At 43.2% G+C, this 121,896-nt stretch overlaps 4 protein-coding genes across 10 annotated transcripts in view; 3 read left to right on the top strand and 1 right to left on the bottom strand.

Moving 5' to 3' along the window:
* LOC308671319 (B-cell linker protein-like) overlaps nt 1–6,173 on the top strand; it is a gene marked incomplete at its 5' end in the record, with an annotated part of 10,705 nt that extends 4,532 nt beyond the window's left edge. The window contains 2 exons of the mRNA XM_081333425.1: nt 2,521–2,676; nt 5,611–6,173. Of these exons, the coding sequence (XP_081189551.1) occupies nt 2,521–2,676; nt 5,611–5,733 (279 nt within the window). The 3' untranslated portion in view covers nt 5,734–6,173. The remainder of the gene's footprint in view (nt 1–2,520; nt 2,677–5,610) is intronic.
* A 42,447-nt stretch (nt 6,174–48,620) lies between these two features.
* MAT2A (methionine adenosyltransferase 2A) lies at nt 48,621–59,053 on the top strand. The gene is made up of 9 exons (XM_081333588.1): nt 48,621–49,486; nt 52,712–52,789; nt 52,905–53,027; nt 53,152–53,264; nt 53,375–53,518; nt 53,627–53,845; nt 54,308–54,490; nt 55,991–56,124; nt 57,532–59,053. The coding sequence occupies exons 1-9, from the start codon at nt 49,408–49,410 to the stop codon at nt 57,632–57,634; spliced, it is 1,176 nt and encodes a 391-aa protein (XP_081189714.1). The 5' UTR covers nt 48,621–49,407; the 3' UTR covers nt 57,635–59,053.
* A 3,709-nt stretch (nt 59,054–62,762) lies between these two features.
* On the top strand, nt 62,763–81,710 carry VDAC3 (voltage dependent anion channel 3). 2 transcript variants are annotated; one of them, XM_081333704.1, is made up of 10 exons: nt 62,763–62,876; nt 72,209–72,326; nt 73,157–73,228; nt 73,848–73,897; nt 76,191–76,343; nt 77,188–77,240; nt 77,586–77,813; nt 78,564–78,714; nt 80,048–80,105; nt 80,539–81,710. In XM_081333704.1, exons 2-10 carry the CDS (start codon nt 72,299–72,301, stop codon nt 80,628–80,630), a joined length of 885 nt encoding a protein of 294 aa, XP_081189830.1. In that variant the 5' UTR covers nt 62,763–62,876; nt 72,209–72,298; the 3' UTR covers nt 80,631–81,710. The 2 variants fall into 2 exon arrangements, with proteins under 2 accessions (XP_081189830.1, XP_081189831.1); XM_081333705.1 differs by having other exon boundaries at nt 62,850–62,893.
* Nucleotides 72,651–116,565, bottom strand: IKBKB (inhibitor of nuclear factor kappa B kinase subunit beta). Of its 6 annotated transcripts, XR_014027206.1 has the most exons (25): nt 116,351–116,565; nt 110,780–110,874; nt 108,621–108,738; nt 104,730–104,799; nt 102,559–102,647; nt 101,183–101,272; nt 99,920–100,044; nt 98,644–98,751; nt 98,406–98,535; nt 97,198–97,392; nt 96,138–96,252; nt 94,145–94,268; nt 92,359–92,510; nt 91,511–91,572; nt 91,120–91,229; nt 90,199–90,248; nt 89,294–89,393; nt 88,984–89,131; nt 87,207–87,334; nt 83,502–83,592; nt 82,985–83,113; nt 80,158–80,332; nt 79,585–79,669; nt 74,019–74,083; nt 72,651–72,824 (listed from the first exon to the last, which is right to left on the bottom strand). XR_014027206.1 is itself a non-coding variant. In XM_081333703.1 (21 exons), the coding sequence occupies exons 1-21, from the start codon at nt 116,477–116,479 to the stop codon at nt 83,048–83,050; spliced, it is 2,295 nt and encodes a 764-aa protein (XP_081189829.1). In that variant the 5' UTR covers nt 116,480–116,565; the 3' UTR covers nt 82,881–83,047. The 6 variants fall into 6 exon arrangements, 1 of the variants encoding a protein (XP_081189829.1); XR_014027207.1 differs by lacking the exon at nt 80,158–80,332 and having other exon boundaries at nt 72,652–72,824; XR_014027208.1 differs by lacking the exons at nt 79,585–79,669; nt 80,158–80,332 and having other exon boundaries at nt 72,653–72,824.
* Nucleotides 116,566–121,896: the final 5,331 nt, after the last annotated feature.

Raw genomic sequence — 121,896 nt, forward strand, 5'->3', positions numbered from 1 at the left:
TTTCCTGGTTTTTATAAATTCCAATCTCCAGTTTGCACAGTCAGAGCTCTGGGGTTGCGTTTTGTCCACCCTGGCTGGGAAAGCCCAACACAATGTAATCCCAACACGTTGCAAGCCTGTCTATAACCCCGTCTGTAATCCCAACCTCTTCTCTCCCCTGGAGAAGTCCTGCTCTGCACACAGAAAGATCTCAAAGGGTTGGCCTGGGAAGTTCTCCATTGGGCACTTAATCCAGAAATGCCTCTTGCTTTCTGTAAGTCCACAAGAGAGAGAGGAGAAAATTCATTTGGATTCAGAATGATAGTGTTTCAGTAGGTGATTAGGGGACTGGAAGCTAAAACATGAAGAACAGTTCTGGGAACCAGACATGTCTAGTTTAACAAAGAAAAGGATTAGGGGTGACATGATACCAGTCTTCCAGTATTTGAGGGGCTGCCACTAAGAAGAGGGGGGCAGCCTATTCTCCAAAACACCTGAAGACAGGACAAGATGCAATGGATGGAAAATAATCAAGGAGAGAACCAACCTAGAACCAAAGAGAAATTTCCTGACAGAACAATTAATGAATAGTTCAGCTTGCCTCCAGAAGTTGTGGGTGCTCCACAGTGGTGGGATTCAGCCAGTTCGCACCAGTTCAGTAGAACCAGTAGCTAAATTTTGTTGAGTTTGGAGAACCGGCTAAACCACGGGTCGGCAACCCATGGCTCCAGAGCTGCATACGGCTCTTTAAGCCGTCTCCTGCGGCTCCCAGTCCTCCTCCGCCATTCTGGAAAAAAAAAGTGGGAGTAAAAAAGTCCCATTGAGAGAATGGGGCGGTGGAGGTTTGGAGAGCTGGTGCCTTTCGGGGCCGAAAAAAATGTGAACAAAGGCAGCAGCTCTTCAAATGGGCAGTGGCAGTTTGGGGAGCTGCGCGCGCAGCTCTCCAAACCTCCACCGTCCCACTTGCAGAGCTTCTGCCTTCATCCATGTTTGACAGAGGCGGCAGCTCTCCAAACAGGAGGCGGCGGTTTGAAGAGCTGCGCGCGCAGCTCTCCAAACCTCCACCGTCCCGTTTGCAGAGCTTCCGCCTTCCTCCATGTTTGACGAAGGTGGCAGCTCTCCAAACAGGCGGTGGCGGTTTAGAGAGCTGCGCGCACAGCTCTCCAAACCTCCGCCACCCCGTTTGGAGAGCTGCTGCCTTCGTCCGTGTTTGACGAAGGCGGCAGCTCTCCAAACGGGGCGGCGTAGGTTTGGAGAGCTGCTGCCTTCATCCGCGTTTCTTTCAGGGCTGAAAGAAATGCGGACGAAGACAGCAGCTCTCCAAACCTCCACCGCCCCATTCCCATTGAGAGAATGGGGTGGTGGAGGTTTGGAGGCCCTGGGGGGAGGGGCAGGGCGCTCGGGTGGCTCTGGCAGCACCCGGGCTGAAGGCGGCGCCGCAACCCAGCACCCGTCACCAGGGAGACCTGCTGCCACCACCCTGCAGGTGCCTCCCCGCTCGGGGGAGCCGCGCTGCGGGAGATGCTCGCAAGGCTTCCTTCAGCTGGGGAAGGGCCCGTTGCCTCCGAGGGGGGCCGGGGTGGGATCCTCTGAAAGGCCGTTTCCTTCCTCATCTTCACACGGCTCGGCCTATGAGTCCACCCCCCCTGGTAAACTGGTGGCACCGGGTGGTGACAGGTGCACACGGCTCAGAATGCGGTGTGAGCGTCGGGGCTGCCGAGGATCGGTGCAGTGCAAGTGATCCAGGGCAGAAGCTGATCCCAAAGCTTCACAAAAGGCGGAAAGAAAAAGTCCCAGAGAGAGAGAGCGTAGGGCAGGGGGAGAGCAGTTTTTTCTGAGGGAGTAAAAGCCAGGACGGCAGAGCCATGCACACTAGAGGTGGACGGGGGCAGGGCTGGTGCACGTTTTTCCTTGTTCTGCACATGTGTGTGCATGCATGCACGCACGCACACATTTTGCGGCTCCCACTTTTTTGTGTGTGTGACGGAACCGGTTCCCAGTGGCTCTTTTGCTGTTTCAGATTGCTGACCCCTGGGCTAAACCCATGCTGCTTCTGGAAGTCTGTTCTAGGCCACGGAGGCCTGGAGGTTGTCTCCCAGGCCTAGAACGGTCCACCAGAAGTGCATGGATGTCACTTCCAGAAGTCTGCTCTAGGCCTGATGGAGGCCTCCCAGGCCTAGAACGGCCTGCCAGAAGTGCATTGATGTCACTTCCAGAAGTCTATTCTAGGCCTCAGAGGCCTGGAGGAGGCCTCCCAGGCCTAGAACAGCACACAGGAAGTGCATGGATGTCACTTCCGGAAGTCCATTCTAGGCCTCGGAGGCCCAGGCCTGCATCCACACAGAGAACCGGATGTTCGTGTATTTGAATCCCACCACTGGTGCTCCATCACTGGAGAGTTTTAAGAAGAGACTGGACAGCCATTTGACTGGGGTGTTAGAGGGTCCCCTGCTTGAGGAGTGGGTTGGACTAGAAGGCCTCCAAGGTCTCTTCCAATTCTGTTACTCTTGTCACCCTCTGCTCCCTTCCTCTTTCTTGCAGAACAGTGCCTTCATGGTACGGCAGAGTTCTAACCGTTCTCCCAGGCAGCCCTTCACCTTGGTGGTTTTTTACAAGAATCATATCTATAATGTTCCTATCCACTACCAGGAGAGCAGCTGTCAGTTTGCCCTTGGCAAGGACGGCAAGAGCCGTGAGGTGAGTTGAGGGAAGGTTGGATCCCCAAGACTCTACTACACAGGTAGTTCTCAATTTACAATCATTCGCTTAGTGAACAACTCTTAAGTTAGAACAGCCCTGAAAAAAATGACATGACTTTTTTCACACTTATGACAGTTGCAGCATTCCAGTGGTCATGTGATCATAATTTGGATGCTTGGCAACTGGCATGACAGTTGCAGTGTCCTGGGCTCGTGGGATCACCTGTTGGGACCTTCTGGCAAGCAAAATCAACAGGGAAGCCAGATGCACTTAACAACTATGTTACAAACCTAACAACTGCAGTAATTCAACTGTAGCAAGAAAGGTCCTAAAATGGGGCAAAACGTATTTAACAACTGTCTTGCTTAGCAACAGAAATTTTGAACTGAGTTGTTGTCCTAACTCAAGGACTATCTATATTTCCTATACTCAAGCTGAATGAAAGATTCTATCTTCTGACATGGCTGTCTTGGTGGCCACAAAGCAGTGTTACCCGTAGTGGTGCAGTAGTTAGAATGCAGTATTGCAGGCTAACTCTGCCCACAGTCTGGAGTTCGATCCTGACCGGCTTGAGATTGATTCATGCTTCCATACTTCCCAGTTCAGTAAAATGGGAACCCAGATTGCAAGGGGCAAGATGCTGACTCTGTAAACCGCTTAGAGCAGGAGTCTCCAAGCTTTCTGGGTTGGTGGCCTGGTGGGAGAGGGAGGGGCAGGCAGCTTACATGCACATGCGCAAACATGAATATGCGCACACAAACAGGCCACGAGTATGCACACCACGCAAACGGGGCTGCGAGTATGTGTGCGAGGCTCCCAGTGATGCTGGTGCTTGTGTGATGCTTGTGGCACTGCTGCCGCCAGGCTTGCAGCAATGTTACCACTGGCACGAGGATCATGCCACCGCCCTGCATGAAACTCGGACCGTGGCCTGCAGCGATGCCACCACTGGTGCAAAGATTGTGCTGCCACCCTGTGCAAAGCTCGCACCGCGGCCTGCCTGCTGCCTGCCTCTTGCAGCGCTGCTGCCGCCTACACAAGATTCGTGGCAATGCCGCCACCTGCGTATGGCGCACTGCCGCCCATCTGCCACTTGCAGTGCTTCCACCACCTGTGCAAGGTTTGTGGCAATGGTTCTGTAATACTAGCGGCGCTGCCACTGCCCACACAACACTCGTGGCAATGGTGGCATGAGGGGGAATGAGCACACACACACACCCATGTGCTGCCCATCTACTCATCCAGCTCAGTGGCCAAGAGGCCACGTCCCAGTAGTGGGCCACAGCCCATAGGTTGGGGACCTCTGGCTTAGAGAGGGTTGTAAAGCATTATGAAGAGGTATATCAGTCTAAGTGCTATTGCTATTACTATTAGCATCTGGTTAGAAGCTGCTTGGCATAGACAACCCTGGAAGAGCACCATGAGTTATGTTGTATGTGTTAGTTACCCTCAACGTTTCTCAGCAACATCACAATTCTTGTGACATCACCTTGGCTTGGCAGACAATCTGGTAAAATCATGTAGTTCATGGGTAATTTTGGTAATGGAGAAAAGCGGCGGGGGGGAGGGTTAACATTTTTAATTGACAGATTATGGCCTGGATCGCTCATGGCAGTAAGCCGTGCTTTGTTTAATTAGGATTGGTTGTCTAAGCCACAGTTAACAGGCTCCAGACAACATGCTAAACTATGAGCTATTTTGCAAGCCCAGCTGGCTCAGCCAATCCCCCTCCCCCATCCCCAAGTACGTGTAGCAATTTGGGCCTGGGACTTGCCCTGGAGAGGTGGTGGTCTTGGAGCTAGGTGCTTTGTGTCAGTCCTATCTACGCCCTAGGATCCTTGGGGTGAGGATAACTTGAAGAAAGGGGTACAGTGTACATCAGGAGTGTCCAGTGTTGGCAACTTGTAAGAACTTGTGGACTTCAACTCCCAGAATTCCCCAGCCAGCCTTGCTGGCTGGGGAATTCTGGGAGTTGAAGTCCACAAGTCTTAAAGTTGCAAGGTTTGACAACACCGGTGTACATCTCGAAGGGTAATCAACATCTAGCAATTGCAAACAATGGAATATACTCTTAGTTATGCAGCCATGCGGGTTGTGATGGCAGCATCCCGATACTCCCATATTACACCCCTCCTGCGTGGGCTGCATTGGTTGCCGGTTGTCCTCCGGGTGAGGTTCAAGGTGCTGGTTCTTACCTATAAAGCCCTACATGGCTTAGGCCCGGGATACTTGCAGGACCGTCTGCTGCCGGGAACGACTTCCCTCTGCCCTGTGCGCTCACACAGAGAGGGTCTCCTCAGGGTGCCGTCGGCCAGACAGTGTCGGCTGGTGACCCCCAGGGGGAGGGCCTTCTCTGTTGGGGCGCCGGCCCTTTGGAATCAGCTCCCCCGAGAACTTCAGATGGCCCCAGATCTCCGGTCCTTTCGTCGCGACCTAAAGACGTATCTTTTCCAGCTGGCTGACCTGGACTGAGGATGGGGGGTTTTAATATTGTTTTAATTTTATTGGTTTTAGTAATTAATTATGGGCCTTTGTAATTTAATTCTTTTTTAATATTTGTATTACTGTTTTTATAGCTGTTTTATTGTTGTGAGCCGCCCTGAGTCCTTCGGGAGATAGGGCGGCATATAAGTCCCATAAATAAATAAATAAATAAATAAATAAATAAATAAAGATAGGATTGGATGTGGGGGAGACATCCAAACATAACAGGGCAGATTTGCTGCATTTGAAGTACGGCAAGCAAACTAATGTTCATTGAAAGGGAACACTGTGGAGTGCCTGGACCCCAAAGTCGGAACTCAGCATTTTCAACAGCCCTCACCCCACCTTTGCCCCACAACTTTCCCCGATTTACAGAAACCCAGATTCAAAAGTAGGGAAAGGAGTGAATTGGGGAGACCAGATGTTGATCTCTCTTTCCTTCTCCAGCTGTTTGACAGTGTTTCCAGTATCATCCAGAAGTACTCAGAGCGCCCCCTGGTGCTGATTGACGGCAGCACTTTTGCCAAGGAGCAAACATGTCTCTTGTTCCCTGTGACGCCTGAAGATTGATTGGCCAGCTGCACAGAGTGGATCCCAGTTTCACGTAGGTGTTCCGGGCATGGGTTTTGATGCCCTTCTGGTGCAAGGAGAAATCATTAAAAATTCAGCGTGGCATCCTGCATTATCTCATTCACAGCCTGCTTTTCAACACCTTTCCAGAGGCAGAAGAACATTGGTTTGCAAAATTCTGGGCTTGATCTACCGTATTATTGTTGTTGTTGTAATAATATAAAATTATAGCACCAATAGTAATAGGCGCCTTGGGTGCAATCCCAGAACAACTGGAGCACCACTTGAACGCCACTGGCATTGACAAATTCGCCATTAGTCAATTGCAAAAGGCGGCCTTACTAGGAACTGCTTCCATCCTGTGATGATATCTATAATACCATCAAACATCCACATCTGCCTATCCCAGGTCCTTGGTAAGGACTCGATAGGCAGACAAAAACGCCAAATCCAGTCTGAACATCTGGCTGACTGTGCAATGAATAATAAATAATAATAATAATAATAATAATAATAATAATAATAATAATAATAATAATAATAATAATAATGATGATGATGATGATGATGATGATGATGATGATGATAACTTTACTTTAGGGGTGGAAATAGACTGGCCTTTAAAAAGGATCCCTGCTTCAAGCATCCCTGTTGTACCTTGTACAGTAATAACAATAATCATTCTCTGTTGTTTTTTATAACTTTGCAATTAATAATAAACAGGTAGTTCTTGACTTAACAGCAGTTTATTTAGTGACCGACATTACAAGAGCACTGAAGAAGTAACTGTTTTTTACACTTATGATCATTGCAGCATCCCCATGTATACATAATCAAAATTCAGCTGCTTGGCATCTGGCTCATATTTATGACGGTTGCAGCGTCCTGGGGGGGTCATGTGATCCCCTTTTGTGACCTTCTGACAAGCAAAGTCAATGGGGGAAGCCAGATTCACTTAACAACCATGTTGCTAACTTAACAACTGCAGTGACTCACTTAACAACTCTGGCAAGACAGGTTGTAAAATGGGGCAAAACTCACCTAACAAATGTCTCAGCACCGGAAGTTTGGCCTCAATTGTGATCGTAAGTCGAGGACTATCTGTACGGTGTGCTATATGTGAAATCTCCAACCGATTTATATGCCATTTGGAAATGAAAGAAACTCACGGCCAGAATTCAGGGATGGTGCTAACGCTTGAAGCACAGCCAGAAAAAAAATAAGAACAAAATTAAATAGGCAGGCTTGAAACTGCTCCAAAGATGACCCAAGAAGTAATTTTTGATGCAGAATAAACATTGCAAAGAGGGAGGCCAATGGCAGAAGCTTTCAGCTGATTTCACATATCATGGTTTGCTTAAACATGGTTTATATTTTTAAACAAATCACAATTGCCAGAGTTTGCACAACTTGGTATGCCATAGATTATGTTCACCCCAAATACTCAAGCGAAACTAGGATTACCACAGAAGGGAATATTTGTAGCTCGGGGCTGAACTGTGGGGTCCTGGGTATTCTCTGAGTTTGGCTGTTTTCTTGTAGATATTTCATTACCAAATTGGGTAACATCATCAGTGCTAGAAGAGGGGGGGGGGTTGCTCTGAACTAGGATTGTGCAGCAAAAATGCTATTAGTTCTCATCAATCTGCTTTCCACACTCCTTTCAAAAGCGAAAGGAGTATAAAAATTTAATACATTAATAATAATAATAATAATAATAATAATAATAATAATAATAATAATAATAATAATAATAATAATAATAATAATAATAATAATAATAATAATAATAATAATACTGAAATCTTCCTGGATGGAGCATGGTGTTCTTGCACCGATTTATTGTTAAGGAAACCAAGGAGCTGCGTTACTTTCTTGTCTTCTACAGGATCGTCCTGCCTCCAGGTTTGGTGATTTGGAGGTACAGATTCTTGCAGGTTACCTAATCTGCCCTAAATGTGGCTTGCTTGACCGTGAGTTACCTATCTAGGGTTGAATGGATTCACATAATTTGCTTTCCAAAATGCAGGTTCACTAATAGGGCTTACAAATCACAACCGGCTGGTTTCAGAACCACATTCTAAGCACAATGAATCTCATATTGCAATGTGCGAGTCCAGTTACCCTGCAAGAAGGAAAACATGCTTTTTTTTACTCACGGGAGTAAGAAAAATACAAAATAACTCATCTACACATTCCAGCCATTACAGAGGGAAATGTCTGAAACCTTACTGGCTCTTTGCTCATGGGAGCAGTTAACACCTTCACTATCTCTTGGACTTTGTTTGTAACCAAGATGTCCACCAGCACTTTCCACAAACATCTGGGGTATATTTGGGAGGAATCCCTGTTCTATTTCTCATATCTTCTGCTAACGGTGTCCTGTTTCCAGCCAGACCTGTATATATCTCGGTAAACTCTTTCTCTACCGATGACCTTGCTGCAATAGTTATCCAATCAGGAAGGTATCTGTAAAGCAATAAAGTGAAGTCAGCAGAATAAGATAGCTGTGCAGAAAACAGTGAGTTGGCAAGTGTTTGGCCACTTGTCCTTTCCCAAGAATGAGTCTTCTTGCACCATCCATTGCTCCCTCCCCCATTACCTTTGCTCCTCACTAAAGGCTGGGAGCAGAACAAGGATCTCTCAAGATGGGATTAAAAAGAAGTCAAGACGGCAGCCCCAATGTGTGATCAAAACTCCACCTGTTTTCCATGTACGACTTGCATACAAAATGGCAGAGCTTTGATTATACCGTCACGGCCACTATCTTGACTTCAGTGACCACAGCATGCTGAAAGAGAGGGAAAGGGCTTAGCAAACAAAGTATGTGAGCCCAATGTCCTTAATGATGCCCACAGTGAGTTGAACAAAAAAAAGAATCTTTTCCCTCATCTCCTAGAGGGCTAAACCTGCTGAGACCATTATCCTGAAGTCTCCTTGCAATTATCAGGAGCACTTGTGGGCAATCTCAAGTCATTTCCTTGTCCGGAGGGGAATTATGAAGAGCTGGGTCTACCTGCCATCTCTCCATTCTGTCGCAGCATCAGCTCCAGCTTCAATCTGCCATTTTTTCTCCCCAGAAGTCAGAATGTCCTACATAGGCTGCTAAAATTTATCTTCGATCTTCCAACAACACATTTACTGTTGTGAACGAGGTGGCCACATAAACCATATAAATAAATAAATAAGAGAGTTTAAATGTTTTCTTAACAAGGGAGTCTGCAGGGTTAGTCAAAATCCAAGATGGCAGCCATGTTGGTGTGATTGAAGGTCTCCTGTTTTTTTATGTGCTGTACATGCATGACCCCAATTTCTAGCAAATACTGACGCCTTCGTTTCAGAGCAATTAATCTTGAGGCATTTTCTAGGGCAGCTTTTCTTAACTATAGCAACTTTGAGTTGTATGGACTTCAACTCCCAGAATTCCTTAGCCATTATGCTGGTTGGAGAAATCTGGGAGTTGAAATTCACATAGCTTAAATTTCCCATGATTGAGAATCCCTGTTCCAGAGCAGAACAACAGGGTTTGAAGGCATTTAGGTAGCAGCTCGAGAAGGCTTATGCCTTTCATTTATTTTGATTTAGATTTGTGTGCCATCCATCGGTCTCTAAAAGGTTCGCCATCACTACTTGTGCACAGGATTGGACTAGAAGACCTCCAAGGTTCCTTCCAACTTTGTTATTCTATGTTCTATATTCTAATCTAAGTAAAAGAATCTTTAAACTCAATGATCACTTACTTTGGCCACGTCATGCGGAGGAATTCACTGGAGAAAGCATTTGTGTTTGGAAGAGGTAAGAGGCAAAAGGAAACCAGGCTGCCAAAGACCATGGTGGCTGGGCACCATCAAAGCTGACACCAGCCAGAGTGTTGTGACTCAGGGCCAGCCTGTGGGTCCGGCAGCCGGCTCAGATGTCTCGGATGACTCAGATGAGGGGGAGGAGGAGTGTGTGGAAGACGAACCGGCTGATGATGGTTTGGAGGCTTCGCAGAGCCCCCAGCCGGGGCCCTCTTCTCAGCTGCGTGAGCCCGATAGTGCGGAGGATGATGACCCACAGCTGGCCCTGTTCAAGGACGCCCGACGCAGGAGGCAGTCGAGCAGGACCAAACAGAGAAAGGCTGTGGGACTCCTCGGGAGGAGGCACAGGGAGGCCACGCCCTGATCTCTAAATAAAAGGAGTGTTTGGGGAAGGGCTGGTTGCTGAAAGCAACCCTTTCGTTTGAGGATTCAAGTTCCAGTGTTTTTGTTTCTTGTTCTGTTATTTGAGTAATAAATCTTGGCAGACGCTTTGCAGCCTCAGACGCTCTCCAGTCTCTACTGTTTGAACAGGGGTTTGCCTTATTGCAAGGCCGGTAGCAGGCTGGTTCAGAACACAGAGCATAGAAGAACTCAAAGAAGTAGTGCGAGATCAGAAGAGATGTGCAGAAACCTGGCTCATAGAATCGCCAAGAGTTGGATATGACTTAATGGAGATCATCATCATCATCAAAACCCAGTGATGCCAGGGGAGAGTTGCTGGGCACTGTATCACATTGAAGACCCAGGGCCCACTTCCCACCGCCTGCTGATACAGCCAGCTGCTGCCCAGTCAATATTGGCAGTCCCTCCAGCAATGCCTAGCATATGAGTTGGCCTACAAGTCACCATCTCACCATTTGGGAAATTAAGTGCTCCTTCTATTTCTCCCAAATGTCTAGTCATAGCAAGACTTCCTGACATCATCAGCTTGTTCCCAACGGGGGGGGGGGAAGCTGTTCTAAATCAGGCGTTGGTGAAATGTACCTTTCGGGTGTAGTTTGTTGGCCCAATTGACACCTTTTGTGTCACCACTTCATATAAGCCCTCCCATTGTCCCTGTTTAAATGTACCCACCTTTGTAGGACCAGAACCACATTTCCCCCCCTCCCAGAGGTTTGGCTTCCTTACTCAACCAATGCCAACCTCGTATCTCTCTCTCAACATTGACTTGCATCAATGTTGCATCAAACAACCTCTCAACATTGAGTGGCCTCAACGGTTAGCTGCCAATCCTTTTCAACCATTTACAGGAAAGAGATCAACTGTAGAAGAATGCAGGCAGTGAAGAGACGGGGTGGGGGGTGGGGGGTGGGGGGGGAGAACCGGGAGACAAAGGTCACTTGGTCACCTCCATGACCTAGCTTGTTACCTTTCCATGACTGCTCAAACAGCACCATCTCATTCCAGGAAGGGGCACCACCCTTACCCTGCTAACCTTACATTCCTAAACCTCTGTGTTTCAGGAAACACAGCCAGTGAATCTGGAGTGCCCAAAGAAGAGATTTAAAAAGTCAAGATGGTGACCAAACTTGGGATCAAAGACCAACTCTTTTTTCTGTGTGTGTCATAGGGCTTCAATCACATGGTTGGGGCTGCCATCTTGACTTTTTTTGATAAGTGTCCCACAGAACCTCCTGCAAATTTCATTCTTGCTATTCTCCCCACCTTTTCCCATAGCTTTTTCTAGCAATGCAGCCCATGGGAAGGGGAGATTTAGCTAATTGTTTGCTCGTGGGGGTCTTGTGGAATAAAATCATTATTCTTACCCATTTTCCCTGCAAAGTGATTCTCTTCTGTGTAACAGGGTGAAAAGGCTGGACATAAAACTGGGAATTCTGATTTCCGGCCATTATAGAGGATAGGAAGAAAGAGGCTTTCATCTCTCTTGAGTGCCCTCTAATGGCCTTTTTGGTTTTTGCAGCCCAAGTGACACTCCTGAATTAGGAAAACGAGAAGAACGGTTCCCTTCATCAACCAGCTCCATCTTGGCTGAATTTGAACGTATCAGATTAGTCTGGGAAAGTCTGCCTCACCCTGCCACAGAGAATCTGTGATCCTGGAGCTCCTGGCCATTGTTCTGAATTTTATCCAATGTGTTTACTGTAACAGGAAGCAGGCTGACCCAACTTGACTGGTGTGGAGACCACCTGCATAACAAAATATTAGCAATTTGCTCAACAGTATAATTTGTTATATTGCCTCCTGCTAGAATGAGTAGGCTGCAGGCTGGACATCAGCAAGCTTTTTGCAATCTGGTTCAGGATAGTGGAGGTCGTGGTTCTAACTCTCTTGGAAGACGGCAAGTCAGAATGCAGGGGTTGCCCAAGTATGTGGCTGGGTTTGCTTTCCAGAGTTGGGAGGAGATTCTTACAGAGACACACAGAGCAGTGAAGAGGCCCTGATTGAAATAACTGCAGAGATATTTATTGCAGGGGTCTTCAAACTTGGCCCTTTTATGACTTGTGGACTTCAACTCCCAGAATTCATCAGCCAGGCACCCTGACTTATTGCCTGCTTAGTGCAGTGTTTTTCAGACTTGGCCACTTTAAGATAAACAGATTTCAACACCCAGAATTCATTGTTGGCTGGGGAATTCTGGGAGCTGAAGTCCACATACCTTAAAGCAGCCAAGTCTGAAAAAAATTGGCTTAGTGTCTGGATGATGTCTATAGAACTGAAGTCAATGCAGTCCTAGGTTGCATTAACAGAGGGATAGAATCAAGATCACGTGAAGTGTTAGTACCACTTTATAAGGCCTTGGTATGACCACACTTGGAATACAGGTAGTCCTTGACTTATGACCACAATTGGACCCCAAAATATCTGTTCGAGACATTTGTTAAGTGCATTTTGCCCCATTTTATGACTTTTTGTTGTGATTCAGGGTCAGCCTGTGGGTTCGGCAGTTGGGTCGGACGACTCAGAGGAGGAGGAGGGGGGTGTTTAAGAGCTTGCTGAGGGGGTTGAAGATCTTGCTGATGAGAGCCCTCAGCCAGGCCCCTCCCACCTGGTCACGACGGAGACCCAGCTGTGTGAGCCTGACAGCGTGGATGAAGATGACCCACAGCTGGCCCTGTTCAAGGACGCCCGACGCAGGAGGCAGTCAATCAGGAGTAAACAGAGGAAGGCAATAAATTTGGCAGGCTTAATTCCAGCCTCTTGCCGTTTGTAAAGGGGTTGTCCCTGACTTTTCTGCAGGGCCGGTAGCAGGCTGGTACAGAACACTTTTGTTCCTCAGTTCTTAAGTGAATCACTGCAGTTGATAAGGTTGCAAAAGGGGAAATCACATGATTTTGGGACACAGCAACAGTCATAAAGATAAACCAGTTGCCAAGCATCTGAATTTTGATCACATGATCGTGGGGATGCTTGAAATTGTTGTAACTGTGAAAAACGGTCATCACTTTTTCCAGTGCTGTTGTAACTTTGAACAGTCACTAAATGAACTGTTGCAAGTTGAGAACTACCTGTATTGCACCCAGTTTGGGTCACCACAATATATAAAAAATGTTCATAATCATAATAGTAAAGTTGGAAGGGTTCCTTGGAGGTCATCTAGTCCAACCCCCTGCTCAGGCAGGAAACCCTATACCATTTCAGACAAATGGTCCCTTCTTAAAAACTTCCAATGTTGGAGCATTCACAGCTTCTGGAGGCAGGTTGTTCCACTGGTTAATTGTTCTAACTGTCAGGAAATTTCTCCTTAGTTCTAGATTGCTCCTCTCCTTGATTAGTTCCCACCCATTGTTTCTTGTCCTGCCTTCAGGTGCTTTGGAGAATAGCTTGACTCCCTCTTCTTTGTGGCAACCCCTGAAATATTGGAACACTGCTATCATGTCCCCCCTCGTCCTTCTCTTCATTAAACTAGACATACCCAATTCCAGCAGCCGTTCCTTGTATGTTTTAGCCTCCAGACCTCTAATCATCTTTGTTGCTCTTCTCTGTACTCAACTGTTGGACTCTGGAAAAAGTGTAGAGAAAAGCAGTAAAGGTGATTGTGAGGCTGGAGGCTAAAACATAGGAGGAACAGCTGCAGAAATAGAGTATGTCTAGTCTAGTGAAAAGAAGGACTAGGGGAGTCATGATAGCAGCCTTCCAATATTTGTGCAGCTGCCACAAAGAAGAGGGGGTCAAACTATTCTCCAAGGCCCCTGAAGGCAGGACAAGAAACAACGGATGGAAACTAATCAAGGAGAGAAGCAACCTAGAACTAAGGAGACATTTCTTGACAGAACAATTAACCAATGGAATTGCTCGCCTTCAGAAGTTCTGGTTGCTTCATCACTGGAGGCTTTCAACAAGAGACTGGACAATCATTTGTCTGAAGTGGTAAAGGCTCTCTTGCTTGATCAGGGGGTTCCTGCTCACGTTGAGGAGTACCTGTATAATTGATTTACTTGTGCATATATTTTATTTTATTTTTCTAAACAGGAGCTTGTAAACCATGTTGGATTTCTTTCAACACAATACATTTTCCATTTTATATTAAAGATACAAAAACACAATAAGTTTATTTTGTTATATAAATGCATTGTTGTTGTTAGTTGCGAAGTCGTGTCCGACCCATCGCGACCCTATGGACAACGTTCCTCCAGGCCTTCCTGTCCTCTACCATCTTCTGGAGTCCATTTAAGCTCACGCCGACTGCTTCAGTGACTCCATCCAGCCACCTCATTCTCTGTCGTCCCCTTCTTCTAGTGCCCTCAATCTTTCCCAGCATTAGGCTCTTCTCCAGTGAGTCCTTCCTTCTCATTAGGTGGCCAAAGTATTTGAGTTTTAGCTTCAGGATCTGGCCTTCTAAAGAGCAGTCAGGGTTGATCTCCTCTAGGACTGACCGGTTTGATCGCCTTGCAGTCCAAGGGACTCGCAGGAGTCTTCTGCATAGATAAGGCTAATCCAAAACGCAAATCCCTTAGTGTGGGCAGTTCAGGTGCCGCAGCAGGTATTATGTTAGGAGAGACATTTCCCCGCTAGCTTTTCTCCCACAGCGTGAAGCCCATCCTGGCTCCACAGCTGGGCAGGGCAGGCCTCACCCCTGGTGGCACCTCAGAGAGTGAAGCCCTTGTGCAGACGCCCTCCGTTTTAAAGCCAGGTTGGTGCTTGGGACTGGATTTGGTGCTTCTTCCACTTTGATTCTGTGGTTGCCCTTTCCGCTTTCAGTCCCAGATGGGCTCACATTTTTCCTTGTTTTCTCTCTGTGTTGGATTTTAGGCAGAATCTTCCCTAACCCTGAAGAGGTGTGGCCCACCTTGAGATCTTTGGAAGGGTCACATTGTTCGCCTGGTGGTGGTGGAATAAGTTCAGGAAGCACAACCTTTGGGTCTTCGTGCATAGTCAGAAGTTCAGTAGGCATCTTATCCTGGGGCTGATTTTGCGGGGTTTCCAGAACAGGAGGGAATATTTTTGTTTTAGGAGCATCCGTTGCCACCTTTACAGAGATGTCTTTGCAAGGTCTGGTTCTTGGCTGCCTTTTTGCCCTGGTCTTAGATGGCATTGGATGCTGAGTTTTCTTCCCCTCCTTGGATTTTTTCCCTGGAGGCTCTTCTTCAGTCCCAGGGGTTTTTCTTTTCCCTTTGCCTTTTGATGATGGATGGAACTGACTAACTGGAAGGGATAGAACGAAAAAACTGTTCAGTGTTAGGAAACTCAGTCCGGAGCCCCTGCTACACATTCAACTCATCCTTTAGGCCTGACAAATGAGGTCCTTCATATTCTTCCCAGGAAGGAGGTGATGCATGGCCCTACTCCTGCCCAGTATGAACCCAGCTCTCTGAAAGTAGAAAAGAAAGAAAGGAAGAATCTACATGCTCCCACATTTCCCCCATCTACACCTTTGCTCCTGCTCTGCTATGAGCAAAGGAAACAAGGACGGCCTTCAACCTCTGCCGGCCATTCTCCAAGGAGCGATCTAGAGTCTACAAGGCTGGGATTTTTCTGCAAAATCAGTTCAGCTGATGAACACAAGGCCAGTAAAGACTGGCAGGAATGAAGCAGAAACATCCTGGAGAACATCCCGAGGAACATCAAGGTCACCTGCTGGGTGCTAGCAAACCTCGATCATCAGGTACGTCCAGTCAGTCTGGACACATCTGCCGGACTGAAAATGGGTGATGGTTCTCCAGATTCTCTCTTGAATTACCAGGAACCACCCTGGAAGGTGGCATCTTAATCCCTTTCATTCTCTATTCACCTGTAAGATTTTGAAGATTTGAGATTGTTCAGATCTTTGCTTCAAAATTAGTTTGGGGCTTTATTTGGTGCTGTAACTGTCTTTGTTGATTACTTTTTCTGACATGGGTCTGGATCAATATCCATTGTTGATGGGGGATTAGTCGCAGTGGGTTGTATTCTCTAAAGCCCACAGCAAAATTGCACACGTCTTGTAAAAGCACAATGAGACTGTGCATCTTCAGGCGCCCTGCAGGGAATAATCCCTTGGTAAGTGGACGGTCCCTCTATGAGCAATGCTTTGGCACCCACCATTCAGCCCCAAATTCCGCCCCAAAGGGATGGGAGCCAGAATTCCGAGGTTGCAAAAGGCTTCCAGGGCTCAAGCTGAAGGCACAAGTTGGAGAACTGAACGGTAAGACCTAAATACTAAGGCTATTTCTCGTCTGTGTCCTGATCAGGCCTAATAATATACTTACCCAGTATTAACAGAATTAAATATCTGTTTCTATCAAAAACTAGTCTGAAAAGTATTTATTGGAAGTGGATATGAAACTCCACTGAATATAGTGCCAAATATATGAACACTTCCAAGAAAAAAAGTCAAGAGTTTCCCAAAATTGGATTTAGAGCTGGCGCTCCCTATTGGTTTTCTTCTGACTTACTTTCTTATCATGGTTTCCATTTCCTTCTCTTGTACAGCCCATTCCCAAACCTCCTCCTTTCCCCAGCGCTGCCTCCGTTATGCAATGATTTCCCTCTAACTGGGTCTTCTGGGGAAAGGAGAGATTCCTTCAAAGAGCAAGATGGCCCAATTCCTACCTGCCACGATAGGGAGAATACTGTATTTCGAACGATGACAGATACGGATGCTGCCTGCTTACCACTCAGCGTCCGGTAAAAAATGGTCAGTAAGGCTGGAATCATTTAAAAGTGTTTATTCCTGTCCCTACGGTAACCCTGGACATTCTGAGATGCCAAGAGAATTTCCAGAGTGGAAGCTGATGATGAAACGTGATGTCAGTGCAGAAGGCAAGGAGCGCATCAGTCATGGCTATCAAGAGCTGAGCTTGGGGGAAAGAAATCATCCAGCCCTTCTCCTCACCACTCACCTTCCCTGGTAGACAATCTTCATTTTCCGAGAGGTGGGAAATAGCTTTCATTTGGGCAGCAGATGACTTCTTTATGCCTTCAGCTAACCTGAATGGTCAAAGATTAGCATCCTTAGTCTGTTTCAGCTGTGCAGGAATAACCACATAGATATCAATGAGTGTAGAGATCATGAAGTTACGGGAGCAGAGAAACAGAAATATCCCTTGATTTCTTTCTTTAGCTTTCATCACTCTTTGTTTCTCTCACTGCAAAAGCTAGAAATGTAACTTTAAGAATTAGAAGAGCCCGTGGACATCATTCTCCACATCCCAGGATGCTTTAATTCCATTAGACATTCACCCTATTATTTAACTCTAGATGCCTTATCATGTTTATTGCTCTTCTCTGCACACTTTCCAGGGTCTCAACATCTTTTTTGTATCATAGTGACAAGAACCATCAACAGTATTTCAAATGTGGTCTACCAGTGCATCACTTCTCCTTGCCTGGATGCTATCCCTCGATCGATGCAGCCTAGGACTGTGTCTAAACTGCTCCAAATAATTCCATTTCTTGGTCTTTGGGACCTGATATCAGATCTTTGGAGTAATCACAGCTTAGGCAAATGCTCATGACAACAGCGATATTCACGCCACACCTTAAGGAGAAGTGGGTGGAGGGGCACAGTAGCTGTGTCCTTGCTGATTGGACCCTCTTTGCTTTTAAACTGCTAGAGGCTGCTGGGAAAAGCTACAAAAAAGCTACAAAACTGTAAGTTAAGGAGAAGTGGGTGGAGGGGCACAGTAGCTGTGTCCTTGCTGATTGGACCCTCTTTGCTTTTAAACTGCTAGAGGCTGCTGGGAAAAGCTACCTTACACTGCTCAGCACATTAACCCACATTCTTGTTTCCTAGAAAATATCCTGCATCGTAACCTCAGCCAAAGGTCTGGATCTGTGCAACAGATGAAGTGGAAGGGGGAAGACGTGACATTTAAACAACAAAAAAATTAACAGGTTGTGCAAACGCTATAGCTAACTGCTTTGCATGTTGTGCATGCCCGGTAAATCTCAAAGTCCTCAGTCCAATTTTACAAAACCAACAGTAAGGAAAAAAGGCCACATATGTGGCACAATTGGGGTTTTTTCTGCATCATTTAATAGAAGGGTGAGAAATTGTTCTGGATTACCAAGAAATCGAACATGAGATGTAAAGAGTCAATGCATTCTCACTGTATCTTCCTCTACTTTAATGGCTCACCTGTACAGGTGGCAGAAACTTTCTCCTACTCCCTGAGCCAGTGTGTGTCTAGAACACAGAATAACAGGATTGGAAGGGACCTTGGAGGTCTTCTAGTCCAACCCTCTGCTTGCGCAGGAGACCTGAAAAAGTAATCCCACTGAGCTGTAGTAGATTTCTTCCAAGTAAATGAATTTGGAAACAGGCAAAAGAGGTTCTCCTCCTTCTAGACGTTCCAGTCTGCAACCAGATCACCTGGAAGCAGTGGAGAATAATGGCCCCACAGAGGTTCTTCTCTTCTGCACCAGTTGTCACCAGATGCCTTCAAGAACGAGTGAAGCCAAGAGAACCACCTGTCTTCCTCATCCAGCTGAGCTCGACAGGGAAGTGATGCCCACAGGCCAGATTCTTCCTTGCAATAGGAAGACCGTGATGCACACACACACACACCCCACAGCCCTCTTCCCTCAATAAAACCTCCATCTTTGCTCTGAAACCATGACTCAGCGGAAGATAAGGTAGGTCAGAGTAGATGGGAATGGGGAAAGTTGTACAAATTATGACTCAGTGCTTAGGCTTCCAACCCATTTCTGTTCGCTGCAGAACAGTCAACATTTGTTGCCTTTTTATTTTTGTAATTCTGAAGTTAGAGACCCCCCCCACCCGCACACCATGGCTAGTTCTGCAGTTTGATGTGAGCAGAACATCCATCTGTCCCTGTAAAGCTCTTTCCTTTTTTAAAAAAATGCAATTTGTTGAAGATTTTTTTTACATGAGTAAGGATAAACATGAAAGCACGTATAAAGGTAGTTTAGGAAAAAAAGCAAAAGGTAAAAGAAAAAGTGTGAGAAACAATACAGATGAAGGAAGAAGAAAAAGCAAATTAAAGAAGTGAATTCAAGCCTCCTTTGCAAACAAGCATATTATTCCTCTTTCCGCTCTGAAATTACATTATGCAGGTCCCCTTTATGTGATTTATTTATGTATTTATTAAATTTTTATGCCACTCATCTCCCCTAGAAGGTGACTCTGAGCAGCTTAAGCCCTTTTAATCAGCAAATCCAAGACAACTCCTCCTCCTCCTCCTCCTCCTCCTCCTCCTCCTCCTCTGTAAATGGAGCAAATGCATGCAGTTGCTGGCTGATCCTGTAGAACCATAACCTCTTCATCCCCTCCCCCCCCCCCAGTCCCGCAGTCCTCAAAGCTGGAAAGGTTGAGGAACTGTGGTTTAAGAGTTGCCCTGAGAGAATACAGGCTAGCAAAGTCCAGCAAACAGTCAGATTGTACCATCTGGCTCCAGCTGCTTCCTTCAAGAATTAATTCCCAAGACTTTAATTCCTTGATTCTTGTCCTTTTTCAGTACCAACCTAACCTGTGTCCTCTCCGGTGCTTTTGTAAAGTTCTGAACAACTCTGAGTAATTTACGAGGGAGTGCATCCTTCTTTTCTTCATTTTGGGAGAAGAGCAAGATTGCTACACAGAGAAAGATGCACCTGTTACATCACAAGGATAAACTGATTTCCTGGTGGGAAAAGCTTCCTCTTTTCCAGATGGCGGTGGTGATAAGGATGATGATGATGATGATGATGATGATTAAATTTATTTGCCACCCGTGTCGCCATGGGGCTACTCTAGGTGGCTCATAGCCATGAAAACAAAGAGATAGAAAAAGGAAGTTTAAACAAAGTAAAGCAGAACCATAAAATAACGAAGGAAAACGAAAACAAAGGAAAAGAAATCAAAGAAAATATCTCATCAATATGATAAAAAAATATATGAAGTGCCTCAACAGGTTAAACAGGTTCTTCTCCGTAATTTTTCAGCAGGTGAACATACAAAGAAATCATTACGGCAACATTTGTCCATCAATTCTACCTTTTCCTCCTGAAATTCTTTTAATGAACCAGAGGGAGTCCTCAATTTACAACTGTTCATTTAGTGATCGTTCAAAGTTACCACGGCGCTGAAAAAAGTGACCATGACCATTTTTCACATTTTATGATCGTTACGGCATCCTCATGATCAGGTGATCAAAATTCAGACAACTGACTCGCATTTATGATGGTTGCAGTGTCCCGGGGTCACATGATCACTTTTTGCAAACTTCTGATGAGCAAAGTCAACGGGGAAACCAGATTCACTTAACAACCGTCTTACTAACTTAACAACTGCAGTGACAGACTTAACAACTCTGGCCAGAAAGGTTGTAAAATGGGGCAAAACTCACTTAACAAATGTTTCACTTCGCAACAGAAATTCTGGCCTCAATTGTCATACGTCGAGGACTATGTGGAAAACAGGGGTTAACAAAACAGCCTTGCAATACGTTTCTCTGGTCCTCAGAGAAATGCTGCCCCCTTTTTTTGTTCTCAACCATCACCCGGTCGACTTGACTCCATCCTGTTTTTTGCGTCCGCCCAAGGCAATGCTGGGAGCCTTTTCCTTTAGCTGTCCTGAGCTGCTTTTTTTGCCTCAGAAGAAAGTTCAGTCGAGATGAGTTTGATTCGCCCCACTGCCAACCCATGTTCTGCCTTCTACTTTCTCCCTTCGCCTGCTAGGAAGCTGTTTTTCGAACAGTGAACCCCACCAAAGTGTGTTGCTATGTCACGGTAGCCACAAAAAAATACAAAAAAAAAAGTGGGGAGACCCTGGAAAGTGTGTAGAGGAGAGCAACAAAGATGATGAAGAATTGGGAGGCTAAATTGTATGATGAACGGTTGAGCAAACGAGGGATGTCTAGCCCAGGGGAAGGCAACCTCGGCTCTTTTATGACTCGTGGACTTCAACTCCCAGAATTCCTGAGCCAGCATGGCTCAGCTTGGAAACCTCTCCCTGTCCCCTCAGCATGGCTGGCTCAGGAATTCTGGGAGTTGAAGTCCACAAGTCATAAAGCGGCCTAGGCCTAGGCCAGGAGTAGGCAACCTTGGCTCTTTTATGACTCGTGGACTTCAACTCCCAGAATTCCTGAGCCAGCATGGAATTCAGGCTCCCGTCCCTTTGGGGCAGAATGGCTCCTTAAAGTGGGCTAAACTGATCAGCTGCAGAGTACCAGTCGGATGGTTTTGAGTAGACCTTTGCTCTCGTCCCTTGCGAGGAGCAAGTGAGACCGTTTCCATTCCAGGAATGCCTTTCTGTTCATCATTATTGCCGCGGCTGCTGAAACCACCACATTTGGCTGTTCAGCATAATGTGATAGGGAACTTTTCCAAATGCAGGACCACCGTAAAGGGAGAGCTTTGCTCTGGCACTCGTGCCCCACGGCTGAACTTTGCAGCTGTGCTCTGTGAGATGGCACTCCCCATTCGGTCCTCTATTCCAAAATAGGAAGGTAGTGACCGGGGTATGGAGAGTGAAGGATGATATGGAATTGCATAGAAGCCAGAGCGAGAAAGAAAGAATTTGGGGGAAGAGCGTATGAGGCCTCCATATGACACAAAATCAAAGGCTGGAAGGGACTTCAGGGGTCTTCTCATCCAAACTCCAGGAGTCCAGCAGGAGTCCAGTCAAATGGTTGTCCAATTTTATTTCTGAAAACCTCCAGCAATGGAGCACCCATAACTCCAAGAGGCAAGCTATTCCACAGATTGTTTTCCATGACAGGAAATTTCTCCTTAGTTCTAGGTTGGAACTCACTTTAATAAGCTTCTTGTCCTGCCCTCTGGACCTTTGGAGAATAAGTCAATCCTCTCTTTTCTGTCACAGCTTCTCAAGTACTGGAACACAGTTGTCCTGTCCCCTGTAATCCTTCTCTTCAATAGGCTAGACCAGGAGTAGGCAACCTTGGCTCTTTTATGACTTGTGGACTTCAACTCCCAGAATTTCTGAGCCAGCCATGCTGGAAGACCTCCAAGGTCCCTTCCAATCCTGTTATTCTGTGTTCTAGACACACACTGGCTCAGGGAGTAGGAGAAAGTTTCTGCCACCTGCACAGGTGAGCCATTAAAGTAGAGGAAGGTACAGTGAGAATGCATTGACTCTTTACATCTCATGTTCGATTTCTTGGTAATCCAGAACAATTTCTCACCCTTCTATTAAATGATGCAGAAAAAACCCAAATTGTGCCACATTTGTGGCCTTTTTTCCTCACTGTTGGTTTTGTAAAATTGGACTGAGGACTTTGAGATTTACCGGGCATGCACAACATGCAAAGCAATTAGCTATAGCGTTTGCACAACCTGTTAAATTTATTTTGTTTAAATGTCACATCTTCCCCCTTCTGCTTCATCTGTTGCACAGATCCAGACCTTTGGCTGAGGTTACAGTGCAGGATATTTTCTAGAAAACGAGAATGTGGGTTAATGTGCTGAGCAGTGTAAGGTAGCTTTTCCCAGCAGCCTCTAGCAGTTTAAAAGCAAAGAGGGTCCAATCAGCAAGGACACAGCTACTGTGCCCCTCCACCCACTTCTCCTTAACTTACAGTTTTGTAGCTTTTTTTGTAGCTTTTCCCAGCAGCCTCTAGCAGTTTAAAAGCAAAGAGGGTCCAATCAGCAAGGACACAGCTACTGTGCCCCTCCACCCACTTCTCCTTAAGGTGTGGCGTGAATATCGCTGTTGTCATGAGCATATGCCTAAGCTGTGATTACTCCAAAGATCTGATATCAGGTCCCAAAGACCAAGAAATGGAATTATTTGGAGCAGTTTAGACACAGTCCTAGGCTGCGTTGATCGAGGGATAGCATCCAGGCAAGGAGAAGTGATGCATTGGTAGACCACATTTGAAATACTGTCGATGATTCTTGTCACTATGATACAAAAAAGATGTTGAGACCCTGGAAAGTGTACAGAGAAGAGCAATAAACATGATAAGGCGTCTAGAGCTAAATAATAGGGTGAATGTCTAATGGAATTAAAGCATCCTGGGATGTGGAGAATGATGTCCACGGGCTCTTCTAATTCTTAAAGTTACATTTCTAGCTTTTGCAGTGAGAGAAACAAAGAGTGATGAAAGCTAAAGAAAGAAATCAAGGGATATTTCTGTTTCTCTGCTCCCGTAACTTCATGATCTCTACACTCATTCTCAGGTCCCAAAGTTTACAATGCCTCTGAAGTGAGAAATTTGTATCACAGCATGATTGTTTCAATGACTCTGATAATCTGCACTTATTCAATTCAAAGATCTGACTGTAAAAGGTGTCTCTTTCTCATCTCTTTCGCGTACAAATTACAAAGACAAATCTATTAAATAGTCCTGCTCATTATTTCAAGATGAGCCAACCCCCCACAACCCCTTACCCACCAAAACTGAATAAACATTCAAAGAAAGAAAAATGAAATCCAGGTTGCTTTTGTATTTTTTATGGTGGAAATACAAATGGATACACAGGCACAAGCAGAAACACACACTCCAGCTTCCTTTGACCCAGATGCCTTATAAAAACAAGATGAAGGAGAGAGAAATAAAAAGGTCAAAGGCTGTGGTCAGTCCACCTTTGCAGCATTGTATCATAAGTCCAAAGGTCACACAATGTCCATCTCTTGGGCACAGCTACCTGATGTTGGAACTTTTGAATACATCTCCCCCATCCTGATAAAAATTGTTTACTTTAGAGAACTTCAGCAATTCTTTAAAATGGCATTAAATTGAAATGGATTAAGAACATTGATATCTACAGTATGTGGTTAAGAAACTCAAAATCCTCTTATTCCTGCACAGCTGAAACAGACTAAGGATGCTAATCTTTGACCATTCAGGTTAGCTGAAGGCATAAAGAAGTCATCTGCTGCCCAAATGAAAGCTATTTCCCACCTCTCGGAAAGTGAAGATTGTCTACCAGGGAAGGTGAGTGGTGAGAAGGGCTGGATGATTTCTTTCCCCCAAGCTCAGCTCTTGATAGCCATCAGGGATGCGCTCCTTGCCTTCTGCAGTGACATCACGTTTCATCATCAGCTTCCACTCTGGAAATTCTCTTGGCATCTCAGAATGTCCAGGGTTACCGTAGAGACAGGAGTAAACCCTTTTAAATGATTCCAGCCTTACTGACCATTTTTTACCGGACGCTGAGTGGTAAGCAGGCAGCATCTGTATCTGTCATCGTTCGAAATACAGTATTCTCCCTATCATGGCAGGTAGGAATTGGGCCATCCTGCTTTTGAAGAAATCTCTTCTTTCTCCAGAAGACCCAGTTGGAGGGAAATTGTTGCATAACAGAGACAGAGCTGGGGAAAGGAGGAGGTTTGGGAATGGGCTGTACAAGAGAAGGAAATGGAAACCATGATAAGAAAGTAAGTCAGAAGAAAACCAATAGGGAGCGCCAGCTCTAAATCCAATTTTGGGAAAGTCTTGACTTTTTTTCTTGGAAGTGTTCATATATTTGGCACTATATTCAGTGGAGTTTCATATCCACTTCCAATAAATACTTTTCAGACTAGTTTTTGATAGAAACAGATATTTAATTCTGTTAATACTGGGTAAGTATATTATTAGGCCTGATCAGGACACAGACAAGAAATAGCCTTAGTATTTAGGTCTTACTTTTTATTTTTTATGTTTTTATTTTAATCCCATTTATATCCCGCCCTTCTCCGAAGACTCAGGGCGGCTTACAATCTAAGCACAAACCAATGTGCTTAGCAATAGCCTTCATTCTATGTATATGCCTGCTTACGGTTCAGTTCTCAAACTTGTGCCTTCAGCTTGAGCCCTGGAAGCCTTTTGCAACCTCGGAATTCTAGCTCCCATCCCTTTGGGGCAGAATTTGGGGCTGAATGGTGGGTGCCAAAGCATTGCTCATAGAGGGACCATCCACTTACCAAGGGATTATTCTGTCTGGGTTCTAATAGCTGAGAAAACAAGACATCTCTACTAGAGCAATTCAAATATCACAAAATCCTGCAAAGACAATGACAGCATTCAGCTCAGCGTTTCCTAAGGACCAGAGTCATTTCTCTCCCTCTGAACCTTCAGAAAAGATTGAAACTGATTCTTCCTATTATTAAAAAAATATGTTTTGCTTCTTCCTATGTTAATCCAGCTCTCTTTATGTCTTGGACTGATGGGGAGGTTCACCTTTTCTGAAGGGCTTGGAGAAGAGAGACCAGGATTACTCTAATGACTAACTTTGTTAATTAGAGTTCTGATAAGCTTTGACTTATCCTTTGGGCTGCTGTTAAAATAATTTTTTTTTAAAAGAAAACCCACTGAGGTTGCTTATTAAGAGTTTTATATCTGCAGGAAGAATCAATAATTCATTCCTGAGTAATCCCTTAAACCAGCTGCTTTTTGAGAGAATGATCAGCAAGGAGAAATTTAGTGGAGGATGTTCTAGAACAGGGGTAGGCAACCTTGGCTCTTTTATGACTCGTGGACTTCAACTCCCAGAATTCCTGAGTCAGCCATGCTGAGGGGATAGGGAGAGGTTTCCAAGCTGAGCCATGCTGGCTCAGGAATTCTGGGAGTTGAAGTCCATGAGTCATAAAAGAGCCGAGGTTGCCTTCCCCCAGTCTAGGAAAAAGTTCGAGGAGGAGGAGGAGGTCTAGATCAGAGCAAAGAGATTGCAAGATTATCCTTAGAAAGACAGCAAGCGTTTATTAAAAACAGGTTGAAATGTTGAATGTTGTACCTAGAGTGACCACAGTAAAGCCTGATGGCACAACTATCAAGCTATTAGCAAAATACCAGTTTAACATCTGTTATATTGCTTATAACTCTCCAATCTTTCAAAATGACGTTTAGACATCACCAATATTAACTATGTTATGTCTTTTTAATTAAATCAGTTTTCCAAAGTACCATTATAATAGCGCTATTCCAGTTAAGCAGAGAAGCAATTCTCTGAACATACAAAGGCTAATAAGCTCCCTTTCCCTGTAAAAACAACCCCATCATTCAGGTGCCATTCAGAAAAAAAGTTGTTTCACTTCAAATAACATTTTGGTCCTTCTTCAGAAGATGAAAAATAAAACGAAACCCTCCCCAAATGAGGACAATGGTCTGTCTTGAAATCAGTAAAAAGGCAAAAGATTTTTCCTGATCTGAAAAGAAACCAGAGGCCTACAGCCTGACCTCCATCTTTTTACCTTTCACACGAAGAGAAGGGACATTTTCAACTGTAAACAGTTGTGACTTTTCAAAAATGAGTATCTCAGTCTACAAACCAACATCCTCTGCAGAAGAAAGAGAAGTGAAGCTTTAAAATGCAGCAAAGTACGTTTTTTAAAATAATCAACCTACTCTCTTAGCAGCAAAGGGGTTTTTTTTTTCCATTTTCGGCCAGGGGAATTGGGTTGCTCTTTCAGAACCATGGCTGATGGAAAGCACAAAGTAATTTTTGGCGACTCTAGAAGCAATAAAGGGAGCACTAAATTGGTGGCTACTTTCTGCAGACTTTTGACTTGCAAAAATATGAACACACCCACTAAGATTTTGCTATCCAAACCAGCCTAGATCTAACAAAAGGAAAGCAAATGATTTGGTTGATAGGGTTTGAAGCTCCAATGTACAAATAGTCCTTGATTTATGACCATTTGTTTAACAGCCATTCAAATTTAGACGGTGTGGGGGGAAAAATCAGTCCTTGCACATAGGATAGTTGGAAGTAGCTATCTACGCTAGGAGTCTCCAAACTTGGCAACTTTAAGACTTGTGGACTTCAAACCCCAGAATTCCCCAGCCCGCATGATTGGCTAGGGAATTCTGGGAGTTGAAGTTCACAAGTCTTAAAGTTGCCAAGTTTGGAGACTCCTGAACTAGGCCATCAAAACCAATCATCTATTTGGAGCTAAGTACTGTATGAGAAGGAGAATGAGTATCTAATATTGCATGTATTGACAGCAGCGAGAATAGCATTTGCCCAATACTGGAAAAATGAAAACCTACCAACTGAAGAGATGTTAATGAAGAAAATTTTAGAGTGTGCAGAAATGCTCTGGTGGAGGCCTGGGAAACGGCTGCCACCAGGGCAATTGACTGCGTTGTACCCATGCGACCTCTGACCCGGCGCAGATCCCGTTGGGCCCCATGGTTCTCTGTGGAGCTCCGGGAGATGAAGCGTCGGAGACGAGGTCTAGAGAGCGGTTGGAGATCCAGCCGATCCGAATCCGACCGATTGCAGTTAAGAACCTTTATAAGGTCTTATCTTGCGGCGATAAGGACGGCGAAGTCTAACTACTTTGCCGCCCTTATCGCGTCCGCAGATAATCGCCCGGCCGCCCTGTTTAGGGTGACTCGCTCCCTCCTTAACCAGGAGGTGAGAGAGGATCCCTTGCAGGGACGAGCCGAGGAGTTTAGTCATCATCTGGCGGACAAAATCGCTCGGATCCGGACCGGTCTGGACTCTGACTGGGCAGAGTCTGACGTGGAGGAATCAGGCGGTCTTGAGCATGTTATCTGGACTGAGTTCGACCCTGTTTCCCCTGATGATGTGGACAGGATCATGGGGAGACTGAGCACCACCACCTGTTTGTTGGATCCGTGCCCCTCCTGGCTAGCTTATGCGGCTCGGGAGGGAACACGAGGCTGGTTCCATGCAGTAATAACTGCTTCTTTGAAGGAGGGTGTCTTCCCTGCCGCCTTGAAGGAGGCGGTGGTGAGGCCCCTTCTCAAGAAGCCTGCTTTGGACCCGGCTGTTTTAAACAACTATCGTCCAGTCTCCAACCTTCGCTTTCTGGCGAAGGTTGTTGAGAGTGTGGTGGCGCATCAGCTCCCTCTGTTCCTGGAGGAAACTGATTATCTGGACCCGTACCAATCGGGCTTCAGGCCCGGACACAGCACGGAGACGGCATTGGTCGCGCTGGTGAATGATCTCTGGAGGGCTAGGGACAGGGGTTGCTCCTCTGTCCTGGTCCTATTAGATCTCTCAGCGGCTTTCGATACCATCGACCATGGTATCCTGCTGCGGCGTCTCAGGGGGTTGGGAGTGGGAGGCACCGTTCTACGGTGGTTCTCCTCCTACCTCCAGGGCCGCTCGCAGTCGGTGTTGACAGGAGGGCAGAGATCCGCCCCGAGGTCTCTCATTTGTGGAGTTCCTCAGGGGTCGGTCCTCTCGCCTCTCCTGTTCAACATCTATATGAAACCGCTGGGCGAGATCATTCGTGGTTTCGGGGTGGGGTATCACCAGTACGCTGATGATACCCAACTTTTTCTTTCCACCCCGAACCAACCCAGCGATGCCCTCTCCGTGATGTCCCGGTGCCTGGAGGCGGTTCAGGTCTGGATGGGGAGAAACAGGCTTCGTCTCAATCCCGCCAAGACTGAGTGGCTGTGCATATCGGCATCTCGGGTTAACCAACTTATTCCACCTCTAACGATGGGGGGTGAGGTGTTACCCCCCGTTGATAGGGCTCGCAACTTGGGCGTCCTCCTGGACTCACGGCTCAATTTTGAAGACCACATAGGAGCCGTGACCAGGGGGGCTTTTGCACAGGTTCGCCTGGTGCGCCAGTTGCGTCCCTATCTGGACCGAGACGCCCTACGCACAGTTACTCATGCGCTTGTTACCTCCCGTCTGGACTACTGTAACGCTCTCTACATGGGGCTGCCCTTGAAGACCACTCGGAGGCTTCAACTGGTGCAGAATGCGGCCGCGCGAGTTGTAATGGGGGTCTCCCGATACTCCCATGTAACACCTCTACTCCGTGAGCTGCATTGGCTTCCGGTTGCCCTCCGGGTGAAATTCAAGGTGCTGGTTATTACCTATAAAGCCCTACATGGCCTGGGTCCGGGCTATTTGAGGGAACACCTGCTGCCGGCATCAAACGCCCTTCGCCCAGTGCGCTCCCACAGGGAGGGTCTGCTCAGGGTGCCGCCGGTGAGAGATTGCCGGCGGGTGACACCCAGGGATAGGGCCTTCTCAGTGGGAGCGCCTGCCCTCTGGAACCAGCTGCCGGTGGAGCTGAGGACTGCCCCCGACCTCCGATCATTCCGCCGGGGCCTGAAGACCTGGCTCTTTGAGCTCTCGGGCCCAGGCTGAGGAGAAATTTTAATTGGGGTTTTAAGTATACAGGGTCAATTTAATATTTTTTAATTTGGTTTTTTAACTTTTGTATGGTGGATTTTTTAATTTCCTGTAAACCGCCCTGAGTCCTCAGGGAATAGGGCGGTATATAAATGTGAATAAATAAATAAATAAATAAATAAATAAATGGACAGATTACCCTTAGAGATTAAAGAGAAAGAGGATTCAATTTATTTTAAAACATGGGATAAATTTTACCAATGGTTAGGGAAACGAACTAGCGAGAAATGAATGTGATATGTTATTTTGAATATATATTAGTAAGGAGAATGACATGTATTCACTGACTGATACCGTTTATGATTATTGTTTAGTATATACATTACAACTATTTACTGTTATATTAATTAGCATTAATTGAACATACGTACCTGGACAATAGTCTGTTCGCTAAAGCTTGAAAATGTTATTGGGGGGCAACCCCAATGTTGTTCCCAACCCCGTCCCAACCCCAATCCTGATCCTAACCCCACCCCGAACCTTAATCCCTATCCTAGTTCTATCCCCTCCCCAACCTTATAAAATTCAATAAAAACCTTTATTTAAAAAAAAAAACCAATCATCTAAAGCAGGGGTGTCAAACTGCCGGCCTGTGGGCCAGATGCGTCATCTGGAAGCCATGCCCACCCCATTGCCAGCAATGGCAAAATCATCCCGATACGTTGTGTGATGTCACATGACCTTGCGAGTTTGATGTGTCTGATCTAAAAGGAACACACCCAAAAGCATCCCAGCAAATGACTGCCCCACCTCTACTTGAACACATCCAATGCCTACCTCTAGTTCAGATCATTAATTCTCCTTTCAAACTCTTCTTGCCATTAGATTCAACCAGAATCTGTCAACCTGTAAATGAACTGTTACTCGTATTATGGTTAGTTCTCTACTTATGGCCACAATTGAGCCCAAAATGTCCATTGCTAAGCAAGGTATTTGTTAAGCGTCTTTTGTCTGATTTTATGACCTTTCTTGCCACAATTGTTAACTGAATCTCTATTGTTAAGTTAGGGACACGGTTGTTAAGTGAATTTGGCTTCCTCTATTGACTTTGCTTTTCAAAAGGTCACAAAAAGGGGATCATAAGATCCTGGGACACTGTGACCATCATAAATACGTGCCGATTGCCAAGCACCTGGATTCGCGTGGATGATGCAATGGTCGTAAGTGTGAAAAATGGTCATAGGTCACCTTAGTGTTGTTGTCACTTCATTCCCTAAATAAATGGTGGTTAGTCAGGGATTAGCTTTATGTTCGTCTGTGTTTCTGAAGCCAGATCACATTGCTGAAATCAACTTCAGTTTGTGATTGATTACAGTTCTAAAAGCTCTCCATTGAACCATTTCAGTTCATTCTGTTATTTTTATCTCTTGTGTATGAACAATCCTAAGTATTTTGAAAGCTATTTTGGCATCCGAGGATATTCACTGTCCTACTCAGTTGGCATTTCCAATGAGCACTTACAAAAAGCATTTCCTCCAACGTATTGCTGAAATCATTAATAAGATTGTCATTCCTTAGCTTTTAAAATTAGTTAGTAAAAAAAACATTTACGGAATGGCAACAACTTAATGGAAAGATATCGTGGTATGTCTTACTCTGTGTAAAACAGTGGTGGCCAACCTTGGCAACTTTAAGACTTCCAACTCCCAGCGTGGCTGGCTGGGGAATTCTGGGACTTGGAAGTCCACAAAGGTCGGACGCCCCTGGGTATAAAAGCAGTCCTGCAATCACGTTTTAAAAAGCACACGGTTGCTTCAGAATTTTGTTCTTGTTCTTCTTTCCCTGCTGTCACAGCAGTCACGTCACGGGAAAAAGTGGACATCTCCCACGAAGAAGAAGAGAAGCAGAAAAGACCACAGGCCAAGGCTTCTTACATTGTGAGAGGCTTAGGTACAAACAAAATCCAACCGCATGAGGATTTTCCTCATCTTCCTAATGTAATTTCTTTTGCAATTTCTAATAGGATTAAGTCCAGGCCATCTGCAGGAGATTTTAAAAACGACTGAACGCCCTTCATAATGCAATCATGGAACAGGAAGGGACTGACGGCCGGCCTCTGCACTAAGCATCCTTCAAGAGGGTAGCCTTAAATCACCCATCACTATGGCAACCGCTTCAGCCTGGCTGGACTGTTGTTGTCTGAAGCCCCAACAGGTGGCAAAGAGCTACTGAGGGAGGGTTAATTGACTTAGCCACAGATAAATCTCAGGAAGAAGGAATTTTGAGAAGCAGCTACGTTTTTGAAAACTTGCAGGAGTTGGGCAACTATTTGCAGATACTCCTTGACTTACAGCCATTCATTTAGTGACCATTGCAAGTTACAACAGTGCTGAGAGAAGTGACCTATGCAGATCCTTGCACTTCCAACTGTCACAGCTTTACTAGGGTTGCATGATCAAAATTCAGGCACTTGGCAACTGGCATGTGCTTATGTCAGTTGCTGTCTTTCTGTGGTCATGTGTTTCCAGCTGGCTTCTTATAGGGCAGGGGTAGGCAAACCTGGCTCTTTTAGGACTCGTGGACTTCAATTCCCAGAATTCCTGAGCCAGCCATGCTGAGGGGAAAGGGAGAGGTTTCCAAGCTGAGCCATACTGGCTCAGAAATTCTGGGAGTTGAAGTCCACGAGTCATAAAGGAGCCAAGGTTGCCTACCCGTTATAGACAAAGTCAATGGGGGAAGCCAGATTCACTTAACAACTGCAGCGATTCACTTAACAGCCAAGGCAAAAAGGTCATACAATTGGCCATGACTCATTTTATAACTGTCTCACTTAGCAGCCAAAATTCTGGTCAGTTTTATACATTTGGTTCTGCCGTGCATTAGAATAAAAGAGTTTCAAGAAATCCATAACAAGCTGGATTGATTCTGAGCATTGAGAAAGCTTTCTTAAGATTAAGACAATTCACACAATAACAAGAGTTGGAAGGGAACTTGGAGGTCTTCTAGTTCAACCCCCTGCTCAAGTAGGAAACTCTATACCATTTCAGACAATTGGCTGTCCAGTCTCTTCTTAAAAACCTCCAGTGATGGAGCACCCACAACTTCTGGAGGCAACTTCTGTTCCACTGGTTAATTGTTCTCACTATCAGGAAATTTCTCTTAATTCCAGGTTGCTTCTCTCCTTGATTAGTTTCCATCCACTGTTTCTTGTCCTGCCCTCAGGTGGTTTGGTGAATAGCTTGACTCCCTCTTCTTTGTGGCAACCCCTGAGATATTGCAACACTGCTATCACTTACAACACTTACAATTTCAGGTTGTTCCACTGATTAATTGTTCTGACTGTCAGGAAATTCCTCCTTAGTTCCAGGTTGCTTCTCTCCTTGGTTACTTTCCATCCGTTGCTTCTTGCCTTGCCTTCTGGAGCTTGGAAGGCCAGTTTGAATTTCCTACTTGAATCCCTGTTAGTGTTTGGGCTCAGGCAACAAAATGCTTCAGGTCTGCAGGCATTGCTGGACAAATACTTAGTGCCAAATACATAGTGCCAAAATGGGGACAGATCCTCATTCTTGGGTTAAGTAGAAGCCTACCATCAGCTACAAGGTACATGTTTGAACAGCTCTGGGAATAGGTTCTGCTGATTGGTTCTTTCCTTTTATGCTGGGCTAAGATGCAACAGCTTGTGACCAATGCAGAGATGTTCATGCCAATTCCTGCTAGGCTCTACTCTACCACATTCCCAGGTCTGGTCATCACTACAGGCAGTCCTCAGTTTACAACCACAATCGGGACCAGGATTTCCGTTGCTAAGCAAGGCAGATGTTAATAGCAACAGTAATAGCACTTGACTATACGTATAGACTATACTCATAGTCAAGGCTATGGTCTTCCCAGTTGCAATGTATGGCAGTGAAAGTTGGACCATAAGAAAGGCTGAGTGCCAGAGAATTGAGGCCTTTGAACTATGGTGCTGGAGAAGACTCCTGCGAGTCCCTTGGACTGCAAGGCGATCAAACTGGTCAGTCCTAGAGGAGATCAACCCTGACTGCTCTTTAGAAGGCCAGATCCTGAAGCTAAAACTCAAATACTTTGGCCACCTAATGAGAAGGAAGGACTCACTGGAGAAAAGCCTAATGCTGGGAAAGGTTGAGGGCAAGAGAAGAAGGGGACGACAGAGAAGGAGGTGGCTGGATGGAGCCACTGAAGCAATAGGCGTGAGCTTAAATGGACTCCAGAAGATGGTAGAGGACAGGAAGGCCTGAAGGAACATTGTCCATGGGGTCGTGATGGGTCAGATACGACTTCGCAACTAACAACAACAACAATAGCACTTAGACTTATATACCGCTTCACAAGGCTTTACAGCCCTCTCTAAGTGGTTTACAGAGTCAGCATATCACCCCCAACAATCTGGGTCCTCATTTCACTGACCTCAGAAGGATGGAAGGCTGAGTCAATCTTGAGCATGTCAGGATCGAACTCCTGGCAGTGGGCAGAGTCAGCCTGCAATAACTGCATTCTAACCACTGCACCACCACGGATCACGATAAAGCAAGCCGTGCCTGATTTTTACAAACGTTTTCACCACATGTTAAACAAATCACTTAAATTGTTAAGTGAATCACACCGTGGTTTAAGTGAATTTGTCTTCTCCCCCTGAATAGTGACCCCATGACCCTGGGACACTGCAACAGTTATAAATGCATGCCAGTTGCCAAGGGCCTCCAATTTCGATCATATGACCTGGAGGATATTATGCCAGTCATAAGTGTGAGGACCGGTTGTCACTTTTTTCAGTGCCGTTGCAACTTCTAATGGTTGCTAAATGAGGGGTTGAAAGTTAACTATCTGTATGTAATAAATTGGGGTGGACTGATATATCATACTGCCTACAGTATCATACAAAAGTCATCTTTTGTAGTGTGTCCATGTAATATAATCTTATTGTGTACATATGAAATATTCCAAACAACAAAACATTTTATGAAACAGAAACAAGAGCCCCATTTCTGAGAGCTTTTTTCGTTAAGGAATCTTTCATCACTCACCACTTCTGGAGGCAGGTTGTTCCACTGGTTAATTGTTCTAACTGTCAGGAAGTTTCTCTTTTGTGTCAACTAAATCTTTCGGGTGATACAAACACCATTTCACTGTTTCAGCAGCTTAGATAACTGAAAATAAATATTGTTTCTATAATCTAGCAGTGCCCATGGATTTTACGACACACCAAGATCTGCAAAAACATTGCACATTTCCAGCAAAAATTAAAATCCATTTTCTAACTTGCAACAATTATATACATAAAAATCTGAGCCTTAGCAGATGTGAAAGTAGGTTGCAGATAATGCAGTTTCCTTATTGATATGAACTAGCAGACATTTTAGTGTCAGGTTAAGTGACGGCTTGCTTAGTTAGCGTTTTGAATAAGCCATGGTTGCCAGGGTTCTCCAAGTGAGTTAAGCTACTAACCACAGTGCCTGGCTTCATACTGTATAACAAGCAAGTTCTCCTGATGACATAGTGTAAAGTGCAAACTGTTTTGCCAACTAATCAAAAACTAATGGTCTGACCTATTTGTTTCTTTAGTGTAATGTAGCGTTACAGAAAACAGCAGATAAGCCTTGATCCTTGATAAGGATAATTTTTAATTTAGTTTCATGCAACAAAATAGTGAGGTAGCTTTTAATCTGTAATTATCAGGTAATGCACAATCTGAACCATGAGCCCCATCTGGGTCCCCCAAAACTTGGCTAGGTTCCACAGAAACCTCTAAATGTTACCTCCAAGCAGTATTTTAAATGTAAAATAGTTTAAACACAGGACACTGTAGACATGATATAAATTATTAATTCAAATTGAAAAATAATTAGCATCAAATTTATGTTTTCTTCTGGCATCTATTATTACTTTTAGAAAGGTACCACACCCAGATTTCAGGAAGTATCTGGCCTGGAAAAATTGTGCATTTGTATTTTATTTAACAATGCATTTCCCTCATAAAGATTGGCTTTTAGAAGACTGGGTCCTCTGCAAAAGAACATACATGGAAACAAATAATATATGCTAATAAACAAAGTACTAATTTCTGAAAAAATAACCTACTCTGGTTTGCCAAAACGTATACAGCTTCTTCTCAATTGGTATCTGAACACTGAATTGCTGGAAATATTTAGTTCCTTAGTTTTATCAATAAATTATAATAATTGGTTGATTGTGTGTCATCAAGGAGGTGTTGACTTTTTGTAACCCTACAGGTAGGTTTATCCATGAAGATCTGTCCCAGCTTGGTCCTTCAGGTTTTCTAATGGTGCACCTATCCCCATAGTAACTTACTCCATCCATCATGTTGCTGTTCTTCTCTTTCTAAGCATTATAGACTTCTCAAGAGACTGAGATCTTTGTACAATGCATCCAAAATGAAAGAGGCCTAAAATACACACAGACCAAAAAAAGTATAAAATGCTCAACTATTTAGCCCCATCCTCCAATTTATAATCAATGTGTGTTAAAATAATTGACCTTTAACAGATGCCAACTTAATACACTCTTCTGTATTGATATGCATTTGTCAATATCCAAGCTGGCCTCAAACCAATCGGCCCAACCAGCTGTCCTTTTAACAGAGTTTGGAAATCAGAAGTTATGCAGTTGCTCTTCAAAGGGACAGACTAATTTGGCTGCCTGTTCCAGAAAAAGATTCCACTGTTAGCTTCCACACAATTTATCCTAGGATGTGCACCTCAGCTGGCTTGATTCCAGTTGGAGAAAGTGTCACTACAGATGCCTCAAATTAAGCAATATAAGTGCTTTCAAGTGCAACCTGCAATCCTACTGGTACCCAATAGAGTCCACAACACAGGTGGAATATGCTGCACCTGCAGCATTTCACAACCACATAGAATCTACAAAGCATGCCCCCTGTAGAGGGCAAGGCGGTCTTCCCACCACTTGGTGATGAGAGTGCGAATCACCATCATCAGAGCTTCCAACCCAGGCAGGGCAATTCACACAACACTCAAGACATCTGCCAGCCCAGTCGTGTTACTCAGGGGTCAGCAGCACAGCGGTCATGAGCCACTGGCAATTCAGCTAGCTTGGTCCAAACCACAGCCTTTATCCCCCACCCAAGTCCCAAAGGCCTCTTCCTGTACATCCTCGAGGTGGCAATGTGTAATTGGAAGCAGAATTGTGATGATGCTGTGACCCAAATCAATGAACTGTCTCTCTCCTGGGTCATGACTTCCCACCCTGCTTAAATATAACCAAGCCTCTGTCTGACATACAGTAATAGCTTTTCCACTGTTGAATACGCAGACCTTGATTTACAAGAACGTTCAAAGCTACAATGTCACTGAAAAAAGTGACTCATGACCATTTTTCACACTTAAATCATTGCACCATCCCCACGTTCACATGATCAAAATTCAGCCGCTTCGCAACTGCTTCATATTTACGATAGTTGCCGTGTCCCGGGGTCATGCGATCCCCTTTTGCAACCTTCTGACGAGCAAAATCAACGGAGAAGCTAGATTCACTTAACAATCATGTTACTACTAACTTAACAACTGCAGTGATTCACCTGGCAACTCTGGCAAAAAAAAAGATCGTAAAAATGGGGCCAAGTTCACTTAACAGCTCTCTCTCTTAGCATCAGAAATTTTGGGATCAACTGTGGTCGTAAGCTGAGGACTGCCTTTACATATTCTCTAGATCTGTTTTTGTAATTTGCCACGTTTGTCCAGATTTGCACATCTCACACAGCATCTGTAAGCGTTAGGTCAATTACAAGTTATAATCCTGCCTCTCTGTTCAGTTCCAGGGAGAGCCGGCCATATGCTCATTGCTTCTTATATCATTTGGGTCAAAGCTCTGCCCGAGCGAATTCTTCCTTCCACATCTCTTATCTCTCTTCTCCCTTGAACTCATGAAGTAAAAATTGCTCTGTTGGCAGAAAGGGTGTAATTGGCTGGTAATGTGAGTGGAAGTGGTGTTTCCTTCCAGCTGTCTTCATTAATATTGTTGTCAATTTAATTCTGATAAAACGACTCTAACCTAATGGTTCAGCAAAAACTTTTTAATGGGATGGCTAGAAGTCAACCTCTCACCAATCTACTTGTGAACCACTGGATGTTTTAGGTGAAAAATGCCAGGCGGGTTGTGAACCATAAAACGTAAGAGAGTCATTATGAAAGAGGCTATAATTTAATACACTTAGTGGCAGCTATTCATTTAGAGATGTTCTAACTGGCCGGGACAACTAAATTAGGCCATTCCTGTTCTTGTCATGCTCAGGGATCATTTGCATCATCTTCCTGGCCATTTCTGAAGAAGGGCATCACCTGTTCAAGGTGTTGCATCATGAAGACCTAGACTAGAGGAGGGAGAAGAGAGAGGAGGAGGAGGAGGAGGAGGAGTGGGGGGGGAATAAGGGGGAGAGAGAGGAGAGAATCGGTCACGATATTAAGACAACACTATAGGAGAGGACTATTCAGGTAGTCCTCAAGTTACAACAGGTCATTTAGTGATGGTTCAAAGTTACAACAGCACTGAAAAAAGTGACTTATGACCATTTGTCACTTATGACCAGGGCTCTTCAAACTTGGCCCTTGGATGACTTGTGGACTTCAACTCCCAGAATTCGAGGAAGTCCACAAGTCATCCAAGGGCCAAGTTTGAAGAGCCCTGCTTATGACCTTTGTAACAACCCCATGGTCACGTAATTAAAGTTCAGATGCTTGCCAATTGACTCATAGTTATGATGGCTGCAGCGTCCCAGGGTCAAGTGGTCCCTTTTTGCAACCTTCCGACAAGCAAAGTCAACGGGGTAGGCAGATTCACTTTAACAACCAACTTACTAACTTATCAATGGCAGTGATTCACTTAACAACTGTGGCAAGAGAGGTCGTAAAATGGGACAAAATTCACTTAACAACTGTCTCGCTTAGCAACAGAAATTTTGGGCTCAGTTGTGGCCGTTCAAGTCGAGGACTACCCATAATTAGGACTACCCATAATTTCCACTGTAAGCTGTTGCACTGGCAAGTTGAGTTGGATCCAACTTTACCAACATTTTTACAGTGGCCATTAAGCAATCGCCATGGTTGTTAAGTGAATCATGAGGTTGTTAAGCAATCCAGCTTCCCTATTAGGTGTTTTTTTTTTGCTGGAAATCAGCGAAGAAAAAGCTGGCAGCTGTGACAACAGGACACAATGCAATGTCACAAAGGTGAGCCAGCTGCCAAGCATCTGAACTGTGACCCTGGGAGGGGTGCTATGGTCGTAAGGGCGATATAGGTCGTAAGTTGAAGTCTACATTTATAGCACAGGATATCCTTCACTTTGAAGTAGTTTGTGATCCATCTGGAGTGAGAAGGAATCCTTGGTGTATGCTTTGAAAGCTAAAATCCTTGTTTAATGAACTTTGGTTACCCCGGACATGTGAATTTTGAAAGCGTATTATTGGTACAGTCAGGCCCAAGTCCAGAGATAACACTATCCTGAGGGATTCTTGAATGTGGCTACCCTGACCTTTTTGAGGCCAATCGCCAGAGATGGAGCATTCTAATCCCGCCTTAGGGATGAAAGCTGACTGGGTGATCCTGGGCCAGTCAATCTCTCTGAACCCAATTCACCTCACAGGGTTGTTGTAGTGGGGGAAATTAGGAGGAAGATGTGTATGTTCGCCACCTTGAGTTATTTATAAAAACAATAAAGATAATACAAGACTGCAGGGAAGATATTATAGCAGTCTCCAAATACAGGGGATCCTCGAATTACGCCCACAATTGAGCCCAAAATTTCTGTTCCTAAATAAAACATTTGTCCAGTGAGTTTTGCCCCCCATGTTTTTTTTAACTTTTCTTGCCATGGTTGTTAAGTGAAACACTGCAGTTGTTAAGTTAGTAACCTGGATGTTAAGTGAATCTGCCTTCCCTACTGACTTTGCTTGTCAGGTTGCAAAAAGGGATTACATGACCGCGGGACACTGCAACCGTCATAAATATGAGTCAGTTGCCAAGCGCCTGAATTTTGATCACGGGCTCACAGGGATGCTGCAACGGCCGTAAGTGTGAAAAACATTTATCCGTCACTTTTCCAGCGCCGTTGTAACTTTGAAGTCACTAAATGAACTGTTGTAAGTTGAGGACTACCTGTACGTGAATAGCTGCCACACAGAAGACAAGACACAATTATTCAGACATGCGCCAGAAGGCAAGAAACTAAGGCAAAAAAGATTGTTTTGGTTGTACATCAGGAAATTTTTCCTGTCAGTAATAGATGCTTAACAACGGAACAAGTCTGGTAGATGGTGTCGTTTCCTTCTCTGGAAGGGTTTAAACAGAGGCTGGTTGGTCATCTGATAAGCACAGCTTCTAGCACTGGGCAGGAGATGGACTGGATGATCTTCAAGATCCCTCCTCCCCTGGTTCTGGTTATGCATTCACATGACTTGGAAGCTGAGTCTTGTGCTAACCATATCTTAAAAGTACAGAAATATCTACTTGGCGGTTGCCTTTCATTTTGGCTGATTTTCTGGACACCTTTGCAACAACAGATGGTGGCCTAGTTAGAATAAAATCTAACAGCTGAAGCTTTTCCTGTGACTTCAATTTCAGGCCAGAAAAACTGATCTGCTAATTATCTACTGCAAACCCCCTCACCCCCCATAAAACAAGCAAACAAAAACACCTAAGAACAGAACAATTAAGGAAAGTTGGCAGTGCATTATTGCCAGCCCCCCCCTCCACCACCCACCCCCCCCCCCGCTATCCTGAGTATCTTTGTCCTCTTGAATTCTGCTATTGTTGTTTATGCACTGTCTTCATATGGCAATAGATATTCCATCTTACATCAGCCCAACTTAAGTCGATAGTCCACTAATGTTCCCTAAAGGCGTGTAAGGGCTTAGCTTGCTTTTTTATGGCTAAGCAGGTTGTTCTGCTTTTTTGATGTACCAGGAAAACAACTCAAATCAGAACAATCTAATTTGTCCGGAGACATATGGAACTGCGGAAGGATGCAATGATCTGAATATTTACAGAAAATACAGTTGCTAAAACAGTTGGAAGAAAAACATCGGGTGTATGTGCCATACTCGCCCGACCCATATAGACTTGTAAGTCACCCATAATGAGACGGGTGGCATGGAAATTTAATTAAAAAAAAACAAAATACTAGCCAGTCATGTTTTAGCTTACCGTGCCTGACAAAAGAACCCTCTCATGATTAGTGTGCCGTATGAAACTAGATGGTTGGGGATAAGCCATGATTTATAAACACACCAAGCAAACAAAGCCATAAAACCCTATAATTTTAAAGTTAGAAGAGACAGAAATTTTCTAGTCCATCCCCCTGCTCAGTGCAAAGATTTTTAAACAAATGCATTTCTCATCACATAACCTTCTTTTCAACTACTCCTTTATCTTTAGCCCAAGAGAACCTGTCCTTCAAAGACAGTGCTCTCATCACAGGAGTACTTAAGCCACAATGTTCCATGCAAACCATGGCTTATTTCTCAGTGAGTTGTATATAAGCTATATAAACCAAACTATCAAGAAACAATTCCTCTAAATTTCTACTAATAGAAATATGCTAACTTTTACTAACTCTACTACTATTTTTATTCATCTCTGGCCAAACTTCTCTCCTTTGCCATCTCAACTTCCATCTGTCCATTCTAGTCCTGTCTATTTTCCACAGGTTGGCTTACTACAGTATTAGTTTCAAATACTGCAGTAAGCCAACCTCTGGAAAATATGGTGTATTAGCACGTTATAAATATAAATATAAAAAATTATAAATTATAATATTTACACTATTATTCACATTACAATTATAAATCATAAGGCATATCCTAGTAGTTGCGCAAATCTAGAAACTAATTTATTGAGTAAATGAGTTAAACCAGAAGGCTGAGAGATGTTTATACAGCATTGTGCAGAATTACATGTCAGCATCTGTGCATTTTTGTGTCTGAAATGCAAGCAATAGTATCCTGGCGTGTAAGGTTTCAAGATGACAAATATTAGTTTGTGCAGAATAACCACATGCATGGAGTCAACTGGGCTTCAATTCCATTTCAATACCAGCAAAATTTACCAAATGAAAAGAAAGATGCGTTCTGTGTGGTATTAAGTGTGACATTTTTAACCCAGGGACAGGTAGCCCCTGGTATTAAAAATCTCACTCATACTTATAAACGTGCTTCCTATTACTAAAAACAGTGGGCAGGATTTTCCATCTTTAAACTGATGAGTCAAAGTCACACAATATTCTCATGAACTGCTGAAGCCCTGCACTTTTCATATATACAGCCTGTTTTCAGAGATTCGTGAGAACGTTGCGTGGCTCTGGCAATTCTTCAGCTTGAGGAAGAACACCGTCTGCCCTTTTTAATAACAGGAATTCCATTCAGAAATAAAAGTTCCAACCTACATACAAATTCAGTTAAGGTTAAGGAAAGGAACTCGTTCTTAGCCCTGTAAGGTTGTCTAACTTTACAGCCTGCGTTTAATGAATGTATACAAGGAAGCGTACAGGTAGTTCTCAACTGAGCCCAAAATTTCTGTCGCTGAGACATTTGTTAAGTGAGTTTTGCCCTTTTTAAAAACCTTTCTGGCTAGTTTTTAAGTGAATCACTGCATGTGTTAAGTGAATCACTGCAGTGATATGGTGAAAATCTGTAGCAAAAAAAGGTCGTAAAAATGAGGCCAAACTCACTTAACAAATGTCTCGCTTAGCAACAGGAAGTGAATCTGGCTTCCCCCATTGACTTTGCTTGCCAGAAGGTTGCAAAAAGCGATCCCATGACCCCTTGGGACACTGCAACCGTCATAAATATGAGTCAGTTGCCAAGCGTCTGAATTTTGGTCACATGACCCTGGGGGATGCGGCAACGGCCGCGTGAAAAACGGTCATAAAGTCACTTTTTGCAGTGCCAGTCTAATTTCAAATGGTCACTAGATGAACTGCTCCTTTGGTGACTGTTTGAAGTTTTGATGGTGGTGCAAAAGGAGAGGTTTGGTCGTTACAGGGGCAGCCACTGCAGCGTCCCCATAATTGCAGTTCATAATTGCTGGGCAACCAAGGCACATTTTTGATAGTTGCCACGCCCCACAGTCACACAATTTCCATTTGCAAACTCCGTAGCCAGCTTCTGTGGAGCAAAATAAATGGGGAAGGTGGCAGGAAGTCGCAACGTGCAGTCCCATGAGGTTGTGCTTAACAAGCCAAAGTGATAATGACCACATTATGACCACATTGCTTAGCGATGAAGTTGCTGCTCCCAAATGCAAGTTGATAAGGAAGGGCTATCTGTATACGTTAGACCAGGGGTCCCCAACCCCTGGTCTGCGGACCAGTACCGGACCACCGCATGCCAGCAACCGGTCTGCACAAGCAAAGCCCCATTCCGTGGGATGCAGGCATCACACAAAACCACGCACAATCCACACCTTGGTGGCCACTGCATATTATGCATTGATAAAGGAAGAAGCCGAAATGGATTTTGAGAAAATATTCTGAATGAATGCAATCCAGCTGCCTAGATGCCTGCTGGTTGGGTAAAAAACAAGATCAGAGAGCAAGGAAATGTTACCTGTTTCTTTTGAAGACCCCAGGAGATCTACTTGAATAGGATTTATTTTAAACAGGTGGTTTAAATGCACTGTGTAGATGTGGCAAAACAGTAAATAACAAATCAAACAGCATGATGGGTGGTGATTGCTTATGATAAGACTGCAACTAGAGCAAGTAGATTCACTTGGTAATGAGGAAGATGGGGGGGATGGATGATTTTTAAGATGTGAAAATATTGGCACAAAGAGAGAGAAACATGTGATCTGTTGGGAAGAATCGGTTTGTTGAAACAAGCATATGAGCTGGTTAAGCAGGTCTCTGTTTGGGCATCAGTGTAGTAAGATTTGAGGACTGTTGCATCATGTAGGACTACATGACATGTCCCTGAGGTCATAGCACTTTTCATAAAGAAACCCACAGTTCCACTCTTGGTATATTTTACTCCCTGCCAATCACCTGCCAACTGCTTCATTAGTGGATATGCAGTCATTTTAAAAGAAGGTGGCAATTTATGTTTGGGATCCCTTGCCCAAGGCAAGTATCATGAAAGAAGGGTAATCTCATCATTCAGATTTAATTTAAGAAAAGCATTCATTGTTACCTTCCAAAGAACTCCTTGGTACCGGCAGAGCAAATAGGACCAACTGGCTGCAAATGAGAATCATATTCTTCATACCTGGTTGGCAGAAAGGCGAGTTTTACCAGGTACAATTCAAATGAGCTCAGCTGTATCATCAAAATTCCAAACTTCTGCAGTACTCAGATTAAATGCTAGAACGTTTATGCACATATATTTGATCTTATGTTTTGTCTGATGAATATTTAAACAGAGGATAGGTTGTAACGTAACTATTTAAGTAAAATGGATCATGCCCGTGTAATTTCTTTTGCAGCAAGACGGAAGCGTCTGTCACTGGCGTCTTCTGTTATTATTTTTAAAAAAATTCTCAATCTAGTTTCACAAATTCCTGGAGATCTTCACCCAAGTAATAACCAAGCCACCCCTGCTTAGCTTTTGAGCCCAAACAAGGTCAGTCATCCAATCGCTGAGGTTTGTGCTGTGAAGTCAAATAGATTTAAATCAGTAAAATTGCAGCTCAGTAAGAGCAATGACAATAACCAAGCACCATTAAAAGAGCCAAAAGCAGACTGTGTGTTTAGTACTGTCTTTTTTTTGGAAAAAGACAGCTTTCTTGATGTACAGGCCCTTTGATGGTCTTTTTTTAACTATCCCAAAGAAACACCTACATTTTGAAAGGCTAAATATCTAAAACAATGAATAAATGTTAGTTTCACTGGCATATATATTTCCAAAGATATTCCCGATAACGCAGATATATTTCTGCATGCCAGACGAAACGCTACCAGGATAAAATCCACTACAGGAGTAGCCATCTCTCAAAACCTGTTCCACGATTGACTCTCTTCTCTGCCTTGACATGGCTCACCCAGCCAAAGCAGGGGTTTAACAACATTGCCGTTTTAGGCATGCACAATCAACTGTGCTCCTTAGGGGTCACAGTCCAGAGTTGAACAGCTCTTGCTTAGAGTGTTATCTGAAACTGAATAATTGTGGCTTATTTGGCGAACCAGTGCTTGGCAAACTAGATCAAATAAACCACCTTGCGTATCTAATATCTAACAGCAGCTTTCAAGCAAGTCTTTATTGCCTTTCCTTGAAAATATTGGAGACCAATTCAGGAAGACAAAACACACGCTGTGCCCTTCATCTATGGCCTTTCCTGATGCTAAAAAGTATTCTCCTGAATACTCAAAATAGAACATTGAATTTTCACTACTGATTGCTACTCAGGTAAGTATCACTTATCTATAATGTATGGATTTGAGAGTACTTTTTCTACCAAAATTTCTCATCCCCAAATGCTCTCCTGTGTTATAACAGCTTTTTATTACTGCTTCCTGCCAGCTGCAGCTGCTTTTGATCATAAAAGCTCTTATCCTTGTTCCCCTTGATGTTATCTTGTTCTGAAGAATCTCAATCACTAATAATATATTAGAAGAGACTGTTATATGGAAAGATTTCAGCCTGCCTCACAATAAGTGTTCAGTCAAATGATTGTTGTATCCATTCTATTATTTAATTTTTTGATTAGGTAAAAAAGTATTGCATTGCTCTCATTTGGCTAGACAGAGTTAACCAAGGCATGAGTCTGGATCAAACAATCCATGAAGTCATCTTTTGTTTAACCTTGTTTATTGAATAATCAATAAACAAGGTTAATCAATGGTTCATATAACATAAAGGTAAAGGTTCCCCCGCACATGCGTGCTAGTCGTTTCTGACTCTAGGGGTTGGGGCTCATCTCCGTTTCAAAGCCGAAGAGCCAGCGCTTGTCCGAGGACGTCTCCGTGGTCATGTGGCCGGCATGACTAGACGCCAAAGGCGCACGGAACGCTGTTACCTTCCCACCGGAGTGGTCCCTATTTTTCTACTTGCATTTTTATGTGCTTTTGAACTGCTAGATTGGCAGAAGCTGGAACGAGTAACAGGCGCTCACTCTGCTACGCGGCACTCGGGATTCGACCCGCCGAACTGCCGACCATCTGATCGACAAGCTCAGCGTCCTAACCCACTGAGCCAAATCATGACTTGCAAGCCACGAAGCTGGATTCATACAACCTAGATCAGAGATAATTACTCACTACCTGGATGACCTAATAGGATTCAGGAGACCTTGGAGATAACTTGCAGTACTGAGGCTGTTTTTCCCCAATTTATCTGTTATTTATTTATTGAGGAGTTAATGTGGAAACGTAGCAGTTTACCATCCAGAAGTCTCCTGCTTTCATTCATTTTTTTTTAAAAAAGGGGGAGAAAGTCTTATTAGGAAAACGTGGCTTTTTTGTCACCAAGATTTGGCAGTGTATATGTAAAATACTGCAGCCACACATGGTTTGCAGCTTTCCAGAGTTCCCAATTTTCTGCTAAGACATTATTGTGTTTTGTTTGGTTTTGGCTTAAGGTGTTACGTGAAACCAACCATGTGGAATTAAGTCCAAAATATTTATGACCAAACAGGGAATCCTTTGCCCATTTCCCATGTGCCAGTATATGTCTCTTCAATTCATAGGCTCTAGATAAAAAGATGCTTGATTTTGGCATTGTTTCTCTTAATACTTCTAAGTCAGGCTTGATGCAAACTTCAACAGTTGAATGGTCAGCTGGGTTGGGCCATATCAAATCAGCTTTATAGGAAAAAAAACATGCAAAGCCATATTCTGTCTAAAGTCTAAAATATTGTTAGCTCTATGCTGTGTTCCTTGCAGTTCCATTTGTCAGTTTTGTACTCATTTTCATATCTTTACTGTTTCTCACTGATTTCATTTCAAACTCATATATGATGTTAGAGAAGCTCCAAATTCATCCTTGCTTTCTATTCAATAGGCTTGACATCCAAGGGGATATCTGTGACTACAATAAAACTGGGCAAAGTTCCAAGGTTTATCCACGAATGAAACGATGCTGGTAGCTGGCACATCAATTGTGATCATTGTGTTCCATTCCAAAAATAGAAAAAAAAGGCTAATATTGACATGTATTCTCAATCGATTCGCTACCCTGGGAGTTCTCCTTCCATTTTCCCATAACCAAGAGGCTGCATGCCAGTGGCATCTTCCACCAGACATGCATGGAAAACAGAAATGAAAATATATTGATAGTGGGACTGCCGTGGTATATTGTTCTACCCAGTACTTTGATATTCAGTGCGTTGTCTTCCCAGGGAAAAGTCCTTCCAGAAATCAAACAACATATAGAGGGATTAGACTATTTCATTAATCATGGTTAATCACAGCATACAGTATGTTCTATAAATCTAATCCAGGGGTAGGCTCAAGAATTCTGGGAGTTGAAGTCCACGAGTCATAAAAGCATGTCCTAGTAAAAATTCCTTTTGGACTAGAACTGACTCCAAGAGTTTTTGTTTTCCTGGATTGGGGTGGGTCCTGACACTAGTGCTCTACAAATGCAATAGACGTATGTTGTTGGGAAATGTCCCTTTTTGATTTCGGAGAATTGTGTGTTTACTTACCTGATTCATTTCCAGCTTGAGGCCAGCTTACCAATTTCGATGGCCGAGCTTTCCACAGGTCATTCTGATCCTGTACATATAATAGATAAATCTAGTGGTTTTGTTGTTTACTAGAAGCAAAAAAATTGGAAGTCTTACTCCAGGGGTAGGCAATTCCTGGCTCAGGAATTCTGGGAATTGAAGTCCACGAGTCATAAAAAAGCCAAGGCTGCCTACCCTGGTCTTGGTCCATAAAATTGGTTTTCTGTTGGGTGTATCTTTATATTCATTAATGTGAGTTTTACCTCTATATTCATTAACATGTTTTTTGTTTTAATTTCTGGGAAAAGCAAATTTAATGGCTGTAACATCAAGAACTGAATTGAAAACACCCATCCCAAAAATCCTTACGTGCTTTTGCCCATGTTAAAAATTCTTATATAGCTGCACAATTGCAAATCACATATTCTGAAAGGTTTACTTTGACCTCGAGTATTTGCTGTTAAGAAAAAAGGGCTATTATCCTAAATAGGCATACCCCACACTGAAACAGGCTGTTTGAGCTTGGTGGTTCTCTTGCAGTTGTTCATTACTCAAGCTAGGTACCAGCATCGAGATCAAAACTGCGTGAAGTATTAGTACCGCTTTATAAAACCTTAATAAGACCACACCTAGAATACTGCATCCAGTTTTGGTCACCGTATTACAAAAATGATGTTGAGATTTTGGAAAAAGTGCAGAGAAGAGCAACTACCGGAAAGATGATTAAAGGCCTGGAGGCTAAAACATACAAAGAATGTTTGCAGGAATTTGATATGGCTGGTCTAGAGAAAAGAGGACTAGAGGTGACATGATAGCAGTGTTTCAATGTTTGAGGGTTGCGATAAAGAAGAGGGGATCATCCTATTTTCCAAAGCACCAGAAGGCAGGTCAAGAAACAATGGATGAAAACTAATCAAAGAAGTAAACCTAGAACTAAGGAGAAATTTCTTGACAGTAAGAACAATTAACAGTGAAACTGCTTGCCTCCAGAAGTTGTGGGTGCTCCATTGCTGGAGATTTTTAAGTAGAGACTGGATAGCCACTTATCCTGCTACAGCTGGGGGTTGGACCAGAAGACCTCCCAAGATCCTTTCCAACTCTATTCTGTAATAATTAGCACCTTGATGATGTTGCCTAGTTTGGTAATGAAACATTTGTAAGAAAACCTCGTGTCAACCAAGAGGTCTCCCAAAGATGGTTTTTCAGGAGGTGACTGGACTTTGTTTTGCTTCTCATCCAAGAAGCTTCCTCAGTTCTGTTTGAAGAAGCTTCTTAAATGAGAAGTAAAACATCTTCAAAGAAAAACAAGAAAGTCCCAACTGCCTGCTGAAAAAACATCTTTGGGATAACTATGACCATTGATGACTGATAATTTCCCTAGACATCAACTGAGAGCTACTTTTATTATTATTATTATCTCTGGGCCAAAATGAAGGGGCCTTGCTGTTCTCTGAGCTTGGTTCTTTTACTGTAACTTTGCAAGCTGCTCCCTTGAAATGGACGGCATGTTAAGTTTATTAAATAATAGTTATAAGCTTTTAGACAGCGAAGAAGCCACAGACACCGGGGTATTTCTGATGCTTCCTAGAGCCGATCCCCATTCTCGTTTCCGGGTTGGTGTTTACACACCACACACCAAAACAAGGGAACTGCGGTTTACCTACCAAGGGAATTATGGCTTATCAGGAGACGTTCCAAGGAAACGTGTCCCGTAGATGGCCACGTTCAGACGACCCCGCGAACCGCTTAGGCCGGCCAAGCGTCATTTCTGCAGGCCTGCGGGCAACACTTGCCCCACCTGCTCAACCCTAATGCGACCCGGCCGGGGCTCCCGAAGACGGGGCAACCTGGGCTCGGGAAGCCACGTTTCTGGGGGTCGCCCACCCCTCCCCCTTCCCGGGAGAACCCCCAAACGCATTTCGGATGAGCCTTGGTGGAGCAGTGGGCTAATGCCTCCTTAAGTAACACCAGCTGCCTGCAATTAGTGCAGGTTCGAGTCCCACCAGGCTCAAGGTTGACTCAGCCTTCCATCCTTCTGAGGTAGGTAAAATGAGGACCCAGATTGTTGGGGGCAATTAAGCTGACTTTGTAATAATGCCGCTTGGGGGCCCCCCAAAAGCCCTAATAAGCAGGCATATACATAGAATGAAGGCTACTGCTAAGCTTGTAAGCCGCCCTGAGTCTTCGGAGAAGGGCGGGATATAAATGGAAAATAAATAAATAAATAAATAAATAAATAAATAAATAAATAAATAAAGAAAGAAAGAAAGAAAGAAAGAAAGAAAGAAAGAAAGAAAGAAAGAAAGAAAGAAAGAAAGAAAGAAAGAAGAAAGAAAGAAAGCCGCGCGGCACCGAGGCGGGAAAATTCCGCGCGTAGGCGGGACCCAGCGGCCGGGCCGGCGGCGAGGCCGGCAGCGGCGAGGCCTCCTCCGCGACGGGGGCCGGTGGGTCAACCGAGGCGCGAGAGCGGGGGGGGGGGAACCGGACAGCCTCCTCAGGACACCGGAAGCCGCGGGGCGCCGCCCCCCCCCCGCCGCCTCCTCCTCCTCCTCCCGCTTCTCCGCCCCTCCTCCCCAAAAGGGAAGGGGCGGGATTTCGGCGGGGCGGGGGGCGTGGCCTCCCCTATAAATACCGGCGCCAGGCAGCAGGCGGCCTCATTCCTCGGGTGCTGCACGTCGCTGTCGCTGCTGTCGAATTGCGCGGTTTTGAGGCTCGTTTTTTTTTGTTTTGTGTGTGTGTGTGTGTGTGTGTGTCTGCGCGCGCGCGTGTCTTAATTCCCGCTGCTGGATTTGACGCTTCGCTGTTTCTCCTTCGGCCTCGCACGACTCGCCCCCGCCATGAATGGTTTCCGCGACAGCAGGATCGAGGAGGGCACCTTCCTCTTCACCTCAGAGTCGGTGGGGGAAGGGCATCCAGGTGAGAGGAGATGCGGAGCGGGGGGGGGGGAAAGAGGCTGAAGGACCCGGCTGGGCCAGGTCGGAGGGGAGGGGAGGGGAGGGGAGGGGGGGGTGGAATGAGCGGGAAGAAGGGAGGCCAGGGCGCGCGCCGCCGCCGCCGCTCGCCCCCTGATTGGCCGGCGCACCCCGGCTGAGTGACGCACGGGCGGCTGCGGAGATCGGGGAGGGGGAGGGAGGGAGGGAGGGGCGGCCCGACAGTTAACACGATCCGCCTCTCTTTCCCGAATTTGGAGGGCCTTTCCGCCCCCCCCCCCGCCTTGAGGTGGGGGCACTCCTGCCCCCCCTCCCTCCCTCCCGCTTTCCTCGCCGTCTCGGAGCCAACCGGCGAAGGGGTGCGGGGCGAGGTGACGAAAGCGGGCCCTCTCGCGCGCACGCGCACTCCCGCTCGGCAATCGGCGGCGCGGCCCGCATTGCAGACGACCACGTGGTGCCCGCATGGCGAGACCTTGGGAGGCGAGGATGGATGGAGGGTGGGGTGGGGTGGGGTGGGAAAGAGGGGGGGGAAGAAAACCAGGACCCAAGATCGCCTCTGGGCGGGGGGGGGCGGCTAGGAGGAGGAGGAGGGGGGGTACAAGACTTAAGGGCAAAACTGGTTCAACGCTTTCTGATGAAAGAGACAAAAGGAAGCATTGAAGCTTCCAGGAAGGATAAAACCCACCTGCCAAGAATCGAATATCGACTGCTCTAAATCGGTGTAAGCTTTTAAGAAAAAATCGCCTTCGTCCTCGAGCTCTTCTGCAGCAAAGAGGCTCACGGGGAAGAAACGGAATTTGAGAAGGTTGGTTGGTCGGGCTTGGAACCAGACACGAGCAATCCTGGTTTGGATGCCCAACGGATCTTGGAGGCATCTTGCCATTTCCATTGTCTTCCGCCATGATGGCTGAGCTTTCGGCAGGGGGTGCTTCAGCTTGCAAAGGACTGGTTGTGATTTCCAGCAGTGGGGGGAAAAAGCAGCTTTTGCGCCATGTTAATTTAAAGTGAGTTAAGATCCATTTTTGGAATATTGATGCATTTGAGGTAAAAGAGGGAGAAGTTAGTGCATCACCCACGCCTCTGCTACAAAAGGGCAGGAACAACCGGTAGATCATCTTTTCCGCCATTGACATGTAGCCATTGAACGCCATATGTTTCATATTGAAGAAGAGTACTGTATAATGTTCCCTGCAGGGTGGATCAGATCTTTGTAGTCTTGCTTTTTGGAATAAATAAAAGATTTGATAATCATGTACTTGATGAAATGAAGAGACCTTGACCCCTTAACTGCCCATTACTGTAGTTCCTTTCATACCATAATTAAGACTCTGACTTGTTTGGGGAGCCATGCTGTAAAACAGTATGCAGGATATCAGTTGCTAAAAGATACACAATCTCTACTAAATTTCTTTGGAGAGACTACTAGAAATTCCCTGAAATTTATTCCGAATCCTGAGCTGAAATTTAGTTTGTGAAACTGATAAAATTACATTTTATTATAGAACTTAACATCAGAATGTACGCTATGTACATGAGCTTTTTCTGTTACGGCATCTACCAGGATATTGATTACATTCTAAAACAATGGGAGCCACATTTCTTCACTCTGAGGGGGATGTTCATTCTAAAATAGTGTGGGGTTTGTTTGTTTTTTGGAAAGCTATAGGAGCAAGCATTGTCTAGGTAGGAGTTAGTAGCATTGATTATAGTTGTTGCATTGTCTAAGGTGTTGCTTGCTTAGGTACTCCAAAGCCATATCAAAACAATCCAGCATTTGATTCCATAGTGACCAGTCATTCCTACAAGAAACCCGCAGACAGGATATGGATGCAGTGATGTTTGTCCACTTATTTTACCTCCCAAGATTTCTAATCATTTTAGTATTACACCGTAGTTTAAGCCAAATCTTCCATGTTTCAGCTTTATTGATCAATAGTTTTTATAACTAATAGAATTCCAAACATGTTCAGTGTTAATAACATCTTCTGGCATGTAATGATCATGCCTCTAAGGTTACCATTCCCTTGTAAAAGGATTGGGATGAGCCTTAATTGCTAGCTTGATAATACCACATTTAACAATGCAATACATTTTCTCTTGTCCTTACTGTAGCTGGGATTGTTCCTTGTTCTCCTTGTTGCCATCTTGTGTCCCCTAAAGAGCAGGGTAGTGGGAGAGTGCAAGTATAGCCTTTTATAATAGTGTGTAAATCAGTAGTGGCTTCTTAAGCTCTTAATTGACTGTAGGATATTCAAATTTGGCGTTTTCTGAGGGGATGTAAAAACCTTAAAGAACTGGAACTTTGGTATTAAGCTTTCCCATCCTGGGAGGTGTCCAAATGTAGATCTTAATAATTTAAAATATGCCCACCTGGTAAGAGTGGGTTCAGGGCCACTTTGGTATAATGTTTAAAGGTGCCAGGCTACAAACAAGGAGACTTGAGTTGTAGTCCTGCCTTGAGCAGAAAAGCCAGTTAGGTGACTTGGCCAAGCATGTTTTTTTTTCCAGGCTTAAGAAGGCTGTGGCAAAGCACTTCCAAGAAAACTGCATGCACTTCTCCAAGCAGTTACCAGGGACAAGATTGACTTAGAAGTTCACATACTGACATCTGGACAATTGCAGCTTTGTTATCCTTTGAGTAACTCCTATGAAGAACGCTTAAGTAGTGAATTAGCAGAAACCTAGTTTTCACCTTGCCCCAAAACTAAGCCAAGAAGTACATACATAATAAATAACTCTTGAATAAAGTGCGTGCAAAATTTTGTGAAGCTATGTTTCATGATTTATTGGGCTTGTGCACCATCAGCTTAAACCCAGCCCTTGTGACCCTTTATCTAGGTTTTTCTAAAATGAACTGTTTACAAGAAATGATGGCTGCTCCCAGTTCATGTAAGCTCCCAGTTCACTGCTAAGCTTGTAAGCCGCCCTGAGTCTTCGGAGAAGGGCGGGATATAAATGTAATAAAAATAAATAAAAAATGTACTAAGCATTGGGTTGGCCTGAAAGATTACATAGGGCCGGGGAAAGGTCGGTTTGCAGTCAAATTACTTGTAAAAGAGATGACCTGAACAGACTTTGAGAAGGAGAGGTTATTTTAATTAATCAGTGAAATAATAGGTTTCTTAAAATGTGGAACGGTACTTTTTGGAACATAAAATGTGAAAAATACTCCTAGAAAGCACAAAAAATAATGGAAACTTTTTGTTTTCAGACAAGATCTGTGATCAAATTAGTGATGCTGTTCTTGATGCACATCTGAAGCAGGATCCAAATGCCAAAGTCGCATGCGGTGAGTGCATCTGGCTTTTTATAGAAGGGCTGAACAGTATATTCAGTATTTTTTACCAGTGAAAGATTCTGTTGCACTTGGAACTGACTGCGTTCAATCTTATGCTCCAATGCAGAAACGGCTGCAAAGACTGGAATGATTCTCCTGGCTGGGGAGATCACATCCACTGCTGCGGTTGACTATCAAAAAATTGTTCGTGAAACAATCAAGCACATTGGCTACGATGATTCATCAAAAGGTGAGCAGATTGAATGCCCGCTAGGCTAGCTGCCTTTTTTTGCGCTCCACTGTTGGATCAGGAAGCTTCTGGTTTTGGACTATTTAACTTTCTCACCCTAAGGTTAAACTTTTATGTGTTTTAGGCTTTGACTACAAAACGTGCAATGTACTGGTTGCTCTGGAGCAGCAGTCTCCCGACATAGCTCAGGGCGTGCATCTTGACAGGAAGCAAGAAGACATCGGTGCTGGGGACCAGGTTGGTATTCAGGCCCTATCGATTCATGATCCACTGGAACCTAATGTGAATTCCTAGCGCTTCTCTGTTGGAGTCTTATGTTTATTCTCCGCATGTTGTTCTTGCTTCAGGGTTTGATGTTTGGTTATGCGACGGATGAGACCGATGAGTGCATGCCCCTGACTCTTCTCCTGGCACACCAGCTGAATGCAAAGCTGGCAGAACTCCGTCGAAATCATATTTTGACTTGGCTGCGACCAGATTCTAAGACCCAGGTAACGACGGTTGGCATCTTCTGCCTGAATGGCAAAGTGGGAAGGCACGCTGACGATCCCTTTTTCTGATCCATCGAAAGAGACGTGCTCCTTTTGGCTCCATTTCAGGTGACAGTTCAGTACAAGCAGGATCGTGGGGCCGTCATTCCCATTAGAGTCCACACGATTGTCATTTCCATTCAGCACGATGACAGAATTGGACTGGATGAGATGAGAGATGCCCTGAAGGAGAAAGTGGTCAGAGCTGTTGTGCCTGCAAAATACTTGGATGATGATACTATTTATCATCTGCAACCTAGTGGCCGATTTGTGATTGGTGGTCCCCAGGTATGTCAACAGTTGGATTTTTGTTTGTTGTCTGATCTTGGACAAACAGTATATTGGCAGCTATCTGAAATGACTACACTGGGAAAGTTCAGAGGTACTTGGCAGTAGTTTGTAACAAAGCCAGGACTTTGTAAGGGAGCAGAGATGTTGTTTAACAGAACTGAATAAGAGTTAGAATGGACCTTGGAGGTCATCTAGTCCAACCCCCTGCCCAAGCAGGAGACCCTATACCATTGCAGACAAACAGCTGTCCGATCCCTTCTTAAAAGCTTCCAGTGATGGAGCATCAGCAACTTCTGAAGGGAAGCTATTCCACACTGGTTAATTGTTCCCACTGTCAGGAAGTTTCTCCTTAGTTCTAGGTTGTTTCCATTTGTTCACTTTCCATCCAGTGCTGCTTTTGCAAATCTTAACCTAAGATTTGTACCAGGATTGTGTAATAAACACAATTGTTGTTTTTAGGGAGATGCTGGTTTGACTGGCCGGAAGATCATTGTTGACACTTACGGTGGTTGGGGAGCCCATGGAGGAGGGGCTTTCTCTGGAAAAGACTACACAAAAGTTGACCGTTCAGCTTCTTACGCCGCTCGCTGGGTTGCCAAATCCCTTGTAAAGTCTGGCCTGTGTCGACGAGTGCTTGTTCAGGTATGTTTAGCCAGTTTCTTGGGAGCTAAAAGGTGCTGGGATCAGTTTTGTTCAGACATATTCATCTTGCGGTTCTCTTTTGGGGGGAACAAGCAGTGCTGTCAAAGTGTCGAAAGAGATTACCTTTAAGTAGCCCAAGGGATTAATGCCACAATATAGGGCAGACATGTCAAACACAACGCCTGGGGGCCGGATCCGGCCCGCAAAGTGGTTTCATGTGGCCCGTGAAGCCATCCTGGAAACTGTGGGAACGGCCCCCACTGCCTTGGCCCTGGCCCAGAGACCCTCCTTCTGCCAGAGACCCTCAGATCTGTCCCACTCCTGCCCAGGCCCCCATAGGCACCCTTGATGCGAATGATGTAGAGCTGGCCACGCCCACCCAGTAGGCCATACACACTCTAGCCACGCCCACCCAGTAGGCCATGCCCACCCAGGCCACACCCACCCGGCCCCCTGAGGGCAACCACAATGCTGATGCGGCCCTCAATGAAATTGAGTTTGACACCCCTGATATAGGGAAAGGGAATATAGCTAAGTGTGATGTGCACAGTGCTGTTGGTTACACAAGTCCATGCCTTTTATGGTTTTGTAAAATGCTTGTTTCCATACTGCTCATATGCTACATCTAGCCTTTTGCACTGGGTACTTCTGACCATGGTGAAGCTCATCAACTCCAGCAATTTTCTTGGCCGCCTCCTTCCTCTCACCCTCTTACATTCATTGGGGAATCTATTCATTCTTGACTGTTGACTTGTTTTGTTAAACCTTTTTAAATACGTTGCATTGAGCTTCTGTTTTTCAAACTTTAATGTCCCTTACAAACACTGAGCCAAAAAAGTCACATGCATTTGTTCCCTCCATTTTCCCTTCAAAGTGCAACTGCGTTTGTCTTCTATGTAATTTTGAGGTCCATAGTCAGCACCATGTCACCCAGTATCGGCTACAGATGGGTTGGGTTTTCTGTCGGCAGGCATGGGATTGCCTGTATCCCAAAATACACTGTTTAGTTTTGAGGAGCCTTGGTGGAGCAGTGGGCTAATGCCTCCTTAAGTAACACCAGCTGCCTGCAATTAGTGCAGGTTCGCATCCCACCAGGCTCAAGGTTGACTCAGCCTTCCATCCTTCCCAGGTAGGTAAAATGAGGACCCAGATTGTTGGGGGCAATTAAGCTGACTTTGTAATAATGCCGCTTGGGGTGTGTGTGAAAGCCCTAATAAGCAGGCATATACATAGAATGAAGGCTACTGCTAAGCTTGTAAGCCGCCCTGAGTCTTCGGAGAAGGGCGGGATATAAATGGAATTAAAATAAAAAATAAAATAAAAATAAATAAAATAACAGCACTGGAAAGCACTGATGAGTAAAGGCAAAAGAGTTTTCGAAAAACATGGAAAAAACGTGTTCCGTAATTTTGGAAGTAATACCACAAAAGGAGGAGGGGTTTTCCGTTCCTGTGGCCGACTCTGTATTCCTTCCCACTTGTGGTTCCTATTTGCTTGCAGGTCTCTTACGCCATTGGAGTCGCCCACCCAATATCGGTCTCTATTTTCCACTATGGCACTTCTCAAAAAACCGAGCATGAACTGCTGGACATTGTGAAGAAGAACTTTGATCTTCGCCCGGGGGTCATTGTCAGGTAAAACATGGTAGCGCACGTCCATATATGAACATGGAAAACGCATGGGGGCTAGGAAGGAGGAGATTAGGCATAAACGAGCAATGGCCATGGGGCAAATCTGCCCTTAATGTGCCGACATTTTGTCCTTCCTTCTGCTGTATGCGCCATACCCTGTACGAGGAGACCGAGGAAATCGGCCTGCCGAGCACGGCGTGTCTTGGTGTGTGGTCACAGGAGATGGCTACAGTATCAATCAAATCAGAGGTGATGTCCCTGCATTATGGTGTGTGGGAGGGGGAAATGCACACTTGGCTGCCTTTATCTCGCAGCATGCTGTTTGATATGTGGCTGTCGAGCTAGATTAGATTAGGTATGTAGGTTAATACTACTTTATTGAAAAGTCATAGGAATAGAATCTTGCAAGTCTGAATGCCCTTCTGTCCTCCTTCAGCCTTTAACTTTGTGAGAGCTAGGAAGGGGGGTTGTCTGAGATGTTGACTTACATGGATTCTTCCTCCAGACTCAGATTTTTTTGGGGGGTTGTCTTGATAAGCAGCTCTTCCTCCTCTCCCTCAAGGCCATTCCCTCTGACCTCTATCCACCGAATAGTTTTGGTGGGATGCTTCCCTCAAAAGACTGCTAGTTCATAAAGTAACTTTGAGGTGGGGGGAGTGGGGGTAGAATTCCTGGAAAGCAAAACATCTGACCTTATATACTGGATACTTTAGGTGGTTGACTCCTTGAAAAGCTAATGAGGAATTGAGCTTCTACGTAACACCAGCAGTTGAAATCTTAGTTCTGAACAATGCCAGAACGGTAGGGGAAATTTACAGAAGTTTTAAGTTGCTGTATAGCAAGCATATGATCATACTCCGAAGATCATACACCACGATTAATATGGTAATTGCAGCTTATATGGGTTTCATATACCGATTGAGCCGAGGCAACAGAGCAATGGTTAGTTAAACCCTAGTTACCTTTTTTTGTTCAGAGGCTAACCATCCTGGTTAGAACTTGTGGTGAACTTGGGGAAGCTTAGCTCCACAGACAGGTGGTGTAGGATTGTGCCTATTACCTGCCAGGGAAGTGGAAGCCTCTGCATTGAGGTGGGCTGATGTTGAGATAGGAAGTATCTCTTCTGGAGAGCTTCTGTGGTCTGCCTGGGAAGTAGACATTCATAAGTAGAAGGTAAGTATTTTATGCCCTCAGTTTGAGCCCAGGGGCTTAGGTTTCCAAGATGCACATTGGCAACGCTGTTTTTGACCCTAAAAATGGTTCATCTCGCCTCTTGTAGAAGGAATGATGGTCTCTTGAGGCCAAGACGTGTTGACCGTCCCCACTAATCAGCGGCCCCCCGGGATGTAGGTGCTTTTTGCTTTGTTTGGGTGAATGCTGTGTATTGAGTTACGGACTTGTATATTCCAGGGAGCTGGATCTGAAGAAGCCTATTTATCAGAAGACTGCAGCCTATGGTCACTTTGGTAGGAACAACTTCCCCTGGGAAGTCCCCAAAAAGCTTAAATACTGAATATGTTGGGCTTCTTTCCCCCAGACCTGTTGGTGTACATTACAGAGAAACCTCCAGGCTCCTTGGCGGGAAAGAGCCCCCAGTCCCTCAATTGGTCCTGTCCTCTGCTCTTAAACTTGGCACACTGTTTTCATTACCAGGAGTACCAGTCCTCTGTGGACCGCAAACTGCACTCTGCTTTCTCCTCTGCCTGATGGGCTTGATGTACAAGTAGAGCCAGTTGAGCCTAGGCACCATACAAAAACCCATAGAGAAGAAAGGCTGTCACCGTAACAGTGCTTCGGCCTAATCTTCTTGCATTGCCCAAAGGCTTGACCTTGACCTTCAAAAAGAAAATGGAAAAAAATAATCCCAAGAAACTTCCCTTGTGATGTGTAATGCAGTCTGTGGTTTCACTTTCTGCCCAGATGGTTAGAGCAGGGCAGCGCAGCAGCTGGTTTTGGAGACTGTCGAGGCCGCCTCCTCAATTGATTTCCTAGGAGCGGCGCTTGTAACTTTAAGCAGAGAGCTTGCATGTTAACACAACTCCTATTTGGAACTCCAGTGAAGTTCTTAAAAGTTCCTTAACAGAAGGCAATCCTGATTCCGTGCTTTTTAAATTCAGTCAACATCACATTGTGATCCTTTCCCACTGCTTTGAGGTTCATATATATATATATTTTAATCCTATGCAGTTTTAGCACTAGCCAGACCTCATTCCCCCCCTATCAAACGGGCACTGGGCAATCTTGGTATACTTTAAGACAGGTCAGAAGATTGTACCCAGGACCTGTAGGCTGCACACTTTGGGCACCTGGTTTTTTTTGTTTTTGTTTTTTTTTTTGTTTTTTTGGTTAGAGCCAAGAACTTCATGTTGCACAAATTTCCCAGTTTACTTTCACAATCAAGTCCAAACTGCATTCTGAAGGACTGGTGTAGCTACAGAGAAGCCATTCCCCTTCAGAGCACCCGTGCAATTGGGAGGATTGTGGAAAGATAACCTACATACTTGAAAACTTTTTAATAATTGCTTATTTATTGTGTTTGGGATGGGGTGTGAGTACAGAGAAGCCCTTGTCTCAAATGGCAGCTTTTAAAACTTTACTTTTGACACCATGAATTCCTTGACAGTTCCCAGCATTCCCTGATAGGCCAAGGTGTCCTACAGAAAAACCTTGGGTGTAACCTACAGGGGGTCTGGCTTGTGTAAAACGGGGGAGGGCAGTGCTGGGGGACCTGACCTTGGGAGAGGCTAACTTGGTTGGTGTTGTACAGAGAAGCCAGCTTGTTTACTTGCCCATCCCATGGTCGGCATCCTAAACAGGAAGTGCCTTTTGCGTTCCACTTTTTTTTCTTTCCTGGGCGTTTTATTACATATGTCTGGTTCTTGAAATTCCACATTAAAAATCTTAATAAAGTGCTAGGTTCTATCTTAAATGATGGTATGTGTATGAATTTTTTTTTTAAAGTAAAAGTTTTCCCCTGTCCAATCATGTCCGATTCTAGCGGGTAGTGCTCATCTCTTGTTTCCTAGCTTGAGAGGAGCCAGTGTTGTCTGAAGACGCTTCCCTGGTAAATGTGGCTACTGTGACTATACGCCAAGGCGCATGGAACGCTGTTACCTCCCCACCAAAATGGCGCCTGTTTTATCTACTCAGCTTTGTATGCTTTCAAACTGCTAGGTTGGCAGGAGCTGGGGCGAGGCCAGGAGCTCACTCCCGTCACGCCCTAGTTGTTGGGTCTCAAATTGCCAACCTTCCGATCAGCAACCCAGCATCTTAAGTAGTGCTGGGGGTCTGGCTAAAAGAACGGCTTCCTCAACGGTGCTTCCTGCTGCTTGACTGATTTTCATGAGCTAATGAAGTGGAAGACAATATTGAGTGAATGACGTTTAAACCTGGCTAAAACACATTCCCTAGATAAGAATCCATCTCAAAAACCTTATGTGTGGGAGATTGCCTCTCCGTGTTGGTAACTTTGAATGAAATGCTCCCTCCCCGCTATGCTGCTGAACAGAACAAGAGATAATGACTTGAAGAGAGTTCAGCTTGTTCCTGGAAGCTATTCCGGGCCATTTTCCAAAGCCGAGATACGGCCTTCTGGCTGGCTGAACGCAGAGACGTGAGCCACTTACTCATGAGTAGCCTGTGTCTAATGTTACTAGATATATTTTTTTTATCCTGACAAGTGAACATATATACTACTCCTTCCTTCTATTTTCCCCACAATAACAACCTAGTGAAGAGAGCTGGGCTGACAGAGGAATTAGCCCAGAATCTCCCAGATGTCTTTCGTGACTAAGGTGGGGCTTGAACCCGCTGCCTCCTGGTTTCTAGGCCAGCACCTCAACTACTACACCAAACTAGCTCTCTTAATACAAGGTTAAAGGCTGGGTTTTACAGCTTGTTTTACATGAACCGCCTGATCTGGAAAGCGTGGCTGGGGTATGGCTTCTTCCCTAATGGACTGTGCTCTCCAACTTAAATTCAGGGTGGGGGGTTGTTGAAACCTGGTTTTTGCTGTTTTTTTTAAATGGGACCAAGATACATCAACAAATCTCAAGAAAAGTGCTGTAAATATTTGGGACTGAATCGGGGACGATCAGCAGTAACAAAAGTTAATGATAAACTCGTTTTAAAAAGCAGCAAGGAAGAGAGCTGCAGGCGGAACCAGTTGCTTTTGTGAGATTTTATTCTGGGTTTATCTTCAGGTAAGCATACCTGCATCAACTGCCACCAATATGCAAATCAGAGCTTTGGTGGGGGGGCTAATTGGGGAAAGTTTCATGCTCCTACAGGAGAGAATCTCAAAAATACAGGGCAGAGTTACCTGGCAATGCCATTAGCATCTTTCTAATCGACTAATTAGTCAAATCTCTGGGACACCCTCCAATGCTTCCCCTGCGTCAATGTTTCTAAAACCAAAGAAAATTACCTTATTAATATGTCTTGCTGAGCAAATACTTACGTGGGCAGCTATTTTGGCTTTAGTACGGGAAAGAAAATCAAGCAGACTTCTGCATGAAAAGCTAATGCCATTTTTCAACATTTGTTGCTTAGCAGATGTCAAAAGAAGCAGGGTTGTGCCTATTTAATAAGAGGATGGGGCACCACTGGAAAATAGAAATGGGGCCCTATACTGCAGAAAAACCCGATTAATTTGAGTTAGATGAGCTAATAAGAGCATTTTTACTTTTTACACTGATTTAACAAAAAAACAGCATTCAAAATAATATCCCTGGCCAACATTTCTCAGCAACTGTTGGAGAGCAACTTTGGGGCACAGAAATTGTTAAGGAATAAAAGGCAGGTAATCTTCAACTTAAAAACATTTAGTTTGAAGTTACAGTAAGTGGCATTGGGGGGGGGGGAGTGAAATGACTGTTTTTCACATGACCGTTGCAGCATCTTCATGGTAGTGAATAAAATTCAGAGGCTTGGCCACTGACTCAAGAGTTGCAGTGTACTGGTTGACGTGTTCTGGGGTCCTGTGATCCCATTTTGCAACCTGACAAAGTCCAGGGGGGAAGCCAGGTTCACTTAACCATATTACAAACTTAACAACTGCAGTGATTCCCTTAACTGTGGCAAGAAAGGTCATAAAACGGGGGAAACTTAACTTGCTTAGCAACAGAAATTTTGGGGTCAATTGTGGTTGTAAGTCAAGGACTACCTGTAAAGAGACTTTAAACGGGAGCTTGGCAGCATCTTTTCCAATTGATGCTTTTCATTAAATGGTGTTCGTTCAGCCTTTGAACCTTTTTTTGCCATCATAGACTAATGCGTCTAACAATGTCTTCAGAAGTTTACCTTATATGCATTTCTGCAAACATGAAAACGCCCAATAAAGAAAACGACTTTTACAATTCCCTATTGACTTAAGCAACTTCTGTTCCCCACAGAGGAAAAGGTCAACTTCTGAGCAGTTCCAAAGTTCAAAAAATGACCGTTTACAGCACCTTTTTTAAAAATAATAATCCAGGAGCATCTTGCTCTTTTCCGTGCTTGTTTCTGCTGTGGAATTCGGGTGAAAGGTTGGATTCGTTTGACTGGCTATCTCAGGGGTAGGCAACCTTGGCTCTTTTATGACTTATGGACTTCAATTCCCAGAATTCTTGAGCCAGCTGGCTCAGGAATTCTGGGAGTTGAAGTCCATGAGTCATAAAAGAGCCAAGGTTGCCTACCCCTGGGCTATCTGCATTGATTCAATCTAACCGGGTTCTTCCTCAAGTGCTATTAGAACGGCTGCAAAACTCCAGCGCGCCACTAGGGGGCTTCTGAGACAGCTCGCCGGCGTTTTCCTGCCATCTGGCGGTCTCTCGATGTTCTGCAGCCTGAATCCGTGCGTTTTAGCGCAATAAACGACCAACAACGGGCAGTTGATCCCCGCGCCTTGACTTGCTAGATCTAAATTAAGGCAGGTGTGCACCCGGATGTCTCCCCACAATCGGGATGCCCGATCAAAGCGGAGCGTCCGACCCCCCCCTCCTTAAAGAAGAAGCGGCACGTCACCACCTCGACTCGGGTGACTTTTGTCCCGCTGGTTCCGATGGAATGGGACCCCGGATTCCTCCTGCGCCTGGCATCGTGACCACAAAGCCCATCGAGCTGCTGAAGCCCCTATAACGCTGGAGAGCGAGGGGTTTATATATTGTACCATTAGGCTACATTTGGTTTCTCCTGCGCAGGGCAGCATCCTAGCTTCAGGAGACTTGAATGCAAAATTCAATGCAAATAAATATTATCATTTAAGTTGCCGACGTCATGATTCATTACAAGATTTAATAAGTGTATTGATTAGAGGACAATGACATGATTCGGAAACACTCCAACCCTTTCTGCAATGTTTTTCTTCTTAACGCCCTTCCTTAATTTTGCAGTTTGCAAATGCTCTCAGCTACAACTTCCAATGAAATAATCCTACGCGCCCGCGGAGTAGCCTCTTCTTTTCTTTTTTTCCCACGCCCGCCCTCCTCCGGCCCCCCCTGCCCCCCCCCGCGTCAATTAAACCGAGCGGAGGAAACGCTTCCATTTGAAGTTGAAACCGTAGGCCCAGCGCGCCTGCGCGGCGAAAAGGCTGCGCGGAACCCGCGCGAGACCGACGGCGCTAGTAAGATCCGATGCGCCTGCGCCCCGGAGGCTGTGTTCGGCGAAGGGCGTGGCCAAAGCCGGGCCTCGAGCGTTACGCCTGCGCGCTGCGCGGAAACGAAGGAGAGACCTTCAGCTTGACAAGGAGGGACGGTCGGGCGGCGGCACAGTCTGAGGTGCGGCCGGTGGGCCAGTGAGGCGGCTTGCGGGGGGGGCGGGAGAGCCGGCTCCCCTTCGCTTGGCGGGAAGGACGTCACCCATCTCCCGCTCACAGGGGCAGCCGGCGGCTGGGGAAGCTGTAGGGGAGGCGAAGGCCTGGCCTCGAGGGCTTCGATGGGGCTGAGGGCTCTGGGGGGGGGGTGTGGGGAAACGCCTCTCCTGTGGCAATTGTTACTCTGGGTTAAAGCCGTACTTAGCCCCTTATCTCGGTTGGCCACGTGGGAGCGGTTGTGGGGGGGGACGAGGGGCAAGGGGTGTGTGTGTGTGTGTGTGTGTGTGTGTGTGTGGCGTTTCTGGAGCCCGAATCGGGGAGACATTATGAGCCCCTTAGCCAGCGCCCCTCCCCCCTCCACGTGCTGAGGCTGCCTCCCCTGCAGGTGGTGGAGCTGGAGTTGCCACTAAGCCTCTCCACTTGGTCCAGCGGTGGAGGATGCTGGCTGAGCCCCCAGCACTGAAGGGTGGGCGACGGAAGAGGAGGAGGAGGAGGAAGCTGTGTTGAATACGTAATGGGCCCCTTGGCTTCTTTGTAAAAACGATAAAAGCGGGATATAAATAAATGAAACGAAGCGGGATAGATAGGAAGGAGGAGGAGGAGGAGGAGGAAGGTGTGTTGGATACGTGATCGCCCCCTTGGCTTCTTTGTAAAAACGATAAAAGTGGGATATAAATAAATGAAATGAAGCGGGATAGATAGGAAGGAGGAGGAGGAGGAAGGTGTGTTGGATACGTGATGGGCCCCCTTGGCTTCTTTGTAAAAACGATAAAAGCGGGATATAAATAAATGACACGAAGCGGGATAGATAGGAAGGAGGAGGAGGAGGAGGAAGGTGTGTTGGATACGTGATGGGCCCCCTTGGCTTCTTTGTAAAAACGATAAAAGCGGGATATAAATAAATGAAACGAAGCGGGATAGATAGGAAGGAGGAGGAGGAGGAAGGTGTGTTGGATACGTGATGGGCCCCCTTGGCTTCTTTGTAAAAACGATAAAAGCGGGATATAAATAAATGAAACGAAGCGGGATAGATAGGAAGGAGGAGGAGGAGGAAGGTGTGTTGGATACGTGATGGGCCCCCTTGGCTTCTTTGTAAAAACGATAAAAGCGGGATATAAATAAATGAAACGAAGCGGGATAGATAGGAAGGAGGAGGAGGAGGAAGGTGTGTTGGATACGTGATGGGCCCCCTTGGCTTCTTTGTAAAAGCGATAAAAGCGGGATATAAATAAATGAAACGAAGCGGGATAGATAGGAAGGAGGAGGAGGAGGAAGGTGTGTTGGATACGTGATGGGCCCCCTTGGCTTCTTTGTAAAAGCGATAAAAGCGGGATATAAATAAATGACACGAAGCGGGATAGATAGGAAGGAGGAGGAGGAGGAAGGTGTGTTGGATACGTGATGGGCCCCCTTGGCTTCTTTGTAAAAGCGATAAAAGCGGGATATAAATAAATGACACGAAGCGGGATAGATAGGAAGGAGGAGGAGGAGGAGGAAGGTGTGTTGGATACGTGATGGGCCCCCTTGGCTTCTTTGTAAAAACGATAAAAGCGGGATATAAATAAATGAAACGAAGCGGGATAGATAGGAAGGAGGAGGAGGAGGAGGAAGGTGTGTTGGATACGTGATCGCCCCCTTGGCTTCTTTGTAAAAGCGATAAAAGCGGGATATAAATAAATGACACGAAGCGGGATAGATAGGAAGGAGGAGGAGGAGGAGGAAGGTGTGTTGGATACGTGATGGGCCCCCTTGGCTTCTTTGTAAAAACAATAAAAGCGGGATATAAATAAAGGAAACGAAGCGGGATGTTAGATGTGTTCACCACCTTGGGTTATTTGTAAGGAAAAGTGGGATGGCAAATCAAATCAAAAGCCAGTCCAAAGCGTGATTGCTAAGCCAAAGACTCAACACATGACACCTCCCCTTGAGGGGTGGGGGGGTGGGGTGGAGGGAGACCAGTGCATCCCATGAAGTCACAATGGGCATTGTTTACTTTGGCCTGGCAGGCCTGCTCATAAGCCATTTTGGTTTCTCAACCTTGGGGTTTGGTTCAGCATGTTGAGGGCCTAGGCTGCCATGGAGGGGCAGCAGGGAGGGAGCAAAGTCATCTCTGTGCAAGATGGGTAGGTTCCAAAGCCAATTCTTCAGATGTGTTTGTTAGGAATTGCAGTTCTGACATGTCTGGGAAAGGATTGGTGGTAATATTGGATTAGAATTGGAGAGGCTTGGGCTGAAAATGAGACAGGAGATGGAGTGTGCTGATCATAATCGGAGAGACTAGATTGAGGTTCAGTCCCTTGCGTAGCAAAGAGACCCACTGAGCAACCCGCAGGAAGTCTTTTTGAACCTAGCCTTTCTGACAAGGGTGGCTCTACAGATCAACACTGGAGGGACCAATATAGTGACTTGGCTTCTTGGCAAGAAAGGTAAGGTAGCAGAATATAATAAATACAGCTATGGAAAGGCTATTGATTGCCTCTTAAGTTTTAAAACATCGAATTTAAGGCGTCTTAAATTAGGCCAGATGTCTGTCCATCTAACTCAGTTTAATGTAGAATTTCCCAACTTGATGCCATCTGGGCTAGCAGATTGGGCCACTACCCTGACCTCAACTAGCATGACTGTTGGGCGATTGTGCTTGGTTTATTTTTTAATCTGAACTTTCAGACAGATATGGTAAGATAAAAACATTTGAAGAATGTCTGCTCCAAGCAGCAGGTGACCAGCATGCTTATGTAAACTAGTTTATGGTCATTTTTAAAGAGGATGATAGGACTTAGTGGGAAGGTGGTATAAATAATATTTGAATTACTTTCTTCAAAATAGCTTTTGAGTGGCATGTATTCATAATATTTATAAAGTGACCCAAATGGATTCATGACTCTGATGGCATACATTAAATAAAATCTCAAAGAAAATACTATATTGCAAAAAAAAAGCTATACGACATCAAGAACATAAATCAAGAAACCCATATAAGCAACATACAACCAGGACTCCCCAATTATGTACTCCCATAAGATTGTCTCATCCATCATTTTAGTTTAAGGGGGTGGGGGTCAAAGCCCCATTTTAAAATCTTGAAGGCTTACAAGTTTCAGGCCATAAAGAGCTTTTTGGTTGAATAGAAATTTATTTATCACATGCATATTTTGCCTTTTTATCAGGAGCTCAAGAACTAAGTACTCCCCAATCTATCCATCACCTTATGTCATTCTCAGTTTGGTCAAATATTTTGAAATTTGAAAATGAAGAATGAATTGGAGCATGGGTGTCAAACTTGATCACGTCACATGACGTATCATGACGTATTGTAACGTTTTGCCGTTGCGGAGCGAGTTGGGCATGGCCTGCACGTGACTCATCTAGCCCGTAGGCCACCCCTGAATAGAGCATGCAATAATGCCTTCTCCCTTATCCCTAATTAGGTCACATGGGGAATTACAAGTATTGTGAAGTCAGCAGTGATGTCACAATCCACCAATGAAAAAATGTTTGAAAATACTGGCTACCTTGGTATTCCAATACATCTTTTGAAAACAAACTTAAAACATGGCTAAAAGATGGAAAATTGTGTTCTCAACATATTCAAAAGTGTTCTTGTCCTTTGTCTAGTTCACCTCTTGCAATATATTCTAAGGCTTCTATTAAATTATATATGAGACAGTATTTGATGATACATGTATTGTACCATGTATATAGAGTGCTTCAGCTTTAATACCTGAGCTATTTTGAATCAGCAGATGGGTTGTATCTAGGAATACCTACACAAATTCTTGTTTATTTAGAGTCGTGTGAACATAAATCATATATATGCATATTTATTTTGCTGGTTCAGGAATTCTGAGAGTTGAAATCCATCTTAAAGTTGCCAGAGCTGAAAAACATTGTTCTAGTAAACGCAACTAAATTTACCTTTGTTTGCATTTTTGTACTTAACCTGTTGTGTAAATTCACCTGTTTGATTATGCTACTTTGTGGTTCATCTAGGTCAGGGCTGTCAATCTTGCAACGTCATGTGACGTGTTGCGATGTATCATGACTTTTTTGTCATTACTGGCAATGGGGTGGGCACGGTTTCACCATGATGCATCCGGCCCATGGGCCGGCAGTTTGACATCCCTGAACTAGGTTATTAAAGTGATTTATTTATAGTATATTATAGGAAGCTTGGGCTAAAACTGCCCTCATACTTGTTACATCAATTCAAAGGGGAATTTACTGGTGCCTCAAAGAAGTAGATTCTTTTGCTAAAATAGGAAGTAACTCACTTCCAGTGTTTCCTTTCAAAACAATTGAATGATGAGTTGAAACAACTTAGTTTAAAAGTTCCTAATAGTTACAGCTTGCAGTTGACTGGATTACCATGCCTCAACTTAACTAGGTATATATTAATACCAGATATTAATTTTGTAAGGGCTTTTATTTGAATTTTTTGGTACCCCCTTATGGAAATGCTGTGCTGCAGTAGCAGTCTGAAAGAGCAGTCTGAGCTCACCTTACAATGTTGTTAGTCACAGAAACATCTAAGCTTGTTGCAGGCACTGCTTTTGAAAATCAGTAAGCTGCTGATCTTGTAGTTCATACCATGAACCAACATCTGGTAAGACTGAACTACGTGGTATAGTTTCATTTGAGCACAGCATCAGTGCAAGAATGAATTTTGCTTTCTTACACAAAGTTCATGTTTTTCCCTACTAGCAATCTTAGTAGAAGCTATTCAGACAAAGTAAGCACATGCAGGGGGAAAAATGGAGTAGGGTATTATTTGGAATGCCCTTTGCAAAAACTTCATGAATGAGACAAACAGCATAACGTATAAATTAGAAAGTGATGCTCTGAATTCAAAATGGAGAATGTTCCTGAATTGTGTCATTGAAGTAATGACTTAGCAACACAGGCTATTTTTTATATGAAACTCTGTCAGTCATTGTCCTCCTGCATCATTGCAGGTTTCTAATCTAAACATTCTCCAATTTTTGCATTAAAGTTGCCAGTAATTATTAGTACATCTTTATTTAATACTTGATCTGCTATTTGTTGTATTCTACAGAATTCATCCACAATTTCTCCAGTATCTTTGTGCGTACACCTATGTAATTGTGAAATTGAGTATCTGTCCATAAATCTGATTATTCTGTCACTAACTGAGTTATATTCCATTATAAAAGTATGTTCTGGAATTTTAATTGTAATTCTATGCCATTTTTTACCCAGATTGTTGGGGGCAATTAAGCTGACTTTGTAATAATGCCGCTTGGGGGGGGGGCGAAAGTCCTAATAAGCAGGCATATACATAGAATGAAGGCTACTGCTAAGCTTGTAAGCCGCCCTGAGTCTTCGGAGAAGGGCGGGATATAAATGGAATAAAAATAAATAAATTAAATAAATAAATAAATCTATATTCATTCTGAATTTGTCTGATGGAAATGTCCCATTCTTGTCGATTTTAGTTGATTTATTCCTAATATTTTGTCCAGTCTGTATCATTTCCATTTTAACAATAATCGTATTTCCATGTTCCCAGCTTGAATGCTTTGAGTAAGTTCTGAGTTTTTCTTCCAGGTACAGTGTAACAATTCAGTATAAAAGCAAACGGACTTCACAGAATTGTTGATCCAGTCATGTTATACTACCTATTTTGTATTTTCCTGGTAGCCAAATGGTTAAGTCCAAACGTGTATGTATGTGTCTCATCAATCAGCAACTTGATAGTCTTGTATTGAGCTTCTTTCCATGAATTTTCATGGCATATGTGAAGAATTCATTTGCTATTGCTTTCTTCCTTGCAGTGCCTCAGCTGATAGAGTTGCTGTAAATTCACCTGTGGTGGCCTGGTTATAAGCCCATCCAGTGCATTTCATCTAGGTCAGGGGTGTCAAACTGCCAGCCCGTGGGCCGGATGCATCATGGCAAAACCACGTCCACCCCATTGCCGGCAACGGCAAAAACGTCGCGATATGTCACGTCACGTGACGTTGAGTGTTTGATATCCCTGATCTAGGTGCTGTGCCTTGCAGCCTCGGTGTTGGCTTTTTCTCATGATTCAGAGATGGCAGTTGCATCCCAGATCTGTGTCAAGGCTGCTAACATCAGATGTTCTTGCTTTGACAACATGTGGAGAGGCAGCTTTGCTTCTTTAAAACATGTGTGTTAAGTTACTTTTAGAGTTAGGATTAGTTGATGCTGGGGGGAGTAGGAAGAATATCTCTCAAGGCTGTTTTGAAATAAGAGAAGATAATTTGGTGGGTTGTTAAACAGGAGGGAAAGTTTACAATTCAAACTAATTGGAGAATGTGATTTATGACGGTTAATTAAAAGGAGGAACTGTGCTTTGATACTGTGTGCTTAGGGGAGGGGAATCCAGATTTCGGCTTGACCATATATCTGCCAAAGCTATGCTCTTTTGATTAAAGACTCCTTAAGGTAAACAATGCCTCCAGGTTCTTTGAAGAATTGCATCTGTTGGAACCATGACATTCTGTTTTTGAATAGAATTCCTTTTGTATTCTTTCACCTGAGAAATGATATAATTGAAGGGTAGTTGAAACTGACGCATTTTTGTAATAGTGTAGATTCTAACTATGGAAATTGCATTAGATGTTTGTTCCCCTCTCCCAAATCGGATTTCTTGGCCAAGCAAAAAACCCAAAAACAAATTCTATTTGCAATCCCTGATACTAGAAGTGATTTGGGGGTGGGGAAGAGAAGAGAGAGAGATGAGAATAGCTTGTCCGTAGTTACACCCAGTCTGTACGCAAGATACCCTTGGTGCTGTTTATTTTTTATAGTGAAGTATTTTATCTAAAGGGACACGGTGGCTCAGTGGGTTAGGATGCTGAGCTTGGCGATCAGAAGGTCGGCAGTTTGGCGGGTCAAATCCCAAGTGCTGTGTAACAGAGTGACCGCCTGTTACTCGTCCCAGCTTCTGCCAACCTAGCAGTTCGAAAGCACGTAAAAAAAATGCAAGTAGAAAAATAGGGACCACTACGGTGGGAAGGTAACAGCGTTCCGTGCGCCTTTGACATCTAGTCATGCCGGCCAGATGACCACGGAGATGTCCTCGGACAAACGCTGACTCTTCAGCTTGAAACGGAGATGAGCGCTGGCCCCTAGAGTCGGAAATGACTAGCACGCATGTGCGGGGGAACCTTTACCTATTTTATCTAAGCAGCAAATGGTATGAGCGAGGACAGAACTGAAAAAGGATTATAAGAACTGGACAGCAGAAGGTGTGCATGTCATAGATACAAAGGAAAGTAGAAGAATATTTGTGTGTAATTTTGCCGAATGATGTATATTTTGGAACAATCATTGTGACAAGAATTAATGTGAAGAACAGTAAGGCTTAGTCTGAATCTCCGTTTTTTTAAACAGGTCTGCAAGTTTGGGGAATCATTAACTTGCAGAAACTAGTAAACGGTAAGGTTAGGAACAGATGGGATGACTGAATGGGAGCGTGCTGCTTTTGCTGAGCTACCTATTCTTCGCTTATCACCTCTCATTACATTCTGTATGGAAGCTTATTCAGAGTTGTATCCTATCAATAGTCTTTCTGATGGGCAGCCCAAAATAGCAGATTTCTTTCAAGTTCTCAACAAATGTATTAAAACGAGTGTGACTTTTTATTTTTATTTTTTAAAAAAACCTGCTCAAGATCTGTCCCAGTACTATCCATTTTGCCAACATTCAGATGGAAAGTATATTCTGGTGGAAGCCTGCATCTGTGATACATTTTAGAACCCCCCTGACATTGGTGTGCTTTCTTAATGTACAGGTGCATCCCTCAAATATACACAGTCTCGTGCTTAGAAATATGCAGAATTTGCTATCACATAGTTCTGACTCTGGAACAGATTGTTACAACTTCAAAACAAGCCCATTCCAAGTGTCCAGTAATGGTCTGACTTCAAACTAGATCCACCTAGGTCAGGGGTCAGCAACCTGAAACAGTGAAAGAGCCACTCGGAACCGGTTCCCTCACAAAAGGAAAAACTGGGAGCCGCAAAAAATGTGTGCACATGCGCGTACATGCACACATATGCAGAACAGGGTTTGACTGAAGAGTGGAGACAAGGCAAGATATGCACCTACCCTGCATATTTGAATTGATTGGTTGAACGTTTTTAGTCCCACTTTTGGGGGGGGGACTGCACATGGCAGAGGACTGGGAGCCGCAGGAGACGGCTGAAAGAGAGCCACGGGTTGCAGACCTGTGACCTAGGTGTTCCAGAAGTGGAACCCTTCAAGGTCACACTATTATTGGAACACTTGGAATGTCCCTTTGTATAGTCTGATCCAGCTCTCAGAACATGGTTTTTTCATCAGGCCTGGGGATGCCTTGACAGCAGGGAGACCGCACAACATGTAACATTCTGATTTGAACTTGGTTTTAATAATAATGTAATTGTTTTAATTGATTTTATAATATGTGTAAATCATTGGCTTTATTGTATGCTACTCAGAGTCACTTTGGGTGAGAGAAGTGGTCATCTACATTTGATTAAATAAATAAATGTCATATTTTGCGTGACACTGCTCTCCATACATATTGTCCATGATGGCTTCCTACATATTTGGAGGAGTGCTTGCTTACTCTTTGGAATTTTGTTTGGGATGAAGCCAGTAAGTAGTGTTTGTCACTTTTCACATCCAGAATCTTTAAGATAGAAGGAATGTAGATTTGAATTCATATACCAAAGGCAAATACGCATTTTTCAGAGAAACTGGGATACCTAGTCAACAAATAATGTTACAGTATGAGAAAGTATATGTAGCACTTAACAATATGCTGATTCTGATTCTCATAGAAGTTGGTGTCACTGAAAATAATATTTTAAAATAGTATGTTGCCGGCATACTCAAATGTCTTTTGAGGTTAATCAAAACTGTTCACCAAGAAATTCTTTTAACTTACTGGGACTTAAAAAGATGGATGCCAAAAGAATTGTGTGAACTATGTTTAGACTGAGAAATGGAAACTGATTTAGAGTCACACTGGAATATTGTGGTCCAATAAAACTGAGATCTGAATTTCCCTGGTATTAAATATAATGCATCAGGTGTATCATCATGGCCTGCATTAGATGCCCTTTATTAGAAAAGTATTCTAACTGTACATCAAAGGAATTAAATTTGGGATTAGGGGTTCAGAATTTTAAGAATATTAAACGTACAGTACATTTATTTTTTTTAAAAAAGGTAAACTTGGATTATGAGTAAAAAATTATTGCAGTCTCTCGCAAGTGCTAGTTATTCTAATGATAACACTTTTTTCTTCTCTTCCATACTTGACAGGTATACTTAAAAGAGGAGTGTCCTTCTGTAGATTCACAGTGAGAAGTAAATGATTTAGGAGCTCAACTGTGAAATACAGAGTCTGCAACCATGTTCGCCTGTCCCCCTAGAGTCTCAGGTAGATCTCTTTCTCGTTCTCTATAAATGTCTACATAAATATGCGTATTTTTAAAGACGTTCAAAAGTTTAAATAATTAGAAACCAAGAGTCCTGAGGTGGTGTTAATAAGAAAATTACTCTTTGATCTTGCCTTTTGTTGAACATTTGCAAGGAGTTCTTGTTTGTCTTCTGTGGGGCCATATTAGAACTGAGTCTGGCAAGACTAAAATTCTTGTTGATCAAATTTCAGAAAAAAAACCTATTAAACTTTTGGAAAAGTTAATAGAGATAAGGTTGTTAGTGAATAGCATTTCAGTTTTGTGAATGGAAAAACAAGGCTAAGAGATTCACATTACAAAGTCGGCAACCAATTTAGCACTAATTTATTAATATAAAGAGACAGGTCCCAGTGTCCAAAAATAAAGCAGGAATAAAGCAACATTTCCTCTCAAAGAAAATATCCTGTTGAACTTCAGCTCTCTTTCCAACTTCTAGCTTCCCACAGGCCTGGAAATTCCTTATGGAGGAGTCAAGAAAGTTGGGATCAAAACATGTGAAGGATGGGCAGGAATGGAAAATTCTTGAAAGGAGTCATAATGTTATTGTTGGAAGGATATAAAAGGGAGGGCCTTGGAGGAAATGTATTGCTGGAGTCTAATTCAATTGTTGGCTGTTGTGTTTTTTTAACATACAGTATTTTTCACAAGTCTTGTATCCCTGAAGGTTTGTGAATAGACTGTCAGGACGTCGTCACTTGTGATATATAAAGAGTTGTGAACCACTACTCAAGTTGTGTCCACGTGTGTGCTTGAGTCATTTCTAAATCTATTGTAATCTGGCTTCTTGTAGACCCTATGAATATTCCACCAGCTTATTGTGACCTGGGGAAATCTGCTAGGGATGTATTCAACAAAGGATATGGTGAGTAGTGTAATGCCCACAAACCCAATTTTGTTCTTTTCACCTTAGCCTTAGACTGGCTGTCTAGAAAAATTATATTCTGGTACTACTTATCTCTTAGGGAAATCTTCTTTTAAGATGACTTTTAAAAAATGTTGGTTTTTATCATTGGATAACATTAAATTTGCAAGTTTTTTTGCAGTGCTCGGAACCCAAGCATGATAAAAATGTATTTTTCTAGACTTTGGTAATTGTGCGACATAAAGAGAATGTGATAGCAGGGGTTCTTGATTAATAAATAATAATTTTTTTCAGATGGAATAATTTTGAGGCAAAAGTCCACAATTATTAATAAATCAGTTTCCTTAATTATATTAGCTTTTACTATAAGCATTTACATCCAACTTGCCTTCCATTTTAATAAATTCTGAAAATGGTAACTTACTCATTCCTAGTGGGGACAGATAAACCTCTAGATTTGTCCTGAGCCTGTTAAGAACTTCAGAAGAGCATGACAGGATCAGGCAAATAACTGGAATTGCTGTTGTTAAGTGACATGGTCACATTGCGTTTGTAACTATTTCAGAGAAATATATGCTGTTTATCACATCATCTATTTTGGTATGTATTTTAATTTTAGGGTTTGGGATGGTCAAGTTAGATTTGAAGACCAAGTCTTCCAGCGGAGTGGTAAGCAGTGACCTTATTAAATAATTTCTGTAACAAAAGGCTTCATGAAACATCCCTGAAAATCTCTGTAATACTGAAGTAGCACAAACAAATATTCCTTTTTAGAATCCCCAAATCTTACCTCTCTATCAGTGTTTTGTGACGACTTTTTCAGTCCTTAATATTTTGGAGTGTGGATATAGTAACCTGCAAAGAAAGATTTTGATTGATGGCAATTTTATTGTGCATTTATCTAGTATGCTTGGAGCAATTATAGTTAAGAGAGATAAATAACTGAAGGAATATATAATATGATTGATATAATTGGAAATCCAGGTATAAATGGTAATATGTAGGATTAATCAAATTTTACTGATGGATTAACAGTGCTAATTTAATTTTTCCCCCTTTTTGCATGCAACACTTTTTGGATGTGTAATTAGCTGGTAAGAATACACTATATTCTCTTCTATATGCTTTTTGTTAAGGTTTATTTATTTAGACTGTGACCCAGTCGTATCTCTAAGCCATTCCCAGGGTTAAAAAAATGTGAAAAACAGGCTCTAAAGTGTTGCATTATTAAGAAGAACCATTTATATTGGAACTGTCCAAAGAATGAGAGCTTGGCATAAAATATTCACCCATATTTTATCACATCAAACTTTGCATAGTCATTGCACCATTCCCCAACCCAGTGTAAAGTCTTCACCTGCTTAGAAATTCTCACTAATTTTAGAAGTGGGCTTGATTATTAGAAGCAGTCAAAGGGCCTAAACCAGGGGTCTTCAAACTCGGCCCTTTTATGACTCATGGACTTCAACTCCCAGAATTCCTCAGCCAGCATGCCTGGCTGAGAAATTCTGGGAGTTGAAGTCCATGAGTCATAAAAGGGCCGAGTTTGAAGACCCATGGCCTAAACCCTGATCAGATTAATTGTAAATGTTGCATACTTTCTGGCAGAGGGTTTTATATATATATATATATATATTAGGGACGCGGTGGCTCAGTGGGTTAGGACGCTGAGCTTGTCGATCTGAAGGTCGGCAGTTTGGCGGGTCGAATCCCGAGTGCCGCGTGACAGAGTGAGCGCCTGTTACTCGTCCCAGCTTCTGCCAACCTAGCAGTTCGAAAGCACGTCAAAATGCAAGTAGAAAAATAGGGACCACTATGGTGGAAAGGTAACAGCGTTCCGTGCGCCTTTGGCGTCCAGTCATGCCGGCCACATGACCACGGAGACGTCCTCGGACAAGCGCTGGCTCTTCGGCTTTGAAACGGAGATGAGCACCGGCCCCTAGAGTCGGAAACGACTAGCACGCATGTGCGGGGGAACCTTTACCTTTATATATATATTGGCATCTACCACAGTGTGGAATTTCTAGTGGGGAGTTCAGTTTTTGAAATTTGTCTGGAGGTGGGGGTTTAAAAATGGTTCTCCCAGTAGCTCTATGTGGCATTGGCCACCCACCAGAAGGGCTGACCACCCTCTACATCTTTGCAACACTTAAGATATATTAACCTGGAATAATGGAATTTATTTGATTTAAAAATATCATTACATGATCTAATGTATGATAGTTTTAAGTACATTCTGTTTTATTAAGGTAGGGATGGGCAGCATTTTTTCTGTTCCCCTCTGCGGAGGACTGCCTGTTGGATATGACTGAAGGAGTAGGGCACTTGCCAGAAATGTATGGAGAATATTTATCGCCTTCTCATTCTCTGACATATGCTTTTCCAAAGAGCAGGCTACTAAGGAAGTTACAAAGCGAAATCAACACTGATTTTCTTGCAGGGGAGTTTTGAAACTTAAGTCAAAGGCTCCAGAATGAAAAGAATCAGGAAAGCTTGCTGAATTAATAGACTATTAATAGTAATAGATTAATAGTAGTATGGAAAGGTATAATTTCGTCGGTGTCATGGCACACACTGAATTATAAGACCCCAGACAGGAGAAATCTATCTTGATAAGGTCCTGAAATTCAGTATAGATTATATTTATAATGCTGCCCAGGAGATATGGATCATGTTGTAGATTGGGGTGTCCAACCTTGGCAACTTGTAAGATTTGTGGACTTTCAACTCCTAGAATTCCCCAGCCAACTGAGAGTTGAAATCACAAGTCTTAAAAGTTGCCAAGGTTGGACACCCTTGTTGTCTGAAATGGTATAGGGTTTCCTGCCTGAGCAGGGTGAACTAGAAGACCTTCAAGGTCCCTTCCAACTCTGTTATTCTGTTAGATGGAGCTTGAATTTATCAACATTGCATGCTAACCCCCAAATATTTGCAACTTAAGAAAAATGTAATTTGTTTACAGGAATTTACTACTAGTGGCTCTTCCAACACAGACACAGGCAAAGCCTCAGGCAACCTTGAGACTAAGTATAAGTTTAAGGATTATGGACTTACATTCACTCAGAAATGGAACACCGACAACACCTTAGGCACAGAGCTCACCATGGAAGATAAGGTAAGAATGGGGAACTAGGCTAAGACACGCCTTGCATTGGGAGAAATCAGTACGATTAATACAATTAATTGCACTTAATTTATTCTATGCACAGTCCAGAATAAAATAGATTTTGTGTATTATAGAGGAGATATTTTTTAAAAAAATCATTTTCTCCCATATTTTTCCTAGAGCAGATCTTCATACTAATTTTGTACAAAATTAAAGATAATCAAAGTAACATTATGCTACGTTTTTATCCTGTTAGTGTATTTTCCTATTTTGTAAGCTGCTGTGATTGCAGCAGAGTGTATATTTGATTAGTAAATAAATAATAAATGAGCATGGGTAGGACTAGATCTGTGAAAATCCTTGGAGAATTAAAATCTGAGGATGAGCTATGGGTGGATTTTTTCCTAGTATCTAAAGATTAGGAAGAGAAGTTCTGAGTGAAAATCTGAGAAAATAGTGAAACTCTTCCAAATTCCACAAGCCCCAATTTTGGGGAGATTTTAAGATGTTATCCATTATTTTGATTCACAGTTAAATTTCTAGTAATTGAAGTATAATTCAATATAAGTACACAGCAGTGCTGCTTGGATACTATTTGGTGTTTGAAAAGCAAATTTTCAATTTCAAACAATTGAGCTTCATGCTATAACGGTAAATGTGCCTTGTCTGTAAAACCAAAACACAACTTATAGGACACCATTGCAGGAGTCATTTCACTTCTGTGGGTTACAATTCTACTGTGATATACTGAGAGAGCAAGAAATGTGAAGTAGAGGATCCTAAAACAGGACAAAAACGTAACCAAATTGTGGGAAGAAAGAACCAATGTATTCATTTCCTTTTTTCACTCCAGCTGGCTGAGGGAATGAAGATGAGTCTTGAAACCATGTTTGTACCAAATACAGGGTAAGTATTCCTCTAAAAGATCTCTCTCATTATATCCCTTCCCCACAGGATGTGGTGTAACATCCAGGCAATTTTTCTAAATCCCTCTCCTGGAACCCCAGACACTTTTGGAAAAATACCAAACTGTAAGAGATTAGATGTTCTTCTACATGTGTGTAACATGTCAATAAAATACAGTTTGGGGATTCCATAGGTGCCTTCTCAAGTGTTGCTGACTGGGTTGGCAGAGCTTTGATCCTTCAAATTTAATAGAAAATGTCAATGAAACATAAGAGTGCGCTATATGCTAGACAGCCTGACTCCATTTTCTCCTCCTCTTCTTCTTCTTCACCTCTCCTTTGCCAGGAAGAAAAGTGGGAAGTTGAAGACATCTTACAAACGAGAATATATAAATTTAGGTTGTAATGTTGACATCGATCTCTCAGGACCAACCATTCATGGCTGGGCTGTTTTGGGCTACGATGGTTGGCTTGCTGGCTATCAGATGGCTTTTGACACAGCCAAATCCAAACTTTCACAGAATAATTTTGCCTTGGGTTACAAGGCAGCAGATTTCCAGCTGCATACAAATGTGTAAGTACTGATTGGGAACGAGGGGGGAGGGGGCTGAACGTGCGTGTATGTGTGTGAATGAGATGTTACAGTTGAACAGATCTCTGTCCTTAGTAGTAGGGAGTACAGACTTCAGACTAAATAAAGTCTTACAATTCTTTTGTAATTGTCTTTATCAGTTGAGATTTTGGTAGAGTAGCAGCTATTAGCTTTTTATTTTGTAATTTGAAAAAGGCCCTACATTTTGAGGATAGCTGACCGTGTCAGAGAGTGCAGACACAGCTGATAGGCTGGTTGTAGTAATGTCCGTCCTGAAGAATATATATATCTCAAGAATATATATATATATATATATATATATATATATATATATATATATATATATATATAGTCTTTGAATAAAACATGATAGTTGGAAAAGTTGCAAGCAGATTTCTGATTTTTTGGATTAAGTGATTTGTAACTTTATACATGCTCGTTCCATCTCCTGATACAGCTGGGAGAAATCCATTGAGATATTTTTGCAACCTTTTCAATTCCAAGTCTTCTTGAGGAATCTTTGTACATTACCTCACTCTAAAGGGTTGGATACATTAAAAAAATGCAAAGTCCAGAAGAAAATTATTCAATTAGATTATTCAAGTTCTTACCAGACTGTTTACTGAAGGACAACAGGGGAAATAGCAGGTGGTGTGGGAGGGGGCTTGAATTGAGGCAGAATTATTTTAAGTAGGGGCAGAAGTGGTATTTCTTATTATTTGTTACCAACAGGAATGATGGCACTGAATTTGGTGGTTCAATCTACCAGAAGGTTAATGACAAGGTTGAAACAGCTGTAAGTCTTGCTTGGACTGCTGGTAGTAATAACACTCGGTTTGGCATTGCCACTAAATATCAGCTGGATGATAAAGCCTCTGTCTCGGTAAGAGTTTTGCCAGTTTTCTAGAATATTACAACTATGTGTTGGTTAATGGAGTCATTCGGATGTCGTATTCTCTTTTTCTCTCCTTTCTCGTTTCCTCCTATTTACTTAGAAGTTTGGAAACTCCTTGTTGATTAATGATTTTTCTGAATCTGCCATAGAAGCTGTGGTTAATTTCAGTTTGGCCAGCTTCAGGAACTGTGATTTGAAATTGACTTGCTAGCTGTTGCCAAGTTTGGGTGCCATGACATTGAACAGCAGAACTGAGGGGAAGCACGGACTATTTGCATCTCACTAAACCTTCATTTAAGGGGACGTGGTGGCTCAGTGGGTTAGGATGCTGAGCTTGTCGATCAGGTCGGCAGTTTGGCGGGTCGAATCCCGAGTGCCGTGTAACAGAGTGAGCGCCTGTTACTCGTCCCAGCTTCTGCCAACCTAGCAGTTCGAAAGCACGTAAAAATGCAAGTAGAAAAATAGGGACCACTACGGTGGGAAGGTAACATCATTCCGTGCGCCTTTGGCGTCTAGTCATGCCGGCCACATGACCACGGAGACGTCCTCGGACAAGCGCTGGCTCTTCGGCTTTGAAACGGAGATGAGCACCGGCCCCTAGAGTTGGAAACGACTAGCACGCATGTGCGGGGAAACCTTTACCTTTAAACCGTCATTTAGCAAGATTTCTGAACCTCCCCTCTGAATGTGTTGCACCTGGTTTTGCTACTTCTTAGTGTAGAATATAGAACACAGAACACCTTTAATTAGTTTACTTCCATGATGGGAAACACTGTAGTATTAAACTTTCCCTTTTATCACTCATGAGTTTTTCTTTTAGAACTGTTTTGTATGTTTCAGTGAACACTACTAGCTTACAAAAACACGTGTGAATATATCATTTGCTGATGGTAGCTTTAAGCGGGGACCTTAACCCGGGATTCATGGATAGACTTCAGAGGATCTGGAGTAGGAAAAAAATTGCAATTTTATTATCAGCAACCTCTAACAGAACTTGTATCTATTTATTTACCAATGACATGTGGGCAAAAGTAATTTATGGCCTCTAGACTGAAAAAAACCCCACCCTAGTTATTTTCCAGTAGTTTTATATATGAGAACAGCAAGATTTATATCTATGGTTGTAGGAACTATTCTTTTGTCCAAGGTCACCGAAAGAATCCTTGCACAGCAAAACTTTTTTATGGATAATTGTTACTAGCTTTTCCTTATCTGTAAGTTGTTAGCTCTAATTCTCAAAAAATTCAGCTTCAAAATATATGCATAAGTGCTTATCGTAGGAAGAAACCCACATCATATGCTACACTCTATTTTCTTTTAGGCCAAAGTGAATAATGCCAGCCTCATTGGACTTGGTTACACTCAGACTCTCCGGCCTGGTATGTTAATGATTTGCTTTCCTGAATGCTCAACTTTTCATTTTAATAATACCATAGTTGTACAAAGCTTCTTGTGATTCTGGCCATTGGCTTGCAAGTATGCAGGCAATGTCAGCTGAAATTCAGAATAGCACAGTGGGATTCCATGTGGATCACAGGGGTGGAGCATATGAATCTGGCAAAGAACAGAACGTGTTCTAACAATCGCGCCAAGAGACAGTCTTGTCCTAAGAACAGAAAGGCAAATGAAGGGACGGGAGCTCGATTAAACAAAGCTAATCTGGAGATTTCTCATGTGAAACTCCCCAGCAAATGGATAGTTTAACAAAAAATTAAAACCTGAGACCTACCACTCATGCTTCCTCCTGTCTTGTCTTTTTTTTTCTTATTCTTTATTCTGCTATATTCTCTAACAATGACATATTTCTACCAGGTGTGAAGTTGACTCTCTCAACTTTGATTGATGGCAAGAATTTCAGCACCGGCGGCCATAAAATCGGTCTGGGATTTGAGCTGGAAGCTTAATGTAGGTCTTGATGAAGTCTTAGATCTTTATTTGGAAAATGAAGGAGAAAATAAACCCCACATGTTCTGGCCTTAAACTCTTCTGTGAAACTTCAAAAAAAGTGTGAACTTGATATTCTTCCAAAGAATTGTTGTAACCCCCCAACATTGAAGTCTGGAGAGTGCAACCTAACGAAGGGCAATACTTGAAGGAATGCATGGAAGTTGTAATGGTTGTAATGTTCCATGGAAGTTGTAATGCTACATTTCAGTTCAGTTCTTCAGTTATTTTAAAAGTGTTCCTTGGAAGACAGCATAGCATCTGGTTAAAGGAAGAATCTCCCACTTCCCGTCCTTCTGTGTTACTTCATCACATCGTGCATGTCCGACATTTCATGACCTTTTGTAAAACTGGTCTCTGTGCTGTAGCGAAAGCTTTGGTTTTGCATCAAAATGGAAATAAATGAAATCACATTTGGAACCCAATCCTTTGTTTGATTAATGCTATTTTTAAAATCCTAAACGTTCTCTTGTTTTGGGACCAAACCAGCCAAGATAGAAAAATAATTGTTGGAGGGGTTGCATGACATTTCCTCCTGTAACACACAGTTTTGCTGCCAAAGGAAAATCTTTGAAACTGGTGCTCTCTCAAGTAGAAAAACTAAATTCTTTGCATCAAAATGGAAATAAATGAAATCACATTTGGAACCCAATCCTTTGTTTGATTAATGCTATTTTTAAAATCCTAAATGTTCTCTTGTTTGGGACCAAACCAGCCAAGATAGAAAAATAATTGTTGGAGGGGTTGCATGACATTTCCTCCTGTAACACACAGTTTTGCTGCCAAAGGAAAATCTTTGAAACTGGTGCTCTCTCAAGTAGAAAAACTAAATTCTTTTATCTAGTTCTTGATAGAGAATAAATATAGTAGCCAGCTAAATGATCCTTTCTTCGCCACTGTAGAAAGGCATGCTGAATAGCAGCACTCACCATTCTGGATATGTTATTTTTCTCCTATTTCCCTCTCAAGGAATATCATTATCAAAATGTGTGCCTTTCAGATACTATCAATACTGCTTAACAAATAAATTAATAAAATAGCTACTGTGTCTGTTTCTGTATTAGAAATGGTAGTTTATATCCTTTGTTACAACATTTTCTTGCATTATGGTCTACTGTAAAAAAAATAATAGGAACATCCTTTACAATTGGAGAGCAGTTTTTTTTTAAAACTGCTCTCTGAGGCCTGCAAAACGTGGCTTGGAAAAAATCAGGCAAGATTTTAAGGCACAAAACGTTATATTTTAATAATGTATTTTAAAATGTAGCCACTTATTCCTCTTTTCAGGAAACAAATATCACTGGGAATAATTGAACCATGGAATATTGGTGGTTCCCCAGATCCTAGATATTTCACTGCTTTCAATTTTTTAATCATAACCCAACACAAAACCTGGTTAGAAAAACCAAAACGTTTTGACCAGGCAGATTTGAAGAAGAGTGGTAAATTTACCACTTACAATAAGGCTTCAATATCTTTTTTATTTCTTTGATAAGATTTTTACTTATTTCAAAAAAAGTGTTGACAGCAAAATCTATTGAAGCTGCATATGCCACTCAAACTTTGAAATGGCTTCAGGAGGAAAGACCGAGTCTCTATCTTTACATTATGATGTTTCTAGCTGTCATGGAAATCAATGGACATTCAGTCCCACAAATATATTTAGAGCAGGGGTGTCAAACTCAATTTCATTGAGGGCCACATCAGCATTGTGGTTGCCCTCAAGGGGCCGGGTGGGTATGGCCTGGGTGGGCGTGGCCTACTGGGTGGGCGTGGCTAGAGTGCATATGGCCTACTGGGTGGGCATGGGCAGCTCTACATCGTTCGCATCAAGGGTGTCTATGGGGGCCTGGGCAGGAGTGGGACAGATCTGAGGGTCTCTGGCAGGAGGAGGGTCTCTGGGCCAGGGCCAAGGCAGTGGGGGCCGTTCCCTCACTGTTTCCAGGATGGCTTTGTGGGCCGCATGAAACCACTTCGCGGGCCGGATCTGGCCCCCGGGCCTTGTGTTTGACATGTCTGATTTAGAGCAATACTAATGGTATTGTATGATATGTGGAAGTCTCATATTAAGAGTGCTCCAAATTCTTTTCTTGGTGGGAACGGAGAATCTTGTGTACATCCGTGTAACAAAATGTATGTTAATTATCTTCAGTGTCTGCAATTAAGCAGTAATATGGAAACGGGCACCACCAGGTGAACAACGAAAGCCATACAGAAAAATATACTTTATATACAGTTGAGTAAGAATCAAATACAAACTTAGGGTCACCCAGTAGGCTACAGATATAGATTTCTGACCAAGAACAGCACTTACAGTAGGGTCTGGTCATCAACGTGATGGAAAGTTAATTATTTTGTGATTAAATTAAGATTATTTTCACATCTGAGTTTGTTCTAGGCTTTTTCTTTCTTCTGGAAGTTTCAGCCAACTCCAGTCCAAAGTCTAAATATAAAGAAAATGCATGTTCCTATTAATGTACTTTGCATTTGTTAACATAGATAAACCAGGGATGGGCAGTGTTCCCACATGAGAAACCAGGACTGTTTGGGGAAGGCTGATGCCCTGCCTGCTGTGCCTGCCCCCCCCCAATGATGTTGCCTGCTACCCCAGGCCAGACTGGAACAGCCTGTGGGCCAGATGTGGCCTGCGTACTGTAAAATGTTCAGTTCTGAGGCAGACCAATAGATAGCGTGAATTAAGTAAATTCTCCTCCCCTTTTTAATTTTTCCTCTATCTGTTTAAGCAGTATTACTAGCTGGCTGAAAAATGAGAGTTGCTCTTACTACTTTTCTCCTAACCCATCACTTTATAGCTGAGGATAAGAAATTACCATAAAGCTGTATTCTTGATCCTTCATTGTATCAACCATGACATTCTCCAGCTGACTGCAGAGGCTATGAGATTCCACCAGCAGATCCTCACTAAGAGACAAAATTATAAAAGGAAAGTATAAAGACATCTCACGCAAAAAATATTTGGTAGGAAGAAATGCCACCTCCTCACTGCATACTTTTGTCAGGACAAGCAAACTCTTCATCTTTAAGAAGTCTACTAGCCCAATTAAAATAGTACTTTTTTTTTTTTTTGCAAAATACTGAATTTATTCCAAAATGCAAAAAGTTTCAAAGGACAATCCACTATGTTCTTAAATAGTATTCAAGGAAAAAAGTGTAAAGCTCCTGAATTGTTAGATAATATTTCAGATCCTGCCCGTTTCCATTTTAAATAGTCTTTGCTTAACGATCCTAATTGGGAAAATGGTTGCTGAATGGGCAGTCACACGACCTTGGCTGCTTTTTTTGATTGGAAAAAGACAAAAATTACTCAGTTTCATACCTTGGATTTCGTTTGCCTCTTAAGCACTGTTTGAATGCTCATGTGCTTGCTGTCCTGTGAACATTAAAAACAATGCAATCACATAGCATTGTTGGGAGTTGCAGGTGCACTGCACAAGACGCTTTTTCTCTGGAAATCTTTTTCTCCAATTTTTCTGCTTGGGGTGGCGGAGGAACAAGCCAGTCTTTCTCATCCCCTCCGCCCAGCAGAACTGAGATTTTTTAAAGAGTGTAACCTGTTTAGGCAGCAAGAAACTGTTAGACAAAGGAAGAGAATGCCTACAGAGATAGCTTGCTTTTTTTTTCTCCTACCCCACCCCCCACCTTGCAACAGAGCAGAGAGATTGGAGAGAAAGATTTCAAGAGAATATTATGAGCTGTTTACCTAATGTGTCTTTCCAATCTTTCTGCTTGGGGTGGTGGGGGCGGGAAGCAAGCCGTAGTAGGCAATCTCTCCTTTGCTGCTGGCACAATCACATTGCTATCAAAAGCAAATAACTTGTTCCCTTGCGATCCCTTTCCACACTTGGGTGGGTGGGAGAAAAAAAAGGCACAGGACGATATATACTGACTTAATGGCGATCTTATGACTAAAGGAAGCAGCAAAGATAATAAATGGTTGTAAATGAGCCATAAAGTTATTTTTTCAGCACTGCCGTAACTTTGAACAATCACTGAACAAATGTTTGGTAAGCAAAGACTACCTATAGTGCAGTTTCCTCTGGAAGAATATACAAAACAACACACACAAAGATTTTGGGGACCAGTAATTCACTCTTGTTTTATATGAACAGTGAAACAAATTCTTTTGGCTAATGTTTCCTCAATGGCTTGGGTCCGGATTATCTAAGGGAACAGCTGCTGCCGGCATCAACTTCCCATTGTCCTGTGCGCTCCCACAGGGAGGGCCTTCTCAGGGTACCGCCGGTTAAGGAATGCCGGCGGGTTATTCCCAGGGGAAGGGCGTTCTCTGTGGGCGCGCTGGCCCTATGGAACCAACTTCCCACGGAACTCAGGACTGCCCCCAACCTTCGCTCATTTCGCCGGGACTTGAAAACCTGGTTCTTCGAGCTGTTTGGCCCAGACTGAGGGGTTTTAATTTAATTTAATTTAATTGGGTTTTAGTTTAACTTCAGGGACTGTAATTTAATTAATAGTTTTAATTGATTTTAATTTTGTATACTATGTATTTTAATTTTCCCTGTAAACTGCCCTGAGTCCTACGGGAATAGGGCGGTATATAAATTTAAATAATAAATAATAATTTAATAATAAATGAAACTAAGTATTCCCTTCGTGAACTGTGTATCCACAGCCAAAATCTGCTACTCTTGAAACATCCAAACCTGCTTTTAAGAGATCTCTACTTACCTCTAAATATAAATTACAATATTAAATATCAGTCGGGTTCACCGAGTCACAACCTCATCTTACTCATTCAAGTGTCTCTCTCAAAAAGTGAAGGCAAGTTTCCTTATGAAATCCAGCAATTTCATTATCTTGAAAATACATTGAAATGTCCACAATTCCATATATCTTGTACGAGGTGGACTGTAGATTAACATGTTCTTTGCAGCCTGCTCACTTGCTTCCCCTCCTTACATGAGTATGCTTTAAAGAAACCTGTTGATAGTGTTAATCCACAGGCTGCCACATAAAAGCTATATGGCAATGTGGACATTTAAATACATTTTCAAGCTAACAAAATTGCTGCATTGCGTTCCTTGTATTTTGACATCTTGAAGCACACACGTTTGCTTTTAGAGCTCTCTACTGTTCTCTAAATATAAATCACAACACACAACGTTAATCATTCAAGTGCCCCTTATCTCTTTTAAAAAAGTTTCCTTATGAACTAGACATATTTCAGCAATGCAGCTCTACTACAAATTTGGCAGTGGGGTTTCCAACAGCTGTTTCTATTTCGAGCGTGGAGCGTGTGTGTGTGTGTGTGTGTGTGTGAGAGAGAGAGAGAGAGAGAGCGCAAAATGCATTGAATGGACCGTGTGCCAAAATGGGAATGCTGTGCTGTATATCAGAACTTGAAGAAATACATTTTAAATTAAGCAGATTTGAGACGAGCTGAAAATAAGTTGCTGCTGGTCAAGAGCAGACAGAGTTTTAGGCCAACATCTGGTTCAATAGACAATGGCATCTGCAGATGTGAAGAGCAAAAGCATATTACATACTGAAAGGGAACAAACCATTTATTTAATGCTGGTAATCAGAGATTGAAAATGGACAAGCAGTACCACTTCCTGCTCAAATATATTTTCCTTTCTCCTTTATAAAGCCAGACAGAAATATAACTTTAGTTTCGCAGCTACTAAGATTGTTGGCCGAGCAGGTACAAAGATAGCCAAGGAAATGATTGAAGCCTGGGAAATGGGCCCCTTGTCCGTCAATAGGAGTGCTGATTTGCAACCACCTTATCAAATACTTAGGAGTTGAGGACTTGGCAGCACAAGGAAATAATATCCAATCATTGGCCATCAACACACCAATCAACCAATAGGAAGTCATTGCATAAATATGAAGCATAGAATAGCCCAAAGCACCTATTCCAGTAGAGGGCCCTGGTGACCGACCCAGGTTGGATCCTGCAACATTATCCTGGGACACATATATCTGCCTTCATTCATGAGAATTATAAGGAAGGTTTTTATCTCCTGGATGATTGGCTCAAAAGTGTTAAAGACTGAAATATTTTTCTATTGCATTATATGATCCTGTCACCCCTCCCTATGAGTTCTCTCCTTCTGCAAACAAGATCAGTGGAGCTTCGAGGCAAAACGACACTGATCTTAATGCAAAACAGAACAGACTCCTGTTTCTCCATGCAATGTCTGAAAGTCCCTGGTTGACCTTGGCTAATCTCAAAAAGCAGAATGGGACTGGGATCAGACAGGCATTTTGGACAGAAGGCCAATTTCAAGGTGAAGTGGGGGGAAAAAAATCCCAGAAGGCAACAGTGCAAACTATTTCTAAACCATTACCATGAAATTACATGGTAATGTAACTCAAAGAAGACCCAATTTGGAATATGATACCAAAGATCTTTTTCTTAAAGATTAATGGAAGCAGTTGAAGCACAACAGTAAGAAATGATGTAAACTGTAGCTAAATACCCACCCCACTTCAACTGACCAACTGCAGGGCCAGATACCCCCAATTTAGAAGCTAACTATTTTCACCGTTACCTTTTAATCCCAGAATCCACTAAATGATTCTGTGGAGTTGTAACCTGGAGTGACAGCTGACCAGGGTTATTAGGACGTGATATGTTGATACTATCTGGACTTCCACTGACCGGCCCACGGACTTTGCTCTGCAGAAGGGGAAAGAAAAAAGGTGTTTTTGATGCAAACTGGAAATTGGGTGAACTAATGGGATACCTTAAATCAACATGGTGTTTCTTAATGGCTTCCTTCCCAGTACTATGGAATTTGAGCATTTCCCATCAGGAATTTAGATACGGGTAGTCCTTGACTTAAAACCACAGTTGAGCCCAAAATTTCTACTGCTAAACAAGACACGCGACTTTTGCCTCATTTTATGTCCTTTCTTGCCACAGTTGTTACGTGAATCCCTGCAGTTATTAATTAAGAGAGCTGTTAGGTGAATCTGGCTTCCCCATTCACTTTGCTTGTCAGAAGATCACAAAATGTGATTACCTGACCCTGGGACACCACAACCTTTATAAATATCAATCAGTAGCCAAGCATCTGAATTTTGATCACATGACCAAGGGGATGCTGCAATGGTTGTGTGAAGAACTGCCATAAGTCGCTTTTTGCTGTGGTGGCCCAGTGCTTAGAATGCAGCACTGCAGGCTAAACTTGCATCCCAACTGCCAGAATTGAGGACCCAGATTGTTAAGGGGGTGGGGTGGTCAATAGACTGGCCACTTAGAGAGGGCTGTAAAGCACAGTGAAGTGGTTGTTGTTGTTGTTGTTGTTGTTACCTGCGAAGTTGTGTCCGACCCATCGCGACCCTATGGACAACGTTCCTCCAGGCTTTCCTGTCCTCCACCATCTTCTGGAGTCCATTTAGGCTCACGCCTACTGCTTCAGTGACTCCATCCAGCCACCTCATTCTCTGTCGTCCCCTTCTTCTAGTGCCCTCAATCTTTCCCAGCATTAGGCTCTTCTCCAGTGAGTCCTTCCTTCTCATTAGGTGGCCAAAGGATTTGAGTTTTAGCTTCAGGATCTGGCCTTCTAAAAAGCAGTCAGGGTTGATCTCCTCTAGGACTGACCGGTTTGATCGCCTTGCAGTCCAAGGGACTCGCAGGAGTCTTCTCCAGCACCATAGTTCAAAGGCTTCAATTCTTTGGCGCTCAGCCTTTCTTATGGTCCAGCTTTCACTGCCATACATTGCAACTGGGAAGACCATAGCCTTGACTATACGCACTTTTGTTGACAGGGTGATGTCTCTGCTTTTTAGTGTGCTGTCTAGATTTCTAGTGAAGAGGAACTAAACTTATATGCAGAGCACATCATGAGAAAGGCAGGGCTAGATGAATCAAAAGTTGGAATTAAGATTGCCGGAAGAAATATCAACAACCTAAGATACGCAGATGATACCACTCTAATGGCAGAAAGTGAAGAAGAACTAAAGAGCCTCTTGTTGCGAGTGAAGAAGGAGAGTGCAAAACTTGGGTTGAAACTAAACATGAAGAAAACCAAGATCATGGCATCCGGCCCTCTCAATTGCTGGCAAATAGATGGGGAAGAAATGGAGGTAGTGACAGATTTTATTTTCCTGGGCTCCAAGATCACTGCAGATGGGGACTGTAGCCAAGAAATTAAAAGACGCTTGCTCCTTGGGAGGAAAGCCATGGCAAATCTAGACAGCACACTAAAAAGTGAAGTGGTATATAAGCCTAAGTGCCATTGCTATTTTTCAGTGCTGTTGTAACTTTGAATGGTCACTAAACGAATGGTTGAAAGTCAAGGACTGTAATGAGATTTCACTCACGCATGCAATTTTCAGGAGGTTCCAGAGCTCTTTCTGTCGTCTCTCCTGAAGCTGGACAACCGTTTCCTCATCTTCGTGCATAAGAGCCATCACCTCATCCACTTTAGGAAACAGTTCCAGAGCCTTCTGCTTGCAGACCACGGTATTACTGCAAAAACGACAACCAGATCACCTGTTAGTAGCTGGACCACAGGAGGCCAGGATAGTACGGTTAACTTTAGCTCTCTGTGTAAGGGCAGTATTCCCCTGCCGTACCTGTATTCCAAGTTACCAGCCTACTTGCTTTAGAAGTTAATTTGGAGAGTCTTACCTGAGCTGAACATACAGGAGGCGGACTTTCTTTTCAAATGTCTGGATTGCCTGCAGCAGCAACCGTACTACTTCTTGGCTGTCCCCACTACTCCTCTGATCTAGAGAACAATGAGAAGTGTGCAAAATACGATGAACTATTTTGGGCAAGAGAAGAGATAACAGAGAGATTGCTGAGTTCTGCCACTATTGGAGGGCTCGAGAGCAGTTGTGCTAACCTGGTCGCATTCAATGCTTTGGGTCCACCAGCTCCAAGAATTCCCAAGCACAAGTCTTGGGTTGTCACACAAAAGGAAATAAATGTAACATGCAATCAAGTCAGGTTGTGTAGTTTGACGATGCTGTGTTATGCAAATGTGCAATGCTTTTCTAGGCTAAAAAGTTATTGTGGAGCATGCAAATGGAGCGCTTGTCTGTAGCTGCTTAAAACAGCTTCCACACTTCTACTCTTTGAGTTCAGGAAGAAAAAATTTATAGCCCTAATTTGTATTATTAGTCACATGTAACCAAACTTTGAAGCAAGACTCCTATTTACATCAAACACGGGATAATTACATGTGTAGTTACATATCTCAGTGCAGATGCATTTTCTAAAATTATTTAGAAATCAGTTTTATTTTGGTGAAAGCATGAAAAAAAAAATCCAGATTTTTTTTTTTACCATCCCTTTCATAAGAAAGGAAGTTATGTCATATTAACTTCTTAGAAGAATACTACTTTATGTTTCGTAAAATAAAATCCAGATTAAAAATTTGGAAAAAGAGTACAAGTCCGGAATATGCTAAACTGACAGAAGAATTAAGCTTGACAGATGTGTCTGGATGATATCTCTCTGTGGTTGTAGGTATAATGTGGTCTCTGGACTAAAAGGTGGAGGAAGACAGCAATATTTTGTAGAACATTTACCTCTCGGTTTTTCTCTCAGTTTCCGGTACAAGTCTTTTGCCTGGTTCTCCCTATTTAAAATAAATAAATAAAAACTGAGAAATGAAGATCTCAAATATTTGCTTTTCAGGAATTGTAATTCTTCCTAAACAGCTAGATCAGGGGTAGGCAACCTCGGCTCTTTTATGACTCATGGACTTCAACTCCCAGAATTCCTGAGTCAGCTATGCTGAGGGGAAAGGGAGAGGTTTCCATGCTGAGCCATGCTGGCTCAGGAATTCTGGGAGATGAAGTCCAAGAGTCATGAGGGGGCCATAGTTCCCTCATGCTGGCTCAGGAATTCTGGGAGATGAAGTCCATGAGTCATAAAAGAGCCGAGGTTGCCTACCCCTGAGCTAGGTTGATGGAGAAAACAGTCTACTAATCACAAGGTATTCCCCTCCCCCACAAAAAAACCCCTTATAAAGCAGCTACTACAATGCAGTTTAAGAAGAAAGATGGAGTAAGACTTTACTCCATTCTAGGCATGACCTCCTGTCAATTAGACAGATGTTTCTCTGTCTCCTCTCTAAAGAAGGAACTGCTTCAAGGAATAGAAAATAGCTCCTAGTATGATTTATGCTTCAGCAAAATTTGTATCCTAATTTCCCCAGTCCCAAATTGCAGCCCCGGCAACACCAAATAATTCAACATTTCCAGTCCTGGCTGGCTCAGGAATTTTGGGAGTTGAAGTCCACAAGTCATGAAGGAGCCATAGTTCCCCACCTCTGCCTTAGGAGAACAGATGAATCAAACATATCATATAAATACAACTTATTAATTTTACAGAGTCCTGAAAAAAGGCCTTTCTTTGCTGCTCCAAAATAATGGATATTGGAATAGATCCTTCTTTTAAGCAGGATTATGACTGCTAGACAACAAGTATCAGAAGCCACAACTTACAGATCATCCAAGGAGCTCCCTTGTTTTCGGCCCTGTGGGATTCTCTGTAGCTCTACAATGTCTGTCTGCAGGGCCATTGTCTTCTTCACCAACTGCTCCACATCTTCCTCCTTTCAGAGGCAAAGAAATGGTACAAAGGAGGAACAGCAGAAAAAGTTGTTTGAGTTACGTGCAGAATTACAGAGTTGGAAGGGACCTTGGAGGTCATCTAGTCCAACCCCCTGCTCAGGCAGGAAACCCTATACCATTTCAGACAAATGGCTGGCCAATCTCTTCTTAAAAACTTCCAGTGTTGGAGCATTCACAACTTCTGAAGGCAAGTTGTTCCACTCTGAAGGCAGGGAAAAATATGTATTCTATCAAATCTAACTTTAAGTAAATTACAACATACTCTTCCACGAAGCTCTACAGTCTGTTCCATCTCCTTCCAAGCAAGTAGTAGTTTCTCAGAAGCTGTAAGAGGAAACACCACTATGATTTTAAGTTTGGTTTTAAAAGAAACAAGCGCTCCTTTCTAAATTAATAAAATGACTGTATGAGCTTTTTCATTAGCGTACAATAAAAACTCTAAAATGTCGATACCCTGGTGGGAAATACATTGATTTAGGCAACCTGGGACTCCACTCCTGCTCATGCTATCATGTGCCAACCTAAAGATTTGCACATGAGAAGATAGCTTGTATTTAGAATAGAATCAAACCAGTAGAAGGACCATTCAAAATGCACTGTAGATATTGCATATGCTAAGTAGGTCCAACATGCAAATTCTAAGAAGCTTTTTTCCTTGAAACTTGTTTTTTTTGGTAAGAACATATGAAGTGCTTTTAATTCTGTGTGTGACCAGCCATACGCTAAATAAATAAATTTGGTAAGAACAGCTATTCTAACCTGCAATCCCCCCAGAAATAACCAGGATAGATAGAGATAGATATAGAGATAGATATAGAGATAGATAGATAGATAGATAGATAGATAGATAGATAGATAGATAGATAGATAGATAGATAGATAGATAGATAGATAGATAGATAGATAGATAGACAGACAGACAGACAGACAGACAGACAGACAGACAGACAGGATGGATGGAATGGATGGGATGGACGGACAACCTAACTTAGCTCATGCTGCTTCCTGTTGCAATATTATTATATTATTATTTAGCCCTGAAATAAATCAGAACTAGGGAAAAGGACTCCTAACAACTGCTCATGTCTTATCAAAGAGAATAAAACTTACTGATTCCAAATTCAATTTGCTCATTGTATTTCTCCAGATCAATCTGGATGCTGGTTTTGAAGAAGTCCAACTTTGCCTTCAGTTGTTGGGACAGCGAGGCCATCGTGTTCTTCATCTTGGACAGAGTGCTGTTGTGACGCAGCAGGTTCCGCCTACCGAGCCAAAGAGGGGAAAGAGAGTCACCCACTGCAGAGACTCAACAGACAGGGAGGAACCTTTTTTATTGTTATTAGTAGTAACAGAGACATTCAAGCTATAAGACGTAATGCAGCAGGGCAGCTCTCTTATTTAAATCCTGTAACGTTTCAATTTTTATTGAGTAAAAACAAAAAAGCAAGAAAGGAATACTGTAAGCCACCTAAAGTCAGCCACTGGGAACTGGGCCACATAAGAGATGGGCAAGAGTGTGCAATAAATTGAATTTGTGCAAGTGGCACATGCATGTGCGAAACCATCCCCTCTTCCCCCCCACACACACCAGTCCACAGAGCCAGAAAGGTTGGGGACCACTGCTGTAGGGAGATGGGTAGCATAAAGGTTTAATACATACATACATACATACATACATACATACATACAATATATACAAATATATACATACCATTACAATCCCTCTTGTCTTTTCTAATTTTTATCTGTTACCACTTTACTTTTGTTAATATTTTTGCTGATAAATTCTGTAACCATCTAATTGATTAGCTCCCTTAGATACTGAATTAATAACAGCTATCCCACTGTGACTCTATCATGCCATATTATGGTGATTTTATTATGTTCACCTTAATTTTTTACCTCATATTGTATTGTCCTATCATCCATCCATCCATCATCTGTCTATCTCTATCTCTGTCTGCCTATCTATATCTATCCATCTCTCTACCTATCCTTATATCTATCCGTCCGTCCATCTATCTGTCTGTTCATCTGTCCATCTGTCCATCTATCCGTCTGTCTGTCTGTCTGTCTATCTATCTAATCTATCTTTCAATCAATCTGCTTTATTTAAACTTATATTTGTATATCAGTGATTGCATAACCTCTGTAGATGCCACACATGAAATAAATAAATAAATACCTAACTGCTCCTGGTGTGGCTGCGATGAGATTTTCCCATCTGCCTTTAAATTTCCTGGGGCGACATTTTTGAACTAGATGAACCTGAGAATTAATATTTTGGTTTTCTCCCCAGGGCTTGCCTGAGGAGGGCAGCACAAGATACCATTTTGAAATTTTGGAAGGCATTTGAACAGAGCCTCTGTTTCCGAAGGTTTCAGATGAATGCTGGCTGGGGAATTCTGGCATCTGAAATCCACACGTTTTAAACTTGCTGAGGTTGAGAAATACTTTGGGATAAGCCAAATCATTTTAAGCAAATAAATGTAAATTACATCAGAGTTCCCCAACCTTTCTGGCTTTGAAGACCGGCTGGGGAGGGAATGGTTCCATGTGTGTGTGTGTGTGTGTGTGTGTGTGTGTAGCTTCATTTGCATGAACAGCAGGCACATGCAACCACCCCTCATACAAATGGAGCATGCATGCATTTGCCCACTGCTTGGACAAGTGTGTGTGTGTGTATGTGTGTGTGCACATGCGCACTTCCCTGCCACTTCCGCAGCCCAGTTCCGAACCACTCAAGGCCCGGTAGTGGGCCATGGCCTGGGGGTTGGGGACCCCTGACTTAAAACAGCCCATGTTTTTAAGATGGCACGGTGGATAAAGAATTGGGAGAATGGGGTCAAATATAGAATGGTGCAGAGTTCAGAAAGACACGTTGACAGCCCCTTACATTGCTGCTCGTTGACCCTTCTGAAGCTGATTGAAGTCCTCATTCAGACTTCGGATTGCATGCCAGACCTGACCCCACACTTTGCGCAACTGCAAGAAGGGGAGGATCCTTTTGGGATCTTGAACTGAGGAAGAAATATATATATATAATCACTAAGAATGACAAAACAGAGACATGGCGATTGGCAGACACACAAAAAAAATCGAAGTTGATGAACAAGGTAATGCTAGTTGTTAGGAAAAGACCTTGGCTATTTTAGAGGTTTAGATCTCCTGATTAACTGGATATTATGTCAAATGCTATCTGACCAAAGCCTCAGTTGGGAATACCTCTACTAACTTGCCAACTTGCCAACTGGAATACAGCTCAGTGCAGCAACTGGAATTACTATAGCTCCAGTAACTTTCTGAAAAGGTAAAAGTTTCCCCTGTCCAGTCGTGTCCAGCCCTAGGAGGTGGTGCTCATATTTGTTTTCTAGCTGAGGGAGTCAACATTGTCCAAAGACACTTCCGTGGTCATGTGGCCATGATTATACACCAAAGTGCATGGAATGCTCTTACCTTCCCACCGAAGTGATACCTATTTATCTACTTGCATTTGCTTGCTTTCTAATTGCTAGGTGGGCAGGGACTGGGGTAATTTATGGAAGCTCACCCCATTGTGCGATGTTTGGGTCTCAAACCTGGGCTGTCAGCTTTCCAGCTGGCACGCTTAGCCTCTTTAACCACTAGGGCAACTTCCTTAAGCAACCATTGTGACTGCACAGATGAACTCTGTGTCTGGGCAATGTTTGCTGCGCTCTCACAAACCTGTGGAAGAAAGTTTGAATATTTCTAGAAGGATTCCATTTCTAACAGGTATAATTTCTTGTCCCTTATTACGATGAGCAGAAGCAAAATTAATCACGTCAGGTAAAGAATACTAATGTCTTGACCCGCGCAGATGTTACAAAGCCAACTTGTTCGTGATGCAAAAGGAGCATCATTCTTACTACGAAGGTTATTTCTTTTACTGGTTTGAGGAGAAGATGCAAGTCACAGTGCCCTATTCAAGTGTGAGAAGCTATGGTCATGTGGCTGCCTTTGGCTCTTCCCATACCTTTTTAAACTGAAACAATCTCTACATTTTATCTATAATGAAGATGAAGTGTCAAGAGTTTGGTTTGGATCGAGGCTTGAGAAAGCGGAATCCCACTGGAGAAATAAACACTAGTATCTAATTCTAAAGACAGCTTAAAATCGCACATAAAAAGAATCTGAGAAACAGCTAAGCTAATTTGTACCATTTTAAACAGAACTGACATAGGTAAAAATTTATTGTGGGGGGAGAGCTAGTTTTTGGTAGCCAAAAATTAGGAGGAGTTTGGTAACATCTTTTCAGACTACAAGTAGTCCTTGACTTAATAAGCATACATTTAATGACCATTTGAAGTTTTAACGGCAGTGAAAAAGAGTGCCTTGTGACTGGTTTTCCTCATTTACAACTGTTGCAGCATCCCCATGGTCATCTGATCAAAATTTGGATGCTTGGCAACTGGCACGTACTTACGACGGTTGCAGTGTCCCGGGGGGTCATGTGATCACTTTTTGCCACCTTCTGACCGACAAAGTCAACAGGGAAGCCAGATCCACTTATCAGCCGTGCTACTAAATTAACAGCTGCAGTGATTCGTTTTAACAACTGTGGCAAGAAGGGTTGTAAAATGGAGCAAAATGCATTCAATAACTGTCTCACTGAGCAACAGAAATTTTGGGCTCAGTTATGGTTGTAAGCCGAGGACTACCCCTAGTTCTATATCTCACTACAAAAGCTCTTTACTGGAGCCTCTCATGTAATAATAATAATAATAATAATAATAATAATAATAATAATAATAATAATAATAATAATAATAATAATAATAATAATAATAATCAGCAGCAGCAGCAGCAGCAGCAGCAGCAGCAGCAGCAGCAGCAGCAGCAAAAAGTTTCTTCCCATCCCAGATTCTTACGAATGCAATTGATGCTTTCTGGATTGGGCCGTGGAGAGGTCTGAGACTCGTAGGCTACTTTTCGGTCATCAAACAGGAAGAAAAGGTTGGTATCAGCAGCTGTGGCATCATTAAGCTGAAAGAAAAAAAACAATCGTTTCATTTGAAGGATGAGACCTGATATCAGTGAACATTTCCTTGATCATATCCAAGATCCTGCCTTGAGAGTCAAGGCAGGCACAGATAATTTCTTCAGTAGTCATCTTCCATCCCATTTTTGCTATTTCATGCAACTGAGAATTATGATAATTTTCAAGTATTTCCTACAGAGGAATCTCTTCCCCAGCTCTAAACATCAATACTTTTTAAAAGGCAGAATCGTAGGTTACATTGGCTGTTTATACTTTCAGCTCTCAGCTGGCATCGGTGGGGCTGAAGTTAGGATACAGCCTTTTATGACAATTTTCCCTTCAGTGGGCCAAGCAGTTAGCTTAAGGACACAGAATGTGTGAAATTGCAGCATTCAACTGATGCTGCCTTATCGCTAACCCAACTGTGCTAGGGCAAGAATATTCTCTCTTCTGTTGCAGAAAATGGATTAAAATAATTTTCGAAAATGATTTTGTTTGAAAAATACACCCACCCACCAATTAAAGACTTTTGATTAGAAAGAGCCTTGGTGGAGCAGTGGGCTAATGCCTCCTTCAGTAACACCAGCTGCCTGCCATTAGTGCAGGTTCGAGTCCCACCAGGCTCAAGGTTGACTCAGCCTTCCATCCTTCCGAGGTAGGTAAAATGAGGACCCAGATTGTTGGGGGCAATTAAGCTGACTTTGTAATAATGCCGCTTGGGGTGTGTGTGAAAGCCCTAATAAGCAGGCATATACATAGAATGAAGGCTATTGCTAAGCACATTGGTTTGTGCTTTAGATTGTAAGCCGCCCTGAGTCTTCGGAGAAGGGCGGGATATAAATGGGATCAAAATAAAAAAAATAAAAAAAATAAAAACAGGATAGCTGAAAATATCCCGGCATCAGCCACAGTATCCCGAGTGCCACTAAGTGAAAATGTTACAGACTCACCTTTATGTCAGCCAGATACTGAACGTCAGGTTTCTCAGGGAATAACACCAGTCCTCCTTCTTGTAACAGTTCTTGGTTCTGCTCAGGGATGCCCGTGTCCTCCTGGATCTTAACCTTTATGCTCTGCAAAGTCTCTCCCTCTGCTAGAGGATACATGTGCACTGAACCCGTTACCATGTTTAGGATATGAACCAGCTGGAAAAAGAAATGCTCATAAAGCCACAGAAATGCAAAACAACAAAAAAACAAACCCCAAAGCAACACAGATGCTGTTCCTAAAAGTTCCTTCCTTCTTCTTGTCAGCTGAGTCTCACATTAAAGCAGGTAGTCCTCAACCTATAACAATTGGGCCCCAAATTTTTCTTCCTAAGTGAGATAGATTGTGAATTCTGCCCCATTTTATGACCATTCTTGCCATCATTGTTAAGTGAATCACTGCAGTCGATAAGTTAGTAACATGATTGTTAAAGGAATCTGGCTTCCCCCTTGGCTTTCCTTGTCAAAAGGCCGCAAAAAGGGATCATGTGACCCTGGGTTACTGCAACTGTCATAAATGTGAGTCAGTTGTCAAGGGTCTGAATTTTGATCACGTGACCACACGGATGCTGCAGCAGTTGTAAGCGTGAGAAATGGTCATAAATCACTTTTTTCAGTGCAACTGTAACTTCGAACGATCAGTAAACGAACTGTTATAAGTTGTGAACTATCACATCAATAATCACTAGTCAAAAACCTCCTTTAAAAAAAAGAAAAGAAAAAAACTGGTTCAATTAAATGAAAATAACACTTTCTTCGCTCTATTTTTTTTATCTGGCTAACATGTTAAAATATATTTTGGACACATATTCAAACTTAATGCTGTTTTAAAACCTTAAACAGTTACCTGACATTTTTAAATAAAACAAAATTCTCCTTCCCCAACTGTAGATATTTGCGAACTGCAATGCCCATAATCCCAAACTAAGGTCCTCTAAGTTTTACAATCTATGCACCCGGAGAGCATTGTATTGTGTAACTCTGCATCATCCTCCATCAGAGCTCCAAAATGGGCAATCAATCATTTCACAAAACAATATGGCAAAAATCTATGAAGTAGCTCAATGAGCTGGGATACCCGAAACAACATCTTATATCACCCGGACTTCCAGCTGGTCCCGTGTCTACCGACAGCACACACCTTCCTACTTCTCCCACCGGGAAGAACCTACCTTTACATTCAGGATATCATCCAAAGCCTTGAAGCAGCCATTGGTGCCGTAAGTGGGATGAGTCCCTCTCTGCCGTGGCTGCCATTTGAGCATCAGCTGCAGCCATTTCTCCAGTCTGTCGGCCAAAACACTAGGAACACAAGCATGAAATAGCGAACGTGGGAAGGAAGACGACTAATGAAGAGGCTGAGGGGTGGGGGAATTGAATTGGTTCTTTGATCAATTTATAATCCCGTACCTATTTAGGTTGTTAGGGTAGGGCAATTTGCTAGAAAATTTCACTTCTCCAGATAAATCTTCAAAAACGACAATATCCAGCTCACTCTTCTGTCGGACCTTTGCATGCCTGAGAGAATAAAGGGAGGTTTGCGTATATGGGATTTCAGTCCAGCATACGTCTGCTCCTTTCATACAGGTGGTCCTCAACTTACGACCACAACTGAGCCCCAAAGTTTTGCTGCTAAGTGAGAAATTTGTTAAGTGAATTTTGCCCTGTTTTACGACCTTTCCTCCCACATTTGTTAAGTGAATCACTGCAGTTCTTAAATTAGTAAGAAGGCTGCTAAGTGAATCTGGCTTCCCCACCGACTTTGCTGATCAGAAGGTCGCAAAAGGGGATCATACGACCCCGGGACACTGCAACCGTCATAAATATGAACCAGCTGCCAAGCATCCGAATTTTGATCACGTGACCATGGGGATGCTGCAACGGTCATAAGTGTGAAAAATGGTCATGTCACTTTTTTCCGTGCTATTGTAGCTTTGGATGGTCACTAAGTGAACTGTTGTAAATCGAGGACTACCTGTAAAAGCTAAGAAATTTATTGTGTCAAAAAGCTTTTATGAACATGAATCTATTCTGTCAGATGCCAACAGTATTCAACTCAATGGCTAATCTGCATCGGCCATAAGCATTGTGATGGTTCTGTCCAAGTCTATTATTTAAAAATAACAACAACGGCTTCATTGTAGTATCAAATCACAGCTGTGGGAAAAGAGTTGGATTTTCAAAGGCTTTCAGGACACCATTTATATCTTACTTTTCCTGCAAGAGCAGGTTTATTACATTCCTGCCTCCAATTTCTTTGCAGAACAGCCAGTCTGTGCAGCGGCTGTGTAGATTTCAACTGATCCAATTTTAAATTTTTGGTGGCAGCTGTTAGGCAAACCAATGCAATCATTAAGTAAATGTTGTGGTCATAAGTGTGATCCCATTCTTCCGAATAGGTGTTTTTTTTGTCAGAAATTGGCAAAAAGCACCGCAAATCATTGCCGGGTGATCGTGGGACACTGCAACCACACAAACAGGTGAGTCAGCTGCCAGGTACCCAAACTGGGACCACACGATTGTCTGTCTGTTTGTGGCATGACATTTGACAACAGCCAGAAGTGCTTTCCAGGCCATAAGGCAGCCATTCTCGTTCCATCCTAATTTAAAATGGTCATTAAGCAACTGATGGTAAATCAAGGGCTACTTGTAATAACGATCCCAAGTTATAATGTGTCTGAATTACCATTGTACTGGTTGCCAGGTGGGAAGGAAAGGTCGGAAACCGGTTATGCACTCGAAAGCCAGGGTGCCAAAGCTCCAGTAATCCACTGTGACTGTGTATTTCTGTTGTTCTAGCAGTTCGGGGGCCTAGAACAAGAAGAACACAAAGCTGGCTACCAATGCAATCCCATACTTGCCTACACAGAAAGCAAAACCCAGCAGTTGAGTAGGACTTATTTTCAATTAGGGAACATTCCTCTATCCATCGAATCTTCTTTAAAAGGAAGAACTCTTCTGACTGTCATTTCCTTCCCCTTGCCCCATGAAGCCTAAGCCTGGTAAGAACAATGGATGGGTGAGAACTCACAAAAGGAAATAATTTTTGCCACATCTGTCATGGAATTTATTACTACAAACTACAGTGATTCTCAGTCATTCGGGTCATGGTTGTCCCAAAAGTGCTTTTTCAACAGGCAACTGGAGCTTCTTACTTTTCTTTGAAGACGTTTCGCTTCTCATCTAAGAAGCTTCTTCGGCTCTGAAGAGTTCAAGAAGCTTCTTGGATGAGAAGCGAAACGTCTTCAAAGAAAAAACAAGAAAGTCCAGTTGCCTCTTGAAAAAGCATCTTTGGTACAGCGATGTTTATTACGTTAGAATGAAAAATCTATAGAGGAAGAGGAGGTGGAGTTTGGACAGCTCTGCTCATTTTATTACCTATAAGAGACAAAATCAATACAGACCAGACAATTCTCTGTACAGGAAAAAAAAATTAGTCTCTGCCAGGAAGACAAACATTTACGTGTCATAACTGAAATGCTTTCCCACAATGTCATCCTGGCAACCTGCTCGTCTCAAATTCAATATGCTTGTGTTCTTCAGGGCAGAGCGCTGGCTCAGTAGTTAAGATATTAGGCTTGTCAGCTGGAAAGCCAGCAGCCCAGATTCAAGACCCGGGCGGCATGCGATGGGAGTGAGCTCCTGTCCTCGTCCCAGCTCCTGCCAACCTAGCCGTTCAAAAGCATGCAAATGCAAGTAGATACATAGGTACCAACACAGCTCCGTGACATCATGCTGGCCATATGAGCAGGGAAACATCTTTGGACAGCTCTGGCTCAATGGCCTTGAAATGGGGAGGAGCACACCCCCCCCCTACAAACAGACGGTAATGACTAGTGGAGCAAAACCCACAGGGACTCCTTTACCTTTACCTTATTATATTCTTAATACGTGAAATCTTATTGTACGATTCTGAAAGCCCCACTGCTTATTCTAAAAGATTGCTTACCAGATACTGCAAAGTCCCAACAAAGGATGTGCAAAGACTGCCTTGATCCAATTCTTTGGCATAGCCCAAGTCAATGATCTTATGTATTAACTAAAGAAAAGCACAATGATGAGATATGTGAGCATGCTGAGAATGCTGGGAGAGAGAGATGTAATTTATTGTCTGGGTTCGCTCGACTTTCTAAGCCCAAGTATGCTGGATTATTATTTAACATGTTGTGTAAAATCAGCTAATATGATTGGCAAACCATGTTTCATACTGCAGACGGTGGCCCAGACACAGACTATTGTAGATTATTCAATAAATTAGAATCAATATCTTGTATAAATGTAACTGCATTTTATTGCAAACTCTTAATGGGAAGTGGTGTATCTATTATTTAAAACAAGCACTCCCTGGAAAGATACAATTAAATGCCTCCGGCAAGACCACAGAGTTGTCTGAAATCCTAACCCTTTCTTTTTCACAAGAAGGGGGCCACAGAAGTGATGCACAGTATGGCTAAATTTGGAAAAAAGATCCACAAAAACCAGCCTACCTACTGAAGCTGAATAGCAAGATCTCCCTACAGTGTATCTTCAAAACAAACTGTGCAACAAGCCAAGAACTGAGTAGAACAGGGGTGTCAAACTTAATTTCATTGAGGGCCGCATCAGCATTGCGGTTGCCCACAGGGGGCCGGGTGGGCGTGGCCAGGGTGGGCATGGCCTACTGGGTGGGCGTGGCTAGAGTGTGTATGGCCTACTGGGTGGGCGTGGCCAGCTCTACATCGTTCGCATCAACGGTGCCTATGGGGGCCTGGGCAGGAGTGGGACAGATCTGAGGGTCTCTGGCAGAAGGAGGGTCTCTGGGCCAGGGCCATGGCAGTGGGGGCCGTTCCCTCACTGTTTCTAAGATGGCTTCGCGGGCCACATGAAACCACTTTGCGGGCCGGCTCCGGCTCCCGGGCCTTGTGTTTGACATGTCTGGAGTAGAAGGAAAAGAGTCGAGGAAAAGGGCTGAGTTAAGAGGAAAAAGGTTCCTAAGCCCTTTGTACACAAGAAAGCAGCCCTGAAAGTATTGTTTACACCACCCAGATGGGTGGACTTCAACAACCCTGACTGGGGAATTCTGGGAGTTGAAGTTCACCCAACTGGGGAGTTGAGGTTGAGAAACAGTGAATTAGTTAATTGAGCAAGCGAATGAGCATTAACTACCTCCAGATTCTATTTCCTTCTTTTTCTGACTAAATGTGAGAGGTCCGTCTCTAAAGAGTGAATGAGAGCCATCCCCAGTCTTCTCCTTATATGCCACATTTTTGACAGAAGGGAACAGCTATGTCTAACCTCCTGTACTTTATGAGGAATGAGGAAACGTACCAGAAGAATCTTACTCACCCTCTCTTCACCTTGTTGCAAAACTATGTTCTCTGGTTTCAGGTCTCTGTGAATGATTCTGTTCTCATGAAGGTAACGCAGGGCTGAAGCTGATATTGAGAAAAAAATTACAGCCAACCAAGTCCATCATATTAAACAAATACTCCACTGTGTTTTCAGACAAACTGAAACAGGTTCAGAAAAGTAAGTCAGGTGGATCAAAGGAACAGAAACTATGCTTTACATGGAGAGACTGAAGAATTTGGCTTAGGTTTGAGAAAAGATGGCTCTGGAGAAGCATGATCCCAGAATTTAATCTGAGTCGTTCACCAGGTCCAGAGGCTTAGTCTTCTGAGAACAAATCATGCATTGCAAAGATCTATTGGAAGTGGGAGATACTTCCAATGTAATCTACCGGATCCCCTGCATAGATTGCCCCTGTGACTATGTAGGATAGACAGGGAGGAAGCTAACCACCAGACTGCAAGAACACAAGCAAGCACTCAGATGAGGAGCCCCGAACTCATTGGTAGCCTCACACGGCAATGAACAAAAGCATACATTCAATTTTGCAGCTACTAAGATTGTTGGTCAAGCAGGTACAAAGATAGCCAGGAAAATGATTGAGGCCTGGGAAATGGGCCCCTTGTCAGTCAACAGGAGTGCTGATTTACCACCAACTTATCAGGTACTTAGGAGCCGAGGACTTGGCAGCACAAGGAAACAACAGCCAATAGCCAGCCATCAACACACCAACCAACCCATACACTCAACCAGGCACCACAAAAATGCATAGAATAGCCTAAAGCACACATTCCTGTAGAGAGAAGTACCCTGAGGATGGGCTCCAGCACGAGTTCAAAAGTTCAGAAAACTAAACCTTTGGTGGCCGACCCAGATTGGATCCTGCAACATTATCCTGGGACACGTATATTTGCCTTTATTCGTAAGCATGATTCCAACTGTGAGCTTGGATCCTGCTAGTTACTAGGAGCAGGGTTTTCTCTACAGCAGCTACTCATTTATGAAACTTTCTGCTTAAGAAAGTACAACTGGACCACCCACCATGGCTTCAGGTGATAGTTTAAATGTAATATTGCAATTTTAATGGACTTTTCGATGAAATTTTTACATTACTTTATGGCAGTGTCAAAACATAATTTATAATGCATTTTATTTTCAATTAGTGTTTTGTGCATCGCTCTGGACTTTCTTTGGGAAAATCACCATCATCATCACTCTTCAAGGCTATTGGCCAACAATGTGTTCTGTATTAACTAGAGTGCAGGATCAGATCTTAAGTGACAAAGAGACAGACGTTGATTGTATGTATGATAAAATCTCCTTAATGAAACAGCAGTTCAATGGAGTCAGCAACCTAATGTGGGGGTGGTTTTTTCTTTCCTGGGTGCATTCAAGCAGAGACCAGACAACCTTTTTGCCAGAGATACTTTAAGATGGGTATCTGTCAAATATAGAGTCAACTGAATGGGTTAAATGACCTTTTCTTAGACTAGGATTTGATGATAATGCTGGGGGGGGGGGGAGAGAGAACAGCGGAAATGTCAGACAACAACACTACAAAGACTCAGAGCACCGGAAGCAGGGAAAGAGCATTTAAATAAGGCCACTGAGCAGAATCTGTCCTCATGGAATATGAGCAGTGCTATAACGCTCTAAAATGGAATGACTGCTGAGGCATACAGGCATTAGTTAACCTCCTCAATGTATAAAAACATAGAATCATAGGGCTGGAAGGGACCTCAAAGGTCTTCTAGTCCAAACTTCTGCTTAAGGCAGGAGACCATACACCCATCCTGGTGAAATGATTGTCCAGTCTATATTTTTAAAAACTTCATTTTTCCTGCACATGATCTATGTTATTAATTTTAAAAAATACCCAGAGCATTTTAGAATGAGCATTTTGCCTTAAAAGATTAAACTGAAAAAGGAGGAACAAAAAGGAGGGGCAGGAAACAGATTTCAAATTTGCTAAACTGAATCAATAGCATGAAAGCAATTGTAATAAATGCAGTGCTGTTAATGCATGTGGTTGCTTCCATATGCTCATCTGGCAGGCCGTTGCTGGAATATGGTCAAACTCGGAACTGTTTCAACCCCACTCTGCTATCTTTGATCCACTTCTTGAGGATTTCTTACTTTAGATCTGGCCCTCAACATCTGATACTTACCAATATCTGATAGTAAAATGAGAATTTCCTTCTCACGCAGGCCACAGCAATTCTCAAACTGGTTCAGATGCTATGGAAGAAGAAGAAGAAAATAACTTTTCTTTATATAGGTTTTGCATTTTGCAGGATAGCCAAGTAATTTTGTTTTATTTTTCATGAATCTATCACTTAGTTCTACAAGGGGAGATCTGTCAACTAACAAATAACATTTCCAGAACTGACTTTCAGAACTTATATCAAGTCTAAATGTCTATGAAGATTCTCAATCATCCAGGTCATGTCCCAAAGGTACTTTAAAGCACACTTGCCTTTTGGAAAAATTTGTCTTTGGCTATATCAAGCCCAGCAGTACAGCTCTTCTACGCTGTACAGGTTCTCAAAGCAGGATATATTTATATTCTGTATCTAAAATCATAGCGCATCTTGAAGGTAAAATAAGTTTTGGGTCCCAAAGAAGAGTGGGGTAGAACAGACTTTACAAAACAGCATACTAGAGGGAGACGATTTTGATGTCACCAGCCTAGCATTTAGCAATGTGTATGGAACTGCGGTGACCCAGCAGGACATCCCTGACCTACAACCACAATTGGGACTCAGGCTTCCGTCGCTAAGGGATGAGTTTATTAAGTGAGTCATGCCTGATTTTGTGACCCTTTTTTCCATGGTCGTTAAGGAAATCATGTGGTTGTTAAGCAAATCTGGGTCCCCCCATTGACTGTGCTTATAAAGAGCTGGCTGGGAAAGTTACAAATGGCAATCACGTGATCCCAGGATGCTGTAACCATCATAAATACACTGAATTGTGATCATGTGACCTGCAATGATCATAAAGGTGTGCACCATTCGTAAGTCACTTTTATCAGCAACATCATAACTCTGAACAGTCGTTAAACAAATGGTTGCAAGTCAATGACTACCTATAAAAGTAGGAACTGAGTGCCATACAGAAGGCAAGTTTTGCAACAACTGAAATTTAGTACTGAGTCCTGCTTTAATGAAGTAAATATGGATTTCTCTTATTTTGACAACTGGAAATCATATTCCCCAACATTTTCCATAACCCTCCTTGGAGAAGGATGATTTTTTAATTTTTTTTTAAAACTTGTTTGTCATACTTCAATCTCTGGTTAATATGTTTTGCAGATTAGAACATTATCTATTATAAAGGGTTTTTTTTTCCCCTAAGGGAACAGGATGTATAAAAGCCTCCACTGGAAAAGATGCAAAAATTGATTACTTCACTCATCAGGAAGCTGAATCCTCCAGGTTTCTGAGAGACGAGATAGTCTCCATAGAAATAAAATCCTGAAACATTTTACATTTCTCTAAGTATTTATTTTCCACTTCAGAGGGAAAAAAATGTTCTGGCACAATTAATCTATCAACCTACTGGAATACAGCCAACTCATACCAACATGAGATATATTGAATTTATTTACAGTTGGGGAGGATCTACTATACACTATCATCAGATTGTTGGGTGTAAAAGCTGACACACCTAATACCGGTAATATTCCAGTTCTGGACTCGGGACAAACAGAGATGTTTCTCCCCCAGAATCTCATTCTTCACTTGCTGCCCCCAGTCTCCGATGATCTTGCACTCATGTCTGTCTACACTGCAACCGCTTGGCCAGAATAACAGAGTAGGAAGGGACCTTGGAAGTCTTCTAGTCCAGTGGTCCTCAAACTTAGCCCTTTTATGATTTTTGGACTTCAACTCCCAGAATTCCTCAGCCAGCGTGCCTGGCTGAGGAATTCTGGGAGTTGAAGTCCACAAGTCATAAAAGGGCCAAGTTTGAAGACCCCTGTTCTAGTCCAACCTCCTGCTCAAGCAGGAAACCCTATAATCAATGGCTCTCGATCTGTGGTCCGTGGAACCCTGGGGGGACCACGATCTTGTCACAGGGGGGTCTGCGAAAGCTTGAAGAAACCTTATGATTTAAATCTTAAGTATTGGTGGTCCGTGGACATGGTCCGTGGCCACGGAAGATATTTAAAGGGGGTCTGTGTGAAGAAAAGGTTGAGAACCACTGCCCTACACCATTTCAGACAAATGGTTGTCCAATCTCTTCTTGAAAACTTCCAGGGTTGGAGCACCCTTAACTTCTTGAGGCAAGTGGTTCCACTGATTAATTGTTCTAACTGGCCATGCCAGGGACTACGTTATATGGGCCTATATCTTGGGAATCAGCCATTCGTAAGAATATTATTGAATATATAGCTGACCGCTTAGGAATGTCTTTTTTGGACAGAGAAGCCAAATCTGCTTTGTCAGCTGCCTTAACCTCTTTTGAAAGAGTCGTCCCAAGGAATCCAGAGACATGAGAGAACGGCTATGTCGGGCTTGCAAAAGGAAGAGCATGTTTGTAGTCAACACCATCTTCTCAATTTCATTTGTTCATTCTTTCTACATTTTAATGTTTATTTTTCCATCCTGATTAAATCTTTTCTCTGAGTCACATAAAAAGTGCGCTGAAACTGAAGAAAGAAAAGAGTGTTCCAGGATGATACGTCCTTTGAAGCCGGAACTGGAAAAGGGCTTTCTCAGATCCAGGAAAATACTGCCTTTGCTGAAGAGTTTGCTTACCAAAACAGAAAGTAACCCATTTTTTGACACTTGCTTTCGTTTTAAGAAATAGTAAAAACAAAAGTTCTAGGCTATGCAGAGCGATAAAGTTTATTTTAATTTCTTCAAATCACTACCAGTTTACAGGCTCGTTTCATTAGATTTGCCTTACATAGCTCAACTTATAAGAATTAAAAAAGCATTTAATTTTTTTTAACAATTTCTGATAATTTAATTTCCCTTTTGCACAGAATCATTGTGCTAGGAAAAAGCCAAAGTGGGACATGTCATAAGTCTGAAATCATATCATAAGTACTTTTGGGGGTGGGTGGGTCTGTTCTAACTGTGAATAATCACTAGGTGAAGATTACCTGAATCTATTTATTATTATTTTTATTTATTCGATTTATATACTGCCCTTCTCCCGTAGGACTCAGGGCGGTTCACAAGGTTTTAAAAAACAATACAAAAAATTACAAAACTTAAAATCAATTAAAAAGATTATATAGACCTTGCAATAAAACCCCAGTTAAAAAAAGTTAAAATCCCAATTAATACGCTCAGACCAGGCCAGAGAGCTCAAAGAGCCAAGTCTTCAGAAGGTCAGGGGCAGTCCTAAGCTCCACGGGCAGCTGGTTCCAAAGGGCAGGCGCACCCACAGAGAAGGCCCTCCCCCTGGGTATTGTCCGCCGGCAATCTTTTACCGGCGGTACCCTGAGAAGACCCTCCCTGTGGGAGCGCACAGGATGAAGGGAGCTTGATGCCGGCAGCAGGTGTTCCCTCAGATATCTAAGGGAATCTAAGGATAAATTAATTTCATAATAGCACTTAGACTTATATAGCGCTTCATAATGCTTTACAGCAGAGGTCCCCAACCTATGGGCCACAGCCCACATGAATGGCTGGCCAGTGCACACGAGCATGTGTGCGCACTCACCTCCCCTTATGCTGGTGCTAGTTGAGCTGTGAGTCTCTTGCCGGCGCTAGCCGAGCTGCGAGCCTCTTGCCGGCGCTAGCTGCTCCTATAACTGCTATACACTAAGCAACAAGTTGTTTCAGAAGAATGCAGCTTCTAGATTAATTATTTCTCAACCTTGGCAACTTTAAGAAGTGTGAAACTCAACTCCCAAATTTCCCCAAACAGCATGGCTGGTTCAGAACTGTAGAAGTTGAAGTCCACACATCTTAAAGTTGCCAAGGTTGAGAAATATCATTCTAGACCCATGCCAGATTTTCAGGCAAGACCCGAACTATGCTCTGGAAAGTTAAAAGTATTTTCATTTCTTTCTGGCATGCAGGAACGTAGGTGCCCAAAAGACTCACCCTTCTAAGATCTCCTCCTTGGCAATATTCCATAGCCAGCAGTGGCAAGTCATTGGGTGCACCATTTTGCATCCCTTCTGGAACATCCCGGGCAGCTACCACATTAGGATGATTTAAACTATGAGAAATAAAACACATAGAGAATACACAAAAACTTGTGCAAACCTGGCACTCAAGTTTAAAGCAATGACTTTATTGAATGTCTATATGTTAAGTGGCTAAGACAGAATAGAGAAGAGAAGAGAAGAGAAGAGAAGAGAAGAGAAGAGAAGAGAAGAGAAGAGAAGAGAAGAGAAGAGAGGAGAGGAGAGGAGAGGAGAGGAGAGGAGAGGAGAGGAGAGGAGAATAGAATAGAATAGAATAGAATAGAATAGAATAGAATAGAATAGAATAGAATAGAATAGAATAGAATAGAATAGAATAGAATCTGGAAGGGACCTTGGAGGTCTTCTAATCCAGCCCCCTGCTCAAGCAGGAGAACCTATACTATTTCAGCCAAGTGACTGTCTAGCGGCTAGCCTCTTCTTAAAAATCTCCAATGATGGAGTGCCCACCATTTTTAATTTTTGTATTGTTGTTTTTATTGTTGTAAGCCGCCCTGAGTCCTGCGGGAGATAGGGCGGCATATAAGTCCCAAAAATAAATAAATAAATAAATAAATTTCTGGAGACAAGCTGTTCCACTGGTTAATTGTCCTCACTGTCAGAAAGCTTCTCCTTAATTCCAGGTTGCTTCTCTCTCTGATCAGTTTCCAACCATTGTTTCTCGTCCTTCCATCTGGTGCTTTGGAGAATAATTTGACCCCCTCTTCTTTGTGGCAGCCCCTCAGATACGGGAATACTGCTATCATGTCTCCCCTATTTCTTCTTTTCTTTAGACTAGCCAAACCCAGGTCCTGCAGCCGTTCTTCGTATGTTTTAGTCTCCAGGCCTTCTCTGAATTTTTTCCAAACTCTCAACATGTTTTTTGTGATAAGGTGACCAAAATTGGCTGCAGTATTCCAGATGTGGTCTTACTAGGGTTTTATAAAGCGGTACTAATACTTGAATGCTGTAACTTTGCAAAGGATTCTGGGGCACATTCAAGAGTATACTCTATCATTTTAATCCTCTGCTCACATCATCAGCCTATGCAAGCAGCACTCTTGTTCAAAATCCTTTGTTATCATACAGATTAAATATTTTAAGTACATTGTGTTATACTTTCAGTTCCATGTATTCCTACGAAAATTAAATATATATATAAAATACAACTCTGCAAATCATACATTGCAAGATTAAAATAATTTAAGGTGAATTACCAAAAAATGAATGAGCAATAAATGCTTATACTATTTATACAGAAATATATGTAATAGTATATTAATTAAAGATACCTTCATTTTGAAAAAGAAATACTGCAGAATTAGTTATTAAATTCCACCACAAAATAAGCAACAAGATCTCACACTGCGCTTTATACACAATTTAAAGATAAACAGCAAAAGAAAGATTTTTCTAACTCTCAAAGACAAGCATGAAGGGATCTCACTTCAAACAGATTGATACTCAGGTAATCCTTAATCATTTTTTTTACTATATACCGCTAAATATTGTAATTTACTTCAGAACAAACACACTTAGAATGACACTGTATTTCTATCTGACACTGATTAATTTCTTGACCTACAGAATGTTCTGTTTTGTTTTGGCACGCTCTTAAGCTTTCTGATCATCCTGAGTTTGCTTGCTATTTTATGACCATCCAGGATTCATGCAGAGACCTTGGCAGCTTACTATGTTTTCCACTTCAACCGATACATGCATATATTTAATGCTTTACATATACCTCAAAAGGTTAGATTGTCTCAGAAATAGTCAAATTTGGCAACTCTGGATGTACGTCAGTACCATCACTGCTTCCACTTTCATAGGCTCAGGGTGTTGAGATTTGGCTCTACGAAGGTGGGACTTTGGTTTAAGACAAAATAAGTAATTCTTTTTCAAGTGACACACCAGGAAGCTCCACACTTTGGATCATGTTACCCATGCCATCTGGTATTTGACATCGGCTAAATAAATACTTATGCAACAGGATTATAATCTTCATGCTAATTGCTAAATCAAATGACTACTTCTCACAATATTTGTGGAAACTTTGTATTTTGCAGTATTACTCACCGTTTCATGATCTGTATTTCCAAACACCATCTTTCTCGGTTGCGGAGGCTCAGCTCCTGACGACACTGTTTGATTGCAATTTGCTCTCCAGTTTCCTATAAAAAGAGGATTTTTTTTTCGTTCTTTCTCCAACAATGCAAATACAATGTGAAGACATTTTAAACTCTCAGGAACTGTAACAGGAATGTTAAGCTAGCTTTATACTTCATGTAAGTCATGATAAGTTTTAGTCATGATTTATCTTTGAGATGTGCCACTATATGAATTTGATAAATATTAAATAAGCCATGGTAGACAGTTTATACATAAATCTTAGTCAATATATCACTGTATCAAACCCATATAAGCTACTTTATGGCTTAGCATGATGAATGAACTCTGCCAGTGTGCTAGAGGGATATAATAATAATAATAAAGTTGGAAGAGACCTTGGAGGTCATCTAGTCCAACCCTCTGCTCAGGCAGGAAACCCTATACCAGGGGTCAGCAACCTGAAACAGTGAAAGAGCCACTCGGAACCAGTTCCCTCACAAAAGGAAAAACTGGGAGCCGCAAAAAATGTGTTCACATGCGCGTACATGCGTGCATGCACAGAACAGGGTTTGACTGAAGAGTGGAGCCAAGGCGAGATATGCACCTACCCTGCATATTTGGATTGATTGGTTGAACTTTTTTAGTCCCTTTTTTTTGGACTGCACATGGCAGAGGACTGGGAGCCGCAGGAGACGGCTGAAAGAGCCGCATGCGGCTCCGGAGCCGCGGGTTGCAGACCTGTGCCCTATACCATTTCAGACAAATGGCTGGCCAGTCTCTTCTTAAAAACTTCCAGTGTTGGAGCTTCTGGAGGCAGGTTGTTCCACTGGTTAATTGTTCTAACTGTCAGGAAGTTTCTCCTTAGTTCCAGGTTGCTTCTCTCCTTGATGAGTTTCCATCCGTTGCTTCTTGTCCTGCCTTCAGGCGCTTTGGAGGATAGCCTGACTCCCTCTTCTTTAGGGCAGCCCCCGAGATATTGGAACACGGCTATCATGTCACCCCTAGTCCTTCACTTCATTAAACTAGACATACCCAATTCCCGCAGCTTTTCCTTATATGTTTTAGCCTCCAGTCCCATCATCATCTTTGTTGCTGTTCTCTGCACTCTTTCTAGAGTCTCCACACCTTTTTTACATCGTGGTGACCAAAGAGATCAGAAGATCTTGTTAAATCTGAGATCACAACAGCCCTTTGATAATTACTTTGATATTTCATGCTGTGACAGTCTTTTTTATTTTCTTGTTCCTCTTCTCCCTACCATCTTTCACTAGGAGAGCCTCTTGTTAGGATCTGTAGAGATCCAGGAGACAGTCATTTTCCCCCACCAATCTCATTAGCAAAGAAACAGATCTTCTAGGAGGTAAAATCACATGCTTTCTTGCTGAAATCCCCAGATCCACCCCGACTGTCAGCCTGGCAATTCTCACCTTGCCCTGCATAGAATAGAGGACACAATTTCAATGTGCTTTCTCCAGTCTGACTATTAAGAATGGTTGTCAACCACCCTGTTGCTGACAATGATGGAGCTGTAGTGAATATCTCTGAAAAATGCCAAATTGAAGCAAGCTGAATCCATGTTACATATAATTTGGCCAAGTTCTCTTTTTGTCAAATGGTGTTTCCATTACCCCTTTTCTGTTGCTTTAGACTTCACTTTCCCTTTCTCTCTTCCTGAATTAAAGCTTTCATGGCCTTATGGTCATGAAAAAAAATCAAAGATAACATTTCACACAATATGAGAAGAGGATTCTGGTTCTTGCAAGCTTCTACCACAATGATTTGTTTTCCTGGAAGAGCAATACACATTTAGGGTTTTCTATTGGCTTTGTGAAATCTAATCTTTGTTGTTGTTGTTAGCTGCGAAGTCGTGTCCGACCCATCGCGACCCTATGGACAACATTCCTCCAGGCCTTCCTGTCCTCTACCATCTTCTGGAGTCCATTTAAGCTCAAATCTAATCTTAGCTATGATCTATTCTAGGTTAATGCATAGCATCCATATCCTTCTACTGAAGTGCATTGTGTGCCCTAATTGGAGAGGGAGCGTAAGGCTGTGAAGTGAAGAGAATAAAAGCATGACTTAACAACTACACTAAGGACAGAAACAAAAGTCTGCACAAAATATTTCTGCATGAGGTTCTTATAATGACGGTAATCTAAGCACTTTTTAAAGCAACCACCATACTGCAAATTATTCACAGATTCCTGAATGCCAATTGTACAAGCAATGCCATAAAAAAACTTGCATTTGGTTGAGACCGTAGATTTTAATACGCTATTAAATGGTGGAACTGATGGCCATGTTCATCATACAAAATTTCCAATTTGAGACTCAATTCCTTAGAAGAGGACATTCATCTTCATTCAGATCAGAGCTTCCCAACCATATGCCTATTACAGGGGGATCTCAGAAATCATTCTGGTGGGACATGACAAGTCCTTGCAAAGGTAAGTCTTCTATATTTTATTCTCTTCATTATAATAAAAGAATGCTGCAGATATCTTCCTTCTTACTTTCAACCATCGAGGGACTGCTGAGAGTCCCAAATCTGATGGAGTGACATTTAGAGGGACATGTGCTTGATAATGGTCAGTGATAGTCCCACGGATATTCAGTCCATCCCTATTATACTTTCAAAGTGGACACCTGAAGACCTTATTGCCAGAATAGTGGTACACCAAGGCCTTCTTGCTGTTATTTAATTAATTTGCCGTCCATCTAGTTTCAAAGCAACTCTGGGTGGCTTACAGCCTAAAAACATTAAAATTATCCAAAATAGAGATTCCTAACCCAATAATTATGGGGGTTATGTTACTTTAAGATTGTTATTTTTTTTGTTTTAAAAAAAGGGTTTTATATTTAGGCTCGTTATTTGTAAGCCACTGGGAGTCTTTGGAATTAAACTAGCAATCCAAAATAAGTAATAAGGAATAAATGCTCAAAACCAAAACTCATGGATGCCCTCTGCTCTTTCTGAAATTGATTATTGAAATATATTTTAGTTTTATAATTACTTCTTAGCTGTTCTGAGGTTTCAGAAATGAAACACCGTACAAACTGATAAAAGGACACTGCAAACCAACAAAGCCCAAAAGCTAGCTAGGAAAAGCTCAAAGCCAAAACCCTCAATACCTACTGTTATTTACTCTCTTCTGTTTTCATTTTTTTTGGTTCAGAAATAAGGCACCACTAAGACAAAGAAAGGAAGATAAAACTAAATAAACAAGAACACTAAAAAAAAGCTAGGAAAAACTCAAAGGCAAACCCACTGATGCCCTTTGCTCCTTCTATATCCGATTATTTTATATTTGCGGAGTCCTTGCTGCTTTGTTTTCTTGCAAATGTTTTGTTCCCAGACTAGGTAACATCTTCTTTGCTGTGTTTATATACAGCAGCTTGTCTGGCCAGTGTTGGTGGAGATGCTGCGTTCTCCTTGATAATTCCTGCTTGATTGTTTGTCTGAGTTGATAGTTCTTTCATTAGGGTACTGTTTATTACTTTTGTCAGATGTCAATCTTGATGTTAATCCCTTATCTGGATGTTTATTACTGGCAGGGAGGCGTTCTCATCTTTTTATTTCCTTTTAGGGCATTTTTTCTATCTCTTTTGAATAGTGTGTAAATGTTTATCTGGGACGACCCAGGGCCCCGAACAAAGACAAAGCAGTTGGCTGGCAAGAGAAACAGTCCTTTAATCACTGCCCATGTTCCCCAAAAGCTCCCACATATGCTGGCAAGAGTTCAACCAATGCACACACAGGCAAGACAGATAACACCAAAACAAAACAAAAACGTAAAGAGTCCTTTTAACTCTCGGCTTGCTTGCAGTCTGCAAAGAGAGACTTAGAAATCTCTTCTGTGGTCGTGAAGCAGGAACCAACTGGTCCGGATTTCAAAGTGTCCAGGTTAGACAAGAGCACAATTCACTAAATCAAGAGAACCAGCAAATGTTCCCGGCAAATGCCCCACAGCATCTCCTTATATCTTAGTCCCCAAGTGTGCCTTGTGAAATGCGGCCAGACGCTCTCCTCCCGAGCAATTGACTGCCTCCCTTGTTCTCTCCTCCTCTCTGCCCTCCTTGCTCTAGGACAGGGGTAGCATAGCTGACTCAGGAATTCTGGGAGTTGAAGTCCATGAGTCATAAAAGAGCCAAGGTTGCCTACCCCTGCTCTAAGATAAGGGGGAGGGGGGCTTGCTCCTCGCTTGCACTCTGCCTTTCTTGTTCCACACCTGAAGGGCCCTGGCCTGCCTCAGCTGGCTCTTCCCTACAGTCCTCCCAAGCCACAGACACCCCCTCCTGGGCCTCAACCATGTCTTCCTCGGATTCGATGCTGGTACATAGCTGTAATCGTTTTGATATATGGTAGCAAGATAGCAAGTGTGTTAGTGAGCTGGGAGGTTGATAGATATATGATTAGATAAATAGGTATATAGTAAATACAGATAGCAATATATAATAATTACACACACACACACACACACACACACACACACACACACACACACACACGGCAAATCTAGACAGCACACTAAAAAGCAGAGACATCACCCTGTCAACAAAAGTGCGTATAGTCAAGGCTATGGTCTTCCCTGTTGCAATGTATGGCAGTGAAAGCTGGACCATAAGAAAGGCTGAGCGCAAAAGAATCGAGGGCTTTGAACTATGGTGCTGGAGAAGACTCCTGCGAGTCCCTTGGACTGCAAGGCGATCAAACCGGTCAGTCCTAGAGGAGATCAACCCTGACTGCTCTTTAGAAGGTCAGATCCTGAAGCTGAAACTCAAATACTTTGGCCACCTAATGAGAAGGAAGGACTCACTGGAGAAGAGCCTAATGCTGGGAAAGGTTGAGGGCAAGAGAAGGGGACGAAAGAGAAGGAGGTGGCTGGATGGAGTCACTGAAGCAATAGGCGTGAGCTTAAATGGACTCCAGAAGATGGTAGAGGACAGGAAAGCCTGGAGGAACGTTGTCCATGGGGTTGCGATGGGTCGAACACGATTTCGCAACAATATATTTTCATAGATTTTTTACGGGTACATGTATGTAGGTCTTGGCATATTCAGGTCTTTTCTCGTGTAAGATTGATAGTGTCTTGGCAACGTTTTGACGAGATCCCACTCGTCATCTTCAGGCTGGTGTCTTCGGCTTTGTGCTTATATACACAAACACACACACACACACACACATATACACACATACATACATTTTTAAATTCTGTTTCAATATGGCTGACTTAAAACCCTCTCAGAGGTGGAGGGAAGTAAGTGATCCCTAAGTAAGAAAGAGCAAGAAGAGGCAGGACCGCCAGGAAGGGAAAATGAAAGCTGGCCAAAGCGCCCCCCCACACCCAAAGCCCCCGCTCTGAGGCCCTCTGTCCGGGGGGGGCGAGGAAGGGAGGGGCGGGGAGGAGCCCCACTGTGGCTCGAGGGCGCGACGGCCTCCCACAGGCGAAAGCTCGACTCCCCTTCCTCCCCCCTCCCTTCCCGCCTTTTTCCCGCCAATTCCTGTCAGGCGCGAGCGCGCGCGCGGGGCCCCCTCACCTTGTGCTGCCACCGGATGACGTTGCCGAAGCCGCCGGTGCCCAGCCGCTCACGCATCTCCCATAGGCCGCAGCTGCTCAGGGGCTGCAGAGGCGCGGGCGGCGAGGGCGCGGGCGGCGGCGGCGGCATGGCTGGGCCGGAGGAAACCGGCGACAGCCTAAGGAGAAATTGTTGCCGCCTCAGCAGCAGCCGCGCTAGGCCAGGCAGCAGCCACTTCCGCGTCGCGAGGAGGAAACAGGGCGGTGGCCTGGAGGCCGGGTCTTAAAGGAGCAGCTCCGGAGGAGGCGGGGAGCCCGCGGAGCCGGCTGAGCGAGGCCCGGCGTCGGGGTCGCGCTGCAGACGAGGGAAGGCCCGCCGAGGCTCCAGACTGCAGCGCCCTGGCCGGCCAATAGAGGGCGGCGAAGGGCCGAGTTCTTGAGAGGCTGTGCTGCTCCCCTGTTGGCCGGCAGAGGCTTTGCAGTCGCTCCCAGCCCTAGTGTGGACTCCCCAGGTTTAGAAGAGTACAGGTAGTCCTCAACTTAAAGCAGTTCATTTAGTGGCCGTTTTGAGGTTACAATGGCACTGGGAAAAAGTGTCATGATAGTTTTTCACACTTCTGAATCCATGGTCATGTGATCAAAATTCAGACACTTGGCAATGGACTCATATTTATGACGGTGTCAGTGTCCCTGGTTCTTGTGATTTGCAATTTTCTGACAAGCAAAGTCAATGGGGAAGCCAGATTCATTTAAGAGTCAGGTTACTACTTATCAGCTGCAGTGATTCACTCTGGCAAGAAAAGGCGTAAAATGGGGCAAAACTCACTTAACAAAGGTTTCATTTAACAACTGAAATTTGGGGCTCCATTTGTGGTTGTAAGTCAAGGACTACCTGTACTGCAAAACCAGATTGGCTTTGGCCTGCTTTCAGAGAAACTGCTGGTGCAATTGGGGGTCTGAGTGGAGGGACCTGCAATTGCCCACCCTCTTCAAGTGGGTTCACACAACCCAGTGGGTTCACACAACCTGCTGAATTCTAAACCCAGCTTAGCCAATATGTAATAGCCAAACCAACGGACCATATTTTGCTCTGCTCTGATTCACTTTGCAGATTAAGGCAAAGTTTGGATTCTCAGAAATCTTGTATAGCAGGTTGTTCAAATGTAGCCACTGACTCAAAAATATGCCAGCAACATTGTATCAATCCATCAGTGGGGTGGGTGCAGTTTAATTGTGATGCATCCGGCCTGTGGGCCGGCAGTTTGACACCCCTAAGTCATAGGATCACCTTATGACTGAATCAATTGTGCAAACCTGCAAGCCATGATTCACTGAATTATGGGTGACCTTGTCAGATTAAGGAGTACAGAAGGATAGTTTTACGGTTGGTAAGTCAGCCAATTAGTGGAATGTAGTGCAGCCTTTGGTAGTAATGCAAATGATTTCAGCTCTGGTCTGGCTCCTATATCATGGTAGGTCTGGAATTATTTAACTATGGTTCATTGAATTAACCAAAACTCTTGAGTTTTAATATGACCATCCACAAAGATAACAGCCCAGACAAAACCAGTCATAACCATTAAAAACAGGGGGGGCTGCAATTACACAATAACCCCAGGCCTGAGAACAAAGCCAAGTATTTTCTGGAACCCCAGAAGATGGATCCTGTTTGCATCTCGATGGATGCTATTCCAGAGGGCAGAGGTTGGGACAGAGAAGGTACACTACCCACAACTGATTAAACTGGCTGTTTAATTGAGAAGACCTAAGACACACTAGTCTGCCTGAATGTACTAAGTGGGCAGAAATGGCTGAAGACAGGCAATCCTGCAGCTAATCAGGCCCTATGACATGAAGGGCAGCCAGGAACGTGAATTGCACAGTGAGTAGTCATGAGTATGATTTCTTCCCTCCTGTTAACACTGATAGGAAATGACCATTTAGGAAAGAGGCTAAATAATGCAACACAATGCTTCCACTCTCAACCTGTCCTGCTGTTTCAGAAGAGTACCATAATATCAAAACCCAGTAAGACATTTAAGAAGCACAAGGATGGGTACGCTACCCCCATCCCAGCTTCACCAGAGGTCACTCATAAGCACGTCCAGTCTCCATAATATACCCTAGTTTGAAACCTAACTGAAACAGACCCCAATAATCCATTTCCTCCTGGATCCTTTGTAGCTGTCATCTGACTACCTTTTTCACAACCATCTCCACAAAGGGGACATTTATTGATTTATTTATGCAATTTGTACTGCCTCTATCTCAAAGATACAACTGGGTGCTGCTAAAAATACAAGACAAAAACAATATATAAAAAATACAGGGGCTAAGAGAAAAAAAACAGTCAATGTAACCAAGATATGGACTCAACCGCACATCTTAGGTCCTGGGATCAGCAACAAAATCCGACTTTAGGGACTTTCAGAAAGCCAGTGGGGTTGGAGCAGCTGTAATCTCTGGAGGAATGATGTTCCAAAGAGAAGATACCACAACAGAGAAAGGTGTCCACCAGGGACCTAGCAGATGACATTCCCTACAGATGGGACCTGGAGCCTGCCTATTCTCCTGAAACCCACAAGATCACTACCAGCTCATTGGATTCAACCTGGAAGCAGATTGACAACCAGTGCAGCTCACAGAGCAGAGGTGTTCCATGTGCTGAACGAAAGGTGCCTATTACTGCCGATGTTGCTGCGTTGTGTATCACCTACATGGCAGTCCCATGTAGAACATATTGCAATAGTCCAGTTAGGAAGCGATCAGGGTGTGATCATGAACAGGGTTCTCAGTCCATGAACTGGCATGGAACTGACTTATTTGAGGGACCACCTCCCTAACTATCTCTCTGTCCCATTTGATCTGGCAGAGAAGGCATGTGTCAACATTAGAATGAGCATAGCTGCAGCCATTTTTTTCCTTCTCCTTTCTAGTTGACACACAGCATGGAGGGAGGGGCACAGAGGGAGGAGGGTTGCCAGGGGTTGTGCTAGACAAAAAAGACTTTCTCAGACTTTCTCTCATGGGAACCAAGGTCATCGGCTGCTCCCGAGACTGCGGGCTGGGCTTTTCATGAAAAGCCCACCAACAAGCTTGAGTGGGGAAATGGGAGTTGCTTACATAGCCTTAGGGTGGGATTTCTTAACTTTTTATTGGGGAATTGTTGCACATCTCTTCAGACATGGTATCACTTTTAAAGTACCGACACTTTGTATCAATAAACATGTTCTTTGAGGAATTTGCAAGCCTGGGAGTTCTGCTTTATTTGTCTCTGTCTGTCAGAACCATGACATTAAACCAAGTCTCGCTTGGGGAGAGCAGTATAGACCCAGTGAAAACTCGAGATGGAGGCTGTCAGAGCTCAGGCTGGTGCTCCAGCCACCAAGGAGGTGTGACTCGCAGGTCCTTTGCAGCCACCAGCATCTCCCAAGCACCAGCCAGGGCTCTTTCTTTTCTTTCCATCCGCAGACGAAGCACCCTGGGACGGCAGCAATAAAAGCTCCTCTCTAGCGGTTACAGGTGTGCTCCTGCCCTGAGAGGCAGCCTCGGCTTGGAAGAGGTCCGCTAAGGCTGTAGCTCCTTCCTGCAGTACCAGTGTCCCAGTTTGGATCAACCTGGTTTTCGGCCGAGCCCCTGCCAAAGTCCTGTTGCTGCTAGCAACATTTTCAACTTTCTCCTCCATCTCAAGTTTTCATTGGGTCTTTCCCGCTCTCCCCAAGGGAGGCTTGGTTTAATGTCATGGTTCCCTAACCCCAATACAAAGTTAAGAAATCCCACCCACCCATCCCAAGCAGCTACATTTCCCCATTCAGCTTGTTGGTGGGCTTTTCTTGAAACACTCAGGAGTAGCCCATGACCTTGGTTCCCATGAGAGAAAGTCTGTTTTGTTGAGCGCAACATCTGGGAAACCCTGTCCCTCCGTGCCATGTGGCAACTAGGAATGAGAAGGAAAAGATGGCTGCAGCCATGCTCATTCTAAGGTTTGACAGGCTAAGCAGAATGTGTAATCCAGATTCCTTCTGATCTAGTCCTCACACCTATCGTGATTTTTAATAATCACATCTATGTTGCCTATTGCTTTTTATAAGCAAATAAAAATATATTCTTTTGTATTCATAAGTTCTGAAACTTGTACATTATTGTGCCTTGTTTATCTGATTAGTGTTACTTTGTGCTTCCCCAGCAGTTGTAACCAATTATGACTTTCCATGGATGGAAAACGTGCAAAACAGCTCAGAAGTTGCTGATCTTCAGTTAATTACACATTATTCCAAATGGCTGAGGTAATTTGTAATTTTAAAGAAGTGGTTTGTGCACATTTACAAAATGGCTGCCCTAGTGGGCATAATCAACAAAAAAACCCATATCAATTTACCATAAGAAATAGTGGTTCCCTGCCTGTTAACCTCTGTTTGTTTTCTGTTGCTACAAGTATAACCATTTATTCAGCATAGAACTGAGGTATATATCTCCAAGGGATAAAAATTCCATAAGAAAAATAAATGCCTTCACATCTTACAGGCTGAATGTTCACAGACTGCATTTTCCACTGCAAAATCAGTGCTCAGAGAAAATGACAATTTCCTTCAGCCCCTCCCATGTCTTTGTACTGTAGTATATATTTTTTCCTGTTATATCTAACAACGGCTACTCCAACTAGTGTTTCTATGCTCTTAAAATGGCTGGATAAGGCAAAAATATCTGATTTTAGCTTATAAAATAGTCCATCATCAATTGCATATCAGGAAGTCAATTACCTGTGGGATTATCATGGGGTAGTCCTTTTATGACAGTTCCAATTACAGAAGCTGTAGGGAGACTAGATATCTCCCTGGCTCTGAGATGATAATTTTAGAACGCATAATTATGGCTTTGTGATCTGTACTGACATTACAACCCACTGCTTTTCATTTACCAAACACTGTTCGCAATCACTTTTCATGTCTACGTATCGCCAAGTGTGGTAGCCCTCTGAACTACATTTTGCAAAAGGCTTTAGAGAAATCCAAAATGGCTAAAACTGAGCATGCCATGAGGGCTACATTAAGAATCTTTTCTCTTACACTCCATAACCAGTACAGTATCATAGTTTCCTTTTCCTTCAGCTTGTTTGAGCTGAAGTCATTTTAAGACTGGAAAGTGCTACATATTTTGAAAAGTGCTAAAAGGTGAGCAATATTTTGGATATGGCCACTTTGTAATTCTCCTATGTTGGGGCAATAATGCTGGATCACTGTCATCGTCATAGTTACAGGATGGAGGGAAATGTCCTCTCTAATTTTGGGGTTCAGAAGTGATTGTGTAAACCACCTATTAAATTATCTGGATATTCCACATGACACCTATGAGATCCAGTCCATTAAGTTTCTACATATTGATGTCATTGTCAATATGTTAGATGATTTCAAAACACTAGATAAATCTATGAAAGTTAAGTCAGTCGAGAACAACCATTTACAGGCCTATGCAGCCTTCTGAGCAGGATCTAAGCTAGAGCCATTGTTATGCGATTACACAGTTGTCCTCAAATCCTGCTGTGCTGCTGCCTTATCTTGGCAGAGTGGG

This window comes from Vipera berus (genome assembly GCF_964194415.1).
Source record: "Vipera berus genome assembly, chromosome: 8".
Taxonomy (NCBI): domain Eukaryota; kingdom Metazoa; phylum Chordata; class Lepidosauria; order Squamata; family Viperidae; genus Vipera; species Vipera berus.

Coding starts and splice junctions, on each gene's coding strand:
- IKBKB (XM_081333703.1), bottom strand. CDS start 116,479: ATGCCGCCGCCGCCGCCCGCGCCCTCGCCGCCCGCGCCTCTGCAGCCC. Junction 98,536..98,643: donor TACCCTAACAACCTAAATAG/GTACGGGATTAT, acceptor TTGTGTTCCTAG/TGTTTTGGCCGACAGACTGG. Junction 83,114..83,501: donor ATCAAGAATACAGCTTTATG/GTAATTTCTTAT, acceptor CTTTATATTTAG/ACTTTGGACTGGAGTTGGCT.
- MAT2A (XM_081333588.1), top strand. CDS start 49,408: ATGAATGGTTTCCGCGACAGCAGGATCGAGGAGGGCACCTTCCTCTTC. Junction 53,028..53,151: donor CTACGATGATTCATCAAAAG/GTGAGCAGATTG, acceptor TATGTGTTTTAG/GCTTTGACTACAAAACGTGC. Junction 53,265..53,374: donor ACATCGGTGCTGGGGACCAG/GTTGGTATTCAG, acceptor TTCTTGCTTCAG/GGTTTGATGTTTGGTTATGC.
- VDAC3 (XM_081333704.1), top strand. CDS start 72,299: ATGTTCGCCTGTCCCCCTAGAGTCTCAG. Junction 76,344..77,187: donor AGCTCACCATGGAAGATAAG/GTAAGAATGGGG, acceptor TTTTCACTCCAG/CTGGCTGAGGGAATGAAGAT. Junction 77,241..77,585: donor ATGTTTGTACCAAATACAGG/GTAAGTATTCCT, acceptor CTCCTTTGCCAG/GAAGAAAAGTGGGAAGTTGA.